This window comes from Sinohyriopsis cumingii, unplaced genomic scaffold (genome assembly GCF_028554795.1).
Source record: "Sinohyriopsis cumingii isolate HCF-2022 unplaced genomic scaffold, ASM2855479v2 utg000624l, whole genome shotgun sequence".
Taxonomy (NCBI): Eukaryota; Metazoa; Mollusca; class Bivalvia; order Unionida; family Unionidae; genus Sinohyriopsis; species Sinohyriopsis cumingii.
In genome coordinates, this window is record NW_028315919.1 from 622 (window position 1) to 144800 (window position 144179).

Below are 144179 nucleotides of genomic sequence, written 5' to 3' on the forward strand. Positions count from 1 at the left end.
TTCTTCTGGTTGGCAAATGTCACTTCCCCACAAATATAGCAAAAATTGTCCGCGGTATTAACACACTTTCGAGGCATTACTGTTCTTTATTGTACGTAAATGGATAAAATAATAAGTTTTATGTAACAGTAGCTTGAACTGTCTCGCACAACGTCTAAAATATTTTAAATGCTGAACCTATCTGATTGGGCTTTATATAGTACACTGCTTACGTCAGCTTCAGCAGCCGCCTGGCATTAGTATAATAGGCCTACACATGTATAGTACACTGCTGACGTCAACTTACTTCAGCAGCCGCATGGCATTAGTATTGCATTGCATCAGAAAATGATGCAATCAACTGTGGATGATGTGAGCATGATGGTATTATGCAATGTTACATCATTATTCCGGATGTTGCTGCAGTCCTACTGGAGAAATTTACACAGTGAAACATAGAAAATGAGGTATATGAATATCTTCAAAACGAGAGCCAATACAAATTTTTCACGGTTATATTCGTGTTCGGCACACCAAAATACTACAGATTAGGGCCTTTTCAAGTCAGTAATGATTTCACTGTTGACCAGTGTAATTATAGAATTGAACATTTTCCCTGAATATGTTACTCTGAATGTATTAATTTGTTTTACATAACAATCAACCCAGGCCACATTACAGCCACTTAAAAAACCCATTGGCAATGCATTTTAAAAAATAAATTATTCTTTTGAATCTGCAGTCATAATTATACATCAGTTAAGGTTTAATGTGGTAACTGTTTTGAGGTCATTTTAAAAACTACATTCATTATCCACTTTCATTATCTTTTCAATCCTCCATTATACAGATGCATGATGCATGTAAAAAGACCCCTCCCCCCAGCAATAACCATCATGGTAGGTTGTCACTAAACACATTTCTCATAGTAGGCAAAATTACTCAAATTATTTGTTGATAATCAGCATGCATGTCTCTTTTTATCTTTTGAACAGCCAACACAAAATCCCCAAGGAAAAGCAGTAGCCAAAATAGATTTGGTATTCATCAAGGAAAATCTATTTTGGCTATCAATAATGGGAGCATAACCTTGGGGATAGATCAGAATTCTAAAACTGCAGTGCACATAAATAGGTATGGTACCATTTAAGTCATATCACAGAGTTGGATGCTTATTTCCTTAAAGTGATTTGGAGTTGTGCAACACTATTTATCCATACACACTATTATATAATTCCTTTCTTTTCTTTGAAAAGCAATAGAATAGTTTTAAAAACTTGGCAATTGAGAAGATTGCTGGAGTTTTGTGGGCAGTTATATTAGAAATACATTAAAATGTAGTCTATCAATGACATTTTTTAGTTATTCTCCCATTTGTCCTGATTCCAAGCTGAAATCTTTATTGTTTCAGGAGGCACAGATATGGCCATGATTGATGAGAGTGCTAGCTTTTTTGTGAAACTGAAAAGTCTGGCTATTACACTAGATCGTGGATTAGTGGAGATAAAGGCCAAAGCATCAGGGGATGATACCAACTTCTGTGCAGCACATGCTGCAAAAGCACTGCAAGACCTGAGGAAAGAGGTTAAAGAGGTCAAAGTAAGTGTGATAGAATGTCAGTTTTAGTTGATATTGTTATCCATACTAGCCATATATAATATATTTGTGTAGCAAACATTCTTGAATCAGATCTTTTTATTTTGAATGTTTCCATAGATGTAAATAATAGTAATGAGTGTTTATTGGTCCTGGTGAGAAAAATCTTATATGAGTATGCTTAACACAAATTGTTTTATATTTTGTTTTACCCCCACAAATGTTGCAAGATTTGAGATATAGTGGTTGCAGTGACTGTCTGTACATCCAGAAGTTCAGTATTAAATATCTGGTTAAAGTATTTCTATTCCTTCTATGCATCATCAAATCATAATCAACTTGTCACACAAAATCAGATTATCGATTTATCCATTAAAAAGATCAAGATAAGAGTTTTTTTTTTTAAGGTCATGTGACCATAGTGGCCATATGGACATATGTTAGGCCCTGTGTCTGATTTGCATTGCTTATCTTGTGATAGCCATTGTCAGTCAGATTATAAAAAAATACCCAAGACAAAGTTTGGATAAATTTAACAGAGATCATTTTGGCATATAGGATTTCAAATTTGCATAAAATGATGCTATTACAAATATAGGAAAAACTTTTAATGAATTCTCATATTAAAAAAATGTCAAACAGAATTTTACCAAATTTGACAAAAAGCATACAGGTTACATTCTAAAGTACTTTAAGTTTTATGCAAATAATGCTTGTATGCCATCCGATGTTGCTGTCATTGCTGAAAATATAAAATGTTTGAATGACTTCCTCTCAAAAACCACTCAACAGAATTTCACCAAATTTGATAGAAAGCATTCTGATAAGAAAAGGTTTTTATATTTTTGCAGATGATGTTGATCTGATTTAAAATATTGTCATCATTGCTAATACTTGAATTAATACTTAGACAACTCAAAACCTGCTTAACAGAAGGTGAATCTTTTTACACAAAGCATTCTGGCATGAATAGTTTTTAGCTTTATATAAATGATGCTGAATCCCAATCTTTATATTGCTACCATTACTACATACAGAAAAACCTTTAAATGACTAATTCTATAAAAAATATTTGAGAAATGATGCTGATTAACCATTTAATATGGAAGCAGTTACTAAAAATAGAAAATCATAATGATTCATCATATGCTGCTCAATAGAATTTGACAGAAACCATCCTGACTTGTAGAGCTTTTAAATTTGTACACTGGTGCCTATCTGCCGTAAGCTGTGACTGCCATTATTAAATCCAGAAAAGCCTTAAACAGTAGAGGTGACTCAAAATCATCAATGAATCTTAATATTTACTGTGACAATAGTATGTCACAGTACAGACTCTTTAGGATGATACTAACATGAAACATGTTTAGAAAGTGTCTTCTTGTAACTGTTATATAGACCTAACTAACTGCTATATATGCTCAAATAATGTTTGTCCATCACAAGGTAGCAGTTATTAATCATGGAAAGTATTTTTCAAGGAATATCTAGTGTATATTTTGATTTATTCTTGTAAATATCTGTTCCACCTTAGTATTGTTTGCATATGTACACTTACTGCTTACTGTACATTGATTCTTAAGCTACTGAAAGTACATCTCATATTCTGCTTAAATACCAATCCATTTAAATATAAGCAAGTGCCTATCATTGACTGAGATATATCCAGAACAGGTGATCAATCAACAACTCATCAATTTTGCACTCAGGATAAGTTACCAGGAATAAATGACTTCAAAATAAAATAATACACGACCTTGCAGGTGCAGTGTTATCTTGAACCTAAGCAATCCTACTCAATACAATACACATGTATATTTTAGCAGGAAAATGAGATCAGTGCATGCTAGGTTGACTTCCCAGGGCCAAAGTGATGTTCTGTTTTTGTCTTGAATTGACCTCATCAGCAACTGAGAAAGTACATGTATCTAAAAAGTATGGGGTGAAATGATTCATCGATATATCAGTGCATCAATAATTTTTTGCTGTACCAATACACATATTGATACAAGAGGTGGAAAATCGATACAAAATGATACTTACCATATGCAAGTTATTTTAATCTTCAGCAGTTGTTTGTAAGTACTAGTTGCCTTGTTATTTTATAAATTAAATAAAAATAAATAAGACTTGGCAACACTCATTTGCTTCTACGAATTAACACAAAGTGATTAAGTTGTAATATTGCCCCACCCATTCCATGCTAATTAATTTATCCTAACAGCTTCTTCAGCATAAAGGGAACATTCAAAATGCGCTCCACATATATATCAAATACATTACTCATCATGTATCAACCACTTTTATGTGATGTTTCTTTATTGATTTGTAGTTTGTCTACTTTTTGTCGAATTTGAAATCTAAACTGGTGTCATGCTGTGAAATATGTGACATTGTTTTCTCATTGGTGGTTATTGTTTGTTCTTGTCTAGTGTAAATAATAACCACCAATCAGAACTTAATGGAGCTTATTTGCTGCATGACAAACAGGAAGTATTGGCAAAGCAATAGAGAAACTAAGTCCAAAAGCGATAATTAATTGTTCCATTAAGTATTTAAACAGATGTTGCCAGGGCACATGGATCACATAAAATTTTGTACAAATTAGAACTCTTGGATTGCAGTGGTGCTCGAGAATTCATGCAAATCAGTTGAAAGTTATGCATAAAAATTGATTTGGTGTAGTAATTTATTTTTAAAAAATATACCATTACAGTCCTTTTTTGTGATGTTAGTCGCAGCAGTAGATTGTCATAGTGCTTGTTGCGATATCTATTTTTTGGGAAGACAACTATTTATATATGTGGGCTTTTCAGCTTGATATGAATGGTTGTTAAACTAAATTTGATTTGCACATAATGCCATGGAACAACCATTAGGTCATAGTTTGATCCTTGCATCAACAAAATTTTACAAATGCGTGTTTAAAATGCAGGATACCTAGAAAATCCAAAATGGCTGATTCACATCATGGGGGCAGGGGCCAGTTTTTATATACAAATTTAATATCGCAATCAGTGACCTAGTATAAAAAAATCATAAAAAATCAAATACACAAGTGAGGTCAAAAAGGTCCATATTTTTAGATACCTATATTAAAACAAAGCATAAGAATAGTATTCACTTGACCAGAGAAGTCAATGGCAGTTCATAGCAGAAGAAGTTTATGCACCCCAACCCCTATTTTATACATGCATTTTTCACATCCAAAGGCCATTTTTGACAGCATGTGGTGCTCACAGTGCAAACGCAAGCTCTTTCCCAGGATGAAAATTTTGAAAAACATTGTCTACTAAATAGTTTGATGCAATTCAGAATAGTTGTCATCCAAGCCGTTTTTGAGATACTCTATTTGCCTTGAACCCACATGTCTACTGCTATGGGAGGCTAGCTCTTCTTCCTAGCTGACTATTAGTATTTCACTATCAACATACTGCAGAGCAACTATGGAAAGTGTACATGCCTAACATCAATTTCAAGAACAACACAAGCCCGAAACACCTAGTTCACAAATATATTCATATCTATAAATAGTAAACAATAATAGCTGAAAAACTCACACCATAGCCTTAAGTTAAGAAATTTGCCAGGGGCCAATTTACGAAACTGGACCCTGCCACCATAGTTCAATACTGGCTGATGATAGTAATGAAGACAATAACTTTATGAAGTATATCAGATTATTAGAGATGGGAAGGTGTTAATGGAGATACCAGTGGGTGATTTTGATTCTGAAAATGGTGTTCAGTACAAGTCTCATGTACAAGTCATAAAGAAAAAATAGACAGCGTGCTGTGAAGATTAATCTTTTCTAGCTCATATAGACAAAGGGCCATAACTATTGCTCATTACCTCCCATTGCTGTCACCAGATGATGCTAATTTTTTTCCTTCACTTTCATACTGTCAACTTTGCATGTGATTCCTTTCAACAGTGTCAGGATTAGCCATCCACCCAGGAATTTGGATTTATTGTGTGTATTAATCATTTATCTTGTGTACATCTCTTTATATATTTTTCCAGTTTTGGGTGAACTTGTCACATTCTCAGACTTTGTCTATTTCGAGCATGTATACAAGATGCTATTGTGAAATACATGTTGTCTATATTATGACAGATTTTAGTGAAAACATCATTCAGCACGGCTATCACTGTTACGAACTAACTACCAGTAAAACAGCTGTCTGTCCTGGCATGACACGTGCATCTATTAGACCTGACCTACAGAGGTGACGGCATTGAGTCATCTATGCTGCTGTGTTTGGTTTATCTGGATATGCAAACCAAACCAGTACAGGATGATAAGCACATAGTGAGTATGACAATACTCCTACAAAACTACCTTACTCAGATCTAACCATGGAGCAGACTAAGTTAAGTTTCAAGGCTACAGTTTAAGAAATATACAAGGTGTTGATGGCTTCAGAATGCCCTCCACACCCTACTGCCCTGCAAAGCATTGGTAGATCTTGAAAAGTGTGAAGAGACTCTGTCCTTCCATCTGCTTTTCCAGTCAGCCAAATTTAGGGAAATTAATGATTGTCTGTCAGTAAGAAAATGCCAATCCAGGGAATGCAAAGGCTTTCTTTTCTGAAAGTCAGGTACTAGCATTGTTCTCATCTAATGGTATATAACCCAATCTGATGCCATCCATACTGACCTCCCTGCTCTTGATAAGAATCTAACAGTAGTTCATATGTTGTCCCCACTATTTTATGAAGTGGACCAGAATGTATTTCTGGCCACTTCAAAGTTGGTTCAAAACATTGTTGCCATGTCTTAGATGCTAGACTTGGTTTCATTTGTGATTTTCTGACTTGCAGAATAATTGAGCAATAAATGACCTTTGGAGGTAACAGCCCAAATTGCTTAGGCCATTAACAGGGCAGCTTACTATTCCATAGCCAATGAGCTGACTGCTTCTGCCAAATTTGCCCTGATATGATGTGACACAGTTTGTGCTCCAGCTCCATGTCATTCAAGCCACATTGTACCCTGGGATTAGCGTTCACCCTGTTTGCCTCGCCATTACTCTTTGGGGGAAAATAGAAGAGGTATGGAGGCAGGCAGCTCAGGAACTTGCCGCCCAATCTACACAGGCTTTTAAGACCAGTTTGCCACTGCCACATTGGAGGGGAAATAAGTGGTCCAGGAAAAAGGAATTCTTTCTGGCAAACATTAAATTCAGATCCCAGCCTATTGTCAAGAGGCAACAACCTAACCAGTTTAGAGGAAACCTTTCAAGGGGAGGCAAGGAACCAAGTTTCTCCATTTCCAAGCCTCCTAACTCTGTACATTGACCTGCCAAACCCACCACCTGCATATATCCGACTGGTAGGCATCATACTCCTTCAATTCCAGTTTTGTTGGATCACCATATTTCTCCAGAATGAATAGGTGATCCCAGTCATTTTGGGGAATTTATTTAAGGGAGAAATCAAATTTTGTATGTAAATTATATTTTTTTGAGAATACTTACCCAGTCAAATTTCTTGAAAATACTCACAGTCACCCAGACATGCAAAGATCTTCATTGGTATATTGCTCACCTTAAAAACTAGCAATATCTGGTGGTGGCATTCGGAGGTAATGGACAAGAGTTATTGCTCCTTGTCTACATGAATAGACAGAAAAAGTGAATTTTCATACATGTATAGTAGGGCTGGATTTGGGAGGTATCAGGTATATATCCTTATGTTGATGTAACTGGGTAAGTTTTCTATGAGAATAGAGTCCCCACGCTACCGGGAAAACGTCGGCAGAAATGATAATTTTTTCCCGACTGTGAGAAGTTCTTGAATTTCGCAAATATTGATGAAAGTCAGGAAAAACACAGGAATTTTCCACCACCACTTGACGCCCAAAACAATTACATAATTGAGTCATAACTAAACTGATCTTGAGTTAAATTTATTAAGTTCTGACCAGAATATTTGGAGGGTACAGCATGGATCATTTGGTTGCTTGCAGTAAACATATACGCTGAGTCACTACAAATGCCCAGTGGATTAGATTCGTCTAGTAGACTTTTATTTTCAAAGTCAGCTTAAGATCCATGTCTTTCCTTACATGGAAGGTATGAAAACCAGTCTAGCATCACAAGAGGCCAACATGTTGGTGGCAAAGCATAGCCGCTTACCAGATGGCCTAGCAAACTTGAAACATTGTTAGATTGAGTGATACATGCATGAAGTCAATATGAAAATTACTTATTTTCTTAGAAATTGTGAGTATTAAAATCGCTATGCCTTTAATCTGCTGAAAGACAAGATCAAACTTCTTCATTGATGAAATGTGATCTGGTACTCACGATTTGCATTGCTAGTGGCATGAGTACACAAATCTAACAACCCACATTTTCAAATGTTGTTGAGAAAAAAAATAAAAAAATATTAAATGAAAGTTGTATACTGGTTATAATAAAAATACAAAAATGAAAGAACATAAAATTCTCCATATTTATATATTCAGAGAACAACAACTGGAGTTTTGTTGTATCACATGACTACCATGTTGACATGTGCTCTCTGCTTGATGAATCAGACTGGCCAGATTGCTGGTTTTTGCAAAAAGTATCTGACTTTAATTTAATATAATTGAATTTCTGCACAATAACATTATATCTATAAAGTAGTTTGTTGTTGATATCATGTGACTATTGGACTTCCATTCCAATGTTGTCATTTGAGATTTGTGAAGTCATGTGACTAGTAATGCAAATGGTGATACTGGGTCAGGTTTCATCTAAGCCATAGTTTCGTATTGTCTGTCAGCAGATTAACGACATAATGATTATAACACTTGCCATTTCTGAGAAAATAAATAATTTTCCTATCGATTTCATGCAGATATGAGTCGATATAACATAAGTTGAAATTTTTTCTAGGCCTGCTAGTAAGTGACTACCATATGTCACTACCGCATGGTGGCAGCGAATTCCAAACTTTCTATATGCATTCGCAATGACCCCCATACCCCAACCTAAATGTCCAAATATGAAAAATGGGGTGGGAATATTTGGAGAAAACTCTGATTAGAAAATCGACTGCTATTTGTTTTAAGCCAAATTTGTAGTCCAAATTGTTGAATCTCAGAGATGATCTGAGAAATTGTCATCCCTTGTATTATATACTGGTTTAACGAATTACAAGAAGACAAGCTGATTTTACAGAAAATTAAGTCCTTGTTTATACAACAGTATATAATTTTGAAGGTCTTTTGTCAGAATTTTAAGCAACCCTTTTGAAAATGTTTTTAAATGAGGGGTTTTTAACCAGATCGACTTAAGGAGATTAGGTTGTTTGAAAAATCTTGTTTGGGATTTTATTGGCACAGATAAATTCAGGGTTAACTCTTTTCATTACAAGACAAGATTCTAATTATTTGTTTTTTTTTATTATACTGTAATAGGAAATGTTACCTTCTATGAAATGCATATAAAATTGCTATATAATTCTTTAGACTTAAAGGTTTGAAAGGAAACAAAACATAATTTATGTTCATTATGTTGTTCCCACTAAGCAACATAATGCAGCAAAATAATTGGAATTTTTATTTTGTACATTGAAATGACTTTACATGACAATTTATAGGAATATAATCAAACTTGTTTCGTGTGATACATTTTGTGGTTTTGTACATGATCATCTTTTCTGACTTTGATGTTTTTGGAGAGTCTTGAAAGAGAAACATCTTTAGATATGGAAAATGAATGTTTTATAATCTAAAATCTTTAATTCCATTCAGTAATGGTCATATGTGAACTGTGAAAAATGTAATTTCATCTTGGAAAAACCCTTGAAATGACTTGGAAAGTTATCTTTAGAAAAACGTGGGAACCTTGTGAGAAATATAATTTGCTTTCGATGAAGTGGATGTCCTTAGATTTGTCTTAAAAGTTTGCGTGAGAAATGGAACAACTGTAGGGGCAGGGATGTCTACAATTGTAAGATCCTAGTCAGTACATGAAAACTAGCTTAATATCAAAACTAGTAACATTTGTTGTAATTAAAACTGTACAGAATTTTGTTATTTAACTCTTCCTAATTGTGGCATTTTCTAAATGTTGCTTTGCAGAAAGATTCACTTTTTGCAATCTGAAGGGAAATTAGAGTAATTTATGACATTTTTATTGCATCCATTGACACAGTATTGATTTGAATAATGATTAATTTTTTCAGGAATCCAGTCAGACTATATTGACTTCATTAAAGGCCAGCAACACAGAATCAGAAAGACAGATACAGATTCTGGGGGCTTTCTTGTTGAAGAAGAAAGAGCAGTTGGAAGAAACAGAAAAATATTTCAAGAAATATGACCCAGATTATCTAACCTATGGTTTGCAATTTTTAAAAAAAATATTTGTGTTAAATGTATGTAGGGTTTGCCTTACAGTTCATGGCATCGTTTGAATGTCTCATTTAGTTTTAAAAAGAAGTAAAACTGCTTGGGCATGATACTCATGTTTTATCCATCATTTCCCAGAATTAGCTGGTTAGCTCCACATACCCAGTAGATAACAGGATCTTTTTCCCCCAGATGTTGTTTTAATTAGTTTGTGCCTAGGATGTTAACTGTTTGGGTAAGAATGCCTAGCCTATAAGAATATGTAGAATAGTATGTTTACTTCTGTTGCTGTGTTGATTTCATAGTTCCTGCAAATCATAAATGAAAAATCCAACAAATAAATCTATTAATTACAGACAATTGGAACCTCTTCTTCAGTCTTTGATTTGAGTTAACAGTGAAATTAGTTGAAAGCAGGAAAACTCATATGCATGAAATTAAGAAAATTCTTAGAATGTATACCAGAATGAATCTCTAAAGAGTTTTCAGGACAATATGTTTCAATGAAAGGTTTTGCATGTAATTTTGTTTTCTTTTTAATACAGAGGAAAATAAAGTTCAACATGGTGCCCAAACTGTGAAAACATGTGCAAACAAGTTAAAGACTGAGGAAGAAGAGAAAGAAGATGTGGAAGAAGAGACAGATGGAGAAACAAAAAAAGAAATGTACCCATGGACTTGGTTCTTATTGTCTCACACACTTTTTTAAATAAATATTTGTTGGGACTTAATTTAAATTAATATTGCAGCTGCCTTTACAGCAAATGCATTGAAGAGTGTCAAAGGTTATCCTTGGCTGGGTAAAACAGTCTCCATGTAGAAAACGTTATCCTTTGTTGGATAAAACAGTCTCCATATAGAAATGGTTATCCTTGGCTGGGTAAAACAGTCTCCATATAGAAATGGTTATCCTTTGTTGGGTAAAACAGTCTTCATATAGAAATGGTTATCCTTTGTTGGGTAAAACAGTCTCCATGTAGAAAAGGTTTGGATGAATAGGTACTAAAATGTGATTCTTGCTGGACTTAAAATTTTCAGCAGAGTAACTTCTTATCATAATAGAGCAGTGTAAGAGGAATGTATAGAAGAGTGAGATTGAGGTAAAAATTTAGAATATCAGTAAAGTTGCACTGACTTGTATAGTGTTCAAACTGGGGTTGAAACAATTCAGATATATTTCATTATTTCCATATCAATACAAGAGGTTATGAATCGATTAAAAAAAGTACTAGAATCTCAGCAGTTAGAAATATTGATTAGTTATTTTCCATTTTAGTCTTTTAAGTGAGAGTTCATCAGAGATAGCAGTGGTGGGCACAAACACTTGTTTCTGTCAGTAAAAGTGAGAAACTATTGACAACAATCACTCCTTCTAAAAAGAGGAAATGTTACTTTCTCTGTCAAATACATTACCCAATCATATTAACATTAGGAATTGTTTCTGCTACATTCATTTTAAAATTTCATGATACAAATCTAGACAACCTGCTGGGTATGTCGTCAATGAAGCCAGGCATATGGGAATGTGTTATGATTTTACCAGTCGACTCATCCAGTATATTTCTTTTTCAAATACATTCCCTCATCAGATGAATTTTGGGGATATAAGCCTGCTACCTTGATAATCCAGCCCTACTAAATGATGAAAATCATCTTTTCATGTCTATCTCATATGGACAGAGGGCAATAACTCTTGCCATTAACTCCCTTTGCCACTGCCTGGTGTTGCTAGTTTAAAGTTTTGCTGCTGTACTAATAATAACATACATTATACCTCTAGCAATCCTAGCCATCTTAGTGTTAAAATTGGACCATCCAGCTTTAAATTTGGATGTATTGTGTTGGACAATCATTTTTTACAGGTTGTATACATTCATTTTTTTTTCTTCCAAATTTGAGTGACTTTGTCACCTTTATGGACTTCATCTATTTAAGGCTACTTTACAACTCGCTATAGTTGAACCTTTGTTGTCATTTACAAGTTAGCATGACACTATTTTTGCTTGCTCATTAGTAACATGAGTGGTATTAACGAATTAATAACATGCTGAATTTTTCATTTAGGCTTTGTATTTCTCTTCTTGAGTCATTTCAGTAAAAATGTCAGCTAAATGCATGAAATTCAAAAATTACAATAAGTATAGAAGCCATCAAAAGAGCGACACTGACTATTTTCGCTTACTCCGCTAGTATTGGGGTCATAATAGCAAGTTAGTAACATGCTGAATTGCTAATTGAGGCTTTGTTTTTTTTTCTTCTGTTGTTTCAGTAGAAAAGTCAACCAAATACATGAAATGCAAAAAGTTCAAAGCATAGGAAGACAACCATGACTCTTGTATCATACAGTACACATGGTCTTAGCATGCAGCATGTATAATACTCAGTGGACAGAGGAAGTCTTGGCTACAGTAGTCCAGAAGGCATCGGAAGGGAAGGACAGATGGAAAGGAAAGATAATGTTGATGTCCTCAGCATACTTCCATAGCCGACCTGCATTGTGAGTCTTGCGGGGGACACTGGTCGCCCGCCACCTAAAGTTAGTCACCTGCAACCGTCAGCTGCAGTAACATCAACAACTGTGGAGGAGGATAATGTTGAGATGCTTCAACCATCCATCTTTGAACAGATGGGTCATCTGGTCAAAGAAATGTCAATGCAGTTATTGATGTCGGACCAGATATTACCTTTATTTCCCTCACTCACTTCCACACCATTACTTTATCCAATGCAGTGAAGGGAATGTTCCCCCAATTTTAGACTGCTAAGTGGGTATAAGTCACCCCCATATGTCCAAGCATGGTTTTTGAGTCTGTAAGTCTGGACTCGTGGGGTTTGTACTGGATCCATTTCATAATACAGCCTTGCCATCACCGGCTGACCAACTAGACAGTGCCAGATTTCCAGATGTTCAAAGCTTAATCCTAATCTTAAGTTCAGTTTATCTCTCCATCTGACGGTATCAATTTGATATCAGTCTTGATATAACCGATGCATATTTTCACATTTCTATCCACTGTGTCACAAAAATTTAACCACCTTGTTTACTGCGACATAGTTTAACAGTTCAAAGTCCTACCCTTTAGCCTTAACATCAGCCCTTGAGGTTTTACCAGGCTATGGATTATGTTGTCTCCCTGTTCTGATTGACTTCTACTACAACGATGGCAATGTAACTTGGACAACATCTTCCAGAAACATATTGCAAGTTCTATTCTACTCCAAGGCAGAAACGATTTTCTGTCACTTTTAGATCATCTAGACTTTTGAGTGAAATGGGAAAAATGCAACCTCTGTCCACCCTAGTTTTTTGTCCATCTGGTATGACTTGCTTGTGATTGCATAATCAGGATTGTTGAACACATTGAGTACATTTTCATCACGACTTGGATTTCAGCAAGAGAGTTGTTGCAAGTGTGGCAGCAAACTTGATCCCTCTTGGATGTCTTTTTATGCACCCCTTACAAACGACGTTGTTAGCACAATGGCACTCTTTTTCAAGTCCCCTCAATCAAACAGTCATGATCATGTCTGAGTTATGAACATTCCTGCTTCATTGGTGCAACCCAGGTTTGCTGACCATGGGAATCCTGCTGGAGAAGCCCCAGTCAGGAATAATGATAAGTACCAACACCAGTATGTATGGTTGCCAGACTTCACTACTATCATCAGCACAGGGAGCCAGGGGAGTGATCCCTCCATATCATCTTTTTAGAAATGAAGGCTGTCGTCAATGCCTTTCACTTATGGAAGTATTGACTCTCAGGCAAAATGGTCCTTATTATGTCAGATAACTCTGGTGGTGACCTACTTTCTCAAATGGGGGCACCAAATTACCGGACATGTGTTCTGACTTGGTAGTTCGATGATTGATCTTTTTCCAGCAAGGTGGAATCACAAGTTGCTCCAGTTCCAGATCCAGAAGCTTGACCAAGGATGCTCGGTTAGTTGGGAGTTGTTGTGGGCATTTACCTACCCTCCAACAGCCTTAGTGCCAAAAATAATCCAGAAGTTACAGGGTCAGAAATGCAAGATCTTATCAGTAACATCATCCATTTGAGTGTCTCAATCCCTACTGGCCAAGTTTGTTCTCTGGCTTTTCGAAGAGAAACAGTTGACCCCAATTACTATCAAAGACTACTGCTCCATGATATCAGACATGTAAGCCAATATCATGGTAGATATGATATTGGCATGATAATGGTGTATCAAAGCTTTTAGCCGATTTTGATCTTTATCAACCAAAATCCTTAATTCTGTTCCCAAAATGGAATCTGACCTGGCTTTTTAACAAAATATAAATTCAAGCCTTTAGCCCACACCTCACCAAAGCTTCTATCATACAAAACCTGTTTCTTGATAACCTTAGCTTCAGCATGCAGGGTGAGCCAGTTACATGATCTTTCCGTTGACCTGAATTATCTTCAGTTCAGATCAGATGGTTTGGTGGTCTTCTTGACACAACCAGGATTTATAGCAAAAAATAGGTTACCATCTGCCAGCAATCAAAGAATCATGTTTCACATGCTGTTTTCCATAGACCGGTTGGGAGCAGTGGCCATGCAAGATCCTTTTTGTGCACTTAAGCACTACTTGAAATCCACAGAGACAAGTTGTATGTACAGGTGCCTCTCATGTGGTGAAAGCCAGAAAACAGGATATCATCCCTCAAGCCCTTGCCTTGTGGCTGAAATGGGTTATATGCTCAGTTGTCTTACAAAATATAAGTTGCCTCATGAAGATTACTGCTAATGACATTAGACTGATTTCTGCAAGCCTAGAAGCTGTTTTTTTGGCATGCAGAATCAACCATCTTAATTTTTATCTCAGAGATTTAGTTTTGCAGAGGCAAACCTTGAGTCTGGTAGGTCTAATGGCATCAGCCCAGATGACCACCATACACTATTAAATCAATCAACATGGCCTATCAGCTTTGCTGGATTCGCTAGTGAAATTACGTAAGTAAGAGGATTTCAGTAATTATCTTCTTAACCATATGTAGGGGTCACAGATCAAATGATCCTAGGCTGTGCTGCTTATGTAATTTGGAGAATGGGTTATCAATAGCATGGGGAATCCAGCCATCATTCCCTAGAAGGATACCAGAGGTAGAGGTCGATGCTCAGCATTCCCTTCTACTTTTACCTATTTATGGTGGCGCTCACCAGATAATATGTACTTTTGAGAGAGTGACGTATGTAAGGTGAAGTAGTTCACATTTAAAACATGCACAGTGGAGAGAATGTTTGCATACCTCTATGCTACATTAATGTAATGTGGATGATATTTCTTTTGGATATTGTACTTTTGGAAATTTTACATGATTTAAGCAGACTGCTAACTAAAATGACTGCTCCCTTGTGTTAAAAAATCAGTCTGAATTAGTCTAAAGTACACTATACATAGCAGCTATTAAAATAGGGAAAATGAATTTTGCCAGACTAGACAATACCAGCTTCTGAAAGTGCAATGAATGAATTACCAAATATATAAAATGTAAAAAAAGTTATCGGCTCTTTTTTATACAATTGACCTCTGAAGTTCAGGAAGTGAAAATGACCAAGTAGAGCTAGCACTTTTTTGAAAGGTGCACATTTGAAGTAAGGCCAAGCTGTATACTCTATAACCCATAGTACACCCATCAATCATACACCAAAATAAAGGGAATTAAAGGTTCTTTGCATTATACCTAAGATATACAAGGTCTTTTTTAAATAGCCAGTATAACCAGTGAGGAAAGCCGGGGACATTCTTTTTCTTTAAAATCCTAACCCTATGCAAAATGCGAAACTGTATAGCGCCACCTTAAAGAAAATAAAAAAATGTTTGCAATTATTTTTTTTTATTTTCATATAATTATGTATGATGTTCTGAATAAAATGGTACATTCATATTGCATTTAAGCATGAAAATAAGCTAATTATGATCATTTTTCTCTTGCTTACATAATTTGCCATGAGGTATGTTTGTGTGAGTAGTGACCTTAATTATGGGGAAATTAGAAGACTTAGAATATAGGAATAGAGTCAACTTAAATTTAAAACTGTTGCAATAAGTGACAGAAATATATGGTGAAAATGTTTCTTTTCATTTATTTGCAATGAAATAAAAAAATAAATGAAGAGAAAGTGAATTCGCTTCTTCCATATTAAACAATAGGCAAATATTTTACACTTTGACCTTTGACCTTTATGAAGCTGATGAGTTACCTCCCTTTTCTAATTGTAAAATTCATTGTTGATATCTCAGAAATAATTCTGGCTAGTTTCATGTTCCTGTCATTCAGCATAACACTGGTTGCTATGTTTACAAAATGTAATGTGCATTCTTAAAATAGCTCACTTTTGTCATGGGGGGGGGGTAGGCTGGACTTGTTAGAGACTCTGACACTCATAAATACTGTTCTGTGGGGAAAAAGGCAGGAGAATTATTCATAAGGATTGTTTTGATGCTTGCGACTTAAATGTTTCAGCCATATAAACATAATTAAATCATCAAAAAATAATACCTACATCTTCTTTATGGTGGCGCTCACCAGATAATATGTACTTTTGAGAGAGTGACGTATGTAAGGTGAAGTAGTTCACATTTAAAACATGCACAGTGGAGAGAATGTTTGCATACCTCTATGCTACATTAATGTAATGTGGATGATATTTCTTTTGGATATTGTACTTTTGGAAATTTTACATGATTTAAGCAGACTGCTAACTAAAATGACTGCTCCCTTGTGTTAAAAAATCAGTCTGAATTAGTCTAAAGTACACTATACATAGCAGCTATTAAAATAGGGAAAATGAATTTTGCCAGACTAGACAATACCAGCTTCTGAAAGTGCAATGAATGAATTACCAAATATATAAAATGTAAAAAAAGTTATCGGCTCTTTTTTATACAATTGACCTCTGAAGTTCAGGAAGTGAAAATGACCAAGTAGAGCTAGCACTTTTTTGAAAGGTGCACATTTGAAGTAAGGCCAAGCTGTATACTCTATAACCCATAGTACACCCATCAATCATACACCAAAATAAAGGGAATTAAAGGTTCTTTGCATTATACCTAAGATATACAAGGTCTTTTTTAAATAGCCAGTATAACCAGTGAGGAAAGCCGGGGACATTCTTTTTCTTTAAAATCCTAACCCTATGCAAAATGCGAAACTGTATAGCGCCACCTCTCCTAACATTATTGTGATTGGGGAACATATTTGAAGGAGAAAGAAAATTCTGAAGTAAATTGTGTTTCTTCAAGAATAATTACCCAATCACATTACTTTAAAACCCTCCCAACCCCACCGAACCATGTGAGCATCCTCATTAGTATATTGCTCAGCTTAAAAACCAGTTTCACATAGCAAAAGGATGTAATCTGCAAGAGTTATTGCCCATCGTCTGAATGAGAGAGACAGGAAAAGACGATTTATGTCCTTTAGTAGGTCTTCATTCTTGAGGTAGCAGGCTTATATCCCAAATGTTAATGTGATTGGTTAAGTATTCTCACAGAAGCACAATTTACTTAAAAATTTGCTTTCTTGTGGAGATATATTTGCCACCCAGCTGTCAACCCACCTATCCAACAAGTTTATTACAGCAATATATTTGCAGTCCCGGCTGTTGACAGACCCATCCTGCCACATTAGACATGGTACAGGTTCCTTTTAAAACATCTTTCATCTGTACAATCATTGACAATGTCTTGTGTGGACTGTTCTGCCTGGACTGGCCAGTCAGCCTGCTGGCTCTTTAGCCGACCTAGCTGCACCTGTAATGCTAGTATAACACTCACGAAATGAACAATCTGTCCAGCTTAGCTGGCCATGCCAACTAAGTTGACACAGTTGGCTCTGCCAGACTTGCACCTTAGTATACAATGGGTTATGGATGTTTCAAGACCACCTTTTGTAGCTTCCCCATTAGAAGGATATATTGCAATGTATGGTGATGATATGTCATTATCTTTGCTTTATTATATAACACACCCAGTGACATATGGACAATGACCACCAAGTTGAAGTTGTTCTGAGTCCCCTGATAATTTGAATCCCGACATTGAAAGAACTGAATTCAACTTTAAGGTTGCCACAAAGGAAATATTTCTATTTCTACTGTATGCTGGCATGTACAGAATACAAAATCAAGGCTATAGTGGATGAGGACAAAGATGACATACATCCATCATTCAAAGGTTTACTCCATTCTTTGGAGATTGTGATAAACACTAATTTCTTAACAGACAAGATTAGCAATCCAGATAATAATGAAGCTGCATCTTTGGCAAGTCAAACTTCCTGTCACCTTTACTCCATATTGGTACAAGTCGCACAGCTATCATACAGAATTTCCTAGCCTTGACAAAGATTTCGCTACTGTTGATATGTCTTTCCCTCTGTAATACAGGGTTGATAGACATATTTTTAATGCCACTTCAAAATTATTAAGACTGTGGTTTCTGTTTCCTCTCTCTTTGACTTGGCATCTGCTTGTGTATCACTTAGCAAATATGGTTGGAAATAATCATGCTTGGAATATGGTTGGTCACATAACCAAATTTATTAATAGAGCGACTCATCATGCTTTGGCTAATACCTTACAGCCCCCTGTAACTTATATTTAATGTGAAGGGACACCACTGTGCTCTGCTTTGCTCAAACCAAATCATGTAGCAACTTTGCGCTCCTGTCGTTTCAGCTACCCTCTTGTGTTTAGGGGACGTATTGAGGTAATGAGAAAAGAGCAGCCTCAGAGACAGGACAACAATTGTCAGATATCACAGAAGCTGTTCTCAGAGGTGGTAAAATTACAGGGGCTGAGTGAGCAATTATAGATCATCGCATCCAGCTTCACACAGTCAAGCTGCGAGGGCAAAGAGAAAACTGGTTTTCTCCTCTAGGCCTCCTAAAGCTAAACAATGATTTTTACTTCCACTGCCCCAACACTAATTCTGTTCCACAATTCATAAACCAATTTATTCCCTTACAAGAAGTGGTTGATATAGTTGGTTTCAGTAGGGCTTTGCAGTTTTTAAGCTTTGCCCGAAAAAGGCATTGGAGATTATCATTTTAAAACCAGTATCCTTTGCTTCCAGTTATAAATTTGTGCAAGCTCAGTAAGTTCAATAAGATGACCATCTCATATGCAACAACTGTATATCTTGACAACATCCTAAGAGCACTTGTTGAGTTATATTCTGCTTTACAACATGCAAGATCTTCTTTACTTAAATCAAAGTATGATGGATAGTCATTGTGAAGTCATCTCTAAACCCTTCTCAACATTTCATTCATCTGGGTATGGAGTTCCTCACCTAGATGAACCTAGTTCATCTTCCTGCCAGATGCATATACTTTAAGTAAAGACAGGGAGACTTATCAAGACTGTGAGAGTGTTGGATTTTAGATATAGCAGACGTAACTTCCAACAGTAAAATGATAGGGTTAGTATTTCCAGGCAAACATAAAAACTATAAAATGTTCTATTTCTCTTTCGATAAAGAATTTGACTCAAAACACTAGTTATGTTGCATTTTTACTCTATAGGGCCTCTGTACAGTGACATAAATTGTATCACTCTTGTTAGAAATTGTGGATCAGTATAAATGATTATGCCAGTATAAATATGCATACAGGTTTATTTGTTTGTGTATGTGTAATGTTATATAGCTCCGTGACACTTTTTAAAGATAGAGACATGTGAAAATATAAAGTAGAGTGGTCTTATATTGTGTACAATAATCAAAGAGTTTCTGCTCTCCCAAAGTGATGTGGTGCAAGATATAAAGATGGTGGATCAAAAATGGGAAAGCAGGTTTGTAGCCTTTCTTGCAGACAGTATCAGTGTCATGCATAAAGGCTTTTATGTATTCATATATTTTTCAAATTTTACTTGTGGCTGTTCCATTAATACATAAGTGGGACCTTGGGAAAATACTTTCAAACTGATAAAGTCACCCATAGATGGAGATTAGAATTTTGTATCATTTTGTAAGAACTCTCTAAAAAACTAGAATACCCTGGGATATACTTTTTAAAAAATGCCTTCCCTGAGTATCATGTATGTTGAAATGGAACAGCCCTTATTTACCCCACTTGTAAGGAAGTAGGTATTGTTGTCATCATCATTTCCAAGGTCTGTGTAAAAAAAATTGCTTCTGTGTATATAAAATTTGATGCAACTTTAACAAAAACCATTTCCTGGTTGAATCTTTGAATAATGGATTATTTCTTTTCGAGGAGTAGTGGGAAAATACTATTGGTGAAATATAAATGTGTGTCGCATTTTTAAAGTTGTTGTCCAGTTCCTTAGGCTTTGGGTTAGGGAGTGTACACCTATGATGCAGAAAAGGAATAAAATGATTTTCTGGAGTTTCTAGTTTTCATTTTTTTGTTATTATCTGTGATGCATAACTAACACAAATATATCACTTTTTATAAAGCTGTTGTTACTCCTGTTTGCATCAACATTCAGGCATGCATTTAGCTCCATTTCTCAACAGCTGTTGATGATTTTTATATGGGTATGTACATTTAACAGCAAGATTTTGCATTTAGCTCATTTCTGGATTCTGTTGCATGGAGACTTATCAAATTCCATCTGTGCAGCCACTAAAGTGGATCACGGTGTCGTACTTTTGTTACTCTGGCTGCTAGTCTTGTAGTCATAGTTACAGGGATGCCTAAAGTTTATGACTTTTCAGTTCTACTGCTCCTGAGAAGCTAACTAAAACATCTGCAGCTACAGTTGGGTGCAAGACACCCAAGTTAGAGGACTTTGGGATTAGCAGATTTACAATGCAAGCCTTGAACAGACTCTCCAAGCAGCCATCAAAGGATGCCTGGTAAGTTTGCAATGAAACCATATTGTAAAATGCTTTCCTAGTCAAATCTGTCATTTTTATATGTCCATGATGATAATTTTTAAATAAAATATCTCTATTATTTTCATTTTTGTATGAAGTCACAAATATGGGCCTATGTTTGTCCATTGGTCCATCATGCCTTACTTATATTTTGCAGTATAGGTCACTTTCAAGGCATTGTTAGCCACATAGGCATCTTTGATTTGGTAAATACAACACCATCCTTCCAAAATAAGGTTGTTATGAAAGGGTATTTGTGTTCCTTGAAATTATTTTAAAGGCTCACTTTTGTAATTAAAAATAAGCAAAAATAATTCAATTTATTGTCAAAATTTTATATTATTGTTAAAGGGTTAAAAGTCAGATTCTACAAATTCATAAATATTTGATGATGAATACTAAATTTGTCTTCCACCTATTTATTTCTGTGCTCATTCACATAGTGTGTTCTACTTTTTGACCAGATTGCAAAACAGTTCTGACTTGTACATATAATGTCTGTCCAGAAGTCCATATTTCTTTCATCAACACTGAGGTTAGGGCCTGCATTTAGGTTAATTTCTTGGACACAATTGTCTTAGATTCACATAACTTGCCATGTAAATGTTTAATGAGGAATTTGACAGCCGACATTGAAAATTAGATCACTCTGCCCTATGTTTCATGGTTCAGTGAATGTACTTACCTTTGCATTTAGGTCATTTCTTCAAATAGTATTGATTTTAGAGTCACATAAGTTGTATGTAAATATTTTGCGAAGAGTATTATACCTTCCAGTCAAAACTTGGTCACTGACCAAAATTTCCCTCTCTAGTAATTTGCATGAACCTTTGCATTCAGTTCATTTTCTCGGACATTATCACATGCAGAACTGTGTAACATAAAGACCATACCATTGCAGGATTTTATTACTATTCAACTGAATTTGGCATGTGAAATTGTTCAGAGACATTGCCAGGCCACATTATTCACAATTAAAGCAATTACTGAAGATTATGTTAATGTGAAATTTAGTGGAGGACAAATCCAACAAGAGTTTTGCAACTAATGCATTTGATTTTACTACAACATGTAAAAAAAAATCCTTGGTAGTCTTTATACCAAGGTGGTTGCTCTAACAGGTGTTTATCACATGAAGAATATCTTTATATGGAGTGGCTGTGTTTAAAAGAATTTTTTTTGCTGACATATGTCATACCTATTTTGCCTTTTATGTACAAAATAAATAGTGAAACAACTTACTTTAGTTAATATAATTTCCTCTTTACATTTGACAGTTCTCTTACAAAACACAAAACAAAAGTAAGAAAACTGTGGACAGCAGTTGATTATCGGTACAGTGAAGTGTCGTAATGTTGTGTACTTTTTAAAGACAATTTATTTGTACATTTCAGCTGTGGAGGTTTATAATTTATATTGTGCATAGATACATAAATCAATTGCCAATGATTCCTGAGTTTTTGTTAGTTCATATTGTAACAGCTAGTGGGGGCAGCAGTCACTATAGTCAAAGTTGGGATTAGATTACAGTGTTCCTAACTTAGCTCACCCATGTAAATTTGTGTGCAATCCTTTGTTGTACTGTTAATTAATACCACTGTTTATACCACAAAATGCAGTGAAAATTATGATGTGATTAAAGACTTCCAGATAATTAATATAACCTAGTTATCAAAATACAACAATACCTTATGTTACACACCAATTGTTACCTTTGGTGTACTTTAACCAATGTGTGAATTTAAAAAATGCTATAACGAACAGATGATGCATGACTAGTTTTATCTTTGTTCTTACTTTAGTTTTAAAACCTTGAAATGATGAAAAAGATATGAAAGTACCTTTCTGCTGGATCCAAAATCAGAAAGGCTCCCATCTCATATAGTTTAGTGACTGTCCCATCAATGAACAAATCCTGGTTTCAGTAATAGCAAAATAGACAAAACAATATAAGAAGAAATATTGTCAGTAGTCCAACTTTATTCTAAGCAATAGTATTTGCAATACTAGAAATACACATAGTTGATTTTCTTTGTAAGGCTTTATTTCTTTGCATCTAGTAACATGATAGCCGTATCTTGAGAGAGAAATTAGAGCAGTTAAGTTTATTGGAAAAATTCTTCCAAATTTATAAAATGTCAGTTTTTTAAAAGTACCAGAAGTTGAAAGTTTAAGCAATCAAAATGATTACTCGTGGAGAATTAGAATTTGTACTGATTTTACTGTATACATACATGAATATGTTTGCAAATTTATATTTCAGTGCTATAGCAAACTTGTTTGAGAAACCCCGACTCCCACCTGTTCCACCAATATTTGAGCACAACGGAATCCTAGTCACTCCAAGTCTAGGACCAGGATTCTTTGCTGACAAAGCAGACCATCATGAAGGTGATTTCTGTAGCTAGTTTTTGTAGAACTTACCACACCTATGTTAAATCCTTAGCATACACAGTACAAGGTCACATGATTTTACAGCTGTATTTATTTAAGAATTGAGATGTATTGTGGCCAGTAAAATTGCTTGATACATATAGGTTTGAGATAAATTCCTGAAGCTACTAGTATTTGTCATTGTTGGCCATATTGTGTTATTCTGATTAGTAAACAACTTTTGATGTAATTGGTGGTATACACAGATTGGCTCTGTGTTTGCCAAGGGTGTCTGCAGATGTAGTAAACTCCATAAAAAAACTTACAGCAAAGATGGGAGGTAATATCAACACACAAAATTAATTAGTTACATGTACAGTCCAGCATTATTAATCAGATTTTCATTATTTTAGGCGTTGTATTGATATATTCCATAATTCATGTAATTTTTCATACCCTTACATTTTTCATATCAGTTTATTCATAAAAAATAAAAATTATTTTCTTAGGCTAAAATCTTTCACACAGCCATACAACTGAAGTCTAAAATTGGAAGATTGGCATGTTTGATAATTTAAGTATACATGAGTATATTGTACAAAAATAAAGTAGATGTTTACTGAAAATCTGTTCTATGCTTTACTTATGTGTTGCCTGACATTTTTTATTTTATGTTAGTAATTTCTTGTGAAGAACTATGTGTAAAAATTAGTACCAGCTATTTTCAGTAGAACATAAATTAAAATGAAAAGTACTACATGATCTTTGATCTTTTTGCATTATCATAAGCAAGTTGGTGTCTTTTTTTTTCTACAGCAACTGCATTATTCTGTACACATGTTTTAAGTAAAAGAAATCAAAGACCCATGTAAGTGAAAACAAGTAGGACTTGATGAACTAGCTTGTTAGTTTTGTTTGGTGATTGGTTAATATAAAATATATATAAAATTTGTGTGAATTCATCATGACAGCATTTTGCATCTCAAGACTACAATACTGTATATATCCTTAAAATTGCACCATTTCTCTATAAAGGCTCCCAGGGCTGAAATCTCTCTCTCTCTAGAACAAGAAAACTACATTCATTCATTTGGATTTATGTCCTATTGGTGTTTGCAAGTTTGAATCAGAAGGTGTAAGAATAATAGTATATTGATGGGGTACTTTTGTCTTTGTTGTAACTCTCCATTTTCAAACATTTCCAAAACAATACACACAAAAAGAGAAGTTGAACTTCATATACACTTCATATATAAAGTTCAAACAACTAGTGTATGATGCTTTTAGTACAATTAAGTCAGCTGCACATGAACTTTATAATGATGATTTTTTAGATGTTTTGGAGTCCTCTTTTTTATGGTATATGATCACTTCACAAAAGGACCATGTATTTGCACATTAATTTTAGTACTGTGAAAATAATATTTTTTTATGTACGAAAAGCTGTATGCAGTGTTGTAGAAATAGTTAGAGTTTAGCAGTCTTGTATTTGAAAATGTGAAAGAAGATTTTACTTAGGTTTAGGTGGTATAATTCACTCCACCTGTTGCCTATTCTTATAATGTATTATGATTGGGTAATACATTTGCAGAAGGAACCAATTTCTGGACTAAAATATGTTTATTTGATAATGCATAAATAATACTGGCACATCCACCCAAGACTTCCCCACACTTTCAACACTACATGAGTCACTGATGGTTGATGGGTTTTTCCAATCCCACTATCCTAGGAGAAGCCATTCTAGTCTAATTTCTGCCTTGGCAAGCAGGTGATTTTTGTAACATTTCTGTAGCTAAAACAGGTCAAGAGATGGTTAATGTGATTTTTGTTGTGGAAGGATTGGATTTGATAGGTAGTGGTTGTTCTCCAACTGTATTATGATTGGGTAGGTATTATTTTAAAAAATTACTCCAAAAATTCTTTTTGTGGATATAAATTTTCATGGTTTTGCAAACATTTGCATTTTCATCAGTACTTAAATTTGTGGAGGAGTAAAGTGGCCCTATTATCTTTGCAGATGAATCATTTTTCATTGGGACTTTGAACTTTCATGATTTGTAGCAACATGAAATCCATGAAAATCAGCACTCTTTGAATAAACAAGGTATTTTGATATGTGAATCATTGATGTGTTCTGCAGAATTTTATCTATTACTTTAACCTTGTATATTGTAGACTTGGCAAGTCCAGTGTTCAAGATGCCATATCAGCCACAGTACCAGTCCACAAAGCAACGATTGGAGTTTCATGAAGATTCTACTTCAGCTGAAGAAAATCCTTCTAGCAATGCAAATGATCAACTGGCCAGCCCAATTCCTCCAATCTTTCACACACCAGGAGTTAAACAGATCTATTGTGCTCAAAGACCACCAACATTTGAATCTCCTGTGCTGAAGCCAAATCAAATAACGAGTCCAATTCCACCAACTTTCATGACACCTGGAATGAAACAGATCCAAGCTGATTTGAAGAAAAATGATACAGCAAAGGAATCTGAGAAACCTGTATCAAAATTGTTCAGAGATGAAGAACCAGTACCTCCAGAACTGACCTTCAGTCTTGAGGTAGTAATAATAATATTAATAATAATAATAATGATAATAATATTATTATTAATCTGTTTTTTACTGGCAAGATACTGCTTCAGGAATTGCAGCAAGAAATTCAAGGAAACAAATGTCTTGCCAAACGAATTGGGCAGTAGGCCCAAATTCAAATCGATATCCACTCCCAATATTATGATTTCATAATTACACAATTCAGGTTTTTATGAACATGGAACATATTGTGTGACAATTGTCATACATGCATGTTGATAACTTTCAGTCTAGTTACTTTGGACCCAGAAACATGCAGTTTTATCAATGAAGCATATAAAAATGCAAAGCTAATAAAGAATTAATGCAAATGGAATGCAAAATGAATTAAAACAGTACATTATAAATTCAAACAAAATGCAGAATGAATGCAAACAAAATAATAAATGCATTTTGAAGAAATAGGAGAGTGCCAATGTAATATTTAGAAAGAACAGTGATAAAAGAGTTTCTTGGAATAATCACTAGAAGAGACCACATTGACCCAGATCAGTGTCTTGTATTGTTTGCACTTGGATTTGATTAGAGTATATATGATATTTCTCCAGTAATAATGAAGTTGCAGTACATATGGGGTTTTGGACAGGGAAGTAAGATGTTTTCAAAATCTAGTATTGAGGTGCTGAAGTTGTTCATTTGAGATAACAACTCTTTTAATTGTTTTTCTCTCTGCATCACAGGCTCTCAACCAGCTCACTAGCTCATTCAGGACTCAGCCAAAACTCCCAGAATCCCTTGCAGACAAGTATGGGCACACTGTACAGAAAACTGTCACTCCCCCCTTGCCACAGCTTCTTTCTGACAACCTTAGAAAAATAGGTCATGAAAGAAATAATGGCATTAATGAACAAAAGCCAGTGAAGAAGACTTTCCAATATGGACACATGCCAGAGCCACCAAAACTCTTGGGAACTTATGATGTTTTGTTCAAAGAAAATAAATCGCCAAATAAGATGTGAAGACTTGTATCTTCAGCATTTTAAAATGTAAATTTATCATGTGTACAAATGTATTACAGTATAATATTTTGACGTTCCTTGTTGGGAATTAGTAGGGATATCAAATTGTTAGCATTGATTATTACATTTCCATATCTGTAAAATATGAACAGGCAATATTGACTTGAATTGACTCATAAGTCATTAGGTTTGGTTTGATATTTTAAAGCATATCCACACTTCTAAGGTTATATTGTGTTGAGGCAGGTATAGTAAAGTGTCCAAAGATTCTACATGGTATCCAATTAAGTCTGTTCATTAATGAATAAAGCATGAATTAGTGCACAAAAAGGAATTAATTTGGGAGTAATATCTTAACATAATAAATTTGAGAAATAACTAAGACTGTAGTTGCTAAGTTGTTGATAAAGAGTGTATGTGCATGTGTATGTGTGTGCATGTGTGTGTATGTGTATATATATGTGTATGTGCGTGTATGTATGTGTATGTGTGTGAGAAAGAGAAAGAGAAACTATTGTATCTCAGTAGCTCGTAAAATGAAGACATTTTATCTTTAGAACTAGAAATTGATTTTCAATTTGTTCAGCATTATTTGAATATTCTTGTAACCGCTGTCATGCTTAGTTTGGTTCTGGGCTACATGGCTGTATTAATGAAGGAAGTCATTTAGTGTCATGGAAAATATGTTCTTGTGTTAGCTTCTTGTAATGAACATGTAATTAACAGTTGTATTAGAAGTTGGACTCGTAGCTTAACTAAAGTTTAAATAAGCTGTGGCTCAGTGGTTAGCATGCATGACTTGCAACTGACAGGATGTAGGTTTGGATCTTACTATTGGATCAGCCTGGGTCACCTGGTTGGTCCCTGTACAAGGCACTTTACTCGAATTGCTGCAGTACTCAGTAACTTAAATACGTTGGTGTACCATATAACCCTACACCAAACTGAAACCATCTGAGTGCCATACAACTGAATACTGAACTGAAACCATTTGAATGCCATATAAATCAACATCAGACTGAAGCCATTTAAGTGCCATACAACTGGACACCAGACTGAAACCATTTGAATGCCACATAACTTAACATCAGACTGAAACCAATTGAGTGCTGTTCATCTCATCACCAGACGGAAACCGTTTGAATGCCATACAAATCAACATCATACTGAAACCATTTGTGTGCCATACAACCGAACACAAGGCTGAAACCATTTGAGTTCCATACAACTCATTTCCAGACTAAACAGACTGAAACCTTTTGAGTGCCATACAACTGAACACAAGACTGAAAGATTTGAGTAAAGCACTCTTAATAATTATAGATCTGCATATTGTACGATTGTAATCAAGTTCTTATTCAACCTATATGAGAAATTAAACACATTGCATTCAAGTTAAATATGTATCTCTTTCTTAATCTATCTGAATTTTTCGATTGTCAATAAAAGTCATATTTAAATATTGATCACTGTATAGTATATACAGCAACAAATATTGATATCAGCTTAACCCTGTATTGCACAGTGATGTCTTTTGATGCTTTGACTGTGCAGTAATACTCTGCAATGCCATGCTCTTTACTACTCTTTTAATACTCTTCATTAGCGGCCCCAATACTGTGTAGTAACACCCTTCAGTGCCAACCCATTACTGTTCAGTAACAACCTTCAGTGCCAGGCCCATTACTGTGCAGTAACACCCTTCAGTGCCAGGCCCATTACTGTTCAGTAACACCCTTCAGTGCCAGGCCCATTACTGTGCAGTAACACCCTTCAGTGCCAGTCCCATTACTGTGTAGTAACACCCTTCAGAGCCAGGCCCATTACTGTGTAGTAACACCCTTCAGTGCCAGGCCCATTACTGTGTAGTAACACCCTTCAGTGCCAGTCCCATTACTGTGTAGTAACACCCTTCAGTGCCAGGCCCATTACTGTGTAGTAACACCCTTCAGTGCCAGTCCCATTACTGTGTAGTAACACTCTTCAGTGCCAGTCCCATTACTGTGTAGTAACACCCTTCAGTGCCAGTCCCATTACTGTGTAGTAACACCCTTCAGTGCCAGTCCCATTACTGTGTAGTAACACCCTTCAGTGCCAGTCCCATTACTGTGTAGTAACATCCTTCAGTGCCAGGCCCATTACTTTGCAGTAATACCATCAACACGCGGCGCTTTGCTGTGCACTATAAACCTTAACACCAGGCCCATTACTGTGCAATAATATGCTTCAACACCAGCCCTTTTATAGTGCAGTAACACCTTTCAGCTCCAGGCACTTTACCATACAATAACACCCATTACTGTGCAGTAACACCATGAACATGTGGCTCTTTGCTGTGCACTATAAACCTTAACACCAGGCCCATTACTGTGCAATAACATGCTTCAACACCAGCCCTTTTATAGTGCAGTAACACCTTTCAACTCTAGGCCCTTTATCATACAATAACACCCATTAATACCAGGCCCATTAGTGTGCAATAAAACCTTTCAATGCCAGCCCCTTTACTCTGCAGTAACACCCTTTATTCACAGGCCGTTTACTGTGCAGTAAAACCCTTTTATACCAGGCCCTTTACTGCACCATGCTACCTTTCAATATCTTTCATGATGGACCTGATTAGGATACCAGTACTACTACAGAAGTTTTTACATCCATAATTATAACATGTATGGCTGACCGAATCAATCTAAAAACTAAATATGAAGTAAATGTTTACTTTGATCACAGGAATAAAACATGTGACCAAGAACCACTAATTTCTGTAATATATGGATGTTACATATTTTTTGTAAAAATCATGCTAATTTTAATACCCAGCATTTGAACAACATATAAATAAGGCCATATTAATATTAATCTTTTATTGTTCCTTTGAATACGTTTCTGAATCACATTACATTTGGAATATTAGCTTGCTACCTCACAAATCCAACCCTACTAAAAGACAAAAACTCCTCTTTTCTTGTCTATTTCCAATGGACAAAGGGCAATAACTCTTGCCAGGGTTCCCATGCTATCGGGGAAAAAGTCAGGAGAAATAATAATTTTTTCTCGACCGTGAAAAGTCCTTGAATTTTGCAAATATTGACAAAATTCGGGGAAAAACACGAGAATTTTCCTCCACAACTTGAATTACCTAATTGAGTTATAACTGAAATGATTGTGAGTTAAATTTATCGAGTTCTAACCAGAATATTAGGAGGTTGCAGTATGGATCGTTTGGGTGCTTGCCATAAGTATATTTGCTGAGATAATCCAAACACCCAGTGGATTAGGGATTAGATTTGTCTAGTAGACTTTTTGTTTCACAGATATCTTGATATCTGTATTTTTTTTATTATGTAATGTCTGAAAACCAGTCTAGCATCACAAGAGGCCAACATGGTGGTGTTAAAGCATAGATGCTTAGCAGATGGGCTAGCAAACTTAAACATTGTTAAATTGAGTTATACCTGCATGAAATTGATATGAAAATTATTTATTTTCTCAGAAATTGCGAGATTAAAATTGTTTTTCAAATCTCACAACTGTCATTTTCAAATATTATAGAAAAAAATATTAAATGAAAGTCGTATACTGGTTGTAATAAAAATGCAAAACCAAAAGAGCACAAAATTCTCCATATTTATTCTGAGACCAAGTTTTGTTGTATCACATGACTACCACATTGACGTGCTTTCTCACACGCAGGGAGCATACAAAGCAGGGAACAAGACTAATCTGCTTGAAGAATCAGACTGGCCAAGTTTTTGTAGTTATTCTCTAAATAAATATGTTCTTTCTGATTTTTACAAAAGGTATCAGACTTTCATTTAATATAATTGAAATTTTGTACAACAACATTAAAAAGTAGTTTGTTCTTGATATCACATGACCATTGGACTTCTGATGTCGTTGTTTGAGATTTGTGAAGTCATGTGACTATTGACGCAAATGGCGAATACCAGGTCAGGTTTCATCTATGCTAAGTTTCGTCTAGTCTTTTGGCAAATTAAAGACAATGATTATAATACTTGCCATTTATGAGAAAAAAAAATAATTTTCTATTAATTTCATGCAGGTACAAGTCGATATAACATAGTTTAAATTTGCTAGGCCCACTGGTAAGCAATCTTACGGTGGCAGCAGATTCCAAATTTTTTATATGTAATTGCTCTGAACCCACACTCCATCCAAATGTGAAAAATGGGGTTGGAATATTCAGAGGAAACCCTTAGTTGGCTTTAGCAGTTATTAACTTGCTGCATTGCTCATTTATGCTTTGTTTTCCCTTCTTTTGTATTTTCAGTATAACAGTCAATTAAATACTTGAAATGTTCAAGTTCAGAGCATTGTCTATAAGTTTCTAATATGACACTGACTTTTGATCCCTTTGTTAGTACTGGAGAATATATTAGTGAGTTAGTAACTTGATGAATTACTAATTTATGCTTTGGTTTCTTGTCTTGTGTAGTTTCGGTAGAATATTATTTAAATGCTATATATGCAACTTCAGAGCATGGAAGCCTACCATGATTCTTTTTTTGTTTATACTAAATATACACCATCTATGACATGCAGCATCTGTAATATGTGGTCAGAGGAAGTCTGGACTACCATATTAGCTAGTTAGTCACATTCTGATTTGCTAATCTATGCTTTGTTCTCTTCTTGTGTCATTTCAGGAGAAATGTTTACTAAATGCATGAAATGCACATTCAGATCAATAGTTGTTGTTGTAGGGTTTAACGCCATTTTTCAGTACACAATAGGCTATACATGGTGGCCAGTATTAATGGTGGGGGAAGAACCCGGGAAAACCCTGGAAAGAACAACTGACCAACGAGAAGCTACTGGCAAGCTTTCTCACATACCAAGGTTGGCTGAATCCGAGACTCGAACCCACGCAGACAGAGGTGAGATGGCAGTGATCTGTAACGGAGAGCGCTTTAGACCACTCAGCCACTAAGGGTCCCCAGATCATTAGTCCATTCAGCATTGAAGGAATGACAGAATAAGTCAGGGAAGACAACCTATGGTTTGTTGTTGGCGATAACGACACGTAGGAGAATAATCATCAAATTTTAGAAAGCTCAGTGGTTGTAAGTCCCCCTGCATGTCTGAACATAGACTTTGGGCCAGTAAATCAGGGTGCATGGGGTTTGTGTTGGATCAATTGGATCCATCTTCTTATACCACTGCAGTCACCGGCCATTCATCCGTCAAGAGCCGTCATAGACCATTCAGCACAGGAGACCTTTTGAGAAGACAGCTCAGTCAACTAGTTCATTGCTTGCATTTCCAATTCATTGGGGGAGTGTTTCCCAATGTGAAAGCAGCTCATTGGGCATAATATTGCTCTGCATATCTGAGCATGGTCTCTGGGAATAAAACCACACTGTCACTAACCATTCAGCAGTCACTAGCCCTCTGGCCATTTCAGCATGGGGTCCTCTTTGGTAAATTGGTCCAGTCAACTATAATTTACAGGGATCTTACCGACAAATCCGTCCGTTCAACCACACCATTGGCAACATGCCTTTTCTATCATAGAGATTTCAGTGGGAAATTTGTCTGTCCTGCCATTCCCTTGGAGTGGCCGGTACTGGTGATATCTGGACCATCTTCTATACCACCAGCTTCCAGGCCAACCATTTGCCGGGCAAAACAATTTGCTGTCCTGGCAGTGCCAAACTTCCATATGTTCAATGCTTGTCCACAAGGAAGAGCTAGTGATGTTTTCATAGGAATAAAATAGAGTCTTCCTACCACTTGGTATGTTATCTCCAGAGGTGCAAGTAGACCCAGATTGGGTCCTGACACAGTGACTATGACAGAACTTCTTCAAATCCACCATCCTTCACATATTACTCTGATCCAACTATTGAACTGACTGAATTTTAACTTTCAAGCCACTGTTGAGGCCAATTTTAGGGTGTTGGCTACTTCAGAATGCCCTCCAACCCCTGCTGCTATTCTGAAGAATATTTAGATTTTGACAAGGAGGAAGAGATGCCATCCTTCTGGTTCCTTCTTGAATAGGATAGATTTAAGGCAACAGACGCCTTCATTACTGATCTCCTGGCACTTTACAAGAAAATAGCAACTGTTTATATGTCCACTTGTCTTGTTTTATAAGGTGGACAAATGTGCTCCAGACCCATCAGAACTGGATTGGGATGTCACTGCACCTTCTTCATTGTTGAATTTGGCCTCATTGACACCTTTCAGACTTGATGAAGAGACACTCAGCAATAGCTATGCTTGGGAGGCGATGGCCAGGAATACTAGGGTCATTGACAAGGGCTTCTCACCATATCATGGCCAATACTTTGCCGGTTCAGCCAGTTAACTTCAGACTGCGTTCTGCGTCTCTTAAACCTTGTCATGTCTGTGATCCATGTCTCTTAATACTTGTCGTACCCTCCCTTTTTGGATGACCCTGTTCAGGTCACCATTGCTTTGGAGGAAGAACAGGAAGTTCGGAGGATGACAGCTCAGGAACTACCTCTCCAACTTGCCACTCAACCCACATGGGCATTTGGAACCACTGAGCCCACAATACCTGTTTTTTTCTCTCTAGGCTGTTTCTTTTTCATAAAGCAAATAGCAAGTTGAGACCCATCATTGACTTATGTTTCCTCAACCTGTTCAAGAGGAGACAGCAAGTTCAATCAACCTTCCCATTCTGTGGGATGATTATGGTTTCTTGATCTGACAGACACATATTTTCACATCCCTATCCACCCTGTGTCATGACATTTTCTCCATTTTGCTTATGGTGACACAGTTTAACAGTTCAAAGTCCTGCCTTATACCACAGAATGCCAACCAGTCATTCCAGCCATATGGCTGTACCTTTTTTTCTGATGACCATAGATCCATCACTTCTGTGAACCATACCACATTATGTTTGGTAGAACCATGGCATGTGGAACTGACTGATCTGCCCAGTTTGCAACACCTGTTGCATGGGTGGTTCCAAAACTGGTTTCCTAGCCCACAGCCTGGGTTAAAAAAAAAAGAAAATATAATAGATTTAAGACTGTCTGTCAGAACAACTTCATGACCTGGGCAATTCTAAAACATTTTTGTCAGAGTTAGCTACCAGTGACTTTTTCATCTTGCTGGTATAGGATACATTCAGATGCTTTTACTACTGACTTCCAACACTAGATAAGAACATCTGCATGACTGAATACAGCTATCATACTGTTTAACAAGGTGGACAAGATTGTCTTTCACACTACCATGAACTTCATTTGGAATATCACAGCAATATTTTCAGTGATGGATCTAGTACTGCCAGCCATTTTTCAGCATGCTGAAAAACAATCATGGATGGCAATCACATCTGTGATAGAACCCTTAGCAATCGCCAAGGTCATTAACAGGGTTGTTCAATGTTCTTTGGCTAACATGTCTGCCAGCTTAGATTTGGTGAGACAAATGTCCTGTCTTCACCCATCATCACTTATGTTGCACCAATCTTTTAGGTTACTGTTATTGGTGGTAGGATAAGGGAAGTGAGGATGCAGGCAGCACAGGAACTGTCCCTCCAACTGGCCATGCCTACTGCTCAGACATTCAGACAGAATCAGTCTCAGCCTCAGAAGAGAGATGATTGTCAGCAAATATACAAGAGGCTGATTACTGCCAAGCAAGTTTTGACCTCTGTCAAATTTCAGGAGACAGCTGGCTTTTCAATATAGAAGGAAGTTTATTAAAGAGGACAATAAATTACATTTATCTTTCCTTAAGCTTCCCAACAACATGCAAGTAACTGACCTTCCCGACTGCCTGTAGACAGCCTTCTGTTGGGTTCCAGACCTCATTTCCGTTAGCACATTTCCATTAGCACTGAATGAACCTTTTTTAGCAAAATGGATGAGCAATCCAAGTTATTTTTGAGTGGCTTTAGGTTTCATTTATCCCAAACCTTCCCGTTTCATTTTCTCCTCTCATTACAGACATTCTGTCAGATTTGGAGAAAATAAAAATTCTGCAGGGGATAAGGTCACAATTTGAGAGGTAGGCAGTGAATATTGTTTGGAAACTAAGGGTTTTATTCAGCTTCTGTCAGAGGCCAATGGATGCTAACCTAATACTTTGGAGTGCCAAAATTCTTTTTGAAATGGCTTGATTGATCAGAATTTCCATTGAAATGTAGGAATTCACAATAAATCTAGAAAAGATTGTTGCATATTTCCATGCCCCTATTCATCTTGCTATGTAAATGTTCATTGGGTTTGCCGTCCATGGAAAAATATATTTCTTGCCCATTTGGACTCAACACAGTTCTGTAAGGCTTCACAAAAATGATTGCATTGTTGCCTTGTCCCAGTAGACTTTGTCAGTAGTGACTATTGTGTATCTGGAGGATATCATTCAAAAACAAAAAATATTATATTATGGTGCAGGACAGGAATAATCCCCTTGCCCTTTTAGGTTACAAAAGCCTCATCGCAAACTGGAAAAAGTCAGACCTTGATCCATTCCAACATTTTCTCCATCTGGGCATGGAATTTATCAACAATTTCAACACTGTCACCCTCTGTACACATATTATCAAACTTGCAGTATTGATTTCCAACAGTGAGTGGATTCCAGCGAGAGACTTCTTTCAACTCCTCCTTTTACTCGATGTTACAGCAGATCTGATTCTGCTCAGGTGCCTTTTTGCACCCCTATCAGATGGCCCTGGTGACTCAGTGGTGCCGAATTTCCAGTCGTCTTGATCACGAAGTCAGGATCAGGACTGAAGCAGTATATCTCTTGGGTAAAACCCCAATCAGAATATTTTTTTACAGATACCAGTTCGTATGGTTGGGGAGTCCATCTTTTACCATACTTTCACATGGTTAGTATCAAGTGGGCTCTGGAGGAATTACCTCTTCACATCAGCTGTCTAGAAATTAAGGCTATAATCATGGCTTTTCATGTCTAGAAGGACCGACTCTAAAGGAAAGTAGTCCTTATCATGTTGGACAATTCAATGGTGGTGGCATACCTTTTCAGATTTGGGACTGGGATGGAGTCCCAAATCACCTGACCTATGCATACTGATTTGGAACTTTCTATGCTGGTACTCCCAGCTAAATATAACCATAAAAATTAGATGTATTCCCAGCAGACTCAATGTCCTGGCTAACTAGCAAGAAAGAAGCAAATCCTTACCATAGAATGGTGCATTCATCACTCTGTCTTTCATCGGACTTGTGACAAGGTGGAACCAAAAACTTTCCACATTTTTTTCTTCCTTGTTCCAGACCCTAAAGCATGGGCTGTGGATACATTATTAATCAGTTGGGATGGCTTTGAACCTTTGTATATTCCCCCAATCCAGTCCTAGTATTGAAAATAATACAGAAATTGAGGGGTCAGAACTGGTTCTGATGGCTCTTCTCAGGTGGGACGAGTCCTGGATCAACAATCTACTCGATCTAGGATTACATGTGATCCAAAAAATCCAAGTGAAACCAAGTCTATTCAGACAGCTGCAGTCACAAGTATTTCACCTCTGTTCAGACTGGCTCCTTTATCCCAGCCTGGCACATGTCAGAAGAGCTCTGCAAAGAAAGGAATATCAGCCTTCAATTGGGGTAGAATCTCATGAACTAGAGGTCCTCCACAGTGAGGGTATACAAGAGAAAGTAGTGCATATACTCAGGACTGGTACAAAGTCGATAGCATTATCCCATGAAGTACCTCTTGGCTGATTTCTTTCTCTTGCTATTCGAGGAGAAAAAATTAGTTTCTATTACTATCAATGGCTTCTGCTCCATGATTTCAGACACTTTCAGGCATTATGGCAGAGTGGATATTGGTCATAGAAAAGATCTTTCAGACCTACTAGCCATTATTGAATAGACCAAAATCTCTCACCATTTCCCAAAAAAAACCTCATGGGTCCTGATGTGATCAATTGCATCCTTTAGCCAGAACCCCTCTGAAACAAAACATGCTTTTTTGATAGTCTTAGCTTTTGCATGATAGGTGAGCAAGTTGCATGCACTTTCAGTGGACCTGAACTATCTCTAGTTCAGATTGGATGGTTCTGTGGTCCTAATGACACAACTAGACCTTATAACTAAAAATTGGCTGCCATCAGGGGGCAGTCAGAGAGGAGTTTCCATGCAAGACTCTGCCCATGTCTTTAAGCATTACTTGAAGTGCACAGAGAAAAATGGTAGAAAAAAATTGAAAGCCAGGAAAGAGGATAACACCCTTCAAACCCTATCATTGCAGCTGAAGTGGGTTATATATTATATGCTTAGCATACTCTGAAATCTAAAAAGATGAAAGGTACCCCATGAAGATTGCAGTTCATGACAAAACAATTAGAGCGATATCTGCAAGCCACCTCACTTTCAAATGTTATGTTTTGATACTAGACATAATGGAAGCTGTTGGCTGGCATGCCCAAGCAACTTTATGGCATTTCTATCTCTATGATTTAGCTTCGCAGAGACAAAATTTGAATTTGGTGGGTTCAGTAGCTATTGCCCAGAGTTCCACTAGACTCTACTGATGTTGGCACAACCTCACGGGGAATAGTTTGGTGCTTTCATTGGACTTGCCTGTAAAATTTATTGGTAAGAATAATCGAGTAATTCTGTACTGGGTATAGCTGTCACTGGTCATCAACTGTTGCTGCTCTCAAGTTAGGAAAGAGGGCTATCCTTCATATAGGGAATCCAATCATTCTTCCCACAGAGGATGCCTGTGGTAGAAGTAGGATGCGTAGCCTTCCCTGTTCCTTTTACCTATTCTCCTGATGTTAATGTGATTGGGGAATGCATTCAAAGGAGAATGTCAATTTTTATAGTAAATTATGTTTCTTTGAGAATACTAATCAGATTACAGTATGATAAAAGAACCTAGCCTCCCTTCCAATGCAACCATCCTATTCAATGTTTCAAGGGGAAGTAATGAATAAGAGTATCTTCCCTTGGTCAAAACACGCACACACACACACACACATACATATATATATGTGTGTGTGTGTGTGTATGTGAGATAAAGAGAGAGAAAAGACAAATTTTCATCTTTGCAGGAAGGCTTGATTCAGTGATTCAGGAGGTATATAACTTATTTTCTTAACATTAATGAGATCAGGCAAGTATTCTCAGAGAAATATAATTTGCAAAAAATATTGCTTTATTAATCAGTAGCATTTAAATTACCACTGCCAAGAACACTTTATGATTTAGGTATTCCATGACTTTCTTTTAATAACACATCTGTGAGATTTTGGAATGACAGAATACATGCAAACAATTTCAAACTGTCTTTATATGGAAAGCTTGTGAAAAAAGAAACTTATTATGTTGGTGCTATTAAGAGATTATTTCTACAGCAGGCATGAAAGAATTTGATCAGTGTCAGAATCTAAAGTTTAAAGGAAAAAAAATCAATTTAGTCTCACTGTGTGCTAGAAGGTACATGATGACAAGGTAACCATTAAATAGTTTGACATAAATACATTGTTTTTTTGCTCATGACTTAGCTTAATTTATAAAGTTATTGTTGGTGATTATTTCAAGATTTAATTTTTCATCTGAATTATCCAAGATTTACCTGACGGATTTTCCATGAAATTTTCCATATTTAATTCTATTGAAATTGAAATATATTTTGTAAAACTTTTTTAAAAAAATACACAATTCTAAAAATATCACCAATTATATGCTTCATTTCTCATTGTTTGATACAATTATGAATTAGCTGCTTTCCTTACAGCTTTTATATTGGTCAGTTATGTTCCACAAATGTGAAGGATGTCATGATTTCAGTCAATGTCTCCAAACAATATATTTTTCGACCTCCTGCTTGGCTTGACTTTAAAAAGATATTTAATGATGTCAATAATGATAATGTTACTTCTCTTTGTTTTATTCTTATATTCAAATGATGTTTAATGATTTAAAATTAACAAAGTATGTTTGATTAATAATAGGAAAATTGTAAAGCCTAATTTTCTCCTGAATCCACAAAGTGGTATTGTGAAATTAAAATGTCTTAATTTGTTCAGTATTTCTGAATTATGTGCAATTTAGGCACTGAACTCAGTGACTATTTAATGGTTTATGAAGGTTTTGTAACATTAATAGTATTTTCAACCGATTACTGAATACTACGTGCATGATTTGTCATTTTTGACACACAATACTCCTACTAGATTGAGATAAGGGGTGCTTCCACCACCACAGTGCCCCTAATGTCTCCCTTCAGCCCTCACATCATCTGTATCATTGTACCTACTTTTATAGCTGTGCTGTTAATACCATTTTTGTTATATTATTATTGTATTAATGTTTGTTATTTCCAAATGAATGACATCCTGAATTTGTGACCAAAAGTATGCTTTTTGCATGCAAAATATTAGAATGCATTGTTTTCTTACCAAAAAGTTCCCCTTCACCCCATAAATGTACGCTGTGTGCACATAGCGTAACAAAAATTAAATTGCTGCACCACTGGTACTTCATGATTTTTAAGATATCATAGTTCTGTACAAGGCAAGGGTTACGTTTTCTTAATCTCAATCAATTCTAAAGGAAGATGCTTTACATTCCCTTTTATGATATATTAAACTGTTGGAAAATTTTGAAATACATATATTTATTTCATTAAATATTGTGTGTGCGTGTGTGTGTGATCTGGACTGTTTAACGTAGCTTTAACAATTTTTCAGTTACATTGCTACAATGTCTGCAGTGTGGCAGTTTATAGTGATGTCTAGCACTGGGGCATCATCCCACAGACATGTAGCATGATGTCCCACCCAGTCACATTATCCTGACACCAGTCCTAACACTAACCTCTTAATGCTGAGCACCAAGCGAGGCAGCTGTTAGTACCATTTTTGTAAGTCTTTGATATGACTCGGCCAAGGATCAAACCCATGACCTCCCGCATTTGAGGCAGACGCTCTATCCACTTGGCCACCGGAGCGGTTATAAATTATTGCAAGTGATGTTCTGTCATTTCTTGACAGCTTGTGTTTATTAGATTAAAATCCACAAGTCTAAAGCATAAAAGACTTTTTTTTAAAACTGATTATCTTCTCTAGTACATAAATATTAAAATTGGGTGCTAGTGAGAAAACTATAACAACACATTTTTTATATTTTTCTAATATGCTGGAATGATTTTATTTCTAATTCACAGTTCCGAGTTGCTTCCAAAAGTAGAATATTGCTTTCAGAGTTCATTTGAAACATTTTTTCACATGACTTGAAATTTGTCAGTTTATAAACATATATTCCATTGTTAGTACTGATGACTTGAGTGTAGAACTTGCTGTTGTTGTGCTTAATGAAAACATCTGAGTAACATTTATCATAAATCCCATGCAGACTGTTCTGATGGAATTGCATCCTTAATTTGTACTTTTTCTTCTAAAATCACATTTCTTCTGTAGATTTAATTGGCTTGTGGTAAATCATGTTATCATTTTTTTAATAACTATATTGAAAGATAACCCTTGGAATTTGCAAAATTGTTTTGAATTTAAATTTATTTTTGTTGGTAACTGGCTTGTGGTAAATCATTTTTTTTTTAATAACTAATTTGGAAGATAACACTTCGAATTTGCAAAATTGTTTTGAATTTAAATTTAATTTTGTTGGTAAGCTTCAGCTTAAATTATTTTTGTTTAAATGTCATGACAATAAATCCATGTTTATGAACAATAATTCTGACTTTACTTCAATTTTGCATCAGTAGGGAAACCCTGTAACACATTTTAAAAATGGGTTTCTCATTTTCTTTTGATAGAATTCTTGTTTTAAGGGCAGGTGTTTGGTTCATCACCAGTGGTCATGACAGTGGATCAAAATAACACAGCTTCTGAGAACATGCCTATGACCGATTATAGTGCTTTTCTATGAACATAGGAAGACGTTTTGTGTTTGGGAGATAAAACCAGCTTCATTACCTTAATAATATCACTGTAGTTTACAACTGTTTAAATAATACTCGAGTAGTTTGCTAGATATAATTTTTTTTAACTCAATATTTCTCATGTAAATGTTTAAATCCATTTTAATATAATGAGTAACAAGAGAACCAAGTGAACCCGAGATTGCTCATCTGGCTTACATCTGCCTAGTAAACAAATGCAACTGCAGTTGACCATTGAATCTGGGTCAGGAGGATACTTTCTTTAGATTATATGTTATAAAATAATTTTTTTAATATTTCTCTAGTTTTTATATTTGAATCATTTGCCCAGGACTCTTTGTCAAAGCTGGTCATATTCTTTTCAGTATTTAAAAAAAAAATGTAAATGTTTTCTAAAATTAGTGGTGGATTTTCATCAATGTTTCAATCTGAAAGATTTTTGTAACTGAATACTGTCAAATTTAGCTGAGTAGTTTTTAAAAGAAATCATTTCAATATTTTTATTTTTTCTTCAGTAGCCATGGTCATTTTTGATAACATATTGGCATCATTTGTGCAAATTTGAAAGATCTTCATGCCAGGATGCATTCTGTCAAGATTGGTCTAATTTGTGCCTGTATTAGGTGGAACTTGGGCAAACTATGCCAGAAAATAAGAAAATCAAGGTCTTCTGAATCATAAATTGCAGATACTCAAAACATGACTGACCTGACTTGTAGGAAGAAAGTTCAATCTAAAAGTATTTAAAAATTTGACTTTATCATGGGTTTTACAAATACTAGGCAGAATCTGTTTGCCATGGCAACCATGCCCTTCACTGCCTGTTGAAATAAAGCATACCCAATACCCATCCAGTTTTTATAAGAAATCGCTCTCTATAATTATTATTGTATAAGAAGTAAATTCACAAAGGATGCCCAATTTTTGACTTAATGGGTAAATTTCTTTATAACACTGTTGAACACAGTAAATAGATAATCATTTAGCATATTGAGAATACAGTTTATCCATCTTAACCAAGTCATGTACTTATCTGTTTTGATAAACATGGACAAGTAGTGCTGCTTGCCCTGCTGCTAAATTACTGATTATTACATAATTCCCATGAGATGGTTTTTCATAGGACAGCATAACATCCAGGTGTATATTTTACGTTTCCTTGATGTTTTATGGTCATTATTCATATCTCACAGTCATATCTTTGACTTTTAAGTGATGTTATAACAATGATTTTAGCACCATGCAGTTATATTGTACTGATACATTTTCACAACAAACTAAATTGCATTTTTTTTTAGTTTTGTCTAAAAACATGTAATTTCCTGAACAGCTTGTTATAAAGGGCTACTGTACATGTAGTTCTTTAATTCATTCAAAGTGAAAAGATCATGCAACAGTAAACACAAACAAGGAAAACCTTGTAGGTTTTCTTTAATTGGAATGTTACATAAGTTCCCATTATATAAATACAGCTAAAATAAAAGTAATTACAAGGAATGAAAAAAATATTTTAATGGGATTTCAATTACCACAACATATGTAGAGCATTACATTCTCTCAGATACATACTTTTAACAGTAAACCATGAGCAATATCAAAGACAAGTACATGAACCCACAGAAAAGGAATTTCAATCAATACCATATATGAAATGTATAGAGTTTCCCAAAGATACATAAAAAATAGTGAACAATATCTAAAAAAGAAATGGAAAATTGCTTTAATGGACAGACATCTAGTTATCTAAATAAACAAAATGTCCACTAAATTTTCATGTCGATGTCAAAAGGTTTTGCATGATCATACTGACAAGATATTTATGATATGTCTGAGTCCAAATAAGGCAGTGCAGGTTGTTTATGCCGATGAGATTCAACTGTATATTATGACTCCTTGAAGATGCTGCCAAAAATGATCAAAATTAACATTTACCCTTTCAACTGTGTGACGGTGTTTCAAAACGGATAATTTTCCAAACACAGTGGCTTAATACAAAAAGGTGTAATAAAAAAGCATACAGTGCATTGATATAATAAAGCAAACAATATACACTACATTTAAAACAATGAACATAAAAAAGTAATCAATGAATTATTATTATGCATAAACGTTTTTCATGATGAAGATTGCTCAGCAGTACTGGGTATTTTAAAATTGTTTAAGAGATTTTAGGAATAACAAGCTAAATGCGTGATTCCAGAAGTACAAACAAAATCTTGTAAAAATACATACATTGCATAGACAAACACACAATCTCAATTCAGATATTGATCCTTGTATCAAATGGGAAGTTGGCAGAAATATCAAACAAAAAGCTTCACTTTGACAATTTTGCTATAAGTTTTAAAAAAACTAAAATGATTTTTTCTGTTATTATGAGAAAAGCAGAAAGGTATTTTTCAAGACATCATCATTATTAGTACTATTAGTTAAATGAAATATCTTATGATACAAACGAAACATAGCTATGTGTAAATTCACAAGTACAAACAACATCGAAAATGATTAGTTCAAAATAATCCAACCATCTGACAGCAATGAAACTTGAAATGTAAAAATGAAAATGAAACAGATTTTGTCACTGATCAATACCAGAAGATTACCAGTACCAATTTCTGAATTACTTCCTTTTGACAATATTAAAACGACCTCTAAACCTCTTGTCTGGTAACAACTTTAAATGGCAGCTCTGTGGAATCACACCATATTAACATACATACAAAAAAAAGGGACCTACTTCTTACTTAAAGGAAAGTCTCAAATCTAGCTGAGAAAACAGTCACTGCTGATTTGTGGTGAATGTACATGTCAGTCTATTTTTTTTGGGTAACTTAAGTGAAAGGTTGAGTCATATAGTTGATGTAAATCTTTGTATTTTGGAAACCATTTATTTTGTTTAAAGCAGATGAATCAAGGTATAAAATCAAATAATGTTTTGTAACCATAAGCAGAGATGCACAAATCACAGAAGAAAGTGGAGCAAAGTGTCTCATGTATTTTTGTTGCTCTGGAATTTCTTTTACTTTCGGGCTATGTTGTAGTTCTTCTCAAACCACTCACATGATTCTTTCACAGCTGAAAAACAGAAAGTATTCTAATAATACAAAAACAACATGTCAAATTTAAACAGATTTCTAAGTCCTTTTTTATAATTTGCATTTTCCAAATAAATTAGGCAAATACATGCATAGAAAAAGAGAATGATGCAAGAGATTCACACTAGGCCCCATAAACTTGAATCTTTTTCCACATAAAACTGAACTCAGACAAAAACAAGGTCAAGTAGGTCTGATGTCACTTACCTAGCTTACATAACTTAACGCTAAGAATGTATTATAAAAGCACCATTTCATGTAAACAATATTCTAAAATTTATACCAAGCTGAATTTTTACCTATTTCACTTGATTCTGTTAAACATTATTTATAAGAGAGTCAAATTTATTATGCAGTCTTTTAAACATAATCAAAGTCATCCACAATCTTTGAATAAACCCAACAGTTTAAAAATATAGCTTCAGGAGTCTTAACAAATTCAGCTCTCAGATGCAAGATCGCCTCATTTATGTGTGGATCTCACTCATCACGAAACTCTTGCAGATCTTGATATTATCAGCACATATTCCAACACTGATCAATTTTAGATCAGAAATATAGGCACAGAATGGTAACAAGGCCAGCCAATCAAATTCAAGACTACTTAATTTATACGCATTGATCCCATGCACTGTTGAACCCATCATAGATCTTTTTGACATAAGCCCATATTTCAACTTTGATAAAGAAATCAGATCAGAAATATGGCTTTGATAGGGGTAACAAGCTCAAAAAACAGGTGCAAGATGACCTCATTAGTATGTGTGGATCTTGCTCATTACCCAAGAACTTAATGATAGCAGCATATATTCAAAGTCTGGTACAAAACTGGATCAAGAACATGGGTTACCAATTCGTGCAAAATAACCTTATCAATATGCTTATGGCTAAAAAATAAATTTAGAAACATAATGATTTCCGGACTATTCAAACATGAGCCATTTTTGAGGCCTTAAATTCTGATACACTTAGCTGTGTAAAGAACACTTCTTTTTAATTATTAAAAGTATAAGTTAATATTGTGTACCTTTTGTTTTGTTTCATTCATCAATAGGGCTATAAATTAATTTCACCACTGTTTATGCAATAGGTATCCCAACATTAAATGAAAAGTGTACAAAAGGACAAACATGATTCTAATAATTTATGAAATACATGTCATGTAAATATCTTTAAAGTTTTTGGTTCCAACCTTGCTTGAATGGGGTGAATTTAAAGTCAGGACGATATTTTCTCAGTTTAGCATTGCTGGCTGTCTTCTTGAACTGTCCATCAGATTTAGTGGTATCATATGTTACCTCCCCTTGGAAATTCATTCCCTCTACCACAGCCTCTGCAGCTTCTTTGATAGAGACTTCATCATCTGGATCCACTGAGAAAATGTGTTACATATAATTAGTAAAAAAGAGACATACATGAAGCAATTAGTAAAATTTTGAAATTGAATATCTTCATTGGCAAAGCTTACATGCTGTAAATTAGTGAAAATGGAAAGAATTTTCTGCAAATTCAGTGACAAAACATTATTTCCAAATATATCTTTAATATGAGCATTTGTGACACAAAACTATATTTTATATGTATTACTTATCATCATATATGTGTAAATATTTTATTTACTTGATTTATAAAAATCTGATGATGTTGTTGTTGTTGTTGTTATAGGGTTTAACACCATTTTTCAGCATAAGATAGGCTATACATGGCAGCCAGTATTAATGGGGGAGGAAGAACCCGGGAAAACCCTGGAAAGAACCACAGACCCATGACAAGCTACAACAAGCTTTCTCAAATATTCACAATGGCCAAGCCCGAGACTTGAACCCATGCAGACAGAAGTGAGATGGCAGTGATCCATGATGGAAAGCACTTTAGACCGCTTGGGGCCCTGATGATGGTAATATTATGGTTTGCCAAATTCTTTTCAAAAGATAAAACTGCAATAAACTCTGGAAAATAATCACTTGTCACCTTCTTTCCTCTTCATTTCTTTTTCTTTTAACCTATCACAGCCTTAATCTTAGGACAAAATTTACTCCCCAAAATCCGAAAACAGGAAAAGCATGCAATGGCTGTCTATTCCTTATTATAAAGGCATTTAAAGAAACCAGGCACAAATATGGGATGATTTTTGTAAGCGGGGCAGCAATAACTGTCATTTATGTAAGAACTTGAATACAAGCATATTATGCAAACATATAGATTACTTATACATCTGCAAAGATTGAACATTTACTTGTCCTAGTTGTTATGGAAAGTAAAAATTATGGTGGTTAAGCGCATCTTCCATTCCATTCCACCAATCAGGCAAATACTAGCTCTTGTCTGATGAATGTATACAGCAAAATGTCACAAGTGATATGGAGTTGATTCATAAGAAAATTAATTTTTAAAATGGTACTAGAACTATATGGTCTTAAACTAAGCAACAGTAAAGAGTGAAAACCAAAAGGTTTAGTAAAATTCAACAAATAATTTATTTCCCTAGAATACATAGTGAAAATCTATAAAGAACTTACAACATTGTGATTTAAATCCAAAATAGTCCAAAAAGTTCTATCACCAGTCCTAATGAATAAAGTTCTTATTAAATTTTGTGGTGTACCAAATAAGATCCAATATTGAATGTGTTGATTGCCTGTAGCAGACAGCAATGTGGAGACATTCCAAGTCTTTTGATGAATCACAATAACATAATCCATGACGTGCTTGTCTGAATTCACTATAATTACAAGTTAATGTATCTATCTAAGAACATTACTGAGCACTTTGTAATTTACTTAGTGGAATTTTTCATTCCAGAACATTTTGGGTTGTCAACAAGACAAAATCTGTTACTAAAATTATAAGAAAGAATGTGGTAAACATCAGGTACACTAGGTTATTCCATGGAAAATTCCAATGTTCTAGACTCAGACTAAAATAAACATGTTTACATTAATAACAATCTGAATACTAAATCCACAATCATAGGAAAAATATTAGCAATGTATTCTGTTGTTCCCAGATCAGTACAGCATCAATTTGATTTTGGACAAGGTAAAGTACAAAATACAATTAAAACTTATAATGATGGAGAAAAAACCTTAACAAATACAAAATTAAACATACATAACAATGGAAATAGTGCCTTCTTTTCCTTTTGACTTAATTCACTTAAATATTTTTGTCTTTGTTCAAAACTGGGACTAGAATTATCTAAGGCTTGGTATCTAAGTCTTTTTGGACTGCTACTGGCACAAAAATGAGGTGGCCCCTAATTCACCAGTGTAGCACTTTCAATCACATTACCATCCAAGTAATAGCAGGGTACCTTTGCCCTAGGACTCATTACTTGACTCTTTTTCAATAATAGAAGATTTTTGAAGGTGAAGTTTGGTCTTGTGATAGGATATTTGTTTGATTCTTTTTTCAAAATAAAATCAAAAACATTACCTTAATCTAGGTTACAAGCAAGTCAAATAACTTCTGTATATTTTTGCATTTTTTTACACAATTTGTTTGAAAATAAATATATATCACAATTGTCAACAAAATCTGAATTTTAACTTTTAAATAGGGAAAAACTGCTCAAGTGAATAAGCATTTAAATAAAAGTAACACTATCATTGTCAGTCTTGTTTAGTTACACCAGGTTTTTCTGTTGGAAATTCCCACATTCAGTTATGCATCAGGTAAAGGGAACATGTGTATTAATAGGGATTTGATTAACAAATAATTGATTCCCATACTATATCATTATGTAGAAATCGATGATTTGAGTTTGCAGTTGTATTGCTGACATCAATGTAATTTGAAAGAAATTACTGATTAAAATACTGGTTGGAATTCATAAAGTGCTCATTCATTGACTTTTGTCCATGACTGCAAGCTGTATGGTTTACATTGCTAACTCTTTTCAATGATTGTAACTTGTCAAAAGAATGTTTACATAGCAAGAGTTCAAGGCAAGTCTAATTTATGGTCAAAATAGCTTTTTTTTGTATTGGAAATCTTCACATCTATAACGTTATATGTCAGGTGAAAAGGTGTATAAATTGGGATATAATAAAATAATTTATATCTGTTCTATATTAGTCTGTGGCAATACAAGGTCAGAGTTTGCAGTTGTGTTGTTGACATCAGATATTATTTATTTAAACTATTAATTGAAGTTACTAAAATGCCCATTCATTGACTTTTGGATCTATACACAACATTTTGTGTCACATATATATATTAAGCGAAAACGTATATAAATAGGGGTTTGATAAATACTGTATTCCTGTTTTAAATCATTCTGTCAGAGAAATTCAAATGAAATTATTTAAAATATTAACTGGAATTACTCGAGTGCCCATTTGCAAATGGAGAAACATGCTATTTTGGATTATTGTGAACTCATTTAAAGGCATTCTGGATTGCATCAATGTGGCACATCCAAACATTCAATACTATTGAAATTCATTAGAAAATTCTGTATTTTTGAACTTGTGATAGGACATTCAGGATTATCTGGGATTTAATTTACAATATTGTTAGAGTCTCTTGATCTTTAACATTGTATTGTAGAGAGAAATAAATTGCTTCTTGATTTTACTTAAATTGTTGGTTTCACTTCTCTGTTACATATTTTAAGATCTTGAGTCATAACAGGGTAAACATGGCCAATATGAATTCACACATATAGGTACATGATTTTTATCACCTGCTAAATCACCACTGATAGACAGTAAAGAACATCAATTTGGGACAACAGAAGGCCTTTGATCACATGGTTATAAGTCAATAATCATGCTAGATTAGCTTGGGATTTCTTTATGACAAACATATACTTAGCAACACTTGGGTGAAAGAATAAACTTGAACTCTTAGTATTTACCTCTCTTCCTCCATTTCTCTTAATTAATGTACTTTAAAAATATTATTTACTTTTTCCACAATACCACTGTAATTATGATTATACAAGATCATATTGGTGTTTGTTTCTGATTTCTGAGTTGTAATCAGCAAATCATAGATATATTCATACTGCAAAATGCAATCATATCAGGAAAATCTTGTAATCCATATATGAAATGATCTGCATCTATATAATCAATATTTAAATGTATATTAATAATCATTGATCAACTCACTTTCATCACAACTTTTAATTATAACTATCATTCAAAGTCACATTAAGTACATTTCCATATCTTTCACAACTGTACAGATTCTTGTAAAATCTTTGTAAATAAAGAAATAACAATTCCATATCTTTCACACAACGGTACATATTCTTGTAAAATCTTTGTAAATAAATAAATAACAATTCCATATCTTTCACAACTGTATAGATTCTTCTAAAATCTTTGTAAATAAATAAATAAATAACATGATTCAGAGAATAAATTGTGCACTGTAAGGTAATGTGTCAAGCGATGAATGCTCCAATGGCTCCACATAGGTTTTCAGTGGAGCCGAGGATAGGTATATCCCAGAGTATTCTTAGTTCAAAAATACTGGGAGCTCTTACTAGTGACAGTGCTGACAGGTTATAAATCTCTAGATATTACTTTTGGAAGGCATCATTCAACTTGCAACAAATGGTAACATGCTTACCTACCCTGGTGTCTTACCTCCCTTATATAGTTTACCTGACAAAATGATGGGGTCAATTTCCTCATACTCCCTGACAACCCATATCATAAGACGTGCCAGATCAAGAGAATAGATAAACTGCCTTCTTGGAGTGCCTGTCCCCCAGATCACAAATGGAGTGTTATCCTCTGAAAATTTGATATTTGGTAATTTAGTTAATCATATGCTAGTATTTATAAACATCATAATGACAATTATAAAAACCATATCTGATCTCACTGTGACATAAAATATAGTGATGTCTATAAGTAACACATGGTTTTTGAAGCTTGCTGAGGAAAAGGATATTAAATAGTTGTTCATCAGACACAAATTAAGATGGATAATACTACATGCTCTGAAATGCAAGCATGTAGTGAAATGATGTTGAGGATATTTACCCATTTATCCACTTTGATTTTAACTACCAAGATACACTGAATTTAAGCTGAACTATCAAGATGTACTGAATTTAAGTGGAGCTACCAAGATATACTGAATTTAAGCTGAGCTACCAAGATGTACTGAATTAAGCCAAGCTACCAAGATGTACTGAATTAAGTCAAGCTACCAAGATGTACTGAATTTAAGCTGAACTACCAAGATGTACTGAATTTAAGCAGAGCTACCAAGATGTACTGAATTTAAGCTAAGCTACCAAGCTGTACTGAATTTCTGTTGAGTAACCAAGCTGTACTGAATTTAAGCTGAGTAACTTCAGTTTTCAGATTCTGGAAGCCTGTTGAATGGACACCTGATTATAAAATTTATTAAAACAAAAATCTGTTGTTGTTGTTGTTGTTCTACGGTTTAACGCTATTTTTCAGCACAAGAGAGGCTACACATGGCAGCCAGTATAAGTGGTGGAGGAAGAACCCCGGAAAACCCAGGGAAGAACCACCGACCCACGAGAAGCTACATAAATCTGTACTACGTTGCTTACTTTTGGCCATGTAAACCTTGTGAATAAGGCCAGGCAGAACGTGTCCATCATCCAGGTTGAAATTATCATAAGGTCCGAAGACATTGGTTGGTACTACAGATGTGAAATGACAGCCATGTTGTATATGATAGGCTCTGTAAAAAAACCCACCAAACATTAAATTTGTATATCAAATGACAGAAATAATAAAATACCAGTCTTCTGTTTAAAGTCACTAATATTTTCCAACTCCATGTAAGGAAATATGTAGAAAAAATTCCTGGATTTAAACAAAAAGGAATTATTGAGAGAAGAGATGAAGGTAAATGCTAAAGAAAAAACAAAACTGTCTGTATTTCAAATAATAATTACATCTTGAAGGTACAAAGATTTGACTGGATGATGAAATACTATCAACAATATGGGTGGATGATGAAATACTATCAACAATATGAGTGGATGATGAAATAATATCAACAGTATGACCTGATGATGAAATAATATCAACAATATGAGTGGATGATGAAATAATATCAACAATATGAGTGGATGATGAAATAATATCAACAGTATGACCTGATGATGAAATAATATCAACAATATGAGTGGATGATGAAATACTATCAACAATATGAGTGGATGATGAAATAATATCAACAGTATGACCTGATGATGAAATAATATCAACAATATGAGTGGATGATGAAATAATATCAACAATATGACTGGATGATAAAATAATATCAACAATATGAGTGGATGATGAAATACTATCAACAATATGAGTGGATGATGAAATACTATCAACAATATGACTGGATGATGAAATAATATCAACAATATGACTGGATGATGAATGACTATCAACAATATGACTGGATGATGAATGACTATCAACAATATGAGTGGATGATGAAATACTATCAACAATATGACTGGATGATGAAAGACTATCAACAATATGAGTGGATGATGAATGACTATCAACAATATGAGTGGATGATGAAATAATATCAACAATATGACTGGACGATGAATGACTAACAACAATATGACTGGATGATGAATGACTATCAACAATATGACTGGATGATGAATGACTATCAACAATATGAGTGGATGATGAAATACTATCAACAATATGACTGGATGATGAATGACTATCAACAATAACTTTGACACTTATGTTCTCATGGAAACAGAGAAAATACATTAAATTGCTTCTTATGACCATCTCTGAAAGGAGATGGTTGTCACTACTTTATTTAGAACTTTACTGACAATATTTGACTTATATTGATCAACCTTTCCCACAGGACCACAAACCAATTTAGGCCACTTTTCGTGTCAGATCTGTGGTCCCATCTGGGAGGTACTGCTGTAACAAACTGACAACCAGGGTCCAGACTTGGGAATGATTCAGGTGAAATAGTTTAATAATGCAGGCTATTTTGCCCAAATAAGCCCCAAAATGAAAAGTGATTTCACCATCTCACAAGTTTATAGCTACAGGTCTTTTTAATACTTTTGAATTCTGAATATAATGCCATATCTTGTGTCTTTCTTCTGTCCAATGAATAATTTGAAACAGTGTAAAGATAGTATTTGATGCTTTCTGATCGACTTTATTGTCGACTAAATATCATTTATGCATGCAATTTTTCAACCCAAGATTCCAGCCAGTAATTCACACATGAAGCTTGAACACAAGGGAAATTCCATCATGCATCTGTAGCACAATCACAAACAAGTTATTATTCAATAATTATTTATAGGCCAATCACAAGCAAGTTATTACTCAATAATTATTTATAGCCTAATCACAGGTAAGTTATTACTCGATAATTATTTATAGCCTAATCACAGGTAAGTTATTACTCGATAATTATTTATAGTCCAATCACAGGCAAGTTATTACTCAATAATTATTTATAGCCTAATCACAGGTAAGTTATTACTCGATACTTATTTATAGTCCAATCACAGGCAAGTTATTACTCAATAATTATTTATAGGCCAATCACAAGCAACTTATTATTCAATAATTATTTATAGGTCAATCACAGGCAAGTTATTATTCAATAATTAAAATATAGGTCAATCACAAGCAAGTTATTACTCAATAATTATTTATAGGCCAATTACAAGCAAGTTATTACTCAACAAATGTATAGGCCAATCACAAGCAAGTTATTACTCAGTAATTATTTATAGGCCAATCACAAGCAAGTTATTACTCAGTAATTATTTATAGGCCAATCACAAGCAAATTATTACTCAATAATTATTTATAGGCCAATCACAAGCAAGTTATTACTCAGTAATTATTTAAAGGCCAATTACAAGTAAAGGGAAAGTTTATTCCATATTTCATCCTGTAAAAATATCAAGAAAAGACGACTACCATGATGTGGATCCTATTTGATTGTAATAATTTTCAAAGTTACCATCTTTTGCAAAAACAATGTAACAGAAAAATTACTAAATCAATAATTTTACAACAGTTTTAGGAGTATTTCTTTTGTTCTTACATTTGACTCAGACATTCAGTAAGGCAGCTTTGTTAACAACTGTTGCAAACATTCAAAATTATTGCCACTTCACCTTATTCTGGTGGGGGTGAGAAGAAAAATGTACCACAGACCACAGGTATAGATTTTCACATTTTTCTGACTATTTTGTCACAGTTGCAGACATACCTATGGATAGTTTAAAGTGCAGATATCTTTTTCAAGGCCATAGAGTGTAGTGTGCTATAAATAGATGTTACCTATATGATTTAATGCACACAGACCTGCCTGAAAAACACAGAACAGTGTAAAACATGTTAAACCTAAATTTAACCGTTTTCTGTACATGTTTGTTTTATACAGAAAGGCTTCAGAGAAACATTCAATCTTGATGACAGTATAATTGTGTTTCAATGAAAATTTTCATGCACTGTCATGGCACTTAAGTTATTTGTCCAATGATAACCTTTTCAAACTGTACAGTAAATTTACTGGTTTGTGGCCATTGTCACAATATTATCCAAATCTGATAAATTGTCCAAATCAGTGTTGTCTACATTGATATCTGAATATACATCTGACTTACTGAAGCCTCCAGTCATAATTTGAATCATCTGAACTCTAGAAAGTGTTGAACAAAGACTGTGGTCTCTGTTCTGTATATGGGAGAATCCAATCCAGTTACTGTTCTTAAACAGATTAGAACTTATCTTACAAAAGAAACAACACATGATGTGACATCATGGTTATTCCCCTCAATGCCAACAGTTATTCCCCAATAGGCAGTGCTACTAAAAAAACCAACTTAAAAAAGACAATATTTACTGTAGGCATAAAAACTGCTTCTATGCAGATGGTACACAGGCATCTTAATATCCTTGTATGCAAATCAGATAAAGTATTCCAAACGCACATGTATGCAAATCAGATAAAGTATTCCAAATGCACCTGCATGCAAATCAGATAAAGTATTCCAAATGCACTTACATGCAAATCTGATAAAGGCATCCAAATGGACTTTTATGCAAATCAGATAAAAATGCATCCAAATGCACTTGTATGCAAATCAGATAAAGGCATCCAAATGCACTTGTATGCAAATCAGATAAAAAAGCATCCAAATGCACTTGTATGCAAATTAGATAAAAAAGCATCCAAATGCACTTGCATGCAAATCATATCAAGACATCCATATGCACTTCCATTAAAGTGTGGTGGAGGCATCCAAAAATGCTTATGTGAAGAATGGGGTTAAGTAATAAAACTAAAACAGGATGAGAATAAGCTGTTTTCAATGTGGTCAAGTACTCTTACTGCAAATATTCACGGAACATATAAAATCTGTCATGACTGCAGATATCATGATGATCAAATATGACATAATGAAACTCAACAAGCTTAATGCAGTCATCAGTGAAGCAAATACTTAACCTGTTTTGCATACTGTGAATACATGTTAAAACTACTTCATGGAATTTAATTTGCATAAAATAAATATACTGCTTATATAGAACCCTGAATTATGCAAGGAGAAGGACAACTTTTAAAAATACCAAACAAATGACAGTAAACATATATTTCTGTTGTTACATAGAATGTGTTCTTGACTGATTTCCTGTACAAGCAGAATTCCTTCCAAAACGGTTAACAAAGTTAAATATTATCTGTAAAATGGTCACCCTGATTTACTTAACAAACGTGCACTCACTTGTTTTGCACATCTATCATTCTCTTTGCATAGGAGTAACCAAAATTTGAGGTGTGAGGTGGTCCATTATGTACCTGTAATAGAAACAGTCAACAATGTACTAGTAACAGAGTTGAAGACAGCTCCCAATGGACGCAAACATTTATCCATGAGAGAACTGATTACAAAGACCATTATTATTCTATAATACAGGGAGGATTTCAAAGGAGGAAATGATCAAGAAAGTTTTCTTCAGGATAGTGTACTTAAATATGATATGTTATTGACGACCTGAAGAAATAGCTGAGGCAATGTAAACTCTAAAGTTCAAGGGAGTTAACTTTGTCATACTATATCTTATTAGGGAAAGACCTATGTTATTACTAGAAACCATACATACTGTAATGACTGTAAGTCTTGAGACACCCTAAATTTTTGTTAAAGGTTGTTGTTGTTGTTATGGGGTTTAACGCCATTTTTCAGCACAAGAGAGGATATACATGGCGGCCAGTATAAATGGTGGTGGAAGAACCTGGGAAAACCCTGGAAAGAACACTGCCCCGTGAGAAGCTACTGGTAAGCTTTTTCATGTACCCGCATTGGCCATGCCCGAGATTTGAACCCAAGCAGACAGGTGAGATGGCAATGATCCACAGTGATGAGTGCGTCAGACCTTATGGCCACTTGGGGCCCCATTTTTAAAGGTAATATTTGTTTTCACACACTTTCATTTTTTTCTTCTAATTGATCAATGTATGTTCTTGATCATTACAGTGGTAATTAAGATACCATCATCATGAATTATTACATGGAAATTGATACAATTTGCTTGAAAAGTCCAAAAATATATTGAATTTTCCTCCATTTTCTTATTATTTCTTATCTATCCAATTCCAAATATAAATAATTTGATCGATGACAAGAGTTGAGCATTAGCAGGTTGCTGTAAGCATTCTGCAATGGTAACCTATTCTTTTTGACCTCAGTTTATTATTGTTTTTTTTATGCATTACTGCATTAGAATATTTTTATAAATACACCAGTAATGATGGTTTTATTTTCCCTTGAAAACGTAAACACCTAACTCATTAAAAATGTGCTCCCAGTATGACAACAATAAACAACAATAGTGCTTGGTTCAATGCTTGCATTTAGTGAACATGTTTATGTCATGAAGTTATCACACATACATTGAAAATTCTGAATGGTAAATGAACAAGAGCTGTTCACTGCTGTGTACCGTTTGGCAATCTTGACAAATTTGATATTTTTTTATGCATGTAAGTGTTGGGACAACAAAAATGCTTTAAATGCATATAAATCTTGGGGCACACAATGATATGGGGCTGAAATTCTTGAAAACGGTGACATGTACGCATACAAGCTAGTTTATTAATCAGATGGAATCTGCACCAAATGCTTGCAAAGTTGTACTGATTATCAGCAACTATTCTAATGAAGATTAACATCTAACTGAAAACAAAGACAATAGCTCTGTTTAAAAAAACTCATTAACCTCTGCAGGTTTTTTGTCATTTTTACCTGAAATGCGAGTAGGAAACACATTTTTGGGGCTATTTCTGAATACATCCTAATGCATCAACTTACAAGAGATTTCCAGTTAATCTAATGCCTAGCTGTGTTAGAAACACTGTTTTTCATTGGCTATTTTGCTAGCACATGAGCAGACGGGTAAAAGTTGGGAGTCATTTTCTTGTTTTTGCTTAACAGACCCATCATTTTCATATCCAGACCACACTTTAATGCCCATCTTATCCTACTTTTTGCAAAGGTTTGTCTGTCTGTGTGCAGTTCAGACTGGTATGCCTTCAATCTGAGATTAAAAAGTCTAAAATCCTGACACAAAATCGGATTCCAACCATGGCCAAATTTTCAGTGGGAAAAAAATTGGTTCCAAAATTTTTTTCCCTTTGTATTTTGTAGTGCAACCAGAATGTCCAGATTATTTGGTATCATTGAAGATCTAAATCAGTCTACCTTTCCAAAATACCACTCACTTTAGTGTATCTAAATCAGTCTACCTTTCCAAAATACCACTCACTTTAGTGTATCTTAAATGACCATGACGCTACAGAGCTCGGAAGAAGGCTACTACCTCCTGACACATAAATGAGGTGCCAGGGGTGTTAGAGTTTAATGTAAAGGAAAAGTGCTAAAATACTTCAAGGGTACATCTGTAATATTTCACAGCACCGTCATCAATGCTTGTTAAACTATGATGGCTAAAAGTGGAAGATGGAGACAGACGTACAAATGGAAAGAGAAAGAATTAGCTTCTGCATCTTCAGATGAAATACAAACCTATTCAGCTTTGACATTCACAACAAGAGTCCCTTCAAGGGACTGAGACTCTACTGTCTGAAAAGAATTTCCAGGAATTCAAGACAAGACCATTTCTTCTTTTTGAACTGATGAACATTGAAATCATATATAATATTCTTGTGTGACAAGATTCTGAAATCAGATTGGCGCTATTTTCAATAAGGACCAATTAGACATCAAATGAAGTCTTTTAGTGAAACCCACTGTTGATATGACCATTTATTAATTGGGATGACTATTACATTTTTTATTTAAAGATGGCCACTCTGGCATTTATAGTGGAAGTCTGAACAAGACAATCAGACCTTGGGATGAAAGTCTGTCGGTGTGTACAACATTTCAAGGAAATCCCACCAATAGTTTAAGAGTAGCAACAATAAAGTTGTGCAAACAGATGAATGGATATCAGGTGATGTATATGAAATGACAGGCCATCTCATACTCCCTAGGGTTATGACCAGAAGAGTTAAAAATGATAACGATAGCTTAATTAAGAGTGATTCCCTCAGTATAATGCTGCCCATCAAATAATGTGGGCATGGTCATGGGACCCTATATATTAATGATCCCCACTATCATACAGTGTTTGATTGTAAATTACCTGATATATATATATATATATATATATATATATATATATATATATATATATATATATATATATATATATATATATATATAATATATATATAAATTTTAATATACACCAGAAAGAACAGAAAGTGCAAACCCAGGATTCCTAAAGAAGAATGCTTGATAATAGTAGGCAGAAATAATATATACAGAATTAATTATAGAGAATTATAAATATACACCAGACAAAATGATAAGTGTTAACCCTGGATTCCAAAGAAGAATGCTTGATAATAGTAGGCAGAATTAATATTTTAATACAAATAATACTATCATACAGGTTAGAGAATTTTTAATTCATAGTTTACAGATATTCAAACCCAGGTCTGCAGGTTATAACACTGACTGAGTAACATCAGTTTATGGCAATGTGTGCTTAGTCATGAGGGAATATGGGCTCGTCTGTGAAGGTATAACACACATAGAATACAAATTAAAATTAGTTTGCAGTTGGCCTTTGCTTATAAGCAAACATATATGGTAGGTATCACAGGATGTAAAATAAAAAAGAAACTTAACCAAGCATGCACAAGTAATCATTAGACGGTTGCTACAAAACCCACTCTAAGCTGTTGCCTATGACCTAAGAAGAATGTTGAGATGCAGTACATGCATATTATATATGCAGACACTGGTAGCAGTACAATGACTCTCCTCTATTTCGTAGAGACGAGTAAAAAGGCATTACTGTCCATGCGTATGACAAAGCATTATTTCAATGAAAATGTGCAAACAATCATTAGATTAATTAATAATAACAATAAACAATATTTTAAATCAGAAGAGGGTGGGATAAAATAGTACTGACATAAATGGATGTTGACAAATATATATATATATATATATATATATATATATATATATATATATATATATATATATATATATATATATATAAATATATACACACACACGCAAAACTCACAGACACCAAAGTAATCCCAATAACAAACAGCGTAGCAAAAAGTTGCAATTATGTGATGAATGTCATGACTAACCAAATAAAAAGCTACATTTTCTGGCTAATGACTACATTGGAAAATGACATTTCGTGTAACTATTAAATATGCCATGATGTGCAACTATTAAAAATGCCATGATGTGTAACTGTTAAAAATGCCATGATGTTTAACATTTTCAATATGCCATGCATGTGTAACTATTAAATATGCCATGATGTGTAACTTTTAAATATGCCATGCATGTGTAACTATTAAATATTCCATGCATGTGTAACTATTAAATATGCCATGCAAGTTTACCATAGTTTCATCAATAGGGTAGGTAGTTTTGTCAGGGAAGATACAGGTAGAAAGGCAGGACACCACTTTCTTCACCCCCAGCTGGAAACAGGTGTTCAGCACATTGTCATTGATCAGCATGTTAATTCTCTGAAATTACAGTTATCATCATGGGTATACTATTTCTGGCAAATCAATGCGATAACATGTGTATAAACTAGTTGCCAAACATATTTATTTTTACGTTGGGTCCAGTAGTAAACAATACATATGCAGGTCTGTCATTCTACAAAAATGTGCAAACAAATCAGGGTTTATGTTGTGTTTCTTTATTAGCCCAAACATAATGCAGGTTTATGTGGGTTTTTTATTAGCCCAAACATAATGCACAGGCCCTGATCTTACAGCAGTTTGTGGTCTATACAGTTTGCAATTGGTTCCAATCTGAAAGGCAAGTATATACAGTAATCCGGCTACTGTAAAATATTATATTTTGGCACCAATACTTGTTTGCAAATATCTGGCATATTTGCTACATAAAGTCTTTGATAATAATGATGGAATAAATAAATGTGTTACATTGTTTGCCCATGCAAATATTGACTTAATGAATTATTGATTATACAGAAAATGATGTGAATGTTAAATTTCATTGTTGTAGAATAGAATGAGCTTTCGGAATAAAAATCTCTTGGAAACACTCAACAATCAGATTACAGCACTACATTTATTAAATGCAGTTATACATTCTTTTGAAGCAGTCCATAAGAAAATCTTGCATTCAAATTTGGAAAATTCAAATGCATTGTTATTGATCAGAAGACTAGTTAGAGCTTTCCAGCTTTCTTTTAACAACATTTTCTTGAAAGTGATATCAAAATTCACAATCAATCCACTTCTCAATTAGAGCATCATAACTGTGATCTTTGTAAACATGTATTTTCTGGCCAATTGCACTCCTCTAATCTCTTGATAAACTAGACAAAGAAATATATATATAAATTTTCATCTCACTACAAGTTACTCCAATCCTTCAAACTTGAAGATTACGGAAAGATACAGAATGAGGTAGGTAGGCAGCAAAGATCTGGAAAAATATACATTTGAACTTTTAGCAGCATGCCCATCCTCTTTACCCAGCCATCTTACAACAGTCAGCTCACTCCACTACATATGTGGCAAAGGCTCAGCGATGAACCTTCAGACAAGGTACATCAGATGGAAAAGTGCCTTAGAAAGTAAAGGTCTTAAAATCAATGCTAGCAAAACAGAAACCATGGTATGTTCAAAGATTAAAGAACCCTTGGTAATCACTGACAGCAAAGGAAATGTACTTAAGCAAGTGGAAACCTTCATGTACCTGGAATCAGTGGTAAAAGCTAAGTGAAGGATGTCAAACTGAGGATCAAGGCAGCCTAGCAAAAGTGGAAAGACTTATCAGGTGTAGACTGTGACTGGAAGATGCCAGCCAGAGTTAAAGGCAAAATATACACAACATTGATTAGACAAGTGCTGATGTATGGAGCAGGAAAGAAGAGGAGATCCTAGAGAACAGAAATGGGAATGCTATGGATCCCATTTAAAGAAAGGAAAACAAATGAAGATATCAGCCAAATCATTGGAGTAGCTTGTATCACATACAAGGTACGGGAAGCCAGACTACAGCAGTAATGGGTGCATGGAATGGAGTGAAGAAAACAGCTGCACCAGGAGAATCATGAAGGCAGAAGTGTATGGACAATAGAGCCGAGGATGGCAGAATATGGATGGGTTTGGTACAGTAGGATCTGAAGAAAATCAGACACAATGCAAAATATATCAGTGACAGAAATGAACAGAGTAGAACCAATGTGGCTGAACCCTCTTTAGAGAGGGAGCAAATGCCAGAAGGTATATATATATATATATATAAAGCTGTTGTAATGACAAAATTAACCTTTTGTTCTTTAAAAAGCTGTGGTGGCTCAGTTGGTAGAGCAGTGGATTCCCACCCAGGCCTGAGACAGCTGAGACGTATACATCCCATTTTCTAAGCATGATATAGCCAGTAATGCATTAAAAGTGCCATTAAAACCAGCACAAAGAAACAATCTTTCTTTAATAAATCAGTGCAAAATAACTGGTCCCTAAGATAGCTACATCATAGGTCATGCAGCTAGCTGGTGACATTAACTCCGGAACATTTTATTACGTAGAGTTTGTACAGGTACATTTCATGAAAGCTTTATAGTAACTGTTCTTATTTTACATTAAGTAGAAAAGCCACTGTGAACATCCTCTACTTCTCTAAATTGAGATTATAAACTTTGAAATGATGTGTGCACAAAATGTTTTACTATACATAAAATAGACTTACAAAGAAGTCCAGGTTGTGCTTAAGGTTGTGGAACAAACCTCCAACCATGGCTGCCAGGTGGATGACATGTGTTGGCTTCTTGGCCTCAAACAGCTTTCTTGTCTGTTCAATGTTGCTAAAAAAAAAAGTAACACAAAAGCAGAATCATAGAATAAAACTTCACTGACAACTCAAGTTAACAATCATCTGCATCAGCCATACATTTTCAGACTGACCAAGAAAAAAACTGACAAATGTGTACCTGGTGGCCAATTTTTTTGTTTATTTAAACTATTTTACCACAACTGTACAAGAAAAATAATTCTCAAAATTCATCCAATATACTTAAAGAGTCAAGATGTTGCCATGACAAATTCTCCGTTTCAATGACTCACTCTAGAAAACTGCTGCCAACTTATCTAATTTCTTTCTATATTGATGGGCTCAAGACCCATTACCCTAAAGTCATCACTTTAAAATTGTTACAAGTTTTTAAAGTTGAGTTTATCCCCCACGGTCATTATAAAAGTGTGATAAGTTTTTAAAGTTTGGTGTTTTTCCAGGTCATTTTAAAAGTGTGACAGGTTTTTAAAGTTTTGGTGTATTTCCAGGTCATTTTAAAAGTGACAAGTTTTTAAAGTTTAGTTTTCTCTGCAGGTCATTATATGATAGCACTGCACTAAGCTGTTCTTTTCCCAAGCCATGACATTTTGTTTCTCAAGTCAGGCAATTCCAACAACCTGCCATTTTTTCAGTTGCAAAATGCTTCATTTTCATTTCTCATGAATATAAACAGCAACTTATTTGCTCAATTTAATTTCAATATTTTCATGATAATAAATGCAATTTGCCTGTGCCATAAGCTTATGCTTCACACTGTACAGAAGGTCAACTAATAATGTGTGGTGATATTTATCTGAACTGAACTGCTTGTGACAATGTTTACAATCACTGAGCAGATATGATTTAAAGAAATTACCTTTTCCAACATTTATTGTCTTTGCAGCCAAAGGCTGGGTATGCCCAATTTTGTTTATTTTCAATGACTTTTTTCACTTATCCAAAACATTACAATAACTAATGAGGGATATCACTGGACTGAATCTAAGCCTATCAGAAAGACTGTGTTGTTCTAAAAACAGTTTGACAGGTTTTGATTCTTGTCAGTTAACACTTTTAATAATTTGTTCACTGCTCCAAACTGACACTAAAAATTAAACAGAAAATCTCTAATGCCATTTTAGCAGTAATACCTCATTCTTGAATATTCTTAAGTGGACAAATTCAAAGGGTATGATAAATATGACTGACTGGTTATAGCATGCCTCTTCAACTGAACACCTAATGAATTAGCAGACAGACAGAAACTGCCTTTCAATAAATGTAATCACAGATCATCCAAGGAATTTAATGAAAGCAACAAAAGAGAAGAATATAAAGCTTATTAAAATTAAAAAATATTTTGTGTCACCTATAGACACATTAATTAATTATTAGTACTATTAGATAAGATTTCAATTTTGTGGCTGTACCTAGACCTGCATTCGATTTCCTTTCAAAGCATTATTGCCACATGTCTCTTCCTCAAAGGAAAGGGAAAAGAAAATCAGCACTCAGTAAGATCATATCAAGGGTTTTGCTTTTCGTGGCGTTTTAATTGCATTTTTCAGCCAAAGATAGGCTATACATGATGGCCAGTATTTCTGGGGGAGGAAGAACATGAGAAGACCAAGGATGAACCACTGAGCCAAGGAAAGCTACTGGAAAACACATACCTACATCAGCCAAACAGAGATTCTAACTTGTGTCGATGTAGGTGAAATGAGTAAATGATCTGTAAAGGTGAGTGCCTTAGACCACTCAGCCACCCAGGGCCTGTCTCTTATGAAAAAGTGTTATCCTTTAATGTTCTTAGTCGAATACATACCAAGTATATAAAAAAAAAATACCCTTTACAAGTCAAATATTCTCATGGTTTCCTAATTTAATAATAATAATAATGTTATTATTAACAGAATAAACCAATTTACAATGAAGCAAGGCGCTCTTCTGATCATGAGATACCTGTTGAAAGTGCCTTATTTTGGAGCTCAAAGTGTCGTTTTTGGAGTTCAAAGTGCCTTTTTGGAACTTAAAAGTGTTCTTTTTGCAGTTTAAGGTGACCTTTTTGGAAGACAACTACCATGTCCTTCTCAAATTTTGTGTGAAACACTCAAGTTAATGTTCACTGTGCTCAAATGCATAAAGGCCTTTAAAACATAAATCAATGTTTCATGCAACTGCATGTGGATCAAACATAAGGTGTGTAAAAAATATAGTACTGATGTAATAGCAAGGCATTTTTCATCTATTGTCAGAGATCAATAGCTCTGAAAGAGTTTTATGCATCAAAACTAATTAACTTTGGTGGCACTCTACAGTTGCATATTTTGCATAGGGTTAGGATTTTAAAGAAAAAGAATTTCCCCAGCTTTCCTCACTGGTTATACTGGCTATTTAAAAAACACCTTGTATATCTTAGGTATAATTAAAAGAACCTTTAATTCCCTTTATTTTGGTGTATGATTGATGGGTGTACTATGGGTTATAGAGTATACAGCTTGGCCTTACTTCAAATGTGCACCTTTCAAAAATGTGCTAGCTCTACTTGGTCATTTTCACTTCCTGAACTTAAGAGGTAAACTGTATAAAAAAGAGCCAATAACTTTTTTTACATTTTATATATTTGGTAATTCATTCATTGCACTTTCAGAAGCTGGTATTGTCTAGTCTGGCAAAATTCATTTTCCCTATTTTAATAGCTGCTATGTATAGTGTACTTTAGATTAATTCAGACTGATTTTTTAACACAAGGGAGCAGTCATCTTAGTTAGCAGTGTGCTTAAATCATGTAAAATTTCAAAAAAGTACAATATCCAAAGAAATATCATCTACATTACATTACTGTAGCATATAGGTATGCCAACATTCTCTCCACTGTGCATGTTTTAAATGCGAACTACTTCACCTTACATACGTCACTCTCTCTAAAGTACATATTAACTGGTGAGCGCCCCCTTTACAGTACAGTATACTGTAAAAAAAAATGTGTCAAGAGTTATCCCTACTTGATACTGGGCTATACCTCAAATCTGCATCTTTACTGGAGGCAAAGTACCACTCTTCATCATCTCGTTTCTCCTCAGTATTTACTATAATCTGTATGCCTTTGCCAACCAAACCCGTTCCCCCTGTAACCAAGATGACTTTCTTTTCTGACATCTTTGCAGCAAAAAATTACCTGTCAATAAAGAAAAATTCGACTACAGTCTAACCTGTCTATAAAAAATACCTATAAAATGTTGTCCTTTACTGATGCACTCGTAAGTATAATGTTAAAGTCTATGTTATTGAAAATGGACACCTGCCACCAAAACAGGGTCTGGAGAAAAGGAAGTGAAAAGAAAATAATATGCAAAAGACAGTGCTGTCAATGTTGAAAAAATTAAATTAAATTAATACATAAAATGAAGTATGCCAATTTTCATCTTTTAGGTACAAAATAGTATTATTTACATCAGACTGAAGAGAAAATATAAACAACACTGTCAGAACAATAAATGTAAATAAGCCTAACATCAAAATGACATCATGATGTCATAATCTTGATGATGTAAATACTTTCCCAATGAATGGGATCAAGTAAAGCTGTATATGAATTTGATGTAAATAAACCACAAGTGGGTTTAGTTTTTGCCCTTGTTTCCCTCAGAGTGATGTCTGCCAATTCTCGATGCAGATACAGCCTGGAAAGACCAAACCTAAGGCTCGTATAGTAAATGTTATCCCTTCCTGAACAAACATCCTTGACATGAGAGTTATCAGCAAAGAAGGTGTCTTTGTATATTTAAAGACCATAAGGCCAAAACAAAAGATATGTTCTTCTGGTCAGCCAACAAACCATGTCTTTCACTGCCAACTCTAGCACTATTTCCCCCAGGGTAAATTTTTTTCTCTCCCAAAATTGATTTCTGTAGCTGAGTTGGCTTAGCCCGTGACTTGAATATATATATATATGAACGTGATAATATCTGGCATATGTAATTGTGAAACTGATATCAACGACATCATAATCTATGATGACACTTGGAAAGACCACTTGGAAACCATCCCAAAGTTCTCTATCAACTCAGTGACACAAAATTTGACAATGTAAGATCACAAATCAAACATGAGAACATTATTTTCAACAAAAATATGTTGGAATTTCTCAAAACTATCAGAGATAATACTCTACAGTTAAAAAGAAATGATCTTATTTTGGATTCCTGGAAAATCCTTTGGCCAGTAGAGTGCCAGTACCTTCAAAGTACTTTGGTTTGTAATCTGTGAAACAAACAGTGTGACAAAGTTAATGTAAGTGATACATAATGACAAAGATATTTTAACTGATACATAATGACAAAGATATTTTAACTGATACATAATTACAAAGATATTTTAAATGATACATAATGACAAAGATATTTTAACTGATACATAATGACAAAGATATTTTAACTGATACATAATAACAATGATATTTTAACTGATACATAATGACAAAGATATTTTAACTGATACATAATGACAAAGACAATGTAAGTGATTGTTGTTGTTATAGGGTTTTATGCCACTTTTCAGCACAAGATAGGCTATACAAGGTGGCCAGTATTAATGGCAGAGGAAGAAATTTTTTTCATGTTACCACTGGTCAGTTAATAACTACATAAATCTTATAATTTCTGCATCAAAACAAATCAGTGATTTAAGGTATAGAACATTTCTCTTTACATGTATTTAATGTAGTACTAAAATTCATATAGATTTCCAGTCATAGCTATCATATAGTAACTAACAATAAGCAAGACAGATGTGTGTGTGATTCGGATTTTCTGCAGTGTAGCAGTTTATAGTGATGTGTAGCACTGGGGCATCATGCCATAGACATGAAGCATGATGTCCCACCCAGTCACATTATCCTGACACCTGGCCAACCAGTCCTAATACTAACCTCTTAATCATGAGACCAAGAGATTTCAAACATATGGATAGAATACAGTTCAGAGCACTACAACCAGGACACTTCTAGAGACCAAGCTTTAGTAAACTTCCCACTGAGTACAATAAAAGTTGACCAACTGATCCTCAGGGAAGAAGTAGAGGCTGCAGTTAAGGCACTAAAGAAAGGAACGCCAGCTGGAGAGGACAATCTACGAGAAAAATGTGTTCAAGCAGAAGAGCCTACATGATAGATATTCTCACATCAGTGTGCAGCAAAATCTGGCAAAGAGGAGAATGGCCCACCCATGGACCCAGTCTTTGATCATCACTCTTCCTAGGAAACAACTGCAATAGCTAGGCTGATGCCCATTTGGAAGGATGACAACATCATGCTTGTGTCCAAGTTCAAGCTTAAAGCTGTACCAATTAATTGGCCATACTCATAATCGGACTGATTATTGGAACAACTGGTAGAATTGGTATCGGCAGACAGAAATAATCGGTGCCGATATAAACAAATTTCCAAAATACAAATTTAATCATAACATTCATCTTGACATGGCTTGAATTTTAAATCAGAATTAGATAGTGGAAATTAAGGAATAAACATTTGATTTGGGGGTTAATTGAAAGAAAGTATATTCTTAAAAGTAAATACTTTTTAACACGCTTGCTGTAAACTATCACTGATTGTCTGCTCACAACAAATTATATCTCCAGAATAAGTAGTGAATATTTTTCCAAGACTATTAATGTAATAGGCAATTAAAATTGAAAATGATGGAACAGTTATTACTTTATTGACAACAAGCAATACAGCTATAATATTACAAAATAAATCATTAAATGACTGTTTTGCACTACTTTCATGGTCTTTGCATTGTGCATCACCATTATAGTACATAGGTCTAACTGATGTCACCTGAAATAAATGCATTCTTAAATGTAAAATATCTACTTTCCTACAGTCTCTCTTTTTTAAATAGAAACATCAGATATTAAGCAAATCTATATTATGTATATTATTTTCCAAATAATAGTTCTGTAAGAAACTTTATTTAGATAATGACATTTTAATACTAAAACCCTATGATCATACTTTGCAATGTAAGATAAGTGATCTATAATGTGACCGTCAATTTCACGAATTCAGGAATTAACCCCGCCCCCTTTTTTATGGCTAGCTTCACAAAGTACATTTCCATCAACCAGGAGTTCAGAAATTTATTTTTGCCACGCTTACATGCTTTTCTTATAGTGAACTGCTTCACTGAATGCTGTAGAAATTTTCTCGACAAGCAAATTATGATCTCCATTCCCACCAATGAAACTTACACGGGTCAACTTGACCTGGCATTACTGTACCGCATATATAAGCACTGATTACCATCATTAAATTAAAAGAATGAAGAAACATATTACAGAGCATATGTGCCCCCAAAAAACTAATTTGGAATAAATGTTATTTAGTAAAGAGTTTTATCTGCATATATGAGTTAACAATAAAAAATAAGGTGGAATATAAAATGCGAGAAATAGTTATCACATGTATGGTAGCTTGAGACCACATTTGAACTGTTAACATAAATCCACACCCATTTTAGGCATTGTTAGTTAACAAAAATAGGGCATGGTTTACTTGTCAATCAAATGCTAGTGCTTTCACTAACTGTATAACAGGCGGTTTCTTGAAATAATTGGTCTCATAATCGGCTATAATATATGCAGTATCGGCATAATCGGTAAAAAGTGACATCAGTACAGCTTTAATCAAGCTTATGTGCTCCCTTGTCATGGCCATATTCCTGTATGCATGTGAGACAGGGACCCTAACAGCAGAACGAGAAAGAAGAATCCATGCCTTAGAAATGAGATGTTATTGAAGGATCCCAAACATCTTATATGCAGACCATGTCTCTAATGAGAAGGTGTGCATTAGAATCCAAGGTGCCATTGGACCACAAAGAAATGCAAACTAAGATAGTATGGTCATGCCTAAGGCTCATCTGGCCTGTAAAAGCCAATCTTACTGGTCACAGGGACAGGAAAGAGAAATAGATGCAGACAGAAGAAGATATGGGTAGATAATATCAAAGAGTGGACAGGTATAGACTTTGCCAAGTCCCAAAGTGCAGTGGTGAACAGGGCAAAATGGAGACAAGAGTGTCACAAAGTCATCAATGGCACCAACATAACCAGCTATGATAAAGGAGAAATGAAACAAAAAAATGAACAGTCGGTGTTACTTTAACCTCAAAAATGCATTACACCAGACCCTGCTAAAGATTTACACTGCAACAAAATGCAATTCAGCTGACGAAAAAAGTGTTAAATGTTTTCATTGATAGAAACATTATTTTAAAATGGATATTCTATACCATCTTACCTTTAATGGCTTTGGCCACTGCTAGCATCACCAAAGACACAGATGAACAGCTGTATGAATATTTTTCTATTTTGTTCCCAGGATCAAGATATTAGGAGACATAGGACAACAAAATTACAGGAGTCCATGATCTCATGCTCAAGACACAAACCTTATCAGTAAAGCTGCTAATAACTCTCCCTGAGATTTGCTCTGATTATAATACATTATTTTAACTACTTTAAAAATGTTTTAATAACTGAAATTTAATTTAAACATCTACATGCATGTATTGTAAAGGATTGGTGTATGACATGAGAGAGTTACTATGAGAGGGCATGCAAGTTCCAGAGATAACATTTTACATTAGCTATGTAATAATACATTGTGCTGTCATGATCCTTTTTCTGACTTAAAGACAATACATTATCCTATCTCTATACAATTTTATAAAAGTTTCCCCCAGGCTAGTGCAGTACATTTGTTTTTAATCTGATATTTACATTTGTCTGAGCAAACATTTAATTTGGGGTATCATTATTTCATAATTTTGGACACATACCCTTCTATAATGATGACAACATAATATTTATCCCGTTGCTATTATCATTAGTTGCATTGTTTGATTCTTGGGTCACCCAACGAGTAACTTCCCACACAAATTTCTAACAACTTTATCAATCGATGTTTTAGTATGTGTCATTTAAACTCTCTAATTCAATCAAACACCTCTGAAATATAGGTACATACTTCGCACATTTAAGGGAAATTATGGTCGTTTTCCTGATTTCCGGACAAAATACCCAAATCAATATCAAACTTAAGTCTGCTATTGCATAAAACATAGTCCAACTGCCCAAGTACACCTTTCTTCACTTATAATGCAATTACGATAAAGGTACCGTATACCCAAAATTATCTTATAAACTTACTGTTCCTTACTAGCTGGTCTCTTGGAGATAACAGGCAGGCAAGTGTAGCTTTACCTAGGGGCTATTTAAGACAGGTAAAGACAAGCCACGTCTGTGACACAAGGTTTATTCGCCGGTGCTGTCGTATCACGTGCCGCTCAAATCAATTATAATTACATTGCAAGTGCCTTTGTGATTCGGATGTAGGCACTGTGTCAATATTAGGCTGGTTCCACATCATTCTTGTGGTAACCCCAAAATGTACACGTGTGCATTCATCCATTTACTCCTTCTAGTAACCTGTGTTTATCTTTTCTTTTTTTCTCTTTCGTTTATGGTGTATGCATATATAAAAAGAATACAGATCATATTGCGAATAACAGGCCTTCAAGTACACTGGATCCAGCAAGGGATCACGTGTGTCAGGGATTGATTAAGAAAAATGCAATAAACTGACAGGAAAATTCGGGACATTGATCGGAGTTAAAAGCAACCATTCTAAAGCACGTGTGACTCATTTTCTCACGGTCGATTCTTTGAGATAAGGGAAGGATAGAATTACGTAAAAAACAGAGATATGTAGAGAATAAAGAAAATATACTGAACCAGCAGACTAACAGGTTTCATATAATTTTGCCAGAATGACGCTGTTCCTCAGCAAATATAAAATTGTCAACATTTCGTAAGTACTTTCGGAAGTTTTCGAGCTATATATGTAGTTCACGCAGTTTTATCTGCATATAACATTTGTTTCATGTAGAAATCAATTATATGCTATAGCAAACTGACAAGAAATAGAATCATGTGGAATCAGCCTAATATTGACACAGGGCGTACCTCCGAATAGAGCGGCCCCGAGTGGCCGAGTGGTCTAAAGCGCTCTCCGTTACGGATCACTGCCATCTCACCTCTGTCTGCATGGGTTCGAGTCTAGGATTCGGCTAATGTGGGTATGTGAGAAAGCTTGCCAGTAGCTTCTCGTGGGTCGGTGGTTCTTCCTGGGGTTTTCCCGGGTTCTTCCTCCACCATTAATACTGGCCGCCATGTATAGCCTATCGTGTGCTGAAAAATGGCGTTAAATCCCACAACAATAACAAGAAATGGAAATTCAAGAGTTGATTTGATACGCTCCTTAAATTATCACGCGTGTTCTTAGTTTGATTGTTTCTTGTTTAGCACAGAACATCATTATTTGTAAACAAAATTATCACAAAATACATATAAACTATTTTAGTGACCTGAAATATATGTTTAACTCAGTCGTCTTTTTCTTTCTTCTTTATTTCGCTCTTTCATTTTTGTTCCAAGATCATGGAAATAAAGAACGCCCCACCCCAGCAATACCCTCCCAAAACAAAACAAAACAACAACAACAACAACAACAAAAACACAAAAAAAGCAGAGGGTGAACAGACCTTCTGCTGAAACGTAACTTTGAAAACTAAAACCTCGTACGAAAAAATAAAATAAAGGTCAATAACGTCAAACCAAAGCCTCTAACTTTACCGAGAGTCTGTCTTGGCGGTTAGTGTTTTTGTTACTTTATTTTTGTCGTTCGTGTTTCTTTTTCTTCACTTTGTATGTGTGTGTTTGTTTACCTGCCTGTCGTCTCATTGAGGATGCTGCTATAATTAGATCATTGTTATATCAATAATGACACCTGGCGCTGAATCTTATACAGCTAGATTAGCTCGAAAAAGGTTAGAAGCAATTAAGACATTTTTTCCTGTTCGTGATTCTGTTAGAAGAAAACTTCAAGAACGTCAGGAGTCTCAGTTAGAATTTGCAGAAGATACAGAAAAATTATTTAAACCTATTACAAAAGTTACTGAGAGAGTTGCAGAAGCTACTGGGGGGCTTCTTCCAACATTAAAACAAACTGCTGAGCAAACTAAAAAGATAGCAAGAAGAACTAAAAAAACCAAACAAGATTTTAAAAGTTAATTCAGATGAAGTAGATGATACTCAGCCTGTTGACATAAATAAAGAAGTACTTGAAAATATTAAACAATCTCGTATTAAAAAGGGTGATACATCAGAACAAGAAAAAGTTTATGCAATTGATACATTTAGGGATGATATTATTTCCCACATAAGGAACATTAAAGAGGTAGATTTACCTATATTTGCCGTGGATAGTTATTATAATAAAGATGCGTTTTTGAAGCCTGTGTACTCTGAAAAATATGTAAAAGATGGAACCTGTTAGGATTGGGTTTATAAAATCCGTTATAACCTTGATAGGATCGATAAACTGGTGAAATAAATAACTACATTAGAAAATTACAACGGCTAGAATCACAACAACTATTAGAATTACAGGAGCAACCATCTCCAACAATAAGTGATGAAGAAGCTAAACAAAAAATGAAAACAAAAGGAAGGTTCTAAACGTGAGAGAGAAAAACGAAAATATCCGGAATTTGAGAGAACTAAACAAATGTGGGAATAACGTTCTTCGCCAGGTAAGAAAGAAGCAGAACAAACAACTGAAGTGCTTTTTCTACTCAAGGTTTTATTGCTTGTCCTAACAATATTCTTTCTGATGTAGATAGATGAGAAATTCTGATTGGAGGAAAACGTGCTGTAAATAATTCGCCGGGAATAATTAATGAAATCTCTGATATTTGTCGAAGATTATTTACTGGCGGTATTATGGATATTAATGTTTATCGTTCTCTCATTGATGAAATTGCTGATGATTATCACAGCGACTAAAAAAAACAAATAACTAAGTAATCAGTATGTAATTAAAAAAATGATTATACGCAATGCACAACGTAGACCTTTAATGGTCAGGGTAGTAAACTCCGGATTGCCAACTTACAAAGCGATTCACGGAGTTGGACGTGGTGATACTGTTATGGGTTTATTCAAAAGGATGGCTCCAACAGTAATACCGATTGTAAAACAATTAAAAATGAAGGCTATTGAGGCTGTTCGTGATAAAGGTATTAATGCTATTGGTAATCTTGCCGGAAAAGCATTTTCATTGGTCAAAGAAAGACTATATCGATTAGCACAAAAAAACCCACAACCAGTAAAATTACTTAGTACTGAAGTTATGCCTGTAAATGTTGCTAAAGTAATAATTCAATACGCAAATAAAAAACTCAGAGTTGGCTGGTGAAGCAGAAAGAAATATAACGGCAAATTTAATAGCAGGAAGTGGTCTTCATGTTAGACGATAACAATTATAATAAAATGTTTAAACGTGTATCCGATCCGGCGTTCGATATAGACGCACCAGTTCTCAAAGATGAATAACCTCAGTCTGCAATGGTTCCAGTCTTGGATTCAGCCAATGTGGGTATGTGAGAAAGCTTGCCAGTAGTTTCTCATGGGTCGGTGGATCTTTCCGGGGTTTTTATCGGGTTCTTCCTCCACCATTAATACTTTCCTCGATGTATAGCCTATCGTGTGCTGAAAAATGGCGTTAAACCCTACAACATCAAAAATGAATCGATACGTGATTATCAGTTTTATTATTACGACGCAAGACAACCAGATCAGCGTGGTCGAATTGAATTACAAGTTTAAGATACAAGTAGATATTTCTTACCCGCTGAAGCATTTATTGAAGTAGAGGGTAGAATTTTGCAAGATGATGGTGCAGCAGTTGCACTCGGTGATTTTCCTGTTTTTTTTTAACAATGGTATTATGGCGCCACATATATGATTGATAGAAGAAATATTGAATCAATTCAGAAGGACGTCGACGTTGCAATAACGATAATAGGTTTATCAAGATATTCAGATGATTATACAAGATCAGCCGGCCCATCTATGATATTTGCTAAAGATACGTCTGATGAACCTGAACATGCAAACGTAAGAATGAGTGCAGCTGGGGACGCAGTTGCATCGATGAACGAAAATTTCAGCTTAGGCTTTGCTACACTTCGATCAATGTTAAATGATGAAGAAACTTTTTCATGTGCAATTCAACTATCTCATATCTTTGGATTTGATAGAAATGTTAGAAAAGTTATTTTTGGAGCTAAACATACAGTTGTACTTATAAGAAAAGCCAATAACCATGATGCAATCTGGCGGCCTGCTGATGCTCACATTTGTATGGTAAGACTAACATAACTTTCATTATGGATGCCAGTAATGACTCCATCAATTGCTGAAGAACAAAACTTACTTTCTTTTGTGGATTCAGGTGGTAAATCATTGTTATCATGGTTGACAATGACAACAGATAACGTTCAGAGTAATATTGCTGGGTTATTTACATGGCATATTGCATCACAACAGGGAGTTTCTGCGCCGAGGCATATATTTATCGCTTTACAATATACTAATCGATTAAATTCGCAAGAACGTAGTCATATGATATTTGACACACTTGCAGTGAAGTTTCCTTATGAATAAATGGACATCAAGAACCGTCTGAAGATATATTATTAAGTTTTAAGCACAATCATGTAGCACGTGCATATCATCGTTTGATGACATTTATAGGACGTGATCAAAATATAAATACTGGTTTACAAATATCGCAGTTAGATTTTAGAAATCTGTATCCGATCAATTACTTTTCATTGGAACATTTTGATTTATCTAGACAATCTGTTGTTGATATTTACTTTCGAGCTCGTGTAAACCCAGTTGATGGTGCTAATTACAGAGCAATTGCAGTTATTCTTTCAGATAAATTAATGTTACTTGAAGGTGGAAGTGGAAGAATGCGATTTGTTGACGCTCAAGTAGAAAACATGTAATTAAATCACTTATCATATTATATGAATAATGTCGTATAGTCACGTTAATGTCACTCTGAATTCCGGTCAGGTGATAAAATTACAAACAAATCTTGCAAATAAATGCGGAATAAAAATATCACTAAAAAAGATCAAATTTCTAGTGGTGGACCAAAAAAATTATCATTAACCAAGACTCAACTTAAACATTTTAATAAGGCCATAGAATGAAACAAATAGGAGTTCAACTTCATCTTTCTCCGACCGCTATTAAAAATATAGTTAAAATTGGTGGTATATTTCCACTTCTTGTAGCTATACCAAGTTTAAAAGCCGCTGCAGCCCCAGTCATCGCAAAAACAGCTGCACTCGGCGTTTTAAGCGGTTAAGCCGGTAAGGTCGGTAGTATGCTTGTTGATAAAATAACAGGAAAAGGATATAAAAAAGGGAAGGGGTCTAAAATTACCGGGGACCCCTTATCGGTACGGAAAAGGTCTGGGACTTCCAGGAACACTTCGCTAATTCTTCCAATGTCTAACTTTGATTTACTTGATGCTGCTAAAAATTAAATATAACAAATTTCAGAGGTGTTTTATGCGTGACCAATTACCGGAACAACCAAACAATTTTGAAACAGGTATTATTAATCTTGATGATAATTCAGTGCCTGGTACTCATTGGGTGGCATACGCAAATGATGCACATGGAATCGTTTATTTGCACTGGTGATGCAATGACAGGCGAACTCAGCATGATCGGAAATAAAATAGTTGTTTTAAGAGATCCAACATTGATGAAGATGCTGAAACAAAAAATATGTAGACACAGTAGATCCTAAATTATCCACGTTGCGGGCCGAGTATGACGTTCACGTAAATATGTTTTTAAATACTCGTCTTTCAAAAACTTAATAAAATAGCAGATGATTTCTTTGGCATCCCGTTGACTGTTGACGTGAAACTCGTTGATATTAACACAAAAACTCGGCGATATTAATGCAGCTATATCAGATATTGAAATCATAAAAAAAAACTAGAAGATGTTTTAAGTGGAATTCGTGATATCGCTAAATAAAATTAATTTGATTAAAATTCCCCTCAAGCAAATTAACATCGTATATACAGTAGCGTCTGACCAAGCATTATGGTCACCACTTAATAAAACTATTAAACACCGCGCTGAGGTTACCGGTATATACAAGCTCACAGTATTCGGTGTTGTAACATTTATAATATCTACCACGATTTCACGGCGTTATTCGTCAGGTGGACCCATAGTAGTGACGTTAGATCAAAACGACGAGGTAACATATAATGTGGAGTCTGAAGAAAAAAACTCGGCTTGATCTATTATTGGTGTCTTGAATTAGTAGCTAAATGCCCACCTAATTAAGATATAATGAGTATTCAACGTGATGTTGCAGCGCAACATTATAGATATAATCAAGCACGTGAATGACCAAAAAAAAAATAAAAATATATCGTTGACGAGAATGTAGTGAAAATAAACAAATATCGCAGACGTGTAGTTATTGTCGATATAATTGTTTATTCAGCGTCTGCTGTTATTGCTGGAACCAGCGTGTTATTATCAACAATAACAATAATGACACCAGCAGTTGTAACAGTTTGTTTCAACTGGAACAACGATTGCCGGTATTTTTAATATCGATGCCAAAACATATGCACGTGCACAAATGCAAAATCACCTGATTATATAACACAATTACATACAGCAACGCTAGCATACACCAAATTATCCTCGTTATTATTATTAGTGATGGGAAAATATCAGATTTTGAGTTCACGGAGATGATCAAAATCTAAAAAGAAGCAATGACAGTGATTGATTTAGAAAATCAGGATTTAAATAACAATGTGAACTCCACTGACATTGCCAAGCGAGCTACTAAAACAGATTGTAAATAATACGGCTCCGTCAAAAACAACAATGATATCAGTAAGCTCAACTAATCCAGAATTTAGTATAAACTTTCCAACTGCAATTTCAGTGAAATAAATCATTTAGAGAATCGCTGAGGTTTTCACCCTAAACAATTACGAAATCTGATAGATTTTCCTTGATAAAAAATGACTAAAGTAGGTGAAATAACGAAGAATTTTGATTAATTTTCATGAAATATAACAAAACTCGGAATATTTCAGAAAAAATAAAAAATCATTATAATAAATAATTGACCGTAGATTTTTTGATCATGCAGAGTGTTTTACAGTTAATTAAATCAAGAGATATATTATATAATGGACCAACATGTGAGACTTTTCATACATGACAAGGGGGAGGTACTTGAAAACGTCATCAGAACAATAATAACACAGTCTCCAGTCAACACAGAACAATTCAGCGTTGATATAATTATTGGTGAGTAAGATTGTAACATAAATTCATGTATAGTTTTAACCAATCAATCTTAGGCTGATAGTGTATAGCCACCTTCAGATTTACGATTTTGTAATGATTCAAAATCAGACATAATTTTCTCTGGATCAAGTTTGATTTGTATGCCGTCTTTTTAAAAAATTATTGCAGATATAATAGCATTAATATTTTCAAAATTTATTTTATATATATATATATATATATATATATATATATATATATATATATATATATATATATATATATATATATATATATATATATATATATATATATATATATATATATATATATATATATATATATATATATATATATATATATATATATATATATATATATATATATATATATATATATATATATATATATATATATATATATATAAAATATATATTTAAATTGTATTCCTCAACCAAGACGATATAGTACAATTATGTAATATCGCGCCAACACAACATCTAGACTACTGAATAAATGTTTTACTTACCTCCGTTCAATCGAATTCAGCTTCAATCTGACTGGGGATAGAAAAATTCTGGCCTGCTTTTATAGTCAAACATTTTGGGAAAACCCATAATTCTAGATCCTGCTAGAGAACCATGTAATTAAAAGATTCTAGAAAACCCTTAAATCTATAACTTTCTAGAGAATCATATGATAAAGTCTGGATCGTTCTAGACTGATGGGTTTCCCAGAGTGTTTGACTATAAAAGACAGTGAATCGCTCTCTCTCTCAGTCAGTCTGGAAATTTGCATTTTAAGTGGATAGGAGGTAAGTCATATATTTTCTTAAATTACATGTGTTAATTATTACGCATGTTTGTTGATCGAAATCTGCCTTGATTTCATTTGTAAGTTAGAAATGATAAATATTCCTTTACTAATTTCAACTATTATACAAGTATGTTACTCCACCGATATTATGACACAGATAGTTAATCAGTCACCATGACAAAATAAATAACGAGCCTACGGATAAACATTTACTACAACATTACCTCCCTTCCTTCATGTCACTGACCTTAATAAAGGAAGGAGCAGTAGTATATGAAGTGCACTGTCATACTAAAGGTCTCAGAGTAACAAAATAACTGTTGGATCATAATTAATTATTTACTGAATGATAACAATTTTTAAAAAAATAGTAAATATAATCGGGGTAATTACCTAATTACTCTACCAGTGATAGCTTAGTTTGACAGTTATCTCTCTCAGCAATAATGGAAAATATTTTTTTGTTTATATTTCTTATAGGCAGCAGATTTGTATATTTTATCTGCAACACGTTGTACTGATTTTGATTGAATATCGATATATTTGGCAGCTGCATTCATTGATTGAAATATTATTTCTTCGCCAGTCGCTGTATTTATAGATTTAATCGCCCTCTTTGCAAGTGTTTTATATTTATTAGTACTACCACATGCAGAATTCTCACTATGCGTGATAGCTCTCAGATCAGGTAAATTTTTATCGGTTTTGATACCGTTGATATGATCCATCACAATACCTTCTTCAATCAATCCTTTGAAACACTCGAATATAAATCGGTGACAAAGATATATTTTATTTTTGCCCGGTACTGAATATGAGATAACCAGTATTAATGACATAACCGACTAGTATTTTTGGTCGACAGTGTCTGATTGCACGATCACGATTTGCTTCATAATTTTTAATAATGGGGGTGTTTAGCAAAGTCTTGGTTTGGAGGTTATCAAAGTTTTGGCTCATTTATATATACTATTATTTGTTTAATTGATTATTTGTCTAAATCATTACTTTGACAATCTTTTCAAATAATCATCTACACTTATTATAACTTTGTCACCGTCATTTTTTTTAAAAAGCATAATATCTTTTCAGTTCTCTGTATTTTTTACCACCACATTCTAAAAACAACTTCGCGTTTCCTCTAACTCCAACATCGCATTTCAAACACGGTTTTGGTCTTAGACTTCCTTTACAAACGCTTTGAAAATGATGTCCGCAGGATTCGTAAACGCAGGCTTTGTTACAAGCATTCGTAGAACCTATCATTAGCCATCTGCATTTGTCCTTTGTTTGAATCATTCGATAAATGATAAACCCAGCGTTAATAATATGAAACCAAAGAAATTTTCAAAAATAAATTTTGTAACGGAACGAGTAACGGATCATTTTACCATTTCGACTCGTGGAAACGGTTTAACGGATTAAAGACGTAAAATAATAAACTAGGGGGGAGAAATAGTTAAAGATACTGGAGCGTCTGTCAAAGATGTCGCAGAGCTAGGAAAGGAACGAAAATTCCCAAAGAACACTAAAAACGATAACCGGAGAGATATTGTACGAATAAAAATATAAATCAAAAGGAGGTTTGATCAAAATTATTGATCAGAATGCGCATGCGTGGATGCGTGGACTAATGCAGTAACAATATCTCCACGAAATGTAACTGTTAAATTTTACCAAAGAGATATATTCGATTTTATTAACGAAATACCTAAAAATGATCCCGTATCCGTGTGGCTGTTTCAAAGTTCTGATGTTGGAAACTATGATCAGTTTGTACGACCTAATGGAGATATTTATCGTACAGAATCTCTCCAAAAAGAGATAAAAATCTTGCGTTGAAATATACCCATGACGATGCTAAACAATTACTCAGTAATTGTTTTACTGTTTCGTCAGTTTGCTAGAGTGAACAATTCGTGGAAAGCAACTCGGTTTGATTTTTCAATGATATGATATCGATTTGTGTCGAATATCCCGGAAGTTTTCTTGGTATGGGAGAGTGTTCTGTATATGTTTAAAGATTTGGTCACCCCACACACGAAATGACCAGAGTATCGATAAAGGGACCGTTGCCAGATTTTGACTTGACTGGATTCGCTTGTATTGAGTCATTCGAGTTTGCTAAAGGCCTTCATCCAATTTGTTAACTCTGGTTTGGCAAACATTTTTCAGAACAAATGTGAGTACCAACAGTATTATTACGATATATGCTCGATGTAAAAATACTGATATTTCTGAAAGTAGGTGAAGCGATTATGTCATATCGTCTGCAGAAAGCAGTTTAGTTACCACAACAAAAGAAATAGTCTGATGATGAAAATCCTGATATAACCGATTACGAAAATAAAATCGCAAATGATCTGGGCAGAAAAATATTCGGTAAGTTTACCCAAGAAGGATGGTACGATCATAAACGACATTGTACAAGATTGATTATAGACGATGCTGAGTTAGATTTAATAATTGCTGATACGACGAAAAAAATAATACATTTATAAGTCGAAGCAATGTTAACTTATCGGACGGAACAAATTTAGGTACAATTGCGGGTTTTATAGATGGCGAGTCACCATAGTTTACTCATTTAAGATCTTCAATGCTCGCGTACGTTTCGATAAATCTATTATCAATGATAAATAGAGTTTCTAAGTTTGCTGTCAGAGTCGCTACAGATTCGTTTTATATCAATAAAAAATATTCCGGATTGTTGGGAAAATTGAATATCGGCAATTATGCATCATGGGGCGAATGGAGAATAAAACAGGAAAATATACTTGATTATTCTGAATCCGCTGCTGTTTCGATTAAAGGTATTTACTGCAGATAATGTCAGACATTAAAGATATCATCAGCGCCGTCAGTGTATGATCCCGTAGCTAGACATAAAACAGAGTATCGTAATGGAACGGATGGTTCTGGTAATGCAATTAGTGTGATTGAACTATTTCGGAATTTTGAGATGGTCGTTTAAACTCCTAAACACAGACTCGCAAGAGAAATGAGAGAAAGAAATATTAAATCATGCACTAATCATAAATTCTTTGATGGAGAGGAGGTAAATGGACTCCAGATCGAATGGACGAAAAATACATTCCAAAGATTATCGTTTGGGATGAAATATGTACAGTTCGTTAGAAATATTAAAAACATTTCTTGATAGGTTGTTGACAAAAATACTGCTACAATAATGTGTGGCGATCATGGCCAACTACCGCCTTTTGTTGGATTGTCTCCACATAAATCTCTGAGGAATTTTGTTGATTATTATGAAGAAATAGCTGATGGTCATAGAGCACTTGATCCAGAATTAAGAGAGTTTAAGAAGACTACAACCAAATAAAATTCAGTGTGAAATAATGCGTGATATAATTTTAGAAACTCCTATGAGCAAATTTTGGAATTTATGGAGACCAAATGATTTGATAGTTGCAAGTAGAAAGATAGTTCGTGATATACTTCAACAACAGTTAGTTATGTTACATAAAGAAAAGTTTTCAAATCTACCCGTACCATTATGTTCTCGACCAGCTGATACGCGACGGCAGAATATTGAAGTTGATATACCAGGATCGTTAGAGAAACAGAATCTTGTACTAAATGATATTGTTTTAGTTCCTGTCAGTGTTGTTGAAGATGCGCTAAAAATGGATAAAACTCCATGGACGGTAGGATACGCGATGACAATTCATTTATCTCAGGGGTTAACTATTTTTGATACGCGAGTTTGGATCGTCGATGATACTATCGAATGGTCAAATTTAGTTTATTTCGCAGTGTATAGAGTTAGAAAAATATCTCAATTCCGGAGGGTTATCATAGACATTACAGAAACCACTGGCGATGTTATTGACAATGATATAATAAGAAAAATATTAGTTATAAAGAGTGTGACAAAAATACAAATAAGCGTGACTTTGACCTTGATGCTGAATTTATAATGATGCTGAAACAACTGCAAAATAATTATTGTGCGAGCTGTAATACAGTAATGTTGTGGCGATACTCGAGTAATTATCTAAAACAATTTACTGTAGACAGAACTAATAGTAAGGTTGGTCAAACACGCGAAAATGTGATGCTGACCTGTCTTGAATGTAACCGACGTCGATGTGCTAGTTTACAAAAGTAAATGCGGTGGTAATTGTGTGTCTTCAGGAATTACTTGTAACTATTAATGTACAAATCCAAGTTGAGAAGCAGTTGAATCTAATCTGTAGACTGCAGGTCTACCCTTAGATGTTACCACGCTAGATATTTTATATGTCGTTACACTCCAAATAAGATCAGTCGCTCTATTTTTTACCGCCTTTAAGTTCACCGGGTTCATATAAATACCCGACCGTCACATTACCTAATACTGGTTGTTTTAAAAATTCATGTCGTTGTATTGGTATATGTTTTGTTTTGTAATTGCATTAATGAGTTTCATGGCAGTTGTTCGAGTAATGTCATTATTTAATGCAATTATCACATTTGGGAATCATGCAACCCATTCACGAGATATCGTATCTTGAATTATTTCCTTTGCATATTGATATCCTAATAACCGCTCAGCAAGTGTTCGATTAAATCGTTCAACAGTTGCCTGATCACGATGAATTGCGGTATGTCCTCGTCTGATTTCGACATTATGTTTTTTCATCAGAGATGCCACTATACCAATAAATTCCTAGCCAGGATAAACCTGTAATAGTTGTGGCCATTGTAAGGGTCCTCGTTGACAAATTCGCTCAAAAGCGTATACAACTTCAGCAGCTGTTTTAGCTGATAATGGCTCTGCTTCTTTATATCAACGCGTATTTGTATATCAATTGACGTCTTCCAATTTTGATTGTATCGTGTGGTAAAAATAAAATATAAGCCTGATGAACTTCATTAGGACTGCTGACATAAAAATGTGCATGCTGAATTCGTTTAGGTAGTGGTAGGTAAATTTGCCATATTACCTGTCGTGCTAACCTTTTTTCAGCAGCAGAACGTGTAACATTTGCTGCATCAGCTAGTTTACTAATCGCTGATCTACCCCTCCTATATCCTTTTGGGATATAATAAATCGATTCAATGATTTCAATAATTGCTTGATTAATTACCGGCTCCGAATACTAGTTTACCTTTCATTGCATATTTTATTATCAATCTAGCTAACTTATCTTTAAAATATAAATATTTTATCGAATTTAATACATGTATTAATTGCACATCTATAATATGTCTTTTTTGTAAATCATTGATTTTATACGCAACATCATAAATATGACACGCTTTATCAATTTTGTTTATCGGATATTCTCCAGGTTTTGTTTGATCTTGGTTATCAAGTCGGATATCAGGTCTGGTACCAGGACCACAATAATTATATCCAGGAAGAAGTTTTTCTCCTGGGTATTTAGCCCATGGTGTTCCTGGAAATTCGGATATTAATGTAACAATATGACCAGCATCCTTATGTTGAATTTTAGGTAAAAATGAACAAGTATTCTGTTACATATTGCACATTTTTCAACATATGCTATTTTTCCATGTTTTATTGTAACCGTGGCTGAATCAGTGGTTTGAGTTTTAACTCTACAACGTAATCAATATAGATTCATTTATATTTATAATATGGATGTAATTGATTTCTCAGCGACACTAAAACAAGAACCAGTCAAACATCATCCAGCGCTACCGAATTCTATCAGAATGATTATAATAGGTCCATCTGGGTCTGGTAAAACGCAATTACTGCTTAATCTTATAATGAGATGAATAAAGTGGGACAAGTTGTATTTAGTTGCACCATCAGTTGATGATCAGAGATGCTACGATGTACTTAAAGATTTTAATGAAAATGTAAAATTGTTAAATGAAGATAGTGACGACATTATTAATTTTATAACCGATATTGATGAAGCGCCGAGTGTTGATGAACTAGATGGATTTATTAATAATTTAGTTGTATACAACGACGTAATGCTGGACAAGCAATCAAATCCAGCAAGAATATTTTCTCGAGGTAGGCATAAAAATACAGATATAATTTATGTCACTGAACGATATCCACAAAATACCAAAAGTGATCAGAGATAACTTAATATTTTAGTTGTATTTAACGGAGTTGATACACATACTCTGAGAAATATTCATCAGACTTGGTGCAGCGGAGATACGAACATAATTAGAGTTAGAAATTTCTTTTCAAAAGCACAATCTGCTCCACACGGATTCATAACAATAAATTTACACGATTCCAGAACATGATATTGTGTAGGTCTTGATACAATATTTGGTTGATCTAATTATAGCAGCAGAGAGGGCTAGTCCTACATATAAAACATAGCACATGTTGATTTTGTTTAGGTGCTATGTATTACTATCCAAGTAACGGCCTTCTATAGCTTGTTCCGATGTCGTTGACAGCGGAATGAGTAATCACAGTTTTAGGCACATCTCACATGCTTGGCAGCATATATCGACATTCTTCCACTAATGTATGTGTAATTAATATACGTACTGTGCTGTCTTTATCCTGGCGGAATGAAAATATAATACTAGCAAATGAACGCATTTTCACGTTCCGTTGACATAAATTTGAATTTGTTGCAATGCGACAGTAGTCGAGGTATGCCGAAGTAAGTTCAAGTAGGTACATGTTGGGGTTAAGATTCTTGAACGAAACGAACCGTTACTTAACAGTTCCAGTTGGCATAATATAGAGGATATTTGCTTGAAACGAGTGAATAACGGATATATTTCATCAAGTGGATGAAAAACTCAGTATTTTCACGAGTGGCAAAGCCACGAGTGAAAATCCTAGAGATTTTAACCCACGAGATAAAATGTATCTGTTATTCACTCGTTTCAAGCAAATATTCTTTTTATTTTATGCTCACATAAGTTGGCTACCTAAAGTTTGTGACACGGTGAATTAGCAGATATCTCATGGAAATGTCAGCTGTTTACCGTACATGTTCTGCTGTGTTATGTGTACCTGCGCACAAAATTAGTTCCACATCAAATTGATAAAAATTAACTGATACTTCCAGAATAACAAACTACAAGTTTCAAGGATAACAGACAGGGATTATTAATAATGACTTCGACATGTACATAAGAAAAACGTAGTTCACTGACAGAAAATCAAAGGAAGAAAAGTATGTTATGACCCAAAAAAAAGTAGTTCCTATAGTGAAAAAAATATTGTTATTTTTTCACTACAGTGAAATATCAATATCATTTTAATTAGAAAATCAAGTAATTGACTGCTTAGCATAAAATAAATATTTTTATTTGTTTCGTTAAATAATAATATTTCAACTTAACCCGATTTCGGCATTCCCAGCTTTCATCCCTTTCCAGCCAACTGAAATGTAGGCCAAGAAAACTGGAAAATAGGCACATTTCTTTTGTGAGATTTGAATTTATTAGAGAAAAGACATCTGAGTAAGTAAATTCTGACTAAAACATTATGACTTTACTTTGTACAAAGGTGTCGTTATTTCATCGTCAGTTGTTTGAAATATTCCTGAAAATTTTACTTTCGATGTTGACCTTGACGCCCACTATATATATATATTTAGTTCTAGTCTATTTATGGAACATTTTTTCCTCTCATTTTGGTAGTGATAGAAGAGTTTTATTTATGCAATTTTGGTTGTGATTTAAAGGTAATTGTTTATTCTTGAGAATATGAGCTCACGGTGTGGCTGTCCGTGTGTATTTTGGCGACAGTGCACAGTGAGTAATAAGGCCTTGGTGATGATCCGGAAGTGAAATCTGTGTTCAGTTTACATGCTGCTCTGTTGGCAGTCTAGCATCTCAAAAAGAGCAGGTCAACCTTTGACGAGAACTTCACCGTGAAGTCATCTTTGAAGGTATTTTAGTTTAACATATGATTTGTATTGATTGTCACACAGTGGAAAGGTCAGTACTGAGAAACAAATGTAGAGAACATATAGTAAAATTAATTGTGTTCTATGGCCATGTAGAAGTGTACGAATGTGTTTGACTGGTTCCACGCCAAATTATGAAAATTAAGGGCTGTACTAAATTTCATATGTAATGGATGTGATGGATGCTGACTTAGTTTTAGAAGGAAATCTATTAATTTCTATCGTGTTTGACAAAAATGTTTAATTTGTGAGGCAAGCTTGCTTGATTAATGTGTATCAGTGTACATGCTCGCAGAAGCGTGCAAACTATAGGTTTTTTTTTCTCTTCAGCAGTCTAAGGGGAATAACTCAAACAAGCAAAGCCATTAAGACAAAATATTTGTTCCCCTTTGACCGTGAAGTTGGTTTCTCTGATTTGTGAGTAGTTTCCCTTGTTCGCTAGGATGCAGGATGATCTAGACGATGTCGACGAACAAGTTTATGTCGTTAAATCGGGTAAAAACAAAAGTACATTATGAACCAATTATTGATCAGAAATAGACAGCAACTCTTTATTGGTGCAGGCATTTTTACCGTCTAAGTTTAGTCTGCAGCTCTATATTGGTGATCCCAAATATTACATATCGTCACGACAACAAATCGGTTAAACTTCAACCTTGCAACAACACCTTGGTGAATAGAAGTTTATACCTGTGTAACTGATGTTTAATCTCACTTTCAAAAATGCGATTTTCCCATCAAACAGGTGTTATTTTGTGTGGAGCAGCTGGGTTATATACAGCTGAAGGAGCATTTGGAGTTATTTTAAATGGAAGATTCAGGTTTTGCCTGAGATTCCTAAGACCTCTCCCACCCTGTGTTTGGCCTGTTAAGTCCAGTTATCAAACGGGAAAAGCCCAGTTGTAAAATAATTTTTTATTTTTATTTCTTTCAGTTTATCTTGCGAAGTCAGGTTCTTCAGCTGTATCGAAAAATGTTGAGAGTAGTGAAGGAGATCCCAGATGAATCACACAAGAAAGAATTGACAAAATGGATTCAAGATGATTTTAAAAGAAACAAACATCTAACAGATGAAGTCAGTTAGTCTCCTTAGCAGCCCTTAAATATCGAAAGTGAACAATGATTGCTTTTTTTCTTTCAAATTCTTGTGATAATTGTGCATCCACTGACCTTTTCAAAATTGACAAATTGACTCGTACTGACTACTAAAAAAAGTTTGAAGTGTTTTTGATGTTAAGTATTCAATTTTTCTTACAGATTTATAATCTCAGTTCTAAATATGATGATTAGAAATTTGAGGAAATCAAATCATTTATGTTTTGGTTGTTTCTAAGGTTGAAATAGTCACACCTGCCACATATCAATACAGTTTCAGATACAGCCTACAATACTATACATTATTGATACGCACATAAATGTCATGGTCTTTTAAGTTTTTAGAAAGTCTGTGAGTGGTTGGGGGTACCATTTTTTTATGTGTTGGTAGATTGGTAAGCGGAGTACAGACGGACACGGACTTGTCATCTGTTCTTATGCCATACTTATTCTTGACAAGATATAAAAAGTCCTTCCAAACAGACTAGCAGTTAGATGTCAGTAATTTTTTTTTCATCCTTTAGGCTATTTCAGGCTATTCCATTTGATCAGATGCAGGACTCTTCCAGGTTACTACACCCATTGTTTTACAGTATGAATATTTTTAGAACGGCTTATTACCAATTTAATATCTTCACTTAAATTTGGAAGTCATTCCGATGCTATTGTCAAAACAGAAGAAATAGTGCAATTTCCTCATGCAAAGGAAATCTTATATAGAACTAGTCAAAGTGTGGGAGTGGAAATGGCTAACAACCAAATCCTGCAGATGCAAAACAACTGTACAGCAATGGACGCTCTTTTCTGCCATTAAAATAGGAATTTATTGACAACACCCCTCCCCTTTTGACTTATTCTGTTCTAATTTTTTATCCCATTGACACATTCATTCACTGATTACATATACCAGTATAAACAGAGACAGGACAATCTTGTTTCCAATGTAAGCACTTTACAGATCGTTTACTGTAACGGGAAGTTTCTCTGTTGCGTTGTATCAAAATTGACCCAGTTTTGATGACAATACTTCAAGTGAGTCGCACATTCAATGTGCCATACTTGTTTCTAACTGGTGATTATTGCTTTACTTTGGACCTGAACAAACAAAAATGACCAATTAGAATTAAATGTGACATATTTCTCTGCGTGACACATGGAAAGTGTTGCCATCAAATTTGATGCAAATAGAAAAGATGTGAAGCAACAGAAAACTTTGCATAATGTGGTTATTACATAGTAAAATACTTAAATCAAAAAAAATCTGGAATGTCTTCTTTATTCTGATTTATATTATTACTGACTGAGCTGAAGGGATGAAAATAATCGGGAAGGAATTTTTTTGGTCTGGACAGGAGGGCATATTAAGTTTTAGAAGATAAGTAGATGTTGTCAGTGTTTTCTTTTGTTTTACTGACAAAATTAGTGCATGTTTCCTGCTGTGGCTAAGTTAAATGAATTCTCAATTTAAAAAATGAAAAGGCAAATGACTGATATTCACAACTGCTGAAGATTAAAGTAACTTGTGTATGTTAAGTATCATTTTGTATCGCTTCTTCAGCTCTTGAATTGATACAGAACAATCATTGATTCATAGATATGTCGATTAATCATTTGACCTATAGTTATGTCAGACAACTGGTAACACTATTTCCTATAATTTAGTCTATCTTGTGGAACCAGTTCCCAAAGTCTGCCTTTGTCTGGCATATGGGACCAGTTCATGTAGTCTAGCTTAGCCTAGCCTGTGGGACCAGTTCCCAAAGTCTGTCTTTGTCTGGCATATGGGACTAGTTCATGTAGTCTAGCTTAGTCTAGCCTGTGGGACCAGTTCCCAAACTCTGCCTTTGTCTGGCATATGGGACCAGTTCATGTAGTCTAGCTAAGTCTAGCCAATGGGACCTGTTTCCATAGTCAAGCTAGTGGGATCTGTTCCCTCAATCTGGTTTGTTGGACCCCCTCTCCTTGCACCCTGAGTATGGGATCATAGTAAAATAAATGAATACACCTAGTCCATAGTTTTAATCCATTGGGTCTCTGTTGGTGCTTGCAGTGCCAGGTTAGTAAAGTAATAAAAGCTGTATTATGCATGCAGTTACTGTACATTTGCAGACAACATATTTGGCAATCAAAACATTCAAGATATCACATAATGTACTGACAGATCAGGGTCTGTGTTGTTTGTTCTACTGGTTAGACCTAAGAAACTGCATAGATCCATATCTGCCATTACATTATGCAGTGGTTGATCTGGGTCTGTGCAGTTTAAATTGAATACAACTAGCAAGCAAGTATATATGGTACTAGACTAGCAGAAATGTCCTTGGGCATGACACTATATTTCAATTTGCCTCAGACCCAAATAACACACGTGTTACTGTGCCATAAAACAGCTCTATCTTTGACAGTTGTTGTTGTTGTTGTGGGGTTTAACGCCATTTTTCAGCACGATAGGGCTATACATGGCGGCCAGTATTAATGGTGGAGGAAGAACCCGGAAAACCCCGGAAAGAACCACCGACCCACGAGAAGCTACTGGCAAGCTTTCTCACATGCCCACATTGGCTGAATCTTAGACTCGAACCGCCGCAGACATAGGTGAGATGGCAATGATCCGTAACGAAGAGCGCTTTAGACCACTCGGCCACTCGGGGCCCCTCTATCTTTGACAGACTTTAAAACAGAATAAACCACTTACTAGAATAGAATAAACCACTTACTAGAATAGAATAAAGTACTTACTATAACAGTGTGTGTGTATGTGTGTGTGTGATTTGGATTTTAACGTAGCTTTAAAAAAAAAATCAGTCATATCGCTACAATGACAGTAACCAGTAGAACAAACAACACAGACCCTGATCTGTCAGTACATTATGTGATAGCAGATCAAGATCTGTGTTTGCAGTTTGACCTGACTTAGAAGTAAGTCCATATGGTAATATTTAGAGAGCATACAACATAGTAGTCTACTCTCAAATCATGCTTAATGTTATTTAGGTATGTTTACTGTTTACTCACAAATCATGCTTAATGTTATTTAGGTATGTTTACTGTTTACTCACAAATCATGCTTAATGTTATTTAGGTATGTTTACTGTTTACTCACAAATCATGCTCAATGTTATTTAGGTTTTTCTTTTTTCTGTTGACCATTGCTGCCCGGACCATAGATAATTTGTAGTTCCTAGGAGTTGTATCGATATGTCATCATAGTTCATAGGAAATGCATCACAGTGAATGAGATGTACTGACTTAAGAGAATGCCTGTCTCAGCAGAAATACTGCAATTCCAATGCCTGTCAATGAATTATTACACTACTTTGAGGCATACTTGCCGAAATACTGCAATACCAGTGCTGGGCTGGGCAGGTCAGGTATTGAGCCCACAACTTTGTATTATGAATCCATTGCTCCACCAGTTGAGCTGTTGGAAGCTCTTCTAATCAGACATAAATTTGGCATAAATGTGTAGTGTATCATTGTATCTTTATTTTTAAATCAGGCATGTAGCATAAATGACTGTGTTGTGTATAATTTCTCTTTATTTTTCTAGCAGTATTCTTTTATTATTTTACAGGATGCTATCAAAATGATGGTTATGAAAGGAAGGATGTCATTACGAGAAATAGAACAGGCTATTCACCTGGCAAGATGACAGATTGACACACCTGTAATTAACTTAACAGCCATCCCCAGGGAATTGTGGACTTGTGTACATGAGCCAAAGATGTGTTGAGTTATACTCTCAAGGGTAGAAAAATTGTCAAAAGCATGGTTGCTTGCTGGACAGCCAGACTGCAAAATCTAGTTGCCCAGGAAATTCATCTGATTTGCCATTTAGAAATTCCTGAATTCAATTCCAGTGAAAATGGTAACTGCAGTGAATCAAATTTTGTTGACATATGTCTGCTTATTATTTGTTTCATTTGTCAGTAAAAGCTGTAAAAAAAAATTAAGAATTCAAATCAGGATTTTAATACAAGTTCAAAATTATTAACAGTTTTTTTTTTCTCTCCTGATATGAGTCATTAGTTTATGACAGATACATTTCTTTTGTTCTACACATCAAAAGGTCTTTTAAAAAATACTGCATATGAGCATTTGAATGTATAATGCAAGGTGCCAACATTTTTTTTGTTGGCTAAATTATGTATCTATTATATTTTTTTAAAATATAATAAAGTAAAACACTAATAATTAGGGCAGAACTAGTATTTATCATTTTGTGTCTGTACAGAATTTTGAAAGGGTAATTGCTTTAAGAAGACATCCATATCACAGCACTAAGTTGAAGGTGCGTTGCAAGGATTTGTAAGCAAAGAAAACCGCAGCATGTGACAGTCCAACCATGGACAGTTTAAAAATTGTGGCTATAGAGAACATGATTATTTTGAGTAGAGATTTGTCTCCCCCTTGGGTAGATGTTGTTTATGGGTACCCATATCAATGTCAGAAAGTGAACATGTCTGTTACAGTGAACTTTTCACCTGATATAAGGTGGTTGATTGACAGCAGGGAGTGTGATCATTAAGATGACTGACTCTGCAAAGAAGGTATGAAATCTTTAGAAAACATTAACACCTGACTTCAAACAAAATTTCAAACAGACCCGTAGGTTGCCCCAACAAATTGATTTATTATGTGTAGTAGGCAAACTCATTATAAACCATAGTAATACAAATAAAGTTGCCCAACTTGGCTGTGACAAGGTAAAACTTGGTTGCCCAAAATTTAAATTTGGTTGTCTTAGGCTCCCAATAAATGTTTTGTTATCCCCATTGGAGTTTTTTTCATCTTATGTTATCTTCATAGCAATTAAACATTAGAAGTATTTTAAAAGTTTAGAAAAATAAAAAAAATGTGACATTTCAGACTAGAAATGTAAGATCATATCACATCAGTGTAAAGTGACAAATAAAATAAAATTGCAATAATCTCAACAAAATGAAAGGAAGAGTCACAAAGAGACTGGACTTGGTACTAGATTTTGGTTAAATGGGAGATATATATGAACCGAACTCACTATTTCGAAATATTCTACAATATACATAAATCACCCTCGGGTATCATTGTACAAACAAAAAAACAAAACCTGAGTACATGTATTTTATAAATAAAAGTATTTCTATAATTACATTAAAGCTTCATTAGAGCATCTGTGGTAATTTGGACATTATGGATTTGACACAAAAATTGTTAGATTAGGACAGGTTACGAATTAAAATGATGGCAACCTGTAATTAAATCTTACCTAAAAAAAAAAGATGGCAATATTTTGACAGATAATTACCATAAAATAATATTACTATGCTGTACAACTGAAAATACAGTTTAAGGATCTCATGCAAAATCAAAGTAAATTGAAAGAAAGTTGGTTGTTTTCATGTTGTTGGCAGTGCATTGTGCATCTGAATATGGTAAGGCATTTTAGCAATAAGTGAAGTAATATTTTACCAATGAGAAATTCTTTAATATGAGTGAAATGAATCAAACTATTGAATATGTTTTTTTTTTATAAAAAAAATTTCATATTGGAAAAAGTATTTCACATATCTGAAATAGTATTTGACGTGTGAAAAAGATTTGTTTGCATATATAAAACATTGTTTCATGTTAAATTCTTTATATAAAATTAATCTTTTTGGCTACATTTGTAAAAAAAAATATTTCAAAGTATGAAAAGGTATGTCACATCTGAATTAAACTCTTTTCTTGCATATATGAAATTCTTTTTCATATAAATGATTTCACATATGTGAAAAAAATGTATGCAAAGCTATGTTGCACATGTGAAATGAAATTAAATTGTTTCATATATGAAAAAAGAAACATAATAAATTCTAAAATGACTCACAACTCAATGTTTGGAACATTTTTCAGTCATGAAGAAGCTAATTCAGTCTTAATATTGTTGATGTTTGCCTTTCCCTTTTCGTAGATAATGTTGAACTTAATTTGATATTTTTGGTAATATTTCTTCTTCATGTTTTTAAGTATTGAAGAAAAATTGGTTTGTCCTTCCATCCAGTCTCAGCTGTATAAAATTTCCCTTCCTGGGGAAATGTCACAATTTGTCACTGTGACCTGTATATATTAAAACGTTTTATTTCTGACAAATTACACATTTTGTAAAATATATCCATGGCTGTGTTATCATTGTTATTTTAGCAGTAACTGCTTATGTCAAGTTCTTGTCATATGGTGTATCAATAACCCTTATAGACAGGTTAATTAAAATTGTTTTGGTTTGTATAAAACGAGTAATTGAAAAAAGAAAATTTTCTTTATCCTTATATTATTCTCTCTTTCACTTACAGTCTTAAACAAATGGTGAAAAGTAGACATCTAAACATTGGAGTTAAATGTTCCATTATACTTCCAATCTAATTCTAATACTATCACATTTGTCATTATTCCATCACAAGGGCGAATATTTGTAATGGCAGAATGTGCCTGGCTCAAAACAGATTTTAGAAAAACAAAGTGAAGGCATTGGTGGAAAAAGGTAGATGCACCATACTATCAAAATTGAAAGGTATTAAACATCAGTTAATAATACATGACTTGATTCCTTACTGCAAATTCAGAAATTCTCTCTTTCATGCAAAACATTGGATCCCATCTGACTTTTGTTTCTTGAATCTTTGTTATTTTAGATTTCTTTTTATGCCTTTATGTGGGAAAGAGAATTAAGTTACTGCCACTTTTTTTGGTTCAAATACACACATAACTTGGTAAAACATAAAAAGGTAAACAGCTGACATTATCACACAAGATCCTGTAAGAAATCTACTACTTCAGTATGTCTTACATACTGCTTGCCAATAAGCTTGAGCATAAACTAAAAAGAAGATATTCTTGTTTCAGTGAATAAGGGAGATATTTCATCTCGTGGGTGATCTCAAGTATTTTCAACCACTCAATGAAATGTTTCATTTTATTCATTCTATCCAAGCAAATAGCCTCTATTTATTTCTATGGTAAGAAAGGATACTTTTCAGTGTTTCAAAAATGAACTATCGTTAGCTTGCACAAGAGAACCACATTGAATGATAGTAAGATGGACTGGAGAGATAACTGATTTAAACAGATTTCAATGTTTTAATTGTTAACGCATGTTTCCTTGAAATGAAACTTTGTTGTAGAGTTGTCCTTGATGGATGCCTTTTCGATTCGTTATACATTATGTGATAATTTTTAATATTTTTTTTTCTTCTTCCAATTGTAATTGAGATCCAAAATCCAGTCATGCTAGGTTTAATGTAAACACTTTAAAATGCAGTATCTGTATAGGTGTTCTTTTCCTTATGTGTATGAGGGAGGAATTTTGAACATTTCCAGTTCATTGTTTTTGTATTTTCATATCCACAGACTTTGCAGTTTTAAAACATAAAATGTAAAACTTTATGATCCAGTTATGTAATTGCAAATAGATTGGGATGTGCAACTTAGGCATTCTTTTAAATAGAAGATGCATTTTTACTTGTTCAACGTTGTTTTTCGTAGATTAAAGGATCTACATTTATTTAAACAACAACAGCATGGTAATTAAATTCAACATACACAGAAATAATTTTTGAAACAAGTTTAAATTACAATGATCAGTTTTACGTGTACAATGTATGATCTTTTTTGTCAGTTAATAGTAAGAGTATTGTCTGCAAATAAGATGAAGCATACAAAATTAAAACTATTTTCACATCAGAATATTGATTTTGTTGCAAGATAGGTTCCAGATCATTGAGAAACAACTACAATAGTACTAGTGAGGAATTGCCTCCTTGCCTTACCTCACACCAAGTTTGGGGAAAGCAGGACTGTTCTGCAAAGGTGACACAGGACTATATATTGCAGTACATATTATGAAACACTGCAATTTTCATTATTTCTGAGTAATTTAACCATAGGCCAACCTGTCAAACAGAAACAAAAGCTTTGCTAAAATGAATTAAAAGAAAATTACAGCTTTTGCTGTCTAAATTTCGTGTTATTCTGTTAGCATATAGTACAGATATATGATCTATTGTTGTGTACTCAGCTTAGATTCCAGTCATGTTGTACTTCAGGATGCTGTGAAAACTGAAACAGTAACTGATTCTAAGTTTTTGAATTGCACTGAAACTAATATCAAGGATCGAAGTCTAGAACTATTCTCCTGTCATTATTTTGCTCATATCTGTTTTCATCTAAATTTGTTTTTGTGGAGTATTTGTCGTTAACGTTTAAAGAAGGGGATATCTGTAGAAAGTAACAAACAGCTTGTTTTGTCTGCACCACATGAGCCTGAAAGCAATTCTTGGGTAAATTGTGACGGCTAATTCTGCCTCGTGAGTTGAAAATGTTACTGGATACATATTTACCTGCCACGTTATGCCATTTTTACATCATTTTCCGGGAAGTAGGGTTATTAAATGTACACCAGCCGGTTATAATAAACGTGCAGATGCATTTGAAACATTTATTAGGAACTTAGTGGTAGTTATTTACTTTACTAAATAAACATCGACAACAAAACCGAAAGAAGACAATATTCTCAACAATCTTGAATACAGATTTTATTGGATTGCTCCAATGGCTTGGTGGTTAGAGCGTCAGTCGCGGAAACGGGAGTTCGCGGGTTCGAACCATGGCCGAGTCATACCATATACTTATAAAAATGGTACTAGCAGCTGCCTCGCTTGACGATCAACATTAAGAGGTTAGTGTTAGGACTTGTCGGCCTGGCGACAGGATAATGGGACATGATGCTGCATGTCTGCGGCATGATGCCCCAGTGCTAGACATCACTATAAGCTGTCACACTGCATACGTCGTAGCGCTATGACTGAAATATTGTTAAAATTACGTTAAAAATCCAACACACACACACACACACACACACATTTATTGAAAAAACGTCAGCCTGTTAATTTTCAATGCAGTGAAACAGAAAACCTTTTAATCGCTTCTTATCGTTTAACACTAAAACAAAAATATTGTTTTGTCTCTTTGCATGCAGAGAAAAATATGTACTCTACATAGAAAATTCCTTGGATTTAATATACAGGGTGCCTATTTCCCATTTAGTCTGGACACTGGCATCAAGTTACATTGAGCTGCTGCATTTCTACACAATGAAAACTAAGGTCACATTCGTGTGTCTGAAAGAAATGCACTTAGTTTCCATTTTCTTGGCAAGATATGGCCAAAAAGGTGCTGAAAGAAACCAATCCACTACCGAAGTGTACTTCTACCTGTTGTGGTTTCAAATGTTATTAATCCCGTTATATTTCATAACTCTTTATACAAAGTGGTTTGAATCGCTATGGATATCATGCCTTAAAAAGACAGTACAAGGAATAGCAATGGAAGTATTTTTCATTAGAAACGGAGATTAAAAATATGGAAATTATAGTGTGACTTGGTTAGATTCAAGTGACAGAAAAACAGCACATTTTATATTTAACATTGATTTCATAAGTGAAGGTTAATACAGATACACACAGGGGTTAAATTTTAACCAACACATAATACATTGGATCGCCATCGCAAATCTCCACACATACTACAGCAGATTCAGACGTCCATCCCAACGTGCGCATTCCAATATCCAGAGTTTCCCAATGGTCATAATGCGAAATCCGTAATATACGCAATGCACGTTTCTGCTAAAATTACACACACACACACACACACCGCTTTCATGTTTCATGTCCATCAGGTTTATTATCTCGGGTCTGGGTTTTCATACGTTGGTATCCAGTTCTATATACTGGATTCCCATATTGAGAGGAAATGGGTCTCTCTCATGCCAATACAGACTGCGATACAGACAATAACGGGCAGTACGTATGTGTGTATGGATGGATGGATGCATGCATGCATGTACGTACGTATGTGTGTATGCACTATTCCTTGATTCCAAAGACCTTTCCTTAAGAGTTCCATATATCAAATCGATGGGTAACCTCACTTCTCGATCAAGCATCATTTAATTTGGTGAGAATTTCGTCATAAGCAGCATTACGGTATGTCACAAGTGCCAGTTGCAGAATATCACCCCAGTTTTTCTGATCTTCGGACATTAGGGTAGCTAGAATATTCTCTATAGTCTGATTAGAACATTCAACTATCCCATTTGACTGTGGGTGAAGAGCCACAGTCCGCGGTTTATCTAATCTTAAAAGGTTACACATAAATACCCCCCGTATTTATTTCTATATTTTGACACAGGAAAGGGTCCCAAAATCTCTAAGGCGATTCGTTCTATCGGTGCACCACCATTATAAATGTTCGTGAGAGCTCTGTTAACTTTATTTGGCTCCTTCCGTGCGGAACACTGGTCACAACTAGGACACCGGTCATTAACATTTCCTCATACACCTATCCAGTCGAATCGCCCCCGTACCCTTGAAAGAGTCTTCTTCACTCCAAGGTGACCAGCAGTAACGGCATCATGGAAGTTTGCAAGATCATCTTCTCAGATATAGATGGGACCACTAGCTGTCAAGAAATGCGCTTGCCCGTCTCATCTTCCCATCTACGGTTGAAACTCCATCCCGGAATTACAACCTGTCCTGCTGACACCAAAATGCCTTAACTGCTGTATTCCCTATTGATATTTAATGCCATTTTATGCGCTCGTCAAACTTTTCCATGCAACTAATCGTGTCTCCCATGTCTTTATCCTCTCGCCGAATCATCCTCAGGCCTCCTGTAGAAATTCATACTATTCATGAGGAACTCTTCCTTGCGCCCTTCTATACATCCGCTCAGAATCTCACAGCGAAATATTATGCACTCTTTACTGGACTTTTATAACGTGCTCTCAACTTTAATTTCAGCATTTTTGCAATGTGAACAGTCCACACATGTCGTTCGTGACAGGCTATAAGCGTGTTGGTGTTTCGCACCCCCGGGATAAACGATTTCAAAATATGTGTCCAAAGAGTTTCCAACCAAAGTGCGAGCTGCCCTCCAGTGTCTCTGAAATTTGTCAGGCATCTTAATGAACTATAAATGATGAATTCCGTACCGTACAAATTGCAATGAAAGTGCTTGATAACAGTGACAACCGCAAGGAGTTCTTTACGCGTGACGCAATATGTCCTATCTGCAATACCCAGCATCCAGCTGTAATAGGCTATAACCTTCTCCTGTCCATCTTGATTATTGGAGAGCACTGCACCGATTGAAAAGTTACTTGCACCCGTATCAAAATGAAGTTAGAACCAGATGGAACGGGGTAAGCCAGAATCGGGCTCGAATACAACTTGGATTTCGAAATGTCCCCTCACATGCATCATTCCATTCAAATTGACAATATGGTCCTGGCAGTATTATAAATGTCTTGAAATCTCAGCAAATCCTGAAATAATTTTTCTGTAATACGAACACAGACCTATAAAGCTCCTCAACTCTTTTTTGATGTTTATAGGAGTAGCCCAGTCATGCGCGTCTTTATTCTTATCGGCATATGTTTGGACGCCATCATGAGACATTCCATGCCCCAGATATGAAACACTGCTCTGGAACACACGACACGTTCTTGGACTTAGTTTTAAGCCAGATTCTAGCAGTCTCTCGAAAACGCCTTGCAGACATTCTAATGACGTTTCGAAATCAGCCAGTTTATCATCATGGAAATAGTCCCATTCGTCTGTTTATTTAGTTTTCTATATTCGACTCAAAATCTCGTCGACCCATCTTTCCTTTTCATTCGTTTTATGGAGTAGCACGCCATGACTAAGCTGAGTTGGAAGATCTTTATTTGTGTAATCGATGCATTAAGAGTTTGAATTTGTTGAAAATATGTGCTTTGTACACGCTCACAGACTACCCAGCAATTAAGAAGGACGAAAACCAGTAACTATGATACCAAGTTGATACCGGTACAGGGTCTTTTCTAGAACTCTGTGTGTGTGTGTGTGTGTGATTTGGATTTTTAACGTAGCATTAACAATTTTTCAGTCATATCGCTACGGTGTCTGCAGTGTGACAGTTTATAGTGATGTTTAGCACTGGGGCATCATGCCCCAGGCATGTAGCATGATGTCTCGCCCAGTCACATTATCCTGACACCAGGCCGACCAGTCATAACACTAACATTTTAATGCTGAACGCCAAGCGAGGCAGCTGTTAGTACCATATTTGAAAGTCTTTGGTATGACTCGACCGGGGATCGATCCCACGACCTCCCGCATCCGAGGCGGACTCTAGCCACTAGGCCACCCGAGCGGTTCTTTTCTAGAACTAAAAACTAGAGAGATTTTTGGAACATAGCTTATATATACATGCAACAGAGTAAACTGCAATATAATTTTCAAGTATTGTTTCGATTATTTCGTGAGATTTGTTCAGAACTGCTCCCCGAATCCTGAATCTTGAAAATGCACCACATTATGTGCATCTGTAGTGTGTAACTTATGTTACAGTACTGTAGATTGTAATGCGTTATGAATAGATTATTTATTTTGCTGCTTGTTCTATATATTGAACATGTTGGCGACATAATAATAGAGGTACTAACTCTACCTACATTATTTAAGTGCCAGGCGGAGTCTTGTTCAGTATTGTAAATTGAGATGTACTGTTATAAATATTCATCGGGAAGCTATTTCCCTCGTTTGATTTAAGGGCTTTGTGTATCTTTAGTAATACAAACAGATGCTAATAGGACTTTCTTGTGGAGCCAGTTCCCAATGTCTATCTTGTGGAGCTAGTTCCCAATGTCTATCTTGTGGAGCCAGTTCTCATTGTCTATCTTGTGGAGCCAGTTCCCAATGTCTGTCTTGTGGAGCCAGTTCTCACTGTCTAGCTTGTGGAGCCAGTTCCCAGTGTCTATCTTGTGGAGCCAGTTCCCAATGTCTATCTTGTGGAGCCAGTTCTCATTGTCTGTCTTGTGGAGCCAGTTCCCAATGTCTGTCTTGTGGAGCCAGTTCCCAGTGTCTGTCTTGTGGAGCCAGTTCTCATTGTCTATCTTGTGGAGCCAGTTCCCAATGTCTATCTTGTGGAGCCAGTTCCCAATGTCTATTTTGTGGAGCCAGTTCTCATTGTCTATCTTGAGATACCACTTCTCATAGTCTAGCTTGTGGGATCAGTTCTTATAAGGTGACTCACATATAACAGTATGTAAATATTTATCAGGCCATCGCTACCCAGATGACCGAGTAGCTTGATAGAAAGATGCTGACTAAGTGTAAAATGTCAGAAAGGTTTGCTTGTAACCTCAAAATACTGTCAACCTTGTTATGATGTTTTACAGTATTTTTCCTGTGATATGCCCTAGCGACAACCTAATAATATATTCCACAGTTTGGCATTGAACTCATAATAAAATATATTTTTTCATATCCATGTACTTGAGTCAATAATTTGTTCATTGGAGTGGAACATAGTCGAGCCGGGTATCAACAGCTCACTTCAGATACACAATATGTATTGACGATACACATTTAATGTTATACAGAGATGTTTATCTGTAAATTATTGTTGTGTTTTCCTGCTTCTAGCCACACTACATTTAAATGTTCAACATTGGTCATTTTGGTGACATGTTTGGCATCTGAAAAATAGGATTAAAAATTTAGCAGATTTTGTCTTAAACAAGAAATAACATGTAAACTATAGAAGTATACTTAATGTTAAAGAGAGAAAAATTGAGAATGTACTTACTTAATTTCACCATTGGTTGTGCGGACAGATGCGAAACTAAGCTATGCAGTTTTGCATATACAGTTTTTCATTCAATTTCATGTCTGTGATGAACTGATTTATGTTGACAACATTTGTATTTCAGATGTATTACATTTCGACGGCATTAAGCGCAGCAGTTTTTGCTATCACAGGCGCTTATTAAATCCGTCCTTGCTTATTATTTCTCGCGTCGGAATCGAAGCGCATAATGCATTTGGAAATGTAGATCCTAGAGTTCAAGATAAGAAGTCTATGCTCAAAAACACCTACGTCATGTATACAAAAATTGTAAATCACGTTATATATGTGGAATTTAATTAAAAGAATTCATAATCGTGGACAATATCTTGGTCAAACTATACTCCATGTGCCAAAAAATACAAGCAACATCTTTCAAAATTAAAGCTTTGGTACTGAAACTGACTAAAGTAGACTACAGTTAGAAATAAAAATACAACGCAATGTGAATTTTAAAGTTGTCTCAAATCGATATATTTCTTGACAAAATCATATAACTACTTCTTATTGCCAAGTTTATTATAATTTTCTCTTAGTACGCATTTGGGTTTTTCTAGTCCGATACCGATATCTGCATAAAAAATCATCGTAGTCCGAGTTTCTCCTGATGGCTGATAACTTATTTTGAGAGCGTCCTTGACCATCTTGTATGCACTATTCAGTGTTCTGATTTCTTCTGTATTCTTATATATGAAAATTATGCTTTAGCGTTGTGTGCTCATCTGTTGCTATTATTCATTCTGAATCATAACACTGGTCAACAGTGAAATCATTACTGACTTGAAAAGGCCCTAATCTGTAGTATTTTGGTGTGCCGAACACGAATATAACCGTGAAAAATTTGTATTGGCTCTCGTTTTGAAGATATTCATATACCTCATTTTCTATGTTTCACTGTGTAAATTTCTCCAGTAGGACTGCAGCAACATCCGGAATAATGATGTAACATTGCATAATACCATCATGCTCACATCATCCACAGTTGATTGCATCATTTTCTGATGCAATGCAATACTAATGCCATGCGGCTGCTGAAGTAAGTTGACGTCAGCAGTGTACTATACATGTGTAGGCCTATTATACTAATGCCAGGCGGCTGCTGAAGCTGACGTAAGCAGTGTACTATATAAAGCCCAATCAGATAGGTTCAGCATTTAAAATATTTTAGACGTTGTGCGAGACAGTTCAAGCTACTGTTACATAAAACTTATTATTTTATCCATTTACGTACAATAAAGAACAGTAATGCCTCGAAAGTGTGTTAATACCGCGGACAATTTTTGCTATATTTGTGGGGAAGTGACATTTGCCAACCAGAAGAAAAGTATCAATTCTCAAGTGAAGAAGGCATATCATCTTTACTTCGGATGCAAGGTTGGTGACCAAGACAAGCCTTGGGCTCCGCATATATGCTGTGCTACATGTACAACACAGCTTTCACAGTGGTTGAATTGCAAAAGGTCATCAATGCCGTTTGCAGTCCCAATGGTGTGGAGAGAGCCAAGCAACCACCTAAATGACTGTTACTTCTGCTTGGTTCCTCCTCTTTCCAGCGGAATAACGAAGCGAAAGAAGTCGAGAATAGTCTACCCAAACATTCCGTCTGCATTGAGACCAGTTCCACATGGTGAGGGACTTCCTATTCCAGAACCTCCAGCAGAATATTCTCTTGATTCATCTGACGAAGACAAAGGTGAGTCGACCTGTTCTTCTCCTGGTCCATCAGCATGCAGTGATCCAGATTTTCACTGTGGTGCATCATCAACCCCACACAGAATAACACAGGAAGAACTAAATGACCTGATTCGTGATTTGGACTTATCAAAGAACAAGGCAGAATTGCTAGGATCAAGACTCCAACAATGGAATCTTCTAGAAGAAGATGTCACAATTACTGCATATCGAAAGCGCCACCAGCAATTGGAGCCTTTCTTCAGAAAGGAAAGTAATCTGATATTCTGTTCCGATATTGAGGGCCTCATGAATGCTTTAAAAATCACTCATGACCCACAAGAATGGAGACTATTTGTGGACTCTTCGAAACTGAGTCTCAAGGCCGTGCTTTTGCACAATGGAAACATTCTTCCATCTATTCCAGTAGCGTATGCTGTCCACATGAAAGAGACATACGATAACTTAAGGCAGCTACTGAATTCCATTGAGTATAACAAGTACAGCTGGCACCTCTGTGGTGATTTGAAGGTAGTTGCCCTTTTAATGGGACTGCAGCAAGGATATACAAAATACATGTGTTTCTTATGCGAGTGGGATAGCCGAGCAAGGGAAATGCACTACATGAGGAAGGAATGGACTCACAGGCAGAATGTAGCCATTGGAGAGAAGAATATCCAACACCCAGCTCTGGTTGAGGCTCAGAAAATCTTGCTACCACCCCTTCACATCAAAATAGGTTTGATGAAGAACTTCGTGAAAGCCATTGACCGGACTTTGCCAGCATTCCGATACCTGCATGAAAAATTCCCTCGACTCAGCGAAGCAAAGATTAAAGAGGGAGTTTTTGTGGGTCCTCAGATTCGAGAGCTTTTCAAAGATGACCGGTTCAACAACTTGCTGGAAGGTGACGCGAAACAAGCATGGAATGCTTTTCGCCTAGTTTCTACAAACTTCCTCGGAAATGTTAGGGCAGAAAACTATAAGGAACTAGTAGAAGACATGTTGATGAAGTATAAGAAACTTGGCTGCAATATGTCTCTAAAGATTCACTTCCTTCATTCCCATTTGGATTTCTTTCCTAGCAACTGTGGTATTGTTAGTGATGAACACGGCGAACGTTTTCATCAAGATATCGCAACAATGGAACAAAGATACCAGGGAAAATGAAATGGTCCACTACAATGCTGGCTGACTACTGCTGGACACTCCTCAGAGATGCTCCCGAACAGCTGTACAAGAGACAGGCGAAGAAATCTAAGATGTAGTCAATGACTTGATTTTTTATAGGTAGGCTATTACAGTTGACCTTTTACTATTGGAATGCATTTCGTTATGTAAACATTAATTTCTTGCAGATTACAAAAAAACTAGAGCCAATTTTGCAATTTGACTGTCATATTCGTGTTCAGCACATAAAAATTGATAAGAATTGACTAATTTTATTTCAGTAACATGACTTTTGTAAAAATTTGTTGTCCAGTGATATAATTATTCATATTATTACCGTTTTTCTTCTCACTAATTCTAATACAAGGGAAGTAAATGTTGTGTGCTTGAATTTAGGGAAGGGAACTCTTGTATCAAATAAAGGGAGACAACTCGTTTGTCTACCTTTTTGTATTATAGTGCTTCACATATATTATGTACATTGGAGAGAGTGACAGTTGTAAGGTGAAGTTGTTTGCCTTTGGAACGAACGTACACAGTGGAGAGAATGTTGGCATACCTCTATAATACTTTCATGTCCTGTGGATGCAGTTCCTTTACATTTGTTAATTGTGGAAACTGTGTATGTTCTAAGAGCACATCTAATCAAGATTGCTTCCACAATGTTCTCCAATAAGCAGCTTGAACTATTCCAAGGTACACTAACTTTAGCCGGTATTAAAATAGAGAAACCATGTTTGTCAGAGTAGGCAGCACCAGCTTTGAATGTGCAATGAATGCATCACAAATATATAAAAATTAAAAGGTAGTTATCGGTTCGTATTTTTACAATTAATTTTGCAGTCCAGGAAGTAAAAACTACATAGCAGGGAGTTTTTGGATAGGTGATTATCTGAAGTATTCTCTGTAACCCAAATTACACCCATCAATCACACACCAAAATACAGGAACTAATTGTTCGTTTACAAGTACCTATGACACACAAGGACTTTTCTAAATAGATAAGTTAACTAATGAGGAAAACCTTGGATTTCTTTTTCTATAAAAAGTAAGTCCTATGAAAAATACGAAACCGTAGGGAACCACCGTGGTCATAATCTGCTATCATTTTTGTATAAACAGGAATATAAGCAACTTGAATATCTTGTAAAGCGAAAGGAGACTTTTGGACTCACTTGCACTTTGTTTATACGAGCGTATACTCATTCCTTATTCCAGTTTTCAAATCACAGAATGATCAAACAAAAATATATTTTTCTTCTGATGGTGGACCCATTATCAATCTCTGGGAGAACGTGCTCTTATAAAACCATGCATGTGAGCCAGAACGCCCTTTTTCTTGTGCTACTAATATTTCATGGGAGAAATTTAACAAACAGCAAGGGTTTGACCCATGTTGCCAGTTGCTGGAGGTTGTTAATAGGAACATTGGTGAATGCACGACATTATTTACATTTTCATATAAGTCTTCATGAAACATTACCCACTAATTATCACTAATTTGTAAGAAGTCTCTATTTATTAATAGAGAGAAAAGAGAAGGTAAAAAGGGATTTCTTTGGTGATAAGTCGTAAATATATTTCAGGTGCCAAGGGAAGAACATGTTTAGCAAAACTAACCCCCGGAAAAAAATGGCTAAATAACAAACTAAAGCTTATTGGAATAATTAATTTATACACACATATACATTTGTTGAAGCAAGTTGCAATATTAACTGAAAAAAGCTTTCATATTCAATCAGTTGTATAGATCGTTCTGAGAAGCGTCACGACTGTTTACTTTTCTCGAGGCCTTCGAAGTTATAATCATCATGTACAAATTCCCGAAGCAATTTGCAGGCAATCATTTCTTATCAGTAAGTTTGCCCCAAATTGCATATCACAAAGGGGCTAAAAGTGCTGGCTCAAAAGTCTGATCGTACGCGTAGGTATAACAGTTATGAAGATCTTTGTGTTTTGAATTAACTTTGAATTCTTTCCATTATTGTGCGAACATGCATTTAGATTAGTAGATGTCAATTTTAAAATTTAACTGAGTGTACATTTTTGATATTATAGGGGTCATTATTAGCTAACCGGTGAATACTGAAAATGAGAGAAGTGTGAAATTATGAAGTAGTATGAAATATGAGACATGGTTATGAGTTCCATATTGAAAAGAAGCTTTAAAATGAGCACAAATAAGTAGTATGAAATAGGAGACATGGTTAAGAGTTCCATATTGAAAAGAAGCTTTAAAATGAGCACAAATAAGTAGTATGAAATAGGAGACATGGTTATGAGTTCCATATTGTAAAGAAGCTTTAAAATGAGCACAAATAAGTAGTATGAAATAGGAGACATGGTTATGAGTTCCATATTGAAAAGAAGCTTTAAAATGAGCACAAATAAGCAATTTCTTTACACTCTATAGTTCATATAAAAAATACTGCATATGTCATATATTTGTCATATCAGTTCTGTGGAAATTCATATTTTTTAAATTTGCTTTAGTGACCATTAAAAAACCCGCTAGTGACATCATTTATGCATTTATTTTTCCGTTAGTGTTCTTCTGGAAAAAAGAAAAACAAACAAATAAACTAAAACCCAAAGATGCTTCCAGTTTACTTGAACTTTTACTCCACGGTTGCAGAAAAATACGTGGTCCGTCTGTGCACCTTTGTAATTATGCAGGGTGTTATACAAAGACTGTTAATTGATCTAACGACGATCGAAAGTAAAAGTCATTCATGGAACAGACGCTAGTTCTTGTTTATAATACTTGCTGTGTGCTAAAAGTAATATGTGGGTCTTCTATTCTTTCACAAAGATATCCATTCTGTGTTCCACATGTCAACAACGCCTTCAGAAACACGTGTCTTGTGGACAAAAATATGTTTCCTATTTTATACAATCTCAGGAGTTATTTCTTGCATCATATTATGCATTGTTCTGGAGTCCACACAACATGAAATGTAACTGAATTTATGAATTTTGTATAGGCGGCAATGCAATATAATTTATGAATAACAGTATACCACTCTGTAGAGATACCAGATAAGAGAAGAGATAATAGCAGTTATACTAAGTTTGTTAAGGCACAACACTTTGAAAATGTTGCATACACTGATCTATGTTGTGAGTCTCTATATTACAATCCAAGGATTTATTGTAGTACACGATGCCCCTAGAAATGTTGTTAAGATTCTTACAGTCGCCAATGGTGGCCAATGGGGAGATTGGCATGGTCCCCATTTCTGTGCTGATGGAACTTTTGCCGTTGGATACAATATGAAAGTACGTATTTAATATATTTATTTTTATTTTCCTTATGACTGGTGGCAATAATGAATAAGACCACAGAAACCCTTATATTGCAGGAGAGCAGCAGGTTTTAATCTACTATTATGAATGTCTTTGTCCCTTGTGTAATTCTAATGAGCTTTATGTCTCTATGGTCTTAAACTAAGTATTAGGAACTGTAGTTCGGTAAATCCCCCCCCCATTCTGTATTGATACTGATGAAAGATATGTCGATCTGATGTAACCTGTTCATTAAAATGTTCAATTTTTCTGCATTCGAATCTTTCCGGAACACATTGGCCTACTGTTTTAACACTTACCGGTTTTGGTAATAGCCGTATCTAGCGCGAATTCTAACTGGCACACGACAGAGTGTTGTGCTATTCCACGCGCAGTTACAAGTCGCCAGATTTGATCCAGAAAAATATCATGTACATATAGCCAAAAGAACTCTTAGGCCGACGGTGTCTCTCCTGGAGATTTTTGAACGTTTTAATAAATAGGCGATATCAGTCCCATAAAACGCCAATTAATATCATTACAGGCGTGGGGCTAATTTACCGGCCTTCAGAAAAAGCGAAAAGCAACAAGGTTTATACATTTCAACAAATCATTTATTTGCCGAGATTGCAAACTGAAAAAATTAAAAATAGCTCACAGTACTGCAAAAGAATTTCAAATAGTCCAAAAAGTTTTAGGTCAAGTCCAAAAGTGTAGAGCATTCCAAAGGTGTTCCAGTGGTGTTCCGAATGAAGTGTAATTTTGAATGTACTGATGGACCAGTAGCCTCGAATATGATAATGTGTCAACAGTCTCAATGTATGTCAATGTTATAATCCAAAATGTACGTAAAGGAGTTATAACTAATTCCAAAATAGTTATTAAGTCCTAATTTATATGAGCACTTTGTAATACCTGTAAATAATTTAAATAAAAATATCCTCTCAAATAACAATGGAATACAACTAAATGGCTGTCTCCACTACATATGCTTGATATATGAATTATGTTACTCACTACCTTATATAACAATCTAAGACACAATTTCAGAACCAGGACGAGGGTCTTACAGTTTGTTTCTAGATCTTTCCAACTAGTAAACAAAGAAGGTTCTTCTACAGTCAACCGATCACAAGTCAGGTAACCTGGCTTAAATCCCTTCAAATTTGTCAGCAAGTTCACTTCTACACAATTTCAGGGTCAAAAGCTCACATAATCATGTTTCCCCAAATTAATAGCTTAAACCGCTATCATGAAACTATGTAATGTGTTTACTAAATGTCCCTTATCATCTACAATCTTGAGTAAAAATGAAACACATACTATAAATATAAATAAGAAGAGTGGTATTTGACTGAATTTTAGTATAGAAGACTCCTGAAGGATTTGTTATTCTACCTCAAGTAAGCTTAATTGTACCTACTATCGTGTACAATTAGTGTTTTGATTTGCTCCTCGCTATTCTGACTGCTGTAATAATATCATGATTGACTGCTATTTAATCCTTGATTTACATTTTAGAATTAAATCTATCAATTATTATTTAACACGAGTTCACGAAAATCTGCCAAATGTTACAAGATCTTTCTAAATATAAAAAACCCTGTCCAATAGATTTTATAGTGCTCTTATGTTGTATATATTTCAATGCGACCCCATTTTGTTACCAATGACACTTGTCTGACACAGCAAGGTGAAAAAATAATAGTGTGTATTTATATGAGATAAGGAAATGCCACATCAACACCTCCAAATAAGAAAGAAGCTCGAGCGTGTCTTAAAACTTGCGATCACTTTTTATAACTTCTTTATATAAACAATATTGTGCAAGATAATGAACTGCGACGCAGTTACACATGGTTACATATCTTAGTTTTTTCTCATATATCTGATTGCATTAAAGGTAACATGATCATCCATTTAATTCACTTGGTCACATTTATATCCACCCTCATAAGTCTTTTTGTCGTATTCGGTTTCATTTATGCATTTATCTAAAGTGAAATGCCATTTAAATTAATATTATCCAGGTAGTAAATACACCCTAAATGTCACGTAAGTATTATTATGTATATAATTACTTTGTCAGTAGTACAGAAAGCGCATATTCTGGCTCAGTAATATTAAGGTTTCGGCACCTCTAACCATTTAAGTTTACTCCGAAACTTCGACCTTCTCCCTAATCGCTTACTTTCATTCATACCTCCTAGCTGTAGGAGAAACCTGGCTCTCAACCCCATTCCAGTTGTTATAAGAAGAATCTGTCTCAATACCTTTAAAAATCAGATGAGAGAAACCTGTCAAATTACCATCCAAAACATTCCCAGAGAGAAAATTGGCGCACGTACCCCAAATATTTTATAAAACCTATACCATCTCCCCTCTTTATAAGTATCGACATAATTAAAAACGAAAAAGTTCATATCATAAAAGACAAATCTACAATCAACAATGAACGTCCAAATAACCGAGAACTTGACGTAGCACCCCTAACTCTTATTCTGCAAACAGTTTTATTGTACCCACTGATAAAGAAATATCATATCTATTTAACGAAATAAAGATATATTATACTGGAAAGTCTATTTTACATACAGGCCACAATATATTGTACAACATTGCTCCCTTAAATTAGATCATCAGTTGAACTATGCAGTACCGTGTGCAACCAGAGTATGTTGAATAAGTTCTAGGAATTTTAAGATTTGGAAGAGGGTTAGTAAGATCAATACATAGGTTTCGCATGTACTTTCAAAAAGGAAAACAAACAACTATTTCAATGATAAGTACCATTGCCATATGACAGAGTATTCAATTAAACAGATATCAACGTGGATCTTCATAATTTCAAATTTATTTCAAATAGATTGAATATCACATATCATAAGAAAGTAATAATTAGCCAAGGTTTCTACGAAAGCAAGTGTAAAGCAATCAGCTCACTACAAAGATGTTGGCATGAATAATGTTGAAACGAATAAGATTATAAACCAGATTTATGACTTATGGTGGAACTGAGGACGATTTGTTCAGTCTGATTAATAATTTAATAGCACTAAGTTCATACAAGTAGAAGAAATATATTTGCCTTTTCGAGTTCGCAGCGGACTATCATAAACAATTTCTTAGCAACGGACAGAACAAAGCGTATTATATAATATGTGATATCTAGTTTTGGTGGCCACGGACAAAATAAAAGATATCTTAAAATACAAATAAGTGTAGAAACAGTAGGAATTATTGCACTTTTCTTCAACAGTCATTTTAACGTTTCATCGAAAGGTACTTTTGCTTTAAATGTTTTCTCACTGTTCATTAAATTAATATATTTTTTCTGTACCTAGATCCTGTATCTGCTATTTGTGCTTATTTGCTTTCTTAAGTTTCTGAAAACTTTTATGATATAGCAAGATAGTTTTGTTATCCTTCTTATATTTTTGTCAATCAAGTCATGATATTTTTTAATTGATAATATTTTACTTACTTATTTGATTCTCTCTTTTCCAGATAAATTCGTTATCTGGTTATAGTTCTTTCCTGCTCATTTTATTGAGTGTTTAAACATGATTCTTGAAAACAACATTTCCCTTTCTAAAGTTCCCATGTATTTATATTCTAAGATCAACTATTCTGACAAATTTGTTTCTGCGATACAACTTGACATATGTTACCCTATTGCCATGGTCTTATTTTAACATTTCCAACCTATTTCTATCAGTGTCCATAGTCGTAACATGACGTTTGTTCTTGTCGTTCAATATAATGGTTGAAGGAGATGCAAATGCGTTCGTTTTAAAGAATTTGCTGTTTAAGCGCATATCCTTTTTTTTCTACGGTAGAGATGATTTTTATGAACTGAATGATAACATATTTGTTTACTAACGTCTCTGAGAACGAATAAATTACAGTCAGGTATAATGAATGAAAAACCGAGCAAATTAAGATCACGAGGAACGAATGAACAAAACACTGCTGCAATAGCTCTTCAGTTTATTGCACACTTCAAGAAATTCAAAATTCGTTAGATTTACAGACAGATCATTGCCTGTATTATCTGGATGTAAGACTTATGATTACCTTGGAAAATGCATCTGAAGTGAAAGAAAAGTATGAAGTATATTTTTCTACAATTACGACAGGTTACTTTTTATATGTTGGTTAGTTATGCAAGTGTTAAGTTCAGAAATGAAGTTATTTATATTATAAGAGATATGCCTAATGATTTAAATGCTAATAGAGCACTACTAAACGTAACCCTTGATTCATCAAGAATGTATCTAAAAGGAGTCGTGATACTGTAGAAAAAAAGAGATAAACCGATCATAATAAGTATTTTAATCCTGCAGTAGAAAAAAAGATAATTGTGGCACTATATCACCCTCCATATTTTATTCCCAGGGGTAAATATTGGATCAGTAATTTACAGAAACTTGCAAAATAAAATCTGCGAACAACAATCCCCCACTTATATTAATAATGTTTTTGTAAACAATTTTAAACTGATCACATGTTCTTAGGGCTTCACGTATCTAGCTGACATGTTAATACATTGTGTGCAGCAGAACTTGAGTTAGAAAAATTACAACACTGAATACACCAACAGATAAGCAAAACCATAAATAAAACGTAGGTACATATAAAATGTATATTTATTGTATTTGTAATGCATACTAAATATTTAGAATATACTGTAAAATATATTTTGTGTTCCAGGGTCCCGCCCTAAAAGTTAACTACTAAAATAAACACAAATTATGATTAGATGTTATGTTACAAATTGCTGAAATACAGTTTCCACTAGATTTGATTGAAACAAAATAAAACGTTTTAATTTTATTGTCAATTTCGGTTGAACACTTATGCACAATAAGACTTAGAACAAATTGGGCTGTTAGAGACCAGTATGTAATTTGAATATATCCTTGTTTTAAATATTATTAAATACCTATAAGTACTTATGATGGCATAAAAGGAAAATGATACAATGTTTCTCTATAGACGATTGTGCGAATTTTGATGAGATGAAGAAAGAACAGCAAAGTTATATAAAGACAGTATACAGCGATAGGTATTACATATTTTAGGTGATAGTAAAAATATACAAATATTTCACAAATGTTCTTATTGAAAATATTCCATTTATTTATTGGTTTTATTGTTTTTTCATTTCTCCTGTAATCTGGCTTGTCGTAGGGGAGCCGCTGACGACCTTTCGACAGCCTATCAATTTCGCAATGTTCTCCACTGCTCTTTGGAACTTTGCATAGCTACCTTTCTGTCTCTTCTTTTATGTCTCATTTTCTCTTTCCTCTCACTGTGCCTGTAAAAGTTTCTTTGACCGGCCAGATGAGCACGAGACGTGACCATACCATATTAGGTCTTTACGGTGGTTAGCAGATCTTCATATGTTCCAATTTCACCTTGGATTGTATTGCCCTGATTAGCGAACTGGTCCATGTATGAGATTTTCCGGATGTTTCCTTAAACTCTATTTCTAAAGCATGGATTCTTGTTTCTAGTTCTGTCTCACGTGCATATAGGAATCTGGACACGACGAGGAAGCCCATAAGCGTGAAGTTGCTGTTCTTCCAAATCTAGCCCCAGTCTTGCCAGTGCAGTTGTTGTCTGCGCAATCCTGGACAGAACTTCAGGTTTTGAACGTTCATCAGATCCGATAGCACCTAGGCACAGGAATCTTGTCAGTGTACCCAGCTTCTGTCCACCAACTCTTATTTCCTTTTTGATTCCACTTGGGTTGTTGAATATTAGCTTGATCTTTTAGCGTTGATCTCCATCCCATACCCTTAGTAACGCTTGATTGAGATGGTTTCCAGTTCTTGTTCAGCTCTTGCTAAACCATCAATATCATTAGCAAAGAGAGTGGGTGAAAGGATGCATCTGTTTGACTCCGACTGTGGATATGAATCCATTGTTATGTTGCCATTAACGGCAACTGCGCTAGTCGCCTTGTCAAACAGGTTTTCTATGGTGCTGCTCATCTCTGCTAGCCAAGGTTCCGATAACCCTATCCACACATTGGTAGATCGAGCAGCTATATCGGTGATTTGTCGGTGATTATAGCGACATCTATTGGATTTCATGTGTTGTCTCCCTTAGTATGTTATACCAACTAACCAGCATCGTGATACATTGTACATCATCCGAAAATGGTGGTGGCAATTGACCTAAAAATGATACTTTGTAAGTTTAACATCGAAAGTATGACTATGTATCAGAGGGAAGCAATTAGAGGTATATCTAAGTGAAATATATTTGTGCAAACACGGACCGGCACTGGAAAAGTGCTTATTTGTCAGTCAATTCAAGTTGTGTATTTCCCTTGTCTCGATCACGGAGGAACAGTGTTCAAATGTGAACACCTTAATTTTGATTGGATGCGGTGGCTTGCCGCCGCATTCAATGAAATTCACAGACCCGAAACACACGTATTGGCTCGATATGCCAAGGCGTAGAAGGGTTATCAGAACCTTGGCTAGCTAAGATGTGGTGCTGCTTAGTTTTGCATTAATTTTGCATGTCCGCACCGTGGTCCATAAGGCTGCATACCATACCTTGTCGAAATCCTTCTTTTATTCAACAAAGACATAATAGTGGTCTGGTTGACCATGCTGATACTGTTTCACCGAGGATTCTAAGATTGAAGATCTGTTCTATAGTGTAATGTCCAGCTCTGAAACTAGCCTGTTCTTCAGCAATGATGTGCGTAGGGTTTCAATCTATTGATGATGATCTTAAGCATAGCTTTGCTTAGGTGACTGATAGGTCAGATTGTGCGGTAGTTTTGGAACATATGCAGATTATCACTTTTAGGGAGAGGGATGATCAGGGATTGGGTCCATGGGGTGGACTGTTCTACTGTTTGCCAGATTTTGTTGCAGATTCTTGTGAGGACATTTATCGTAGTTTTTCTTGTGCTTGAACATGCCCTGTTGGTATATTATCTATCCAATCTAACTTCCCTTTCTTTAGTGCCTTTACTGCAGCCTCTACTTCTTCCCTCAAGAAGTCCCCTGGTTGCAAAGCTCTGAACAGTATTCTATCCATCTGTTAAGAATCTCGTGATCGTCTGTGAGAATCTTACCAGCCTTGCTCCGAATCGTGGTATATCTACCCGTTTCTCTATTGTCAGGTCCTTCACCAACTGGTATACATTAATTATTACTGTTATTCTGGTTCACGCTTTTTTAGACTTCCTTACATTAGACCTCTAACCCTCTTTCCTTCGCTATCTTTAAGCTCTTCTTAATCATGTTGTTAATCTTCTGTTCCTTTGAGGACTCCTTCCGTCCTCCTCATTTTTCTCACACCATAGAGGTCGAGGATGCCTGTTGTGACTCCGGGCTTCTTTATCCTACCATGCTTGCAAAGGAACTTCGTTGGCTGAGCGTATAAATGGCTTGTTATCGGTGGTGTAAAAGGAATCTCGGTTTATTTCTTCAACACCCAGAATTGTTAGTACTGCAAATCTTCCACCTATTGATGCCTACTGTAGCGGAAAACAGCCAGTTAGTTTCCATACAGAATCCAGTTAACTATTATCCAACAGTCACACTAAATTATCCACTTGCCCCTTGAGCGACCAATCACTTATTATCCAATACGTTGTTAGAGCGAGAAAACATCATTTATCTACTTATCAACATTCCCATATTTACAAGCCAGTAAAATAAGTGCGAATATACACAGGATATACTTATAAACACAACTATACAATCGCTCATGAGGCTATGATACAAGAAAAGGAGAATGAAATCACACTTACTCTCGATACCCACAAAGATCATGATGTACTACGATGCAAGAAATGTACCGAAGTTCCGAAATTCTGTGCTTTTGAATGTTGTTTCGGAAGTAAAAGATGTTCATTTTTTTAAAATTCCTATTTTAATTCTTCACTGCAATAACATTTGTAAAATTGTATTTCTCAAATTTCATCTGTTAGATTTTCATTTTCGTTTCATCATTCCTTTATCTTAATTATAATTTGCATTTTACTTTTCATTTTTAATATCCTATTTTAATTTCTCACTTTTAAATTGAAGTTTTAATTTTCATATGTTGCATTTTCGTTCTCAATTTTATATATAATTTTGCATTTTTTGTTTTTAATTTTCAGTTCATTTTTTTATAATTTAGCTCCGTTTTATTTTGTCTTCTTGAAATCTGATATTTTGATATGTTTTTTTAATTCTCATATTTATGTTTTTTAATTTACAACATGACAGTTTGTCACTTTTACAAAAAGATTTCATTGTAAAATTTAGTTTTTCAATCTTGATAGTTTCAAATTATCTTTTTCAATTTTTATTTTCAATTTTCCTTTTTAAGCTTTATTTTCACTAATGATTTTCAAATATTTGTTTCTAACTTTTGTTTCATTTTTTTATTTTCAAATATTTCGTTAAAAAATTCAATTTCAGATTAAATTTTGGGGAATTTGCATTTTCGAAATAAATTTCAAATGTCACGATCGCACATTTAATGTTTAAAAAATTATTTTCAGTATTTTTAGTCTTGAAAATATGTTTTTTCTCAGTGTACAATTTTGGGTTCGAGATTGAAAACAATAAAACGCAAGTAAGAGTCTTCGTAGTCGTCTACAGATAACAAACAAGATGGAGAGGAAGGAAATTATGCAGAGTACATGAAGTGTTTGTACTTGTTAGGTAAATAATTTTCTTTCTATCTATAAAATTACGATGGATAATAGCGGTCATACTTACTATACCGATCAACATACCGATATTTTAAGGTTAAGTATTTTGTGAACGACATAGGCATAGATAAACCTTGACAGAACCTCTTAGGCCTTTTGGAACTGACAAACTTCTTAAACGTTTGCCAAGTGAAACAAGGATCAAATTCCTCCATTATAATTACCATTGTTGTTTGATAGTAAGTAAGTATGTTAGTATGACTAGTGTTTGACATTTTAAGTCTAGAAGATTCGGTTCGCATTGGTAACAAACACTATACATTGGAAGGTATGGATAGTGAAGTGTTAAAATGAACTTTGTTCTACCCTCAGTTATAAGGAGTGACGATGAAAGAAGATGACTCGTACGATATCAAAAGCATTCCCGTACAAAAATACTCAAGTGGGAAAACGTCGACTCCAAGAAGTGGAAGTTTGCTGGAAAGGATAGTTTCGATCATTGAATTGTCTCTTCAGAAGTCATCGACTAAAATATAAGTAGAAATGACCACCATGCAATTGCCTCTTTTTTCTTTGAATTTCTCTATTTAGAAACAACAAAAAAGTAACAACATCCATCTTTTTTTTCTACCAAATCGTTGTGGTATTTGAACCATTGGAGCAATAACTGGAAATCTGAGATTGCAACAGTGTGAGAAATATCTATGGATCATTTTATTTAGTGATTGTATTGGTTATTTTCGTCCTTGAACAATACCAACAGTAAATGAAACAACGGTAGTTTCTTTAACTCCAGTCAAAAGGAGCAAATCCAAACAGAGTAGCAGTCCCTCTTCTAAAACTTTTATTTGTAAAATCATTCTCTTTGGACAAGGAATGATTCTTCGGAGAACGGAACCACTGAACTGTTAACAAACAAACATTACACAGTGACAGTTCTATGAACATGTATTCCAACAACAACAACTTATGTTGCTTCACAACCAAAAGTACTTCGAGCCATCCCATTTGAAGTAGCTTCATCAGGAAGTAGTTGTGGAAAATTATTTCCCGCATTCCAGTCAAGAATGTGGTTGGAGATCAAATCAATTTCTCCATCGACATATTCCACAAACAAGTTCAATACCACTTGGTAAAAGGATCCTTTCATTAATGAGTACCAAAGACTAACACTAGCAAATTTTATATCTATTTCATTAGAATTCCTGCAAGCTGTTATTTTTTTGCTCGAAATGATCGTGTGCTCTTCTCAGTAATCAGCTAGTAAAAGCCCCGATGCAAACTGGCAACTCATTCAAAAGACATTCAAAACAACGATATTTTCGCTACGTTTTTCGTTTTCTATCGATCTGAACGAAGGTCTTAATTCGATGTTTGCACATTCTGATGTCAATTATAATGTCATGCAAAATACAACTGCTCCGTTGCTGAGTGTAATTCCTTTCTGTCATTGCAGGTTACAGCGAGGAAGGAAGCACGTATCGCGTTTTCCGCAATTATTTCACCCAAATTATCTTCCTATTAATAAATCTTATCTTGACAGTATCAACATAAGAACAACACAGATCTCGGACTAAGTATTCTATTTTCGAGATTAAAAGTCACAGGAAGCTTGATAATTTAGCAAATTGCACAAACAGACGTATGCTTTTACCAATTAATTTCTTGACAACACGAACGTGGCTTAGGATACATGATATAATCATAGTTTCTTAATTTAATACCCATATTTAAACTTTTGGTCAATTCAGGACTGCGTGCTGAAAAATGCAGCTTTAACGGGATGAAAATAATTTCTTCGAACAGGCCATCAAAGTCTTAAAGAAGCCTTGATGAAAGCTTTGAAATCGCATTGATTTAAATAAGGATAGAACCTCCTTGGCCGACAAGACACACATACAAAATTCGCTAAACGCTACTAGCAATATATCCAGTGTGTAAAATGCATCCGTGTCGTCGTTCACTAACTCAGCCCTAATCTAATTTAAATCAACCAGACACACTGGATGTCTCCAACGACGTAGATTTGACAGAACATGACGATCATCACATAATAGACCATACCAATAACCAAGGAAGGTCGCATTTTTAAAACTGATGAATCGTTTGCATTTGGGCATAAAAGGCAAGGCACGTATTTGTATTGGTTAAATGGTGCAGATATATATCTGAGACTGAATCGAAGTTGGTACCATGTTCCATTTGATGACCTGGACTAACGAGTATGAAACAATCATCGAATAAGACAGACTTGTTCTCATTGTAGAAATCTTATCTAAGGCGAGAAACAACATCAGTCAAATTTAAAGGAGAAGGACAGTTAGGTATCATTTAAGTCGATTGGCAGTGAAAATCGTCACCATTGATTAAAGACCGCTTTTCAAGATCGAAGATAATGTTTTCCAAGAACAGCTACCCAAAATATTGTCAATCGCATCGCGAGCGATGTATCCATGAACGGTGTCATTGGTGAGAATCGTTTCAAGTTCCAACACTTCATCGTGTCAAAGAGAGAAGTCACCCGAGAAGGTTAGAGGTTGTGTACCATACCCTTTGAACCTAACGTTCCCCAGAAGAAGAAATAAAAGAGCTCTCACTTACACTGTTGGAAGTCACAGGAAGGTTAGACACCAATAGCAGCTACGGAATTTCGTACGACCATTATGCAAGAGAATAATCTTTGTAGAGATTTAGTTTTACTCCAGACCAAGACAGAAACGAATAACATTTCCACCTTATAAAATCCGGCGAAGTTTGTATGTAAATACAGTTAGCAGCGGCTCTGGAAAACACTGTGAATGGCATCATATATGCAGAATTTGACAATGCTCTAGGCTATAAAAAAATAGGAATAGAATGGTCGATGAGGATTTTTTTGAAATTCAAAACAGCCACCATCACAATCATAGACCGCATCTGAACAAAATGACAAAAATACAGCCATGAAGCAGGATGGCCAGAACAAGAACAACGTTTAGGCACCTGTTTTGCTACTGACCTGGCTGAAAAATCACAAGCCTAACTAGAGAACATTGTAGCTCTATGGCGGAATGTGAAGTCCCAGAGTGTGCATAAGTGAGCAATATTACTTTTGTTTGTTTAGGTTCAGTATTGTGCAGTTATTGAGCAATGTTTTATATTCGTAAAGGTTATGGTTTTGTGTACTATGCGGATTACTCCATAATAGGTTTATAATTGATTCTGTTGCAAAAGAGAACTTCTGTTACGACTATTTTGTACCTCATTGCAGGTTTTTACAAAAACGATTTCATCTAATTTAGTAAATCTATGTATGTCGATTTTGCTTTTCTAAATCTTTCGTCATTTAAACTTAATAGAAGTACCTTCTTGTTTCCTGATCAAAGTTTGTATCTATCATTACTTTCTATTTCAGTTTTGTTCGTTGTGTTCTGATATCATTCAACAAGATGACAATGATTTACTCTGTCGTTTTTAGGTCCTTTCTTACAAGTTGAGTTGATAAATCTTAGAGGACTTCTACTGTTCGTAATCCTCGTTTTTAGACATTTGTTCTAGAATTGTTTTCAATTTCTTTAAAGATAAAAAAGAAATATTCTGATCAGTTTCTTTTCCATATTTGGATGCATTTAAGTTTTGAAACAACGGTATTTCAGGTTAGCTATAAATAGTTTAATTGGCAAATATTTTTATTTCCCTTCTTCAATATTTTATTAGTTTTATATCAAGTCAGTTATGTGCCATTTATATAGTAGTATTTATTTTGAATCTGAATTTATTTGTGTCTGTTTTGGGAGTTTTCAATTATAACATTATTAACTCTATGTTTTGTTTATGAGAGAACTTTGAACTTATATATTTAATTTTTTCACATTCATATGCAGTCTTATTTGAATGTATTCTCTGATCTTTCTCCGGTGTAACAAGTATTTCTATGTCCGGTGTAACAATAGACTTAATCTGAGATCATGTATTACATACAATTGCAGACATTTATGTTGTGTGAATTTAGTTTACATATAGCTTCCAGTGTTTAAAATGGGATAACATAGCACATACATTAATGAAATAATATTATATTCCGTCTCCAAACTATTCAAATATTTATCGAATTCTTTCCAGTATACCAGTTCATTATTGTTGCCATTCATATTTAACTAATTTTAGAATTTTCTCCACCTTGAATACATTATCAAACCCATTCAGATAATTGTTATTCACGAAAATCACGTCCCTCTCCATTTAAGTCTTATAATATATACTTTGTAATGTCGCCTAATATTAGTTTCCGATCGTAACAGTTTCTTCTTCTAACAAACTTAGACTCATATTTTCAGATTTTGAGTTTCTTTCCTTTCTATAGTTGGACTTTCCATAGGCATTGTTGTAAGACTGATGTATATGTTAATCTATGCCTTTAACATATTAGCAGGGTTATAGCTTATATTGGCGACATGTCTGTAGATCGAAGACATAATCTATTGCATGCATGAATACAATTTTGTAATTAATATGTCCATTTTATGGTTTCATTTTGAGCATCATACTTCGAGTTATAATTTCAACAGTTATACTAAATATTTTCAGAGCTGCATTTTTTTCGAAGTGAGTGAAAACAAATGTTTAATTTTTTTCTTTCTCCAATAAAATAAGCGATATGCACTTAGTTTTTATTCTATATCTTTTGGTCAGCAGGAGGTGTGCATGGCTCTGGTTTCTCATATAATTCGGGATTTATGTGAGAAGTTTCATATTATTTTCGAAGATCACTATTCTAGGTTGATTTTATAATAATTTATTTTCGGGGAGGGTGATACAGTTTTTAAGAGCACTGGCAGATGTTTTTTCTGTCATAAAATTCTGGTGACCAGGAGTTTAGGCATTTATTAGAAATATTTGAGGACCACTGACTTAGGTTTCCCAGAAAATTTTGACGGCCGTTCAATGGGTTTCTCTTTCCTTCATAAAATTATGACGACTGCAGGGTACAGGTTTTTCATTAAAAGTTAATGATGGTAGAATCAGTAGCCCTGGTTACTTTTATAACATTTTGTAAAATAAAACTAGTCATCTAGGGGTTTAGTAAAATATAAGGATTAGTGGGCCAGATTGAAAGTACAAGTGTGAGTGAAGATCAGAGGTTCGGGTAAAGGTCCGATTAATATATGGCTAATGAGATGCATTTCTGCTGTAACTTCGACTAAGTGTCTTATCAGAATTGTGTTTAAAAGCAAATCCATTTCATTCACAGTTTCTTTTTGTTTTCGTTCAGATAGAGTCGAATCAGAATGCCGGGGATGATTCGGGTTTAAATGCAATCCTTTTAGAATGCGAATCTACAGAGGGATCTCAGTATGGCGGTCAAGTGGGATCAGGAGAGGGAAGCTGGGGTGATTGGATGGGGTGGACAAAATGTGATAATCAGCCTGGGACACACGACTTCCTCACCTCGTTTTCACTTCAAGTCGAACCCAACCAGGCATGTAAATGGACAATTCTTACTTACATAACAAACAAACGTTCAACTTGCTTGAATACTGAATTGAAAACTTGCAGGAAGCCTATTTCTTTTGGAGTGTCTGACAACCTATATTTAGGCAGGTGAGCCGAAATAGTGTTATTTCAAGCAAATAAGGAAACCGTTGTTATGTTCGATCCATTTTTGAAAAACGTTCAGCTATACCATTTTGACATCAAGAGTTTCGATCCCTTTATCCAGAATCATAACTACTCTTTTCCTCTAGCACCTGTTGCAAGGTAATAATAAATGCCTCATTTCTATATTTACTCTTTATTTGAATCTTTTTAAATATAGAACTATCGTTGGTGTATTGTATCAGAAATAAATAACGTTATGATCAAATATGATGCCAACTACCATACAACAAGGGACACATGATAATATATCATGTATTTCATAGTTTGGAAAATCGTAATGTTGAACACTATTAGCTTTCCTCTCTCATTCATCCGGTTTACAACCAAGAGCATCATCGTTAGCCGATTTACCTTACCTACTGTTTACTGAAAATGAAAACAGATGAGAACAAGCATATTGAAACGAAGAGTCTGCTCAGAAAATGCAAGGGAAAACAGAACAGATTTGTTCTTTTGATAATTAGGAACATAATTAAGTTTAAAATTACGAACATCATTAAGCTTGCTTTCGCTCAGGATGTGCGACTGAACTAATCATATATGACTTGCAGTTTCTGCAGGGACCTATTCGCGAATGTTTGGTAGATTCTATTAAATTCAAATTCTTTATGACGTATTAACGTTAAAGTGATTTGCGATATGCTTGTCTCATAGAAAGGTAGCTTTCATATTGCTGCCAAATTCACCCAAGACGGATTGTATTTATTTCTTTGTTAGTAAGCCTTTGAAGATCGACAATGTGTGTGTTGATCATTAAAAATGTATCCACGAGGATACAGAGAATCGCCTGAGTTGGCATACAAGTCTGCATATAATGCCGGAGGAGAACGTAATTTACAATATCGTACAGTCTTATTGGGAACGAAAAAGTTGTCAGGGATTTATGTTTGTGTGTTTGAGTGAGAAAGATTTAAAAAAAAAATTTTGATGACTAGAATCGTTTACTTATTTATTTCAATATGAATCCAGCTATAATTTTAAGAATTTTATTTTGGTTCAGGGAGGTGTAACTGACGATACGGCAGCAAACTACGTGAAGTTCTTATGCCGAGATCTTACATCCGACAAAAACCAGTACGAGTTGGCCCACCCTCCCGGACAAGGATTATGGGGCTCCTATGGGGGGTGGAGTGAGAGCTGTCCCATAAACTCCGCCATTTGTGGCATACAGACGCGTATAGAGGCGCCTCAGTATGGAGGGGACGACAGCGCACTCAATGATGTAAAGTTCTTCTGCTGTGCATGAAATATGGTTTAAAATTAAGGTTTGATTATCAATGCAAACATCACAATACCTCTATTACATATACCAAACACCGACATTCGATAAAAGATGGTCCTGAATTTAGTTCATGCGGCTGAAGATCAATAAATCGTATGAGATGAACCCGTGTGTCTTCATCGTTCGTGGAAGACAAGTTTTTGGTTTGGTATTAATTCTACTGAAATAAATTTTGGACCAATTTATTATATAGAATGAATAAAACCCGTTTCACTTACCTTATCAACCTTCTTTTGTATATTTTCTTTACTAAACTATGTAGCAAAATCATTTTAATCGCACTTTATGCACGAATTATATGTGGAACCATATGTTATCTACGTAAAAACACTGCTTGTGTTATTTCATGCAGTGATTATCTTGATATGATTGATTGCGAAGAGCTATTTATAACTGCCATTAAATACTTTGAATTGTGTGCTGCTATTTAATAAATCTCTTAATAAATGCATAATAATTCTTATTCTAATATAAAACTGAGCATCCATTATAAATAAAATGTTCCGTAAAGAAAGATACGTTTTTATAGCATGGTGCAATGCAGAGCTGAAAAACTAAATATGCTAAACATTGACTATATTTTCTTCAGCAAAGCAATATGCACGGGTTGATCGACATGTTAAATGATACATGCACGCGTTCTGCAGAAACGCGAGAGTATTAATACAACTGGTATTAACACCTCGTTACTAATGTGATACTGTTCCCCTTATGATCCAATAACGTTATATGGTAACATTTTGGTACAGTGCAACTCTGATCGTTCAAAGTTCCAGGTTTATTAAGTCTGTACATTTCATACGAAAACTGAAATGAAAGTTACATTTACATTCTGAACAGTATTCCAGAAACCAATCAAACATATTGAAACCGTCGACTTTGTTTTAATAATCTTTTGTTAATCAGAGACGAAGTTTGTAGCTGATAATGGGTATTAGTCTCTCATTTAAGACGAGCATGGCAGCCATTATGTGTGTAAATACTGCGACTGTCCTACCAATGACGTAGTCCGGTTTAAATCATATCCGTATGTCTTTGAATCTCTATAAATTTAGAACTTCAGCATTTAAAATCATACATCTTTGTTAATTGATAATACAAATCAATATCAGATAGTTATATTAGATGGCTGAAGAGAAATTATACTTTTGGGTTTCACATGTATTAAAAGAGTAATAAACCTTGCGTTTTTGGTTTTGATATTATTCCGGGTGTCTCAGTTTATCACTAATTACAAAGAACATCAAAAGTTGTTCCATAAAGATGTACATATTCCTCTTGTTTTGGAATAGTTGCACATAACAGGTACTCTTTATAAGGTAACGTGTAACCTTTCCATATTTATATCTCCTTTTTTCTCATCTATCTCATTCAATATTTGCATTACTTCTTCGAGTCATCTAATTAGTTCAAAATCGCAAATTGATAGATCGTATATTCTATAAGTATACTTAAAGTAAATGTTCCCACAGACTTTTTATAAGGATCATATAATGAGCCTTCGATTTCTTGGCATAAACCTATAACATTTTATGTAGTATTTTGTATTGTCCTGACCGTGTTTTAACTGTAAAAATTTTACTTAATGATTAAACTGAAATTATGTTTTTTGCACTGATTAAATAGTCTAAAACATTTGAAGAATCTGTCCTTTCTGTACAGGCGTTATATAATCATACCCATGAGGAACCGCTAATGTTTTGGCTTCTGCTGATTTTGTTCTATTTAAACGTTTCAGCCAGCTTGAACCGGTCAACCAGTCTTCATCAGTCAACATTCGACCATCAAAGCTTAATTTTTTGTTCTAGGCCACCGCTTATAGAAGACGTTTGACCTTAATACAACCTTTAACCTTAACCCGAAGCCACTGAAATACAAATAGTTTTTAAACCATCAGCGGACACTGGTGTTATAAAAAGGATCACTCGCCTTCTCAGTTATACGACTTTTGGGCCATTAAATCTCTGGTTATTTCTAGACCACGTAACCTCTGTCCTTCACCCTAGGCCACTAGCCGTGAAAATAGTTATAAAAAAACGAGACATTGCCCTCTGAGCTACCAGCAATCAAAGTTTGAGAAAATCTGTGCCATATATCTTCAAACTCTAATGAGAAAAACCTGGACTGACGGTCTACACTATTTTACTGGGTTATCTGGGCCAAAGGTCACCAATATATCTTTCATAACAGCAGTGCAACCAGCCAAGGTTCATCAGTGCCAAAACATATAAGGATAAAAAAGACCATCGCCTAACAATCCCACTCATACCTCCAAATTGTATTAAGTACATAATTAACTATGAAAAGTCTTATGTAACGTGTTTAGGCTCTAACAAACAGTAACAAAAGAAAGAGCGAAAACAACAAGCTTTGACAAATTTATCAAATAACTTATTTCCCTGAAGAAAAAAAAACAATATAAAAATGAAAAATAAGAACTTACGGTTTTAAGAAATCAAATCCAGAAAAAATCCAAGAATAATCAACGAATACAATTTTAGAAGTCCTATTACAGTAATACCTCGAACATTCGCGAGGTTAGGTTCCAGAAACAGTCGCGGATCAGGAGGAATCGCGAATGTTTGGTACGAGTCACTAAAAATGCTAATAAATGCTTATTTCTAGGGTTTAAACCCTAAATATGACCCAAATCATGCTCCCAAAGCACTTTAATTTCATTTAAAAGTTAGCTTAATACATTACCCTTAAAAAGAGAAATAAATGGCTGACGTAAAAATAGAGCACAGTATCGCCTAATGGGTATTTGCCACACTAGCGCATTTACAGTACGGTACATGTATACTAATATTACGCCTATACCTGTACTAATTCATTGGCTGCCGTTTTCTTTTGCACTCACCGTAAGGTAAGACCAATTAACGAATGGGACTGTAAACTTAATGACTGACGTTTTCTTTGTCATTGTCAGGAAGGTAAACTAGGTAAACTTCATATGTCACAGAAGTCATATAACGAAGGTACAATTCAATAAAATAAAGAAAACATGTACATAGAGGGTACCAATGAAAATTTCGCGAATCCGTGAATTCGCGAATCCAGAAACGCGAATGCACGAGGTATTACTGTAATGAAATGTTCTAATGAATTCAAATTCGAGTCCCGACGAAAATTCAAGAGTGGGAGGCGATGGCTGTAGTCTTTATAGTACTGATGTGTTTACAGCTCTTTGTTGATTTACAAACAATAATATTCCAGTGTTTGGATTTCCGAATAATATTTAGAGAAATGTTTTTGTCCAAGAATTTTGTATGTGTACTCAACTATTTCCAGGAAAAAGAATTAATGTTTTAGAATCCAAATATTTTGAAAAAACATTAAAATGTAACTCCAAACTGGTCACAACCAAATGAACACCTTGACATTAAGAGTTTTTAAGCCCAAACTGAGAAATATCTCTCTAAACATCACTAATAAATCTAACTACTGCGCAATTTAGGAAAACCCAGAATTGCGAGATAGGACTGTTTACAATCTAAAGTCACATAATCCTAGTATGACCTTGATAAAAACCAATCATTTTATTCAAAGAATAAAATTAAAATAGACATTTGTTTACTTATCTCTGATTTCTGACTCAAGGTAGGGAACTAAGTCAAAAATAGAGACAGTGTTTCTATGATTAGGTATTTATGAAAAGATTCAGGTCATACTGAATGTTCTGAAAAATCTCAAATTCCTAGTAAGCAAAATTACATTACATTGACATGTGATTAAATTAAAAATAAAATTAAAACCCACAAACTATTAAATTAAATCAAATATGAAATAAATCAAATATACATAACAAAAGCTTTAGTCAAATATATCATGGAATCTACATTTAGAAATTAAATAAGATGCGAACATTACCCCTGTCCTGCAAATTAGTTGAACATGTTTAATCTACAATAAGAATTAATACAAGGCAAATGTAACGATAATGTATTAAATATATATTACATGGAGCATGGTTATTTTTAACACATACCAACAAACATTTTCATAAACTACGCTTTAATATTCGATAGTCATAATTCAAAGAAGAGATACGATGCATATTGTGCTATAAACATTTAGCAAAATCAATTAAGCCTGATAGAGTGGATGAGTACTTATGGATATGAAATATGTTTGATATTTATGTGAGTACCGTATAACAAAGTAACATTAAAATATTACTCAATATATTCATTAAGATAAGAAAAGTGCTGTCTGAACGCTCAGTACTATTACCATATCTTACTGAGAATGGGCATGTGGAGCTTAAACTGTCCATGAAAGCTATGGAGAACATCCAAGAACGACATTACGATTAAAGAGCTGGAAGTTAACTACTGGAGAAAATATCGCTTGGTGAAATTAACAAAATGGAGTCACACATTAAAGCAGTGAGATGTACGTCCTTATCCCAGATGGCAACGGACTAACAAATGAAAAAAACAGAGCTATTAAAAATACTGGATTATCTGTAATTTTTGGCTTAGATGATTAGGTGCTAACTTGAACAAGTTGTACACAGTCTTTTTCTACCGTTCAAAACACCGAAGAAATGTTATTTGAATTTGCTAGTGTAGGTGAAGAAAGCAATAATTCAGATGGAAACATTAGCATAAAATTTCACAATGACAGATTCAAAAGTTATGCTAAGGTATTCATGTGATCAATTTTCAGTCATATCGCTACGATGTATGCAGTGTGGCAGTTTATAGTGATGTCTAGCACTGGGGCATCATGCTGCAGACATGTAGCAAGATGTCACACCCAGTCACATTATCCTGACACCAGGCCGACCAATCCTAACACTAACCTCTTAATGATGAGTGCCAAGCGAGACAGCATTACGATATTAACTAGCTAGATAATATATCAGCTAATCACTAATCCATTTCGGTACTACAAATAAATCGCATCTCTCTATAATTTGTATTGTTTGCTGGCAATTTCTATATAATTATATGTTATGTATACCTGTATTTTGCTGAAGACCTTGATACAAAATCAAGCTAACGGTACACCTGACCAGTAATATTTTTTTTTCTTCTCCAAACAATATAACGCATATCTAATATTTCTTTTTGAATATAGATTAAATGTTTAGATTGTTATTAATTGTAAACATGTTTGCTTTAGTTTGAGTTAAAGACACGGTATTGATTCTGACCTTAGAATGTTTCAGAAAGGAAATTTCCCATTAAGTTGATAGAGTATTTCCAGAAAAGGTTATTGCGACCTAAGTCGAGTGGAGGGGTATATAAAGTTATTTAAATTAGGATTATTATTTATTGTCTTAATATCTGAAGTGGAATCAGTGCGTTCACTTTTTAATTTGGGTGGATTTGTTTATTCAAATTATTATTCACATAAATTACCAAGTGCGGAGTAATATTCTTAAACTAAATAGTTCATCTGGAGTCACAGGGAATTCAGACAAGGACATATTGGAGCATATAATTGTGATATAATCAAAAGACTGTTAACACGTTGCCACATTTCGGACCATTTTCATATTAGGACATTAGGGACAGCAAGCACATAACCCATTCATTACTGAAATTTATTTGGAACAGCACTGGACTTGAATTCAAACCAATACATTTGGACTTGTGAAAGAACGTTCATGACTTTTTGGGATTTAATTCAAAATTTTGTAAGATAATTTAAAATTGTAGGAACATAAAGTTTAACTGAAAAACAATTTTGTTAATTTTCGCTATGTTCTATTAGTTTAAAACCATAGAGTCGCGAATGTTATTTAAAGTAAAACTGAAGAAATTATTTCTAAATCAGCACAGAAAGTAACCTGACACGAGATAAAAGATCCCGTAAAAACAACCTGAAACTTACATCAGTTTGAAAATCCAAAGCAGAACAAAATCAAATAAATAATGGCTACTGACAACAATGAGTGAAACAATCAAGACATAGAAGATGCTACATTCATTACTTTAACTTTGGAAAAGAGTCTGATTTTTATTTTAAAATAAGCTGTTCCAAATAATATGAGTATGATATAAATGCAGAAATTGGTGATTCTATTTCTTTGCGCGATTTAATATCTAGTAAGAAAACGTACGCCACCAGCCAAATTACTAAAATAGTTAAATGTTATTGAATAAACATACCATGTCATTAATTGTAAGCAAATGAAAATTAATGACACTGATATTGATTTAGTTAAAAAGAAGATTCTAGACGCGTACAAAGTATGAGACAGCATATAATTCCTCGGACTTTGTAGAAGTTGTTATGGCGAATGTTTCCGCTGAAATGAGTGCTGCAGATCCTAGTTTTGTAGTTGCGGCGGTCGATGCATTAGGGTTTATAACACAAATTTGGCTTTTAAAAGGGTTTTGTGCAACTTTACTATGGTTCTGTTACGAAATATTTATCGACAAAATGGTATATAATGCAAGCTTAAAACCTGTTAAGATTGGAACCTCCCCATTACTAAACTGAATACCATTAATGAGATTGATAAGTCATGTAATAATCTATTATGAAATAGATTGCAATGGATGTTATGCAAACATTAATACACGAAATGGCTGGAACAACAAACGGGATGTCAGGGCTATTTCATATTGATTTTTGTCACTTAAATTGTAACGTTGTTATTTTGGAAGGAAATTATAAGAAAGAAACATTTATCAAGTCCGATTTGTAAGAGAGATAGTACATATAAATTTCGTTAAAGAGAATATACCTTTTAGTTGGTTATTTCAAATATTTCATCAGATAAAACAACAAATATATTCTGTTCTATAATCTACAAGAAATAAAGTCAGACAATATCTAACACATGATAGTTTCTATTGTCTCGAAATATATACGTAAAAGAGTCACAGCAGGAATTAACGTAAATGGCGAAAATTAAGGAAGCATATGTATTGAATGACAGTAAAATAACTATAGAGATTTAGTGACTCAGAGTAATAAGTACACAGTGTCGATAGCAAACTTTAACTATGAATTACTTGCATTAAATAGTCTAAGTTATTTAAATAATCTACCGAATCAAATACAGTTTGTGGATTTTAGAAGTCGAAAAGTATATTTCTTCTATGATCAAATATATAATACTAAAATGATTGCAATGGCTCCTTCTCTTCTGTGTAAGAGTGTCTATTTTAAAATGTATATCTCGATGTTACTAGTCCATATAACAATTACATGTGGTCATATAAACAGGTTAAATATCCCAACTGAAGGCAAAATAATATATTTGAGTGGTACGCCATACAGTTTTGAATAGAATGCAGTCCATCAAATCCAGCCATCTTTATCCTGAACTTAGCATATATTTCTAATTATCACTTATTATTTTTGTTATAAAAGCGAACGACTGAAACAACTATTTGTCATAGGTCAAGGGAATATCGCTGTACTTATTACACTTTCTATTTGTTTGTTGTAAAGCATGCATGCGCGTGTGATTTGGATGTTTAACATAGTTTTAAAAATACTTCATTCATATCGCTGCGATGTCTGCAGTGTGGCAGTTTATAGTGATGTCTAGCACTGGGGCATCATGCCACAGTCATGTAGCATGATTTTCCACCCATTCAAATTATCCAGGCCGACCAGTTCTAACACTAACCTCTTAATGCTGAGCACTTAGCGAGGCAGCTGTTAGTACCATATTTGTAAGTCTTTGGAATGACTCGACAGGGGTTCGAGCTAGTGACCTCCTGCATCCGAGACGGAAAATCTAACAGTTAGGCTACCGGAGCGGTGAAAAAACCATGTATTGAAATAATCCATAACTATCTTGGTCTCCTTCACCCTCTTACGGCTGCAGTCACAATTCTAATAGACAAAAATACTTTGATTAAAATTACATTAGACATTACAACCCATCGTGCTTAAGATCGTATAAACTACCATTGATATTCTAATTATTTAAGCTGAGGAAATATTATTCATCCATTATCCGATTGTTCGCCTGTCCGTCCCTTGCAATAACGCAATTTCCACATCGTAACTTTTATGTTATCGGATATAAATTAAAAACATTTAATTGTTTTATCTATCATCACTAGAGAATATAAATCTTGAGATATTAATTCAAACATATAATGATATACTGCAATAATTTGGAAAAAATGAAAATGTATAGATGATATTTAATGATTACAACATCTAGATAAGCATCTTTATTCCTACAATCAAGGTTTTAAAACAATTTGGCATGAAGAAATAAATTTATAGTATTTTTCGAAGATCTTGAAAATTTTACAAAGATAGTCCGCAACAATTCAAAGATACCAGATATATCAGGTATGGGGAACATAATTCGATTTATAGCATTGCATAACAACTCAAGATCTGAAGAAGCTATCTTAAAACCAAGATAGGAATTATAAAATTTCACATAAATCTAAAATCATTTACTCATTTGTAGGATTGAAGAAAGTTAAGGATTGCACAATGATAGTTCCCATTTTAGATGGATGTCCTGCTGTTGACAACTACTAAGAATAATATGTCAGGCATAAAGCATTCTTTGTATGCTTGCATACCGTCTGAAATAACTTACAAAGAACAGTATATAAGACATATTTATTACTTAACTCATAAAGTCCAGCTACTTATATAAATATCAATCAAATATGAGACCAAATTAAACACGACAAAACATTGAAGAATATATAATGAATTAAAACATTGGTAAGCTAAACAATCTATATGCAAATTACACAAGTAAACGAGAAAAGTTCCGTGCAGAAGGATAATATGAATGGATGACAAGTGGCATGCCGCCATTGCCGACATGCAACTATACAGTTTGATTATAAAAAAATTAACTTCACTATAATGAACGTAAAAGACTTGCTTTAGAAAGAAACGAGAACTTTGAAGACTGGAATGTTGTTATATTTCACTTCAAATAAAACAACAAAATAGTTTGAAAATGTGAAAAACTTATTGACACTTATCAAAGCATTTTTCGAAATTGCGTTACTTTTCTGCGATATGAACCTTCTCTCCCATTTGCAACACCACTGTATGTGAAAGATGATGATCGCTACAGCTAATATGAACCGCTGTTGTTCTTATCCAATCAATGTTTATCTACATTGCGTGTTTAATATTTGTCATTTTGTAAACAACATATTGCAAAGCTAGCATTTGTCCATGAGTGTAGACTAAACCTTAAGATATTATTTATAAATATGCTTCCTCGGACGAGTTCATGATATTGGATTTCCCCTCAGAAATACATGGTCTGCCTGTTATTTGTCGTATTCTTTACTAAAATTTAAGTAAAAGACATGAGTTTGCTTACAACTTAGAATATACTAGAAATAAACGTTTGACTCTCATACTGGTCTTCATTTGGTGCCTTAGGTTTCTGTATTTGAAGGTAGGGATGAACAGAATTGTTTATTCATTCTATTACGAATCTATAGCCTTAAAATAAGTAACATAAGAGAGTGAAAGACAACAACTTTGTAAAATTTAACAAACAATTTTTTCCTAGAATACAAAGTGAAAATGAGAAACAAAGAAGTTACTTAATTGCGAATGAAACCCCAAATAATCCAAGAATTAGAGACACAAGTTCTTTTAATTTATAGACGTGAACAAAACTTGGTGCAAGTCCAGATTAAATCCAAAAACTGACGGCGATGATGTGTCTGTTATAGCTCCTAGTGTGTTGATGTGCAGAAATATAATTGCAGGTTTGAATACACTATCAATTCCAGTGAATGTCTTTATCAAATGTTGGACATAAACAGTTTCACCAGAACCAATTAGTATATGAGGGACATGCCAAAGATAGAACTCCTTCCCAACTGTGATGATCTTTTATATTTTGAATCACTCATATGAAGGAGGATGTTGCTATCATCATAAACTGATTGAGTTCTGAGGGTCAAGATACACGAGATGAGACATTATATGCTGAATATGAGCATTGTTACAAGACACGAACACATCGACAGAAATTCACTAACAGAAGCTACGTCTTGTATTTTGTCGTGGCCTGTGACATAAATATGCGTATACACTTTGAAAGACTTTTTTGAATTAATGGGCTACGTTAGTATGCATGCATCAAATCTAAGCTTTCTTCGATGTAGTTATCATTCCTTTGTCAAGTATGTTGGTGAACGTTACTTGAGATAGTTTGATTTTCTGGTTAATTTGGTGTACAGACAAGAGGTGGTGAATCTCTTACTTATACACGAGTGACTTTTGTTTTACATTCATTGCCATTCGCAAAACGTTAAACAAATCGATTTTCTGCGTGTACAAAGATTTTTATGTCGTTAACATAGTCCTTTTGATCACGTCATTTCATGGAATGTCAAGAGATTTGATAAAGTAGGCCAACAGGAAAGTCAAATCCGAGAAAGGCAGTGCCCAACACACACATACAATACGTCGTCCTAATTTTAAAGGACAGTCATGGAGGTTATTCTTCTAAAATCACTATGTAATCGTCAAGTCTTTAATCCAGTTGTTCACGGTCTACCACATGTATCAATGCAGCACTTCTTATAAGATTATGATAGCAATGGCTAATTCCTTGATTTTGTTTTACATGTAATGTCTCTTAGTGTTTCACCTGACTCCATACACAGTATTTGATAGTTTTAAATGTGTTGTCTTAACTCTAAAGTTATATTCTGAATGTTCTCTTCGAAAGTATCCATGGAAAGATCGTTAGGATCACTATGCTACAGACTACATACAGTTTCGGGATACGAAACATTATCTGTTGTATGCCATTTTGGTTGTTACTGTCGTAATTCTTGTGGAGGCGAATCTCTAATGACTGTTATGACATAGTTTCGGCCTTGAATAAATGTGGAGGGCTTTAGAACTGAAACGAAGATTATAGTTATAACACGCTTTTCGTAATTCCCAAGCACTTTTCTTCTGCTTGAAATTTACATTCTGTGTCGTTCCTTGGGTCATAAACTGGAAACTACACGTAGGACACAGAAGTATACATGTTTTCCTCGAACACAAGGGATAGTCCACAAGCTGTGACAACATCTTTCTTTCCATTGCTCCCATTTGTTGAATCACATGTCACATTTATTAGAATGTTGTCGGTGTCTGAGAAAGCTAGTGTTATTGACAGTATCGTCGAAATGATTTTGGTAATGAAAATATTCCAGAGATCTCCACGTATTACTAGGTGATGAACTTTCAAGGTATTACACTTCTTGATTGCCCTGTCTCTATTATTCTATAGTTTGGTGTTTTAACTAAAATAACATTGTTCTATCGTTTTGCTATATTTTATCTATATTTTCGGTATTTTAATTTTAAATAGCATTATTCTATAGTTTCGGCATTTTATGTTAAATAATATTATTCTATTACTTAGGTATTTTAATGAAAAATAACATTATTCTACAGTTTTTGTATTTTATTTTTCATGGATGCAATCACTTTTCTATTACAAAAATATGATCTGTTCCTTGAAACTTTAATCTCAGTGACATACCTTTCAGCGAGAAATGCTAATGCAATAACTTTTTTTCTAACTTTGTTCCTTTCATCATTGTTTTGGTTTTCTTTACTAATTAGCCATAAACTGTTATAAATCTGATGGAAGTTCATTTCTGATATTTAAAAAAATCTACAGATGTTAGGCGTCATTTTCCCTGCAAATTAGGGCGAAGCTGCACGATATTAACGTGGCCATTTGTCCACTGACACAATCGTTGTTCAGCTTTAAGATTTATTTTAATTGCTTGACGGTTTAAAATTGTAAATCATATACTTCTTACGTTCTGATATTTTGATTATCATTCTCTCAGCAGTGAGCACCTCCTGAGATTTTGCGAGAGAGTTATTTTCAGGCATTGTGAAACCGGTCCATATCATGTAATTCTGTTCAAGTTTTAACATATTTTATTGCTATATTTACAGCACATGATGTCGGACTAAAAGTTTCTCACATCTCAGCAAGCCCCCTCCTCCGAATACACAAACAGGTGCATGAAAAAGGGCAATACTAACAGTAAGAATGTATACTTATGCGTGCACTACAAATACAGTGCATTAATACAGACGAATATCGAACATTACATCGTTCTAGAAAGGTAAATATAGGTACAGCAGCAAATTTAAAAAGAAAACGGGGGTCTTGTAAAGGGGTTCCGCAATTCAATTTTGTGTAATTCTATTAAGGTATAAGGTACAAATGTATGATCCATTGCCGTGTATCCAGCTCGGATTCCAGCCAGGCTATACTGTGAAAACAAAAAAATTAATTCAAAGATGTTCAATAGCAATGAATAATTAAACAAAATATCTTAAAATTGTTGTTGGACGATAACTTTCATGGTGAGTTGGATGAGGATGTTTTCTGTATTTGGTATATGGTTATAATATCATGCAATTCGAGTAATTCCTTTAGTAATACTTATTAAATTGTTCAATAGATAACAATTTTAAATTAAATTTGAATGGCCAAAAATGATATAAATGTAAATGAATGCAATGTATACATTGTACTCATCAGTTCACTGATAACAACTATATTTTTATCCCCGAAAGTGCTGGGATATGGTGCTAGCTCGCGTCCGCCCTTCTATAGACAAGATAGATTCATCAACATAGCTTTAATTTTATTGGTTCTTTTCTCTATAGAACCTCATATGTGGTTCACCCATTGGTAGACACAGAAACGTATTGATTTTAACAGCAATAGGTTCAAGGTCATTGTCACTGGACAAATGTTTTATTTGCAACAGCTAAAATTCGGTCAGGGAGCCAATCATTATTCTGATGACTATCTTCTTGCTATCTTTCAGCAGGTACATATATAATAAATATTGATATATTTCTCATTTTGTTCATCTAATACACACCAAAACAATTATTAGGGAAATGTATATTCAAAACTTAAATATTGCAGCATCGTCAACAGATACTAGTTCCAAGAGACAATATCTACACAGTAAAATGACTTTATTTTATACATTACACGCACCTGCTCATAGAAGACAAATATCTTACGAATGTCAAAATGCCTGATATTAAATAAACCGTACCAAAGGTACTCCTCGTTGTTGTTTCTTTACCACCTCTTTACAGCAGCGACTTCGTCTCTTGAGACACGAGGATGGCATCTTGTCTCTCCTCTTCATATGTTCTTGACTCTCTTGAAACACGGAAATGAAATCTTGACCATCCTGGTGCACGTGTCATAATATTCTCTCTAAGGAGTTGGGGATTGTAACTAGTCCTCTTCAGAATTCTGGATTACTGAAGGTTTCCTTAGCAGCTTCCAGATAAATGCATACGACTTTCGTTTAGAGCTTCATATATATATATATATATATATATATATATATATATATATATATATATATATATATATATATATATATATATATATATAGAGAGAGAGAGAGAGAGAGAGAGAGCTCTCTACTGTTTTTTTTAAAGATTTTTTTAGAATACATGGTTTTGGGAATGCAATTAGTGAACATAATTATAACAGATAACATCTGAAAATCAAATAAGTCAATTTAAGTTTTCAACAAAGCTTGAAAATCAACCGCAACATTTGTTTTTCTGAAGAAAAAAAGCTGGTCAAAGTTATGTTTTTCACAAACCAATTCTACGTGTTTTTCTTTTATATACTGATTTTCCAGTTTGTCCTATTTCATAGCTGGTATACTTTAATAGAATCACACCTAACTATAGCTTGCTATTTGAAAGTAACTGATTAAGGTGGCTGTCACCTGAGTAAAGAATATTTTTGGATTACTTAATAATACGATGATATCATCAAATCAAAGAACATAAATAAATGAAATAGTGTTGTAGTTACCAATCTGAATGTGAATTGCTACACTAAATCAATTGTAATATCTGTATTTTTCACAAGTTTTGAACAGGCACAAATCTGCACATTACTATTTGGCATCTGTTCAGTGATAACCATGTAAGTGGCAGTAGCAATATTAAGGTACATTAGTGCAAATGAGACAGGGACCGCAAAATTAGTTATGTTATTTTCTTTCTTTTCACATGAACACTACATTGATTCACATATGCATCGCTACCAAATCTATCCATGCACTGAAACGATAGCATGAGGTGAAATCAAGTATTAGGTCTTTACTGACATAAATATCCATGTTTGTTTCCTATGCACCTGCGTGTGTTTGTTTTCCACCGCTCACTCGTGTTGCATGATTGACCCTTATCCATAATCGAGATAAGAAGTTGGATTACATGTCCAAACATGTTTGCTAAATTTGAGTACTGGATACAATCTTGATTATAACTTTAGAACGTTTAAAAAAGGACTCACACGTCATGCAGCTAAATGTGTAAACGTGAAGGTGGCTAATACACTGTAGCTTAATGACGAGTAAGTATGGATATTAATAATCTGCATTGATCAATCCCTTAAGTATTATTCTGTTGTTTCCATTGTTTATTTTCCACACTAGTCAATGTAAATGGATTAAAATGTGGTATATGAAGAAGAATGCATTGCATTTTATATAAGATAGAACTGTTCTAGGAGTTTTGGAAAGCAGCATTATCGCACTCTGGTATAAAAAGCAAGAGACACAAAATAAATTAGACCTTTCTGTAAAATTATGCGAAATGAACTAATGTAAAACGTTTCAGTCAACGTATAAAGTCCAATATTATTGAGTGCAGAATAAAAAGTAAAGTCTGTTTGTATGTGTGTGATTTAGATTTGTAACATAACATTAACAACTTTAGTCATACTGCTACGATGTCTGCAGTGTGGCATTTTATAATGATGTCTAGCACTGGGGCATCATGTTGCAGACATGTCCCACCCAATGACATTACCCTGAAACCAGATCAGTCAGTCCTAACACTAACCTCTTAATGCTGAGCGCCTAGCTTGGCAGCTATAAGTACCATTCTTGTAAGTCTTAGAAATGTAAAGTACCTGAGGTATAAGATGACAAGTAGTGATCATTCTAACTCCCTTCGAGTCTATATTTGAAATGCAACCATTTTCAATGCATTCTGGTTAATGACTTTGAGATATGCTAACTTTATGGTTATTGTTCGGTTATCTGCACAAATAGCTACATTACTAATGCAATGAAACTATCAAGATTTGTTTCCATTTAAAAAGTATCATAGATCCCAGCTTCGTAATGCATAGTGATTATTGACGTACTTTACTTAATGGTTCAGAAAAGTTCCCCCGGTTAAACTCTTTTTGGGTCACGGTTTCGTTGTTTCCTGTTTACTCGAATTAATTGTGTGGATAATGTTTTGCTACTTTTCAAAACAGGCACGTCAATTCAAAGAAAGGAGCTTGCTGTGCATGCAACATATGCATCTGAGGGCAATTTCTGGAGTTAAAACGTCCGCTACTTTATATTAAGTTTGCACGAGTTCGAAATTTCCAGAAAAGCCATTTTTTTCTCACCTTGTGATATCAATTGTAAATCATCATATTTTCAGCAAATAAGTTCTGACCAATTTAAAATCGGAAGCGGGATGATACCTCCACGATTACCGATTATGATGATTAGAAACAGGTTGCACACATACATACACATGAAGCGTATATTTGCATTCGAATAGTAATAAGAAATCCGTGACAAGTTTTTTAAACTAATCATATCTAAAGCAAATAAATAACAATAGTTTCTAGAGTTTAGAACGCAAACATCATTGCATGCAACATGTCAGTTTAGAAAGGTTCGATGTGGAATTGCAGTGCAACTAAGAAACCATTGCATTTTTTGTATGTTTTAATAAAGAAACATTTCTTTGCTTTCTTTGTATCCATGAAACACATTACGTGGTATGGATAACGTCATTCTCAATCCCTTATGTTTAATATAACTTCTCATTTTACTGTAATGATCACGTCTAGCAAATATCCATTAGAGCTGTGCGGTTAAAATACAAACTAACTTTGAACATTTAAGTTAAAAAAATAAATCAGAATTTCCTGGAATGATTGTGTAGATAGTATTTATAATGCGACCATTCTTTCAAATTAGATTAAATAAAAATATTCTCAAGCATAAAAAATCACATAAAAATTAAAAAGCAGAAATGATGGATACAATGGGACAACTATCTGCTTTTAACTTATGAATCAAATGAAATAATCCATTCTTTTTACAGGTATAAATTAAAAGACAGATAGTCCTGCAAAACATTCTACTGCATTGTATTAAAAGAAATGTTAAAAGCAACGTGGAGCACTTTGTATTTCCAGTGAATAAATAAGGATTTAATTTACTTAGAGATATCAATGCGTACTCCGTCGTGGTTAAATTTAGTTTCAGTATATTCGTTTTCCTTACAGTATGATAGAGAAAGGAGGGTCTGAACCCTATTAATTCTTTGGAGAATTCCCTGAAAAATTCCGACATAGGGTTTGGTCGAAGGTTGCGAACCTCGAGCTTTTCCTATTTTATGAACAGTATAGGTAGTATTTGAAATAAACAAAGCAGTTATAACATAGATCTTATACACTGGGGATCCAAATTCAGGGAGGTTTTACGAGTTTAAGAAATATTACAAACATCAGTGGGTATTAAATCTTTCAATAGCCGTTAGTGCGGCCAGCAATCTAAAATCGTTTGAAACATTGTGACAACTTTAAAATTCATTTTGATCTTGTTGCTGAAATTAAAAGCTGAACTGAACATCAAAAAGCAATATTTATGGCATCAAAGTTAAGAAAGTGCACAGGCGGTAACAGCTTATTTAGAATCCCCAAAATAGACAGTCTACGTACAATTTGTCCAGTGATTTGAATAGAAGACAAGGCTCAGAAAATTAACCAGAACTTGTCAGTGAGCATCTTAATTTCTCGCCCATAGGCGAGATCAAACTTTGACAGAGTTGGCTTGGGTTGCGAATCACTTAAGCAGGAAAACCTATCCAAAGAGCTGCAGCTGAACTAAAAAGCTTTGAGTCGAGAAACTGCATTGATGCTTTGACTCATTTGAATGTTAGGCTTTGTATCAAGCAAGGCCATTTTATAACCCCAGAAGAGGCCACATGATTAGAATTCAAAGACGTGCTGATTTGTTTTAGTGACAAACATGAAAGAAAGCCTGTCCAAATTACAAGCAAATAAGAACTGACACTTTCAACATAGCACAAGGCAAATCCATACTACTAGAATTTCCAGCAATGGATCAGAAATGTACAGACAAGGTAAAGCGAAAGCAAGGAAAGAGAATTTCCTGTTGGTTACAGGTGCAGCTGTTACGATAATTAACAGTCGCATCGACGAACTGATTTCTGACTTACATATGTCGTATTTGGAACCGTTTGTCAAGCAAATGAATATTGTTGAGGGAAAATATATAGGAATAATACGTATTGGAACAAATAGATATTATAATACAAATATGTCGACGCAATACTCTGATTTTCCTGTATGTGGATACTCCGATGTGCCATTGATGCTGGGATTTATATATTTAAACTGAGCAACTAAGAGATGAAATGCGCCATTGTGGAAATGAATAATGTAATATGCCGCCACGCGATATTGAAACGAAATTACAAGAATAAAAATGAATCATCCCCTGGAAAGTACTAAAGTAAGAAGCTGTGCCCTCTTGTACAATACTGGTACTAAATGAGTGTGTGTGTGATTTGGATTTTTACTTAGTCTTAACAATTTTCAGTCATATCGCTACGATGTCTGCAGTGTGGCAGTTTATAGTGATGTCTAGCACTGGGACATTATGCCGCAGACGTGTAGCATGAGATCCCACCCGGTCACATTATCATGACACCAGGCCGACCAGTCCTAACGTTAACCTCTTAGTGCTGAGCGCCAAGCGAGGCAGCTGTTAGTACAATTTTTATGTCTTTGTTATGGTTCGGCCGGGGATCTAACCCACAACCTCCCGCGTATGAGGCGGACGCTCTAACCACTAGGCCACTGGAGCCGTCAGTACTAAATGAGAATTGTACCAAAGCAGTATAAGCTATTAATAGCAAAGTCAATACTTAACGCGGAGAATGATTGTTTGACATGCTATTATTGTGCATGTATGCTATCAACGTTAGTATTGTACACTCAGTATGACCCCATTACGTTAAAAAATGATAATATATTGATAAATAAAGTGGTAATAGACTCCACTTAAATTATGTAATGGTAATATATATATATATATATATATATATATATATATATATATATATATATATATATATATATATATATATATATATATATATATACCAACACAACAACATAACATATATATGTATAGTTTTATGCTGTGATGTTGTGTTGGTTTCTCCCGTTATATATAAGCGTGTACCCTTCGTATCAAATTTTCTCCCCAATTTACCAAACCTGCAACAGATCACACGCAAGCAATGGCACCATCTTGAATAACCTGGACGTTTCTAATGATAGTTTTGTTAAATAAACGGAGGAAGACTAACCAATTATTGTCAAACACGATGTATAAAAATTTGCTCGGTCATAGGTCGTTATTGATTACTTTTGGATACAACTCAATTCCCAAATAAGTTAATGTGTCTTTATTATTATAATCACCATCGTGTGTCGTCTTCGTCAATATGGTCATTGCAATTTCCTCTTTTTCCTTGTTATCAGAATTAATTAATTTTATTTTATTTTCATTATTATTATTATTAGCATGACGGGTGAACAGATATGTGTGAATATTATCGTCAACGTAGGTAATTACTGACTTTTTTGTTATGTGTATGATACATATCTTAATAAAAATCATATTGTTTGTGACGCATGAAATTAAAATAGTATTCTTTGGTTCCTTAGTTTAGTTGTTATAGTTAGTGCTTTTCACTTCAGCATCTCTTGCATCATGACAGAACAGAACTTGGTAATGTTAGCGAAGTTTTGTTTCGTAAAGATTTCAATGCCTTCGTCCGTATATCCATTGTAGCCACTGTGTGCAGTGTTGTTTGGTTTCAAAGGATTCTATGAAAACAAGGTGAATAAGGCTGTGATAATATATTCAGTAGGCATCTTGAATTATATCTGAACTTTATTTTTTTAATTATATTTCGGTCTAAAACAAATTAAATGAGAGCACACTGTCAGCACTATACTTCGAAATAGGAAATATGAATATAATATTTTAACAATGATTTCCAATGATAATAATATTGTTCTACACATTAGCATTCCCTTGAAATATTGATTACTGTTTTTTACGTCTATTTTCACTAACGTGTTGTGGTTAAAATATTTTACATGATATGGCGCAATCGTTTACTGTTTGCTATTTGATGATACATTTCAGACGTCAGTGAATGAGACCATCAGTCATGTCAAAATGGTGCCAGTGGCACAAATACATTTGAATCTTACTCATGCAATTGTCCAACTGGTTGGACCAAAAAGAACTATTCGGATGATATAAATGAAACACAAACATAATTAGAATATGATTCTAGGGATCTGACGATTGATTTTTGCTATTCTCTGTTGTATTTATACATTTTTTTTTTTGAGAGAGGGAGCAAATAATTACTTTTTCTTTTGTCACGGAATCGTATAAATCGTTTTATTTATTAAATACATGTACTCGGGTTTCGTTTTTTCGTGTACAACGATACGCGAGGGTGATTTATGTATATTGTACAATATTTCAAAACAGTGAGTTATGTTCATGCTATGCCGCAAATGCAAACTGCTTTCGATGGGAAGAACCGAATATTTCGATATCGTCTGTGTATAAATGCCTCATCGTAAGATTAAATCTACACATTACGGAACGTCTTGCCAGTGAGCGGTGTACTTTAAGGAATTGTACATCTTCAGATGTGTGACTGGAAGCAAAGTGTGCTGGTGACGGAGTGTGTAACTCCATACATGTCATCTTTTATCCATGGGCTATCTTTTTTTGGGTGGGTGGGTTGTAATACCCACTGTTTTGGGATTGTAAAGATATTTTGCATATCTGTCCCTTTGTTTTCATCATTGTACTATTTGAGTAAAATACTTCAATTTTTCCCTATCTGAGTGAATGCATTTTACTATTTGAGTAAAGTACCACATGTTTTACTATCTGAGTAAAACACATCATTCTTTTCCTCGTGTGAAATCACTGTGAATAATTTACCTTTGTCTCTACGGTGTAAAGTCGTTTATTTGTATTTTCATTTATTGCATTATTAGGTTCATGCGGATTATTTTAATTTGTCCAATATTTGGATCTTATACACGCACGTATTCATCATAATTCTTTTTCCATTTAAGTCATTCAGCATTATACATTGTATTTGTATCACCATCGGAAGTGTTCCGTTGTAAATCCGTTATAGCTTTCATTTACCATTCCACACACCCACGCCCATTAAAAAGACTCAATGAGATAAGCAGTATAATATCAGTTAACACGCCTTTCAAGTAAAATATGAAATTCGCCGTGGATAATTACAAATATTTCAAAAATTGAGATCACTTTATCATTTTAATTTTAATATTTAAATTTTATCACTATCTTTTTCGTGTGAAAAAACAGAATATAGTTGCAAAACGTTTTATATCAATTTGATTTCCTGTTAGTTAGACGAGTTTTTCTTAATTTACTTTATACATTTGTATTGTCATTATTTCTAGAAATATTTCTCGTATGAACTCGTGAAAATCTCGTACCAATGGTAGATTTTTAATTCAAAAAATAGATATCAAAGAGTGTGACTGCTATCCGTTTGAAAATGGTGGCAATTGTGCAAATGAATATGGCCCGTACTCCTGCGACTGCAGTCGCTGCTGGACCGGAAAGAATTGTTCAGTTGGTGGGTAGAAGTCTCTCTCTGTATATGCATGCACACTTTAATTAATGCTGTAATTATAATTTTTAATTCTAGATATTTATTTGCTGTACATTTGCAACGTGACCAAAATTTTCCACGCAGTATCAATAATGAGCATGATATTAGTAGTATAAATTTATATCTGTCCGGTTTACGTCATGTTTTATTATGTTTATCTTCATTTTATTTTTGCTGCTCATACTGATATTTATATTAAGATTCTTATGTTTTTGTAATAAGGTCCATTCCTAGGATTGTGTCTTTAGATCACCATACAATCATTTTTGTCCCTGTCTCATTTAACTAAGAAAGAGTGTAATTAGAAGCTTCGTTCGAAACGTATTCCAAATAATAAATGATGAGAACATATTTCTGCCAACCCTCGTATAAACCTTTACACCAGATTCCAAACGAGTATTTTGTACGTCAAACAGGCCTGCATGCTATATGCGAGACTTTTCTCGGTCATTTCTTCATAAGCTTTCTCATGGGATATGCTTCAAAATAACTCAAATATTTATTTTATGTACTGTCACGCAGATCTAAATGATAACAATATTGTTGTTAAACGTTTCTTTATATCATATTGTAACATACAACACTAAAAGGATGGTCATGATTATTTCCTTTGGAAATAGGTTTGCATATTTCGTTTGGAAATAGGTATGCATTTTTTGTTTGGAAATAGGTATGCATTTTTCGTTAATTGGTTTAAATTTTGTAAAGATTGCAGGAATCATGTGAAGATATGCATATATCTTATTTTTCAGTTATCGTCATTAAGCGATGATGTTCATTTATGTTTTATCGATTGTTCTTTTATAAAGGTTAATAAGGTGCATGATGAATATCAATTGCAAGACTAGACTCACGGTGATCTCATGAATTATTTGAAAGGTAGCCGCCATAATCAGCATCTCTAAAGGATAGACCTGAATGGATGCTTGGATAAAATGACAATACAACATAATGTGATGAAAGATGGAAATTTATGAAATGAATATATATATATATATATATATATATATATATATATATATATATATATATATATATATATATATATATATATATATATATATATATATATATTCTACAAATACAGTGATTTCTTCACGCTCTACACATACGTCGCATTCAATTACTTTATCCAAACATTCACAAATAGGATTCAAATAATCTCATGGAATGAAAATAAGATTCAAATTATCTCATGTAATGAGAGTGAAATCCACATAATATCATGTGATGAACCCAGGTCAGTGTAAACCGCACCCATCGCCTTGCCTGCACACACGAGCCGATATTCCCGAGGACCTGGGTTCGAATCTCTGCAAAGTACGAATGAAAAATTCTAACAAAACTAAAAAGAATTAAAATTTAGTGTAGCTAATTTTTTTCCTATAATAATAATAATAATAATAATAATAGTAATAATGACTTTGTATAGCGCCTAATCTTTAGAAGTTCAAAGCGCTTTACAACATTAGACAATACCTATAAGATAAAAAAAACATATAATAATATTATTACAAAAACAAACACCATGAAATTAGAAAAACATTAAAAAAAAAATAAAAAAACATGCTGAGAATATTTCAGGTAGGAAACATTATTAGGTCTTTAAGTTTGTTCTTGCAGTCGAAATAAGTGCGTTTTGAGAGCACTTTTGAATGGGATCACTGTATCTTTGTGTCTATGTTCAGTGGGCAATTCATTCCACGTTGCTGGGCCCTGGTATGCGAAAGAACGCTGTCCATATGACTTTGTTTTCATGGTGGGAATAATGAGTATACGATTGTCAGAAGAGGACGGTAAGTTTTTGTTGGTGTGTACACATGGGTGAGATCGGATAGGTATGTTGGACTAGAGTCCG

At 34.5% G+C, this 144179-nt stretch overlaps 4 protein-coding genes across 5 annotated transcripts; 3 read left to right on the forward strand and 1 right to left on the reverse strand.

The window, feature by feature from the left end:
• The first annotated feature begins 1394 nt into the window (after positions 1–1394).
• Positions 1395–28170, forward strand: LOC149773567 (uncharacterized). Its single transcript, XM_089946307.1, has 7 exons — positions 1395–1578; positions 9756–9912; positions 10467–10587; positions 20611–20751; positions 23036–23163; positions 25324–25712; positions 26426–28170. The coding sequence occupies exons 1-7, from the start codon at positions 1402–1404 to the stop codon at positions 26702–26704; spliced, it is 1392 nt and encodes a 463-aa protein (XP_089802433.1). The 5' UTR covers positions 1395–1401; the 3' UTR covers positions 26705–28170.
• A 13838-nt stretch (positions 28171–42008) lies between these two features.
• Positions 42009–69432, reverse strand: LOC149773568 (GDP-L-fucose synthase-like). Its single transcript, XM_089946339.1, has 9 exons — positions 69281–69432; positions 64086–64241; positions 60983–61097; positions 58648–58776; positions 54431–54504; positions 50234–50367; positions 49308–49439; positions 44882–45061; positions 42009–43669 (listed from the first exon to the last, which is right to left on the reverse strand). The coding sequence occupies exons 2-9, from the start codon at positions 64220–64222 to the stop codon at positions 43614–43616; spliced, it is 957 nt and encodes a 318-aa protein (XP_089802465.1). The 5' UTR covers positions 64223–64241; positions 69281–69432; the 3' UTR covers positions 42009–43613.
• A 16004-nt stretch (positions 69433–85436) lies between these two features.
• Positions 85437–92667, forward strand: LOC149773569 (LYR motif-containing protein 2-like). 2 transcript variants are annotated; one of them, XM_089946340.1, is made up of 3 exons: positions 85437–85514; positions 85954–86098; positions 89689–92667. In XM_089946340.1, the coding sequence occupies exons 1-3, from the start codon at positions 85482–85484 to the stop codon at positions 89772–89774; spliced, it is 264 nt and encodes an 87-aa protein (XP_089802466.1). In that variant the 5' UTR covers positions 85437–85481; the 3' UTR covers positions 89775–92667. The 2 variants fall into 2 exon arrangements, with proteins under 2 accessions (XP_089802466.1, XP_089802467.1); XM_089946341.1 differs by having other exon boundaries at positions 85954–86094.
• Positions 92668–105724: 13057 nt separating this feature from the next.
• On the forward strand, positions 105725–121746 carry LOC149773570 (vitelline membrane outer layer protein 1-like). The gene is made up of 3 exons (XM_089946308.1): positions 105725–105923; positions 119858–120068; positions 121248–121746. The coding sequence occupies exons 1-3, from the start codon at positions 105741–105743 to the stop codon at positions 121487–121489; spliced, it is 636 nt and encodes a 211-aa protein (XP_089802434.1). The 5' UTR covers positions 105725–105740; the 3' UTR covers positions 121490–121746.
• The last annotated feature ends 22433 nt before the right edge of the window (positions 121747–144179 follow it).

Coding starts and splice junctions, on each gene's coding strand:
- LOC149773567 (XM_089946307.1), top strand. CDS start 1,402: ATGGCCATGATTGATGAGAGTGCTAGCTTTTTTGTGAAACTGAAAAGT. Junction 1,579..9,755: donor AAGAGGTTAAAGAGGTCAAA/GTAAGTGTGATA, acceptor TAATTTTTTCAG/GAATCCAGTCAGACTATATT. Junction 25,713..26,425: donor AACTGACCTTCAGTCTTGAG/GTAGTAATAATA, acceptor TCTGCATCACAG/GCTCTCAACCAGCTCACTAG.
- LOC149773568 (XM_089946339.1), bottom strand. CDS start 64,222: ATGTCAGAAAAGAAAGTCATCTTGGTTACAGGGGGAACGGGTTTGGTT. Junction 54,505..58,647: donor ACCCTATTGATGAAACTATG/GTAAACTTGCAT, acceptor TTTCTATTACAG/GTACATAATGGACCACCTCA. Junction 43,670..44,881: donor ATTCACCCCATTCAAGCAAG/GTTGGAACCAAA, acceptor TCTGTTTTTCAG/CTGTGAAAGAATCATGTGAG.
- LOC149773569 (XM_089946340.1), top strand. CDS start 85,482: ATGTCGACGAACAAGTTTATGTCGTTAAATCGG. Junction 85,515..85,953: donor AGTTTATGTCGTTAAATCGG/GTAAAAACAAAA, acceptor TATTTCTTTCAG/TTTATCTTGCGAAGTCAGGT. Junction 86,099..89,688: donor ACATCTAACAGATGAAGTCA/GTTAGTCTCCTT, acceptor ATTATTTTACAG/GATGCTATCAAAATGATGGT.
- LOC149773570 (XM_089946308.1), top strand. CDS start 105,741: ATGTTGCATACACTGATCTATGTTGTGAGTCTCTATATTACAATCCAA. Junction 105,924..119,857: donor CCGTTGGATACAATATGAAA/GTACGTATTTAA, acceptor GTTTTCGTTCAG/ATAGAGTCGAATCAGAATGC. Junction 120,069..121,247: donor AGTCGAACCCAACCAGGCAT/GTAAATGGACAA, acceptor TGGTTCAGGGAG/GTGTAACTGACGATACGGCA.